The sequence below is a fragment of the Notamacropus eugenii genome, chromosome 5 (genome assembly GCF_028372415.1).
Source record: "Notamacropus eugenii isolate mMacEug1 chromosome 5, mMacEug1.pri_v2, whole genome shotgun sequence".
Classification (NCBI taxonomy): domain Eukaryota; kingdom Metazoa; phylum Chordata; class Mammalia; order Diprotodontia; family Macropodidae; genus Notamacropus; species Notamacropus eugenii.
In genome coordinates this window covers 327,598,322-327,742,500 of record NC_092876.1, presented here as the reverse complement: position 1 = coordinate 327,742,500, position 144,179 = coordinate 327,598,322, and the positions used below count along the sequence as shown (strand labels likewise).

The 144,179-nt window shown below is 37.5% G+C and overlaps 2 protein-coding genes and 1 long non-coding RNA gene across 3 annotated transcripts; 1 reads left to right on the top strand and 2 right to left on the bottom strand.

Annotated features, from left to right (window-relative positions):
- Positions 1-53,815: 53,815 nt before the first annotated feature.
- Positions 53,816-69,089, bottom strand: LOC140509239 (uncharacterized). Its single transcript, XR_011968603.1, has 3 exons — positions 68,758-69,089; positions 55,413-55,601; positions 53,816-54,051 (listed from the first exon to the last, which is right to left on the bottom strand). It is a non-coding gene; the product is annotated as an uncharacterized lncRNA (long non-coding RNA).
- Positions 69,090-69,131: 42 nt separating this feature from the next.
- MRPS22 (mitochondrial ribosomal protein S22) lies at positions 69,132-90,489 on the top strand. The gene is made up of 8 exons (XM_072613522.1): positions 69,132-69,368; positions 73,453-73,616; positions 74,850-75,014; positions 77,020-77,163; positions 78,009-78,092; positions 85,882-86,027; positions 88,787-88,895; positions 90,362-90,489. Exons 1-8 carry the CDS (start codon positions 69,209-69,211, stop codon positions 90,455-90,457), a joined length of 1,068 nt encoding a protein of 355 aa, XP_072469623.1. The 5' UTR covers positions 69,132-69,208; the 3' UTR covers positions 90,458-90,489.
- A 3,057-nt stretch (positions 90,490-93,546) lies between these two features.
- On the bottom strand, positions 93,547-133,945 carry COPB2 (COPI coat complex subunit beta 2). Its single transcript, XM_072613520.1, has 22 exons — positions 133,810-133,945; positions 128,491-128,628; positions 124,138-124,224; positions 123,777-123,903; positions 122,785-122,933; positions 118,220-118,366; positions 117,286-117,385; positions 114,186-114,328; positions 113,756-113,955; positions 112,202-112,312; positions 109,835-109,923; positions 109,629-109,735; positions 108,475-108,618; positions 107,073-107,203; positions 106,608-106,815; positions 104,416-104,526; positions 98,354-98,568; positions 97,255-97,347; positions 96,987-97,167; positions 96,727-96,792; positions 95,192-95,287; positions 93,547-93,884 (listed from the first exon to the last, which is right to left on the bottom strand). Exons 1-22 carry the CDS (start codon positions 133,810-133,812, stop codon positions 93,792-93,794), a joined length of 2,739 nt encoding a protein of 912 aa, XP_072469621.1. The 5' UTR covers positions 133,813-133,945; the 3' UTR covers positions 93,547-93,791.
- Positions 133,946-144,179: the final 10,234 nt, after the last annotated feature.

The following is a 144,179-nucleotide window of genomic DNA, read 5'->3' as shown; positions in this document are numbered from 1 at the left end:
CAGAGGTGGTATTTGAATTGGACCTTAAAGGATAAGTAGGAATTAAGCAGTGGCAGACTGAGGACTACACATCTCAGGTCTCTTGACTGTCAGGGTTCTTTCCTCCAGAGACTGTTAGGCAAATAATACATACACATATAAATGCACACATGCATGCACATACACACATATGTACTTAATGTGTGTAGGTGTACATATATAGATACATACTTTGCTTTTTGATTTTAGCTTTTGAATCTTCGATTTGGTGGCAGAGGGAGGTAACCAAATTCAGAAAACCAGTATCTGTGGTTAAGGAAGAGAAGGGACAGGAAAACCTCATTCCCTTGGTGGGCTCCAGCACATGTGCAGAATTTCAGATAATTGTTCTTGAAAGAAGGAATATGAGGGGGGATGGGGGAAATGAGGAGAAGGGACGCCTGGCTACTTCTCAGGCCACAGGGGAAATTTCCATCTGGGCAGTCAGCTAGGCATATGTTGTTGCAGAATAAGTAGCCCCACCCCTTAAAGCCTTTCACTGTCAGATGATCTAATAAGGGGCACAGGATTGTGTGTGGAGGGGGAGGAGGATGCTAATAAGGCAAAGGAATTTTGGGAACATGTTGGCCAAATGTTTGTATTTATTTCAGGCTTCCATTAATCCCCTCGGCAAAATTATAGACAAATCCTTTATCACCTTTTAGAGGGAAACATCTCCAGAGCCATTGTAAAAACATGGAGCCCCCCATATGGTAGGGAAGGGGGCCATTAGCATCATTTCCTTCTTTCCAGCTGCTGATGGGTGACTTCTGTTTCCCACAGCCTGGCCCCAGGACAGATGACAAGATCTTTTTTCTACTTTGGGGTTTTCTTTTTCCCTTTTAGAAGCTATGGCAAATACTCAAGTGATAAACAGAGCCCTAAAACTGTTGTTCAGCCATCCATTGCCCTCTTTCCCACAGCATTCCCTATGCTCATTAAAGAGGAAAATAGATCTGATTTCCCTATGGCTCCCTAGTGCTTTAAAGTAAGAAAATTAATTCTCTCTCTCTCTCTCTCTCTCTCTCTCTCTCTCTCTCTCTCTCTCTCTCTCTCTCTCTCTCTCTCTCTCTCATACACACACACACACACACACACACACACACACACACACACACACACATAAAGAGACTTCAAGATGTGGCTCCAAACTGTCTTTCCAGACTGACCACACATTATTCGCCCCCTCTCACACTAATTTCCAATCAAACTAACCCACTTGCTACTTCCATCACTCTCCATTTCCCTCCTTGTTGCACAGGTTGCCTCCCTGTATGGTTCCTCATCTCCATATGCCAGGCTCTCTAACTCTTTCACAGATACTCCTTCCTACAGGAGGTCTTCCCTGATCTCCCTCGGGGGCTAGCATTCACACCCCCAAGTTCCTCCAAAGTCACTTTATATTTATTTGCTTTGTATATATTTGTGTGCAAAAGTTTCTTATTTAGATGAAACCACAGGTCCAAGACAACCCTCTCCCCTCCCCAGCCCTGCCCCAAAGAGCATATATCGCCCTGTAGAATGTCCATGCTTTGGGAGTATTTTATTAAATATTTCATTTTTATGAATATTTCATTTTTTTGATCTTGGTATCCCTAGCACAATGCTTAGCAAATACCAGACCTTCAACACATGCTCGTTGAATTGAATTGAATTTATCCTTCTCTTCTTTGACTTCTTTCCCACAGCCCTGTCCTAGGTCACACAATCCACCATTCATGGCTTTGCATTGTTCTGATATCCCCAAGTTAGACTTCAGTTCTTTAAGATCAGGAACCACAATAATAATGATGATTACATTATAAGAGTTCACATTTCTATGGTGATTTAAGATTTACCAAATGCTTTCCTCACAACAGCCTGATGAAACAGATGGCTAAGTGGTACAGTGAATAGCACACTGACCTGGAGTCAGAAAGACCTAAGTACAAATCTGGTCTCAGACCCTAGCATCTATATGAACTTGGACAAGTCACTAAACTTCTACCTGCCTCAGTTTCCTCACCTGTAAAATGAGAAAAATGTTAGGATCTAACTCTCGGGGTTGTAAATAATATTTATAAACTGCTTCACAAATCTTAAAATTCTATATAGATAGTAGCTATTATTATTGTTTCTGTTTTATAGGTGAGGAAACTGAGACTCAGAGACATAAAGAGAATTGTCCACAGATATACAACTAGCACGTGTGGGATCTGGGGTTCAAACTCAGTTCCATTGACACTTGGTTCAGCGCTCTTCTATTTCTTCTATAACTCCCACGGGATTTACTAGTCCATTTAATAACTATTTAATAAATACTTGTGGACTGCTTGAATAACTGATGCAGTCTAAAGACAACAGGACTTTGAGTCAGAAAACCTAAGCTTGAATCATCTTAACCAAGTCACCAAATCTCTCTAAACCTCAGTTTCATTCTCTGAATAATTATACCCACACCTCATATCTTATAAGGCTGTGAGGATAAACTGAGTTAACTCTAAAGTTTATATGTACAAATATATATATAATATATACACACATACGTACATATATAAATATATACTATATATGCATGTGTATATATACATACATGCATATATACACATATATTTATCAGCTATCATGACTTGAATACTTTAAGTATCCAAGATTTCACCAACATGGGCACCCACTCTTCTAGCTGAGAACATAACACCTCTCTACCTTAATCACAGAATCCTAGGTAGGGTTGGAAGGAACCGCAGCTGCTAGTCAATCCAAGTCATACCTAAAAGGAATTCCAGGTAGACCTTACCGAAGTGGCCATTCAGTCCTTGCTTGAAGACCTCCAATGAGAAGAACCTAGCACTTCCCAAGGCAGCCCATTATCTCTAATGATTAATTAGAGATTAATTCTCCTGACAACAAGCATAAGTCTATCCCCCTTCACTGCCCTCTGGGGCTGAACAAATCTAGTCTAGTCTCCTTTTGCACAAGACAGCCTTTCATATACTTAGGCTCATATTTTCATAGACTTAAAACTGCAAGGGACCTCAGAGATCATCTATGCCAGCCCTCTCACTTGTAAAATGAGGAAACTGAGGCCCAGAGAGAATAAGAGACTTGCCCAAGTCTCCTCCCCCACCCTCATCCAAGTCTTCTTCTCCCCTGGCTACACATCCCTAGGTCCTTCAATAAATCAGCATATGATATAAACTCAAGTCAATTCATCCAGGTTGTCTTCTTCTGGACAATCACTATTATTAAGGTCCCTCCTCTATTATAACAACCAGAACTGAACACAATACTTCAAATTTGCTCTTACTGGGACAGAGTATATAGGGACTGTAACATCCTTATTCCTGGAATCTCTGTCTCTCTTAATGCAATTCATTAGCATTTTTAGTCACCACATCACTGCTGATTTATATCACATTTACAATTCACTTCAACCCTTGAACCTTGGCAGACAAGCTGCTGTCTAGACCTAGTTTTTCCTACCTTTTCACCTGTTAAGTTGACTTTTTGAATCTAGGTGTAAGATTTTATAATTATCCCTTTTGAATTTCATTTTATTTCAGCCCAATGCTCTAGCTTGTCAAGATCTTTTTGAGTCTTGACTCTAACCCATTGTCTATACTACCCTTAATAGCTCTGTGTCATCTACACATTTGATAAGCAAATCATCCATGTTCATATCAAAATCATTGATCAAAATGTTAAACAACACAAATCTAAATACAAATAGATACTTGGGATCCTTCATGGATGAACTGCCAAACTGACATTGAACCAGTATTTTTGACTTCCGGTCACTTCTGAATGCTTTGAAATGTTATTTTCTAGCCCAAGTCTCATCTAGCCCAAGTTTTCCACAAGAATAGTCTAAGACCTTTTATCAAATGCTAGAATAAAATCTAGGAAAATTGCATCTGCAGCATTCCCTCAATCTACTAGTTTAAAAACTCTTAAAAATGAGGCCAAGTAATTCATCATCTTTCTGCCAACTGGATGATGAGCTCTCTCCAGCTTAACTAGGCTAGAACTCAAATGACAGACCTATAATCTGTTGCCAGATATGTACTCAAAATGTTTCCATATTGGGAGAACCTAGCCGATCTCAGGCTCTGGTGCAACAGCCTTTGAGAGCTTAGCATCCGACCTCCACTTATGGTGATGAGGGAGACAGTGGCCACCTTACAGGCGTAAATGAATTCATTCTGATGCTGAATCAAACTTCAGAAAGAATGTGGTTAAAAGACCCTCCAAGACAAGATATAGAATATAATGGATTTCATTTTGAAATGGCTAGTTCTGGGAAATAATACTAAAGGAAAGAGAAAGGTGTTGAGATGCTTGTCTGGCAATTCATGTCTAACGGCAGAAAGAGCCACGAACCTAGTTAAGCTGGTTTCCTCACTGTTTCTCTATGTAACCACCTCCTTTCTGTAACTGGCTCTTTGCTTATAAAACTCTGCACTGTTCTTCCTCCGCCCTCCAAAAAAATTATCTCCTGCCTCATTCATCTTGCCTATCCAAACCATACTCATCCTTCAAGGTGCTTCTTCTCTGATCCTCCTGCCCCAGACACTTACTAGCTGTATGATCTGAGCAAGACACTTATCCTTTATCTGATTCAGTTTCTTCATCTATAAAAATGAGAATCACAATTGCATCAACTCCAAGGGTTGTTGCGAGGATAAAATAGGATAACATTTGAAAAGTGCTTTGAAAACTTTAATTTTAGTAATTATTGTTGTTGTTACCAACATTATTGGCCTTTTCAAACCAAGGTCTGTCCCAAAGGCCTCATGCAGAAGCAACTCCTTAATGAAACTTCAAAGAAATCAAGAGAGATTCTAAGATCTAGATGTGAAGAGGGAATGCATTTTAAGTATTGGGGATAGTCTATGGAAAGGCATGTTGACTGGAGATGGACTATTGTTTGTGAAGAAAGAGCAAGAAGGTCTATTTGATCAGTTCTCTGCATAAATAGGGGCTATTTTTTATTATTAGATACACAATGAATATGATTTGAATGGAATCAAAAAATATAATACTTTGCATATAAATAAAACCTTTCCTCCTAGGAAACCCTTAGGAATACATATGTTGAATAAACCATTTCATCAATTAAAATATTTATTTAGTGCCTTTTATTGAGTTGCCCTGGTACCTTTTGAAAACTGACATGTTGATTCATAATAATTTAATCGCATTTATTGTAGAATATTATGTTACAAAAATAATAAAATGTACATTCTGGTTTTTTTCTTTTTTGCTGTACTTGATGCTGAATGCTGTGTCTAAGTAGTACCAAATACTTAGTTAAGTGAAAACTTTAGGGAAAAAAACCTGGTTGTTTTGTCTACTTGCAGAGGCAGGTTTAACAGACAGCTATAGCACCTGGGTCTTTGCCAAATAGTACTTTGAAGGGCCTGAAAGTTCTACTGTAAAAAGAAGCCATTTGTTCTGATGTTCTATCAAGAAAACAATAGTCTGTATACAATGGATCATCACGTTAGGGGAACTCAGAATCTGTTATTATAATCTACTTACCTGTAACAAGAAAACTTCAGTTTGCTTTGCCAACAAAATTACACCTATTAATTTAGGAATGTTTATACCAGATAAAAGAGGATCTGTTTGTTTTGATTTCCTGGTAGATTTGTTTACAATTAAATTTCACCACAGTGGAAATATTATCTCATCGCTATCCCACCATTGCGGTTGAACCCACGTGCTCTAGGACACAAATTCCATTAAACATTGATCCCCCCAGATGTTCCATCAAAACACTGGGAACAGGCAGTGCATTTGGTCCCAGAGCTGTATAGATGCGCATGTGTGTGCCGCATACTCAGCCCATACCTCATGGTCACCCTAGTATAGAACAACTCTTCTTCAAAGTCTGGGCTCAATTACACCCATCATTTAAGGTTCAATTTGATTCCTTCAATTCAATAAACATTTAAGTAATCCCTCTCTAGGTTAACGATGCTATTCCAGGCAGTGAGGAGACAAACAAAAAATGAGCCCTGCCTTCAAGGAGCTTACATTCCACTAGGAAGGTAGAGATCACTTTTTTGGAGTCCAAAGAGCTGGGTTCAAATCCTTCCTCCCCTCCTTACTACCTGTGTGACCTTGGGTAAGGACAATTTCTCTGAATCTCAGTTTCCCCATCTGTAAAGTGAGGGGGTTGGTCTAGATAACCTTTAACATCCACCCCAGCTCTAGATCTATGATCTTGTAATTCTATGTACACAGATATATTAAATACAAAATAATTTGGAGGAACAGCTGCAGGGAGGAAAGGATCAGCAAAAGCATTGGGGAAGAACTGGTACCTGAACTCAACCTTGGAGGAAGCTAGGAATGTCAAGAAATGGAGATGAGGAAGGAGAGTGTTCCAGGCATAGTGGACAACCTGTGTAAAGATAAAGAGGTGGGGGATAGAATGTCTAGTGTAGGGAAGCAACAAGATGGCTAGTTTATGGGATGCAGCCACTTCAAAGAGCTTTAAATGCCAAGTGAAGGATTTTGTATTTTAACCTAGACACAATAGAGAGGCAATACAATTTTTGAGCAGGAGACAGACAGATCTGTGCTAAAGGAACAAAAATTTGTCAGTTGTGTGATAGATTGGAGTGGGGGGAGAAAAAAGACTGAAAGCATAGTGACCCTTTAGGGGGCTATTGCAATAGTCTAGGAGAGAGGTGATAAGGATGGTGACTGCTGTTGCTGGGATTCTGGACCTATTTCTGGGGTGACAGTGACAGATGATCCCAGGGACTTAGAGGACTGTATGAGCCCCTAAGTCCTTGTGGATTCCCCTTCCATGGAAAGTATGCAGCATTGTCTCCTAAAGCTAACCATGACTCATGGACTGAAGGAGGTACTTAGTTCATAATAGTAGCTCCCAATAACCTTGTAAGGTACTAGGGAGAGTGTTATTATCTTCATGTTATAAATACGGAAACTAAAGGCAAGGAACTCCTCCCAGGAAGTTGGTTGAGTCATAGCACCAGGATTCAAACCCAGGTCTTCTGATTCCAGTGCCTTTTTGATTTTTTAATGATGGCTTCCTGCTGCATCAATTCCTCACAAAACCTATATTAACCCGAGAGGATTCTACACCTGTCTCCCTGACGGATAAGGTACCAACAAGGTTGGGATGGACTGTTCTAGGGTGGTGTGCCCAGCAAATTCTGGGCTCCTTCATTAAAAGTATTTGGCAAAAGGTTCAATACTTTGTTGAAATCTAAATACCTATGTTTAAACTAGTTCCTGGGGCAAAGTAATTCCAACTTCCTTAAGTGAAAGCCTGGACGGACAATAGATTGGAAAGCCTAGATCTATGTTTATGATTTCAATTCCTATGTTGAATTTATTATTTTTGGTAATCTAAACTAGTACAAGTGATACAAAAAACTTTTCATCTCCCAGATAGATTAAAAACTCCAAGAGGACAGGGACCTTCTCTCATACATTTGGGAATACACAAGGGATATACAGTAGGTGCTCAAAAGATATTTAGTAAGACATTAACAAAGACAGGTAGATGGTACAGTGAATAGAAAGCCTGGTCTTGAGTCAGGAAGACTCATCTTTCTGAATTTAAATCTGGCCTCAGACATGTACTAGCTATGTGATCCTGGGCAAATCATTTATTCCTGTTTGCCTCATCTGTATATTGACCAAGAAAATGCCAAATGGGATCACAAAGTATCAGACGTGACTGAAACAACTGAACAATAATAAAGAGATTAGTCATCAAATCTGTAGAGTAAAAGAGATTTAAAAGAAAAAAAAGACATTTTGGGCTTTATAATGCTACAGCTACTAGGACCTTTAAAATAACCCCTCTTTACAAGGTACTAAATACCTACTTTGCTTGATCTTATTATTGAAGTAAACAGAAATGTAGCAGCTATGGAAACTACCTCAATCAATACTCTACTGGGCATTCTACCCATGTGCCATGGTCCTTAGGTCTCTCAAGGTGGGACAGATTATTACTTGAGGAAGTTGGGAGAAAATGTTACTTTTTCTCTGCCCAATGTAAGGAGCTCCCAGCAAACACCTTCTGCTTACTACAGATTCCTACCCAGAACAGACAATTTCCTTCTTTTCCTAAGGAATAGCAAGCCACCTGGTTGGTCATCTTTGCCCATGGAATATCCCCTTCCCATGCCCATTCCAATTCCACCTCATTCCCAGCTGTTACCAGAGGTTAGAGTTAAATTATAGTCTCATTTTGATTCCTATGCCTTGGCTCTTTGCCATTTTCAACCGTTATCTGGATTTTGAGGTTTTCATGAGACAGTCTTTGATTAAAATCTAATTAAATCCAATCTGAATGAGAGAGAAGCCAAATAAACAAATAGTTCACTGGATTAAAAAAAACAATTTGAGTCAGTTCCCATTCTCCTACTCCACTTTCTGAGGCTTTGACAATAATTTTCTTTCTTTTCTTTTTTTCCCTTTCCAAAGATACAGCTTTTCTGCAGGAGCCTCCACTCATACACTTGCTCATCTACTCTTTTTCTAAGGCATGACCATGTATAACAGGCTACCACACTGTGTGAAGTGAAAGATCCCCATTCACAAAAGCTCATCCTAAGGGAATGGTCCCCTTCTCACTGTTGCTATCAAATGCAAGTTATTAGTGCTGATTTTTTTTAACTAGCCTGTGAGTTTTCTATAGAGAGCTCACAATGAGGAAACTTCGACCAATGTAATTTAATGGATGCAATGCAACTTATAGTCGAGTTGTCTGGGATACTAAGAGATTAAAGGACTTAACTAGGGTCACATGATGATCTGTGTCAGAAGCAGGCCAGTTATCTACCTACTGTATCACATTGCCATAAGCCTAAAATCATTAGAAAAAAAATATGACTAGAAAAAAGTCTCATAGTAAGATCAAGAAATAACAGATGGGAAGTCTTCATGCTATACTGTAGTATCTATGTCAGGCCAAGAGATCAAGAGGATAACAAGTTGAATAGCAAGTTATACATAATAAATTTGCAGTTTCATGTATTTGTGTTATTTCATAAATTTAAAATTAAATTAAATTTTAAAAAGAGATGAAGGTTTCCAGCACACTGGGTGGACCCTCTGAAAAGAATTTTCAGGGCTCCATATTCATGAGTCAAACATGATGAGAAGGCATAGAAGGGTTGCAATCCATGTCTGTGGGAGGGATTTCCCACATCAACAAGATTACGCATCCCCTACAGTTAATACAGTGGACAGCGTCTTAGAAATCATCTGAAATCCCCTCATTTTACAAATGACAAAACTGAGACCCAAAGAAATTAAGTGATTTATTCAAGGTCACAAGGGCCCTGCTAGAGCCAGCTCAAATGTAATTGGTTTTTATACTTTCAGTGTGAAAACTTACACCTAAAAAAATCAGCTAATGCTGAAAATCAGGGCTTGACTGAAGTTGTTTTGATTATCCAAACTAACATGTTAACAGGCAAATTAAACTTAAAAGTGTAGTCACACAGTTGGTTAGTAACATGCTAGGATAGAACCAGGGCCTTCTTAGGCTTCATTAGTCCTCTGTTACTGACTGGATTCATATGACTCTGGAGGAGAAGTGAGGCTGGTGACCTGCACAGCCTTCCCTCACTCAAAACAAAGTCAAGTGCAAGTCATGTCATCATTTCTCTGATGGCATGGTCTTCTTCAGCAACAAAGGACAGACACACTTCGTCAGAGATAGAATCTTATAAGGACACTTTACTGGGATCACCCAAGGGACGGCTGGAGAAAGAGAACCTTGGGAAGTTGGATAAACTGGTAACAGGAGCTGGGAAAAGTGTGCTTAATCATTTTCCTCAGGAAATATCATTCGTCTTTGTTCTGCAGTTGTTGAGAACTAGAGATGGCCCTCAGACATAAAACAGCAACTTAATGACTAATCCAACAGAAACTTACTCCTAGGGGACTTGACTAGAGACCCAGAAGTTACCCATCATCAAAGCCTCATCATCACTAGTAAGACAAGGGCCAGAAGGTGGTGATGATTTGCTAAGCCTTGGCAAAGGGAGACAGTTGAGGTAACCTCATTAGTCATATCAATCTATGATTGAACTATAGATACTTTATGATATGGAATCTTGACCATAGACTCCATTTCTGTTTTTGTCATTTCTTTTCATATTCTTTGTTTGCCTACTGTTTCCCAGTAGAATTTTTTTTTTAATAACAAGAAGGGGTCATTTCCCCACTTCACCCCTACTCCATACCTAGGCTAAAACAAGGAGATTAGAGTTTTATCAGAGACCAAGCATGGTAGCATAAGTCAAGATTCCCTAAAGAGAGAATGTGGAGCTGGTCAGAAAGAGAAGTGAAAACTAAGGATAGGAAAAAGTCAGGAAGTATGTGTGATTGATGGTTCTTTCCCACAGGAGATTATTCCTCACAACTCAGTAGACCCCATACATCTTTCCTATTGCCCTGTCCATGGTGCCTAAAATTCCACCATTAGCGGTCTTTCTTCGCTTAAGGCATTGATGATGCCCTGTCAAAATGCAAATAGGTCACCTGAAAAGGGTAGTACACTGCCATCATTAATCTTTTAGCCTGGATGGGTATTAGATTCATATTAACAGAGTAGAGAGATGGGAAACAGGACAAGTAAGCTTTGATGCTGTGTGGGATAGTAGAAAGCATGCTGGATTTGAAGTCAGAGGACCTGGGTTCAAAACCTGGCTCTGCCACTAACTATGTAAAGTTGGGCAAGTCATTTAATCTCTCCTGGACAAAGGATTCTTTCATAGAAATGAGCCTTTCATAAGCACTCTCCCAGGTGCTGGAAATAGACAAAACAAAAAGTGGCCCCAGATCTTAAGGAACTTACATTCTATCTGACAAGGAAGAATTAAAAAAAATTATGCAGATAAGTAAATGTAAGATAATTTGTGGAGGGAAGACAACATCAGCAAATCAGGGGAACAGAAGAAGCTTTCCACAGAAGGTAGCACAGTCTTGAAGGAAGCTAATAATTCTTGGAAGCATAAGTGAAGGAGTATATTCCAACATGAGGGACAGTATACAAAATAATAATGATGATGATGATGGTGATGATACCTAATATTTATACAGTACTTACCATCTGTCAAACACTTTTAAATTATTATCCCATTTGTTCCTCATAACAGCCTTACGAGAGAGATCCTATTATTATTCCCATTTTATAGTTGAGGAAACAGGTAAACAGAGGTTAAGTGATTTGCCCAGTGTCACAGAGCTAGTAGTGTCTGAGGCTGAATTAGAACTCAGGTTTTCCTGGCCCAGCACTCTATCCACTGTGCCACCTAGATCCTCTAGGTACATAAAAAGGAAATGGAAATCCAGTTTCAGGAAATTGTAGGTAAACCAGGCTGGCTGTAATAGGTGTATGAAGCAAAGTAATGTGAAAAGTCTGGAAAGGTAAACTGGAATATGACTCTCAAGGACTTTAAATGCCAAAGCCCAAAGAAACCACTGAAGATTCTTTTTTTAAAACAGTATTTTATTTTTTCAATTACATGTAGAGACAATTTTTAACATTCATTTTTTAAATAAAATTTTGAGTTCCAAATTTTCTTGCAATGTCCCTTCCCTTCCTTCTCCTTAAGATGGTAAGCAATTGGATATAGGTTAAATATGCACAATCATGTAATACATATTTCCATATTAGTCGTTATGAAAGAAGAAACAGTTTTCAAAAAACTGTTTGCAAAAAAAAAAAACACAAAAAAATAAAGCATGTAAAAAATAGTACACTTTGATCTGCATTCAGACTCCATCAATTCTTTCTCTGGATGTAGGCAGCATTTTCCATCATGAGTTTTTTGGAATTTTCTTGGATTACTGTATTGCTGAGAAGATCTAAGTCAATCAGAGTTGGTCATCACATTATGTTGTTACTGTGTACAATGTTCTCCTGGTTCTGCTCACTTCATTTTGTATTGGTTCGTGTAGGTCTTTCATAGTTTTTCTGAAATCTACTTGTTCATCATTTCTTTTTTAAAATTTTATTTATTTATTTTAGTTTTTAACATTCATTTTTATAAGATTTTGTATTCTAAATTTTCCCCCTTCCTTCTCTCTCTCTCTCCTCAAGATGGCATGCAATCTGAAATAGGCTATACATGTACAATCTTATTAAACATATTTCCACATTACTCATGTTGTGAAAGAAGAATCAGAACAAAAGAAAAAGCCATGAGAAAGAGAAAAAGAGAGAGAAAATAGTATGTTTCCATCTGCATTCTGACTCTATAGTTTTTTTTCTATGAATATGGATGGCATTTTCCATCATGAGTCTTTTGGAATTGTCTTAGAATATTGCATTGCTGAGAAAAGCTAACTCTAACAAAGTTGATCATCATACGATGTTGCTGTTAGTGTGTACAATGTTCTAGTTCTGCTCACTTCACTCAACATAAGTTCATGTAAGTTTTTTCAGGTTTTTCTGAAACCCTCCTGATCATGATTTCTTATGGAACAACGGCATTCCATTACATTCATGTACCACAACTTGTTCAGCCATTGCCCAAGTGATGGGCATCCATCAATTTCCAATTCTTTGTCACCTCAAAAAAAAACTACTATATTTTTGTACACATAAGTCCTTTTCCCTTTTTTGTGATCTCTTTGGGATATAAGCCACTAAAGATTCTTGAGCAAGGGAGGATATGATCAAACATGTTTCAAAAAAGTTATTTTGGCAGCAGTGCAAAGGATGGATTGGAAATAAAGGAGATTGGAAGTTGGAAACCAACTTGCAAGCTCTTTCTCTAGTACAGGAAAGACACAATGAAAGCTTGGAAAAGGAGGGTTCCTAGCTCCACCACTTATTACCCCTGCATCTTTGGGGAAGTCACAAAATATCTCAGGATCCCAATTTCCTCCTCTCTAAAATGACAGGGTTGGAATGGAAGATCTCTAAGTCTATGATCCCATAGTCTTGTGACTCACTGACTCCCTCAGCCTCAGTCACACTGTACTTTTCGAAATCTTTCATCTGCTCCTATTTTGTCCCACCTCCTTGATTTTGCATATGCTGTCCTCCCTGACTGAAGTAGACTGTCCCCTGGTCATCATTCTTTAAGTCTCAACTTTACTTCAAGGCCCAACTCAGATACCAACTTCTCCAGATGCTTTTCATGTTTTCCCTCCTTCCTCCAAACTCTACACCAAATGAAAATCATGTCTTACTTCTGAAATTTCACCAAAGCTTTGCCTGGACCTCTTTTTTTGCACTTATGAGATTTTCCCTTATACCTCCCAAAAGAATTGTATATGATATATTCATGTCTTGCCCCACCTCCGTGAGATTGTAAGTTATTTGAGAGCAGGCTGTGTATCATCTCCGTCTTTGAGTCCCCAGTGCCAATTATATTGAATCTCCAAGACTGCGTTTGTGATTATTTATGTTGGAGGCAGGTTATAGAAAGTCATCAGTGGAAGGTGATTTGCTTGAGATATGGTCAGACACTTCAAAGTAGACTTTTATTTACTTTTATAAATATATTTATAGGACCATAGATCTTCATAATGAGTTAGGGTGGGAACAAAAAGGGGTGACACTGAAAAAAAGAGAATTTTTTCCGAAGTTCTACAACCTATTTTCAGCATAACTTCCTTTACACTGCATGCTACAGGCTTTTAATTGATTTTTAATTCCAAGGACCTAAAATGGTTCATGTTACTTGCCCCAGAATACCAATATTTGTGGCTGAAGCTGTGTAACCTAAGCCTCTCCTTGGGTAGATAAAAAGATAGGAAACATTATCATCACTGGGAGCTGGCCAGGACTGATACACCTGCCCTAGCTACCAGAAAGAAAAGTATTTTGAAAAAAAGGCCGAGATTTTCAGTTTATTCTGCATATCTGGGTTTCTGGGTGAGATGGTCCAGACTCAAAGATCAGGATTCCAGGTAGTACCCATTTAATAGAGCTTTAGATCTTCAGGTTTGCTTCTGAGATAAGAATGACCTTAGAATCATAATTTGGAAGGGGACCTCAGAATCTAATCTTCATATTTTATAGATAAAGAAACTGAGGACCAGAAAGATGAAGTGACTTTTTCAAAGGTCTATAGCAAGTTAGTTGCAAAGTCATCACTAGAAACTAGGCCCCCTAATCCCCAATCTGGAGCTCTTTTCATTGTATTGTACCCAGGTGCAGGCAGAAGAGATGGCTTCCCAAATCATATGATTTGAAAGTCTCCTCATGCACGTCTGCCTCTATTCGCTGTGCTACCTGAGAACTTTAGATGAGATCTATGAAATTAATTATGCTGGGTGCCAGGACTATTCCAAGACTCCTCATTAATAGAAAAAATTCCAAAGAAAAGAATTATGTTCTCCAAAGAAATCAGGACTTAGAATTCTGATTAGTAGGAATGTATCACCAGGTATCCATACTTAAATTTGACACTCTGAACATCTCTTTGATATCTAGATCTTATTTTCATTTTTAATTCAACAACTATGCGGTGCCTTTGATGTAATAGACTCTTAATGTTAATTGAAGTGAAATTTATTATATAGTGACTCCTAGTGTCTAGGCCTATGATAAGTACTAAGAAGAACATAAGAAATGAAGGAAAAACAAATACATCTTGACCCTCCAGGTGCTTAGAGTCCAGTTGGAAAAACAAAGTATGCATTTAGAATAGTTCAACATGAGATAGTATCTTGTAAAAGTTACAAAGTGTTTAACTCTTTAATCATGCAATAGGTTTTAAATGATTACCATTAATATTGCATTAAATTATTAAATTATAACTACCTCTGGGAGAAAGAACTTATTTCCAGACTTCAGAGTTTTGTAATTTCATTGCTGTGGGCACTCTGGTCACCCATGAAAATCACACGTCTTCTATAATTTGGTAGCAGTTTCAAAGTTGGGGCCAAAATTTCATTACCTGGCAGTCATATGAGTTTATCTGAACTTAACTAGGCTGATCTTCAGGTGATAGACATGGAGATCATCAGAAGGCTGATAGAGACCCATCAGAGCCTGAGCTCCTCTTGAGAACCCAGGGCCACCTCTACCTACACTACAGTGAAGCCTCAAAGAAGCGCCTTCATGGAGGGAACATAATGAATAAAATTCATTCTAGTGTGCAAATGAAGGCTAGCAGAGCCTTTCTGGGAGCAAGAAACTCCTGAAGAAAGGGGGAAGTGATACCATGAAGGAGTGATGGCAACTGTCAAAGATAATCCTCATAAGTTTTCCAAGAATAGTCTCACACAGCAGGAACTGCCCTTCTTTTCTCTTGAAAGCTTTAATTAGCTTCAAAGGAGGAAATGTGAAAATTTTAAAAAAAATGTTTTATTTTTAAAATGCTTTAGCCCCCAAAATCAACTCACTGAAATACCATCTATGCAGGAACTGAGAAGATTGCCTTTCCATTTATAACCTGCCCAGAGGAGTGTCTTATGTTCCTAGCACAACTTTTAAATTCCCCGGAATCATTTCAATTTCTCCTAAGCCCTTTGAAGGCAATTCTGAAAACTCCAAGAGAGGAGGAATTTCCATGGCCACATTGCATTAGGAAGGACATGAAGCAAAGAGTGGCTACAGCTCACTTTTGGAATTTGTCTGAGTAATGTTATCTAAAGGAGAACCAGATGACAGCCAACGGAGCAGCACTGAATGAAAGCTATTACTGTTGAGCCGAAGGAGAAACGACCTTAAAAAGATGGGCCATACAATGAAATATGTGGACACAAATTTAAGTGACTCATTAGTGCAATGGATTCGTCTGCATTTGATAAAATCTATCACACCAACAATGTGTTTTTATGTGATAAGTAAAATGGAGTGCTGGGAAAATTTTCTGAATAATTTTAAGGGTTGGGGGAAATCTGCTCTGGAGCCAGAAGGAGACTTTGAAATTACGTAGAGAAGACCTGAATAATCACAGTTCTCTGTGACAACTGATCAGATTTTGTCATCCATGTGTTGTCATGATGTTTAAGAGAAAAAAGGTGACTTTTGACCAGTGTTAGGAAAACTCCATAGTAAAAATCTGACCATACGGTGCTAGCACCTTGAGGACAGGGACTGTTTTATGTCTTTGTATCCCCAACCTCTAGCATAGGGACTAACACCTAATAGATATGCACAAAATGCTTGTTAATTGGTTGATTGAGAAACTGACCACTCACCACCCATGTTGACTGGTTAGTCCACTGGAAGGGATAGTTTCAGAAATGAATTTCTCTATTTTCCTTGAAGGTGGGGAATATTTTAGGGGAGAAGTTCAAAGCTCTTTGGTTGGCAAGATTCTACAGGTAAGAATTAATAATGACAATCCCTTACGTTTGCATTTTACACTCTTGAAAAGTGCTTTTTTTTCATTAGCTCACTTACCTCTCCCTGTGAAGTAGGTATTACCTCCCTGTGTTAGATGAGGAAGCCAAGAGGTTATACTGCTAATTAGTGGCACAGAGGAACTAACATCCAGGACATCTGACTCTTTGCATATGCTCTTTCCATCAGGTTATCATTGTGATGGGTGGGTAACAACAACTCTCAGAAAATATTGTTAATCAAATCAGAAGTTTATTTTGGAAGCACACTTTGAAGGCCTGTCCCTCACCTCCAATGCCCATACATAGCTCCCAGAGCCCTAAGAGCCTTTCCTACACTATCTTATTAAGTTTTCTCTGGAATGCCCCCATACTCCATAGACTCTTTTCTGCTATATCTACTCCTTATGATATTTTAAAATTATTTGCACAATTTAACTTAAAAATTAATCTATAATAGTAATTGTTAATGAGTTAGTAAGTTGCCTGCCTCAGATATGTATATTTACACACTCACAAAATCAGTTTTCTGTAATACATATCTATGTAAACACATACATAGAGGTATGTGGGTGGGTATATATGAGAAGGTGGGTAGATGTATGGGTATTCAGGTGAGTGTATAAAAAAGCAGGGACCCCCCTGAAAACAAAATATCTTGTGGTCTAAAGGAAAAACTTCAGATACCTGGGCAAGCTGATGAAGAAGATATTTTTGGGAAAGCCACACTTTGTAGGAAACTATCAAACTGTAGGGCTGACCCAAGTTCTAACATTTGCTTGGACCCTAAACTGAGCTTCATTCATTCTAGGAACTAACACCTGGCTTAGCTCAGAACAACCACAAGGCTGGAACACTGTTCCCGTTCAGCTGACCTCGGGAGGCACATAAACAAGAGGGCTGATATTCCCAGGCCTTGGCTACATCTAATGGCCAGATATAGATACGCTTCAGTGGCTCCATGATCTCGTCTTATTTGGTAAACAAATGGATCCAGGCCCTATCTCGTGCACAGGATATGGATGAACTAAAATCAATCAATAATCAAAGAGTAAGCTTTTTCACGAACACCTACTGAATGCCCAGTCCCACATAAAGGACTCTGAAGGATTTAAGAGAAGACACGAAATCTCAGGCTTAGTGATGAGAGCAGATTCACATACATTTGTTCATACCACTGAACAAAACATGACACAACTATGATAAAGTGCCAAAGTGTGCAGCAAAATTAGAGAGTAAAATAGAGTGATTAAAAGGGTACTAATTTTTCAATGAGGCAGCTAGTTGGCACAGTGGATAGAATGGCAGGCCTGGAATCAAGAAGACCTGAGTTCAAATCTGGCTTCAGATACTAGCTATATGACTCCAGGAAACTGTTTGCCTCAGTTTCCTCATCTGTAAAATGAGCTGGAGAAGGAAATGGCAAACCACTCAAGTGTCTTTGCCAAGAAAACCCCAAATTGGGGTCACAAAGAGTTACTAACTGAAAAGCAACACTTATTCAATAGAAGCAGAGTGGTACAATGGATAGAATACAGATAGCCTTCAAGTCAGGAAGTGTTTAGTGTAGGTCCTGCCCCTGACACATACTATGGAACAATGGGCAAGTCACTTAAGCATCCTTTATCCCAGGCAATTCTCTAAGGTTATAAATTACAGATGCTTGTTTTGGTGGAGAGAGTTTCCATACTGGGAGTTCCCTATACCAATGAAACCATGGGTTTGGACAAAAAAAAGGCAGTCTAGACAGTAAACACAAAAGGAGAGGTCAATGTAGCTGAAGTGGTCAGGAAATGTTTCATGGAGAAGATGAGCTTAATCTAAGGCATGAAAAATAGATATGCTAAGAATAGTCAGAGAGGAGGGAACAAGGCACTCCAAGAATTTAAAATATCAGATTGCTTCTGGTGAGAATTCCCTCAGCCTGAATGGCACACTACTGGTATTGATCTAAACTAGAACTTGGGGATGTATTGCAAGAGTTAATCTGGGAAGGCAGCCTCACAAGTCAGAATCTCATCTACACCCAGTGTCTTCCCAATGCACTGTTTAGATTAGAAGAAATACGATGGCCTGAGATGTTGGCAGAAACAAGAGACTGGGAATGATCAGTGAATGCAAACTCTCCATGGCAAATTCCAAGTCTCTTCTTAGATTGACTGACAACTACAGCGGCTCCACGCATGGAGAGCAATGGTATGGGACAGGGGTTAAGAACAGATGTCTTGCATGATAAAGATACAATAACAAATCCCATCCATTTTTAAAATTACAGCTGAAGTCCCTCTTCCTCCTTGAAGTCTCCCCAGATCATGGGAGCCTACAGTACCATCTCTCTCCTCTGAACTTTTATGACATTTATTGTCTCATTTTCCACTCATTGGGTGCTCCTTTGTGATAGCTCATGTATTGTTATCTGAGACTATTCATTTAGCATACTTGTTCAACTTGTCATGTGTGTTAGACCTATAACTAACCACCTAAATAATCACAAGCTTCTCAAGGCAAGATTCACAGTTTATGGATTTTTCTATCCCCTACAGCATTCAGGAATATCTTGCTTATTTTATTTGTTTATTTTGGTCTGTGAACTCCCAATCACCAGTAACTTATAGCCTTGTTAGGGTACTGAAAAGCCATAGTCACACAAATAGTTTGAGGCACAATTTGAATTCAGGCCCTTATGATTCCAAGATCAGTTCTTTATTTATTACTCCATGTTGTTTTTTCTGTCTTGCCCATGGGAAGTGTTTAATAAACATTTGTTTACATAATTTTGTAGAATCCTAGATTTAGAAATAGGAAACATCCTTAAGGTCATTTATTCCAACATCTAATATAATGGAAAAAACACCTGTCCTGTAATAAGAGAACCTGGGTTCAAATCCCAACTCTGATGCTTATCTAACACCCATGGGACTAATTTTTCCAATTTACAGTGGCTGATTGGGTCCTCATATGGTTAGCTGTTACTACTTCCAGGATTCTAAAGGGAAAATCCTGTTCAAGGCTTTCCTATATACTGTCTCAAAAGCCCCCATCGATATGCTTTCCCCTAACAATCAGCCAGTAAACTCAGATCATAACAAAGGCATTTCCTCAAACAGTGTAGCTCAAACAATGGTTAGAAATCATTTCCCTCAATTCCAGAGGCACACTTTCCATAAATATACCCAGAGTCCAGAATGGGGGAAGAATTGACATTGAACAGAGACTTAGAGTACCCTTTCTCTCCTCTGAACTTTTATAACATTTATTATTTCCAGAGAGAAAAAAGACACTAAAAAGACCTCTTACGGACACTATATTGAACAGAAAGTACGATAGTTGTGAGGCACACACATGGCCAAGGTAATTCATAATTAAGGAATAGCAGGGCCTTGATGTCCTTTTTCTCCCTGGAGAGTCCTCACAGAGTTTACTATAAGTCACACCCCTGTTCAGCTGGGCCAGCTCCTACTAGGGTGGGGAGTGGTGTCTCAATTGGACAGACAAATTGCTAGCCTTTGTTGAGAAGGGCATTGGTGTCTATGCTGGCTCCTTACCAGATTCCATGGCTGTTAGACTGACCAAACAGGTCACTCATCAGCAATACTGGCTCCCCACTAGGCTCTGTGGCTGCTGGACAGGATTAGGCAGGCTGTTCTACAGTTGGGCAGCTGTTGAAGGGTCTCTGCTGAATGGGTTGATCCATGAGTCCCCTGGGTTTTCTATTTGATGGGCAGATGGAGCCTTCCTATGTCCTATTCAACTGGAATGTTAGCATATTCTTTTCAGCTAGAGCGCTACAAAAGCTCTTTCAGCTAAAGCAATGACCAACAAAAGATTCTTCCCTTGGATTCCCTCAGAAAAGTCACTTGTCAAGGGAGGGGAGAAAATGAGCTTCTCATTTTGACAAACTCTTTGTCTCTCAAAAGCCCCTTACCTCAGTAAAGCACTCTATATTCTCACAGATGATGTTTAGTGGTTGTTCTTCCCACCTTTCATACTCCTCTGGGAATCTAAGATAGAGAAGCAGCTAGGGACAGATTATGAATGAGGTTGGTGCCCTGGATTCACAATCATTGCCTTGCTGATCTCTTCATATGCAATTAGAATACTGAGGCACTTTGCTCTATAAGCAAAGCAGAAGTGAAGTAGCTCAAAAGAAATGTGAGATGTGCAGATTTAGAGAATCCACACCAAATGTTCACATGGACTATTTGTGCCCAATCTGTAATAGAGCATTCTGAGCTCATATTGGTCTGATCAGCCACAGTCAGACATGCTGTAACTTGACTCTAACCTATGCCATTTTGGTCCTCTTCAAGAACGAAGGACAAACACAACCACCACCTCATGGTGTTGGCAAAAATAATTTGAGAAGGATCTGTATTGGAATTCTACTACAAATCTGCCCTTTTCAAAATGGTACCTTTGTTTAAGGCAAAGCAAGTCTTGAGGGGTCATCTCCAGTCATCCTGATGAATATCTGGTCACTGGATCCAGATGGCTCAGGAGGAGAAAGTGAGATGGGTGACCTTGCCCAGCCCTCCCTCACTCAAAACAAAGTGTAAGTCATGTCATCATTCCTCTGATGTCATGGTCTTCTTCGAAAATGAAAGACAAACACAATAACTTTTGAGGGTATGGAATGTTTATTTTGCACCTGAAGGCTTTGCCATTTACCTTTCAAAGTCTGTCTTTTAGTCATTGTAGAGCTTCAGATTTTGTCCAAATCTCACTAGGGCACAACCTCCCCCTCCCCCCATCCTTACACTTATTATTTACATGACCTTGGGCAATTAACTTAATCTTTCTGGATCTTAGTTTCATCACAATTAAAGGAGTTAGATCAGATGGTCTTTGGAATCCATTTTAGATCCAAGATCCCTCAGTTTATAGATAAGGTGTAATCCAGATTTTAAACTTGGAGTATTTTTGTATTTGATTCTCTTACTTGGTGGAAAGAAGGATAACTCTAATCTGCAGACCTAAGTGAGTGGTGCTGTGGGTTTAAGAACTTTGGAGAGACATTCTTGATTCCTCTTTCAAGAGAGACTTAACTAAATAGTAATTATTTCTCTTTTACCCAGGAACCCTGAGGGTCTTCCCCTCCTAGTTTGATGGTATTTTTTTGATTAAAGGGGCTCTCCCTTGAGTAACCACTTAAAGAAGTCTATTTATTGAATGAGTGTATCTCACTCAAAGTGAGAATGTGATAAGACCTCAGCCTGAAAGGGCCAGGGTCCCACATTGCATCCTGGGCCATCTCCAGTCATCCTGATGAATATCAGGCCACTGGACCCAGATGGCTCAGGAGAAGAAAGTAAGGTTGGTGACCTTGCACAGTCTTCACTCAGTCAAATCAAAGTCAACTGCAAATCATGTCGTTATCTTGATGTCATGGTCCTCTTTGAGAATGAAGGACAAACACAAGAACAACAACAACAACCTGGTTCTAGACTCTAAAACCTACTCCACAGAAAAAAACACTTTCATGTAGACATGGAAGGAGAAGCTACATCCTCAGCTGTCCCAAATTTCCAGCTTGTGTCCTTAGAGACTTCAAGGAATTTCTCTTTGGGTAAGATTGAGCAAAATATTAGCTTGCTCCCATCTAAAAAAATTCACTCAGGCTTGAATGTATTATTCCCTACCCCTGAGTCTAATCTGTACAATGTCTCCAATTTCAGTCTCTGCTGTTGAGGTTTATGGGTGCTGGGACCCCAAAATATCAACATGTATGTCCTGCCCAAATAAATTCAGTACAAGATTACTTTCAGCCAAAGAAAAACAAAGTTTATTAAAGATCTGCCATGTTGGCCAGACTCTTAAGGAATCTGAACATTTGTAATGCTAATGTAAGTAGGGCAGATGGAATCTGAGCCCTTTCATGGACACAAGATGGATCTTACATACAGAAAGACTGTGGGAGGGATGGAGGGTTGACCAAGTAGTCTGGGGAGATTGGAGGAGGGGTTTAGGGAGGATCTTGATGGGAGTGGCCAATAGGCTGGGGTGATTAGAGGTTGGAGGCCAGGAACCAAGAGAATGGGTGGATCAAGGATGGGAAGTAGTCAGAGACAATCTGAAGGTAACAGACAATAAAGGCCTAGGCCAGGTTAAGGGCAACAGATAACTGGACCTCGGGATAATGAAAGGCCAGTTGAGAGGATTCTAGCCTTAGCTGAATGCCAGATCAAGTAGGAAGATTTAAGGAGAGTTCAAGGGGGTTTCCAGAGCCTGTACCCAGTCACTGCCTACTTGGATAAGTGAGTTTACTCACTATTTGTAATGGTCTTTTGTGTAGCTAATATTATGTGGGAAAGTGTCAAGCTTGTGGGTGTAAGCTTGAGTTATTCTCCTCTAAGGTATAGTAACCAGGGAAGTTGGCAGTGTTGCTTTTGAATCTAAAAAAAAAAAAAAAAAAGCCTCCAGCTCAGTAATATTCAGGGGGCAGAGGGATGCTGAGTAGTTACAATTCTAGTCTGGTTCAGGAACAGAACAGCCAGCCTCATGACTCCTTACCTGCTTCTCTCCAGGCAGGAACTGATTTTTCTCTTGGAGAGGGCAAGGCAAAATTTCAGAGCTATCTCTATGTGTCTTTCCATCAGCTGCTGAACACAGACATCTTACATGAGCAGCATACTGGTGGTTCAGTGGATAAAGCACCAGTGCAGGAGTCAGGAGGAACTGACTTCAAATCTCACCTCAGACACTTGACACTCACTAGCTGTGTGACCTTGGGCAAGTCACTTAACCCTAACTGCCTCATCCTGGGTCATCTCCAGTCATCCTGAGGAATATCTGGTCACTGGATTCAGATGGCTCTGGAGAAGAAGTGAGGCTGGTGACCTGCACAGCCCTCTCTCACTCAAAACAAAGTCAAGTGCAAGTCATGTCATCATTTCTCTGATGGCATGGTCTTCTTCGGCAATGAAGGACAAACACACACACACACATACACACGTACACACACACACACACACACACACACACACACACACTCATTTTATAGAGGAATCTGAGACCCAAAGAGGTACAATGATTTGTCCAAGGTCACACAGAACTCCAAAGTTAAGGTTCTTTCTACTGAAAAGGTCTTTATGGTGGGGGCAAAATGTAATATATGCACATTCCCAGGAAGAAGTCAAAATCGCATTGTACTTTCTTCCCTGTATGGAAGATAATCCTGAAAAGCTGGGTGAACATTATAAACTATAAACTTATAGTTCTCTGGAAGAGTCAAGAAGGAAGATATTCTGGTTAATGAAGTGTTACAGCTAACAAAGTTTTATAAAGCTAGAAGGGAACTCGGAGGCTATCTAGTTCAAGTCCCTCATTTATAGATGAGGAAACTAAGACCCAGAGAAGTCTCAGTGATTTGTCTAAGGTCACTGACATAATGTGTCAGAGATGGAATTTGAAGCCAGATGGCTCAGCCTACAGAGCTAATGCTCTTTCCTCTGTATTGTATTCATTAAACATAAATGACCAATTTTCAAAGGATCAGAACGCAAATATAAATATATGTATATGGAAATTTAAAATAGATTCAGAAAGCAATTTAAGGATTTTATTTGTCCTTAGTGCTATCATTGGAGCAGCTAGATGGCTCAGTGAAGAGAGAGCACTGGGCCTGCAGTCAGGAAGACCTGAGTTCAAATCTCACCTCAGATGCTTACTAGCTTTGTAACTATCAGGGCAAGTCACTTAACCCTGTTTGCCTCAGTTTCCTCATCTGTAAAATGAGCTGGAGAAGGAAATGGCAAACTACTCCAGTATCTCTGCCAAGAAAACCCCAAATGGGGTCACAGAAAGTTGAATATGATTGAATTGACTGAACAACCACAACCACAAAGTGTCGTCATCAGGAGTAGCAGTGACAATCTACAGATTGGCTTCTGATGGAGAATCTCAGTTGCTATAGTACAACACTAAATCACCCAGCTCTAAAATGACCTGAGGAAATAGTGTCCCCAGCAACCCCAAGATGACGCTTTCTGGAGAATGAAGACTGTTGACAACTAATAACATCTAGAAAATACTGTATGGTATGCTACCATTTATGTGCATCTCTAACCTAGAGTTGAAAGAAATATCCGAAGAACTCCAACGAGTTCTCACAACTCAAGAAAATAAAAATGGTAGGGATTTCATTCCCCCCAAAGTCCTTCTTGGCATTGGAAGATCTCCAGGACAAAGTCCAAAACAGCACAGAATCTGTTGGCCCAGGAAGGTGATATGTATGTGTGCACTCTTCAGGCCTAGGACAGAGGACTCAGTGTGTTTGTGTGTATGTGCATGTGTGTGTGTGCGCGCACGTCCGCATGTTCATGCTCTTCAGGTACAGAATAGTAGAATACATATATATCTGAGTTTCCTGGTGCCATCTTGAACCAATCTCTACTGGATGTATATTTTCCTGATTCTTTTTTTTAATATTTTACTTTTCCCCCAATTTCTTTTAAAATAATTTTTAACATTCATTTAAAATACTTTTTGAGTTCCAAATTCTCCTCCTCCATCCTGCTCCTCCCCTTCCCTGCCCATTGAGAAGGCAAGCAATTTGAAACAGGTTATACATGTGCAGTCATGCAAAACACTGAATGTATATTTTTAATGCCACAATCCCTACCTCTGCCATGTCACTATCATCCAGCTGGACACAGTCATCTCTCAGCTATTTATGACTGTTTCCAGTACTATTCCACAATGCTGTACAGAATTCTTCCATACACATTGTCTCATCGGATCATCATCATAACCCTTTATGACAGGCAGTATGATTATCTCTGCTTTACAGATAAGACAACTGAGGCTCAGAGGGCATCAGTGCCCGATGCGAGGTCACATAGCTTGCAGGCCATACGAGCAGGACCTTTGGCTCCAAGTCCAGTCCCCTTTATGCTATATTCTACTTGAGCAGCTGTGCACATAACTGAATCATGTCATAATATAGACAGAAGGGGCAAAAGGGATGAGCAAAAAGAGGGCCCTTGGGAACTAATAATAATGATGATGATGATGATAACAATGCTCAAATGGATCTGAGATCGCATCAGATTGAAAGCCCCTTGTAATGAGATAGGTCCTGGCCAATCCATGCTTGCCCATCTTGTGTGACTCTTATTCATGTTCTTCCACAACTTACCATAGAGTGGTGGCCTTCCATCGTCCACCCAACACGCTGAAGGTCTTCCTTGCTTTCTTCTGACGTTTCTAGACACTAGTAGAGACCTTTTGTTGTCTCCTTGTCATTTATTCATTAAGCATTTATGATTACTGATTTATTAAGCATTTATATAATTACTTATCATTTATTTATTAAGCACCTACCATAGGCCAGGAACTGTGCTAAGGAGAAAAGATACAAAGACAGAAGTGAGATGGCCTCTAACCTCCAGGAACTTATATTCCCTTGGAGAAGATTTTAGATATACATATGTATAGGTATATGTATATATGTACACATATATATGCGTATGTATACATATATACATACACATATATACACACATACACACCACACACACATATACATATATATATGTAGATATAAAATAGATATAAGGTGATTTTGAGGTGACAGTATTAGTAGCTGGGGGAATCAGGAAAGGCCTCAAGTAGAAGGTGGCACTTAAGCCAAGTCTTAAAAATAACTAGGAATTCTATGAGGCATAAGTGAAAAAAGAGTCCATTCCAGACAGAGAAGCTGGAGCAAAGTCGTGGAGACTGGAAACAGAGTAGCATGTAAGAAGAATATAAAATAGACTGATTTACCTGGAGCATATGGCTTTGAACCTGAAGGAGAGTAACATGTAAAGAGGCTTGAAACATAAGTTGGGGTCAGGATTGTTTCCTAGCGGTAATAGGGAGCCATGGGAGTTTACTGAGTAGAGCAATGAGATGGTTGGAGCCATGCTAAAGGAAAATCTCATTGGCAGCTGCGTGGAAGATAGATTAGAGTGGGGGACTTGAGGCAGAGAAGCTGAAAAAAGCCATGATCCAGTTAAGAGATGAAGAGGTGGTAGCTGTGTGAGTGAAAAGGAGACAGGTGTGTGAGATATTGCTGAGACAGAAGCAAGATTTAGTGGCCCTCTAGCTAGGTGGGGTAAATAAGAACATTCAGTCAAAGATGTGATGTCTGAAAGGATCAGGGTGCCCTCAGCAGAAATAGGGAAGCTCAGAAGAAGGATGAATTTTGAGGGAAAAACAAGGAGTTCTGTTTTGGATATGTTGAGTATGAGATGCCTATGGGACATCCTGGTGGAAATGTCTGATCCCTCATCCTTGTTTTTCTTTTCTTCCTATTATACATTTTCTTTATGTCACCTTTTATTCCCATTCCTCTTCAGAGCTCCTCATTGGTTATAGTAATTGAAAATTATCTAATCCTTTAGATTTGCAAAGCTCTTTACATGCATCATCTCATTTGATCTAAGAGATGTAGTCAAGCTGTGGGTTGCATAGGCAGATATCTAGGGTGCACCATGAAAGAGGATGGAGGGAAGAAATAATGATACATTTTTAGCATTAATTTTTACATGCACATATTTTAAAGCATAATCTAATTTAAAGAAAACATTAATTAAGTGCTTAATGTGTGCCAGGCACTATGCTAAAAGTTGGGGATACAATTAATAAAAAGACAGTCCCTGCCCTCAAAGAGATTACAACCTAAAGGGGGAGACAATACACAAAAGGAAGAAGGAAAGCAGGGTGGGGGGACACTGGGGCCTCTGGTGTAGGGGTATCTTGTTCCATGGAGTTGAAAGCAAGCAAAGGAGCAGAGGTGAAGTGAGCTGAATCCAGATTTTTGGGCTCTATAAATGAAGGCATTGGGAGGAGTTTGTTACTCTGCCATCTCCAGCCTTGCAATCAGAGAGATGAGGCAGAGGGAGTAGAGTCAATCAAGGTTTGAGTTAACAGCCAGGTGATGAATTTAGAAGTGATGAGCTTAACCTGGGAGGGACATCTTTTTTCTTGGAGTTAAAATCAGGCAAAAGAGCAAATGTGTCAAATGCAGTGACAGCATTAGGTATGATTTTGGCATGAGTCACAAGATAGTAAGATTTAGGACTTAAAGGGACTTTTAGAGGTCACCTATAAAGAAACCCCCTCATTTTCCAGATGAGAAAGCTAAAGCACAAAAGAGGGAAATGACTAGCCCAAGGTCACATAGATGATAAAGTCAAAGTCAGAATTGAGTATCTGTCCCCTTCTCTCTACTCATACAGCTACTGCCCTAATTCAGGCCCTCATCACTTCTTGCCTGGATTATCTCTTTAGCCTCCTTACCTGCCTCTCTGCCTCTGCCTCTCGATTCAGCCGCTTGACATTATACCACACTGTCAAGACTCATGTATTGACAATGGATTCAAATCTTGGCTCAGATACTCATTGGTGTGACCTTGGATATTTAACCTTTCTGTGTCTCAATCTGTTCACATAAAAATGAGGTAGCTGGACTCAGGTCTTGAAGACCCCTTCCATCTCTAATGCTGTGCTTTTATGGGCTTCCATTGGACAGCAGCACAATGGGGAAAAGGCATTTCAGATCTTGCCTCTGATACATAAATGCCTTGTCCTGGCTTTAACTGTGGTGAGTGTCTCTGGTTTCCTCAGCTGCTCAGTAAGGAAAAGATTATGATTCTCGGATAGATACTGGCTCAGGTTCCATCTGCAACCAACTTTAGTAAAATACTTGTTGAGTGAGTTGAGAGGGGAAAAAAAATCGTATTGCAGGCTTCAATCTAGCCAGCCAGCCGTGTTATTAAATTAGGCTAATCTACAGCCTTGGATCCTAATTTAAAAGCCTCCAAAAGGAACTGAAGCCCTACCCTACATGGTACTGCAGGGCTCTCACTACAAGTACTATCCAGAGGCGCCAATGGGAGATGGTGATTATTAACTGTATCTTCTCTCTTAAAAAACAAAACAAAACAAAAAACTGTGGAGACTCAGAAAGAAAACTTTGAAAGTGGAAAAAGCAGTGCTTTGGGGATCAGGAAACTTAGTTTCAACTCCTAGCCCTCATGTTTACTAACTTGAGTTATGATTGGCAAGTCACTCATTCGGAGTCTTGGTTTCCTCATTTGTAAAGTGGGAATAATCATATTTATACTACCTTTCTCACAGTTATTATATGAAAAGGACTATATAAATGTGAGCTGTTAATCCTATTAACTGAAATAACATTCATTTGTATGTCCCTAGGCAAAGCACTGAACTTCCCTGCACTTTGCTCTCATCTGCAAAATAGAGATACTAGTGCTGATTTCTTAAGGACATATGATAAAATGAGATGAAATTGGGTGTGAAAGTGCTTTAAAAAGCTGGAAGGAGTGATGCAAATATGAAGCTACTGTCATTGTAAAAGCTACACTGGTGGAGTGGAGAAAGTACTAGACTGGGATTCAAGAAGACCTGGTCTCAAACTCAGCCTCCTTGCTGTGTGACCTTGCGCAAGTCCTGTAACTTCTCTGTGCCTCGAGCCACTGTTAATGATTTTAATTTATACACTGCAGCTTTTGTCTTTAAAAGGGGTTTCTTCACTGACAAAGTGCTACATCCTTGGAATTTTGACTGCAGTGGTATCTACTGTGATGGCAAAGGTTAAAGGTGAATCGTTCAGACTGAGGACTTTAGCCCACTCTCAACAAAGGTCTTGTGCTACTCCTTAGGCATTGGATTTAAATTTTGACGAGTCTATTAGAATTCTCTTCCCCACAAAAGGAGAGTGCTTAGTAGGAACTCAAAATATTTACTAAATGAATGTAGGAATGAGACAAATTATTTCCTCACATTTGATTATTCTCATTTCTGCTGCAACGACATTTGCTTGGTCACCTTTATTAAGGTCGCACATGTTCTTACATTTACCTGCATTCTTTCACTCCTTCATTCATTTGAATTCCCTGCTGGAGGAAATGAAGTGACACACCCCTCATTCCACTGGCTTAAGGGACCAGAGGCCTAGATGGCACCTTGATAAGACCAGACATGAGATGTAGAGCCCTTAGTTTCCTTCCTTTTTCTACTGCTCCCTCATTTTGCTATCCCCTCCTCCCTCCTCAGGAAAAGGGATGGTGTTGATAGCAGGCTAGTTAGAAGGCTTTTGTGAAGTGGCTTGGGCACATGGGAGGAAAGGCATAGCATCAATCTGATAAATGAAGGAGTAGCAATATGTGGGCATAACTTCCCCTCCCCCTTGGATCAAAAGCATCCAAAACCTTGATGACATCACATGTCATATTCTTCTATTAATCAGAAATGCCTTAACAGATGTAAGCAATTTGTCTTTGGAGAGGACTGAAGGCAGGATGATGGGGGTGGAAGGAGCCCAGTTTCAGCACAACCCTATTTGAGAATACAAGAGATGGTAAATTTTGAAATGAGGGCTGAATAAATGCATACTAAAGCAGGCAAGGAAAACGTGGCAGAGCCAAACAGATCCTAAGAGGAAGCGTTTTCATTTCAAAGCATTTTTTTTCCTTGATTTAATAACTCCCTCCCCCAACAGCAAGCCAGCAATGTTGGTGGAAAGCTAAGATTCATGGGTGAATCCCACAAAAGAGCTTTTCAGAATTCAGATGCTCAGAACAACATTAGAACTTGGCTGAATTAAGATATGACTTTTACCGTCCAAACAGAAGGGAAAACATTCTTGTATGTTAAGGTGTGGCTCCATTAGCTTCTGCTTCCAGATTGGGAAGACAGTGACTTCTAATTATTTGCATGAGTAAAACTGTTTTTAAATAATTAAGGGTATCTGGGTGAAAACTGAAAAATGACTTTTTTCAGAGAGCTAGTCCAAGCATCGGATTCCAGCTAAATAATATTATCTTATTTTGAGAGAAGATGAGTAAATGTCTTATGACTTCCTTTAGATTTTCTTGTGGATTAAATAAATGGAGTCTTGCACATTTTTTTGGACCTGAAACTACTATCAGCTGTCATCCTTTGTCTCCCAGATACACACCTAATGCACCAAGAAAGGTTTTTTATTCTAGTGATTTGCAGACCTATGATTCACTCAAGCGAGTGAGGGAACATAAAAAGATGTTGTTGGGGAGAAATATGCAAAGAAGGATGGAAAAGGTCAGAGCCTCTGCCAAGCAGGACACACTCCCACAGCTTTTTCTAATAAACAAGTTTCCATGGGGCCCTTTGATTTCTTTTGGAGGAGAGCTTCGTTAGCATACACGTTGTCTAAAGGAGCATCCCAGTGGCCATGTGGGATGAAATTTTTAGAAGTGACAATCACAAAATTCAGTCTGGGAAGGGAACAGTAAAGCTAACTAGAATCTCTGCCTCCAAGGACACTGTGTCCATCCTGGATGGATTTTTGGATTGATGAATGGTGAAGCCCCACCAAAAAAAAGAAAAAAAAAGAAACTACAATTTAGGATACAGAAGAAATGTATCTTGATGAAACCACATATTCTGTGGCTTGGGTGAAGTGAGGGAAGGGGAGGTGCTAATGGCTACTTTGTGGTATTGCCTTTTCTGCATGGGACACCTGTACTTAAAATAATCAGCTACACAATTTGATTAGGGTAAGTGTAAAGAACTACTTTCAGGTTTTAAAAAGTCAACTGTGCAAGTATAGGATGGAGGAAAAATAGCTTGGCAATGTTTCAAGTGAGAAAGATCTTGTGGCCTTAGTAGACAAGTTCAATATGAATCAACTGTGTGACGTGACTGTCAAAAATGCTAGACTACATTAAGTCCTGACATGCAAAATAAGAGAAGTGTTAATCACCTTTGCACTTTGCCTTGGAGTCTATATAACTGGATTGTTGTGTTTCATTTGGGCACCATATTTTTTTTTTAGGAAGGACACTGACAAACTGGAATACATCCCTAGGAGGGGAACCAGAATTGTGAAGTGGTTGGGTACCATGCCAGAGAAAAGTCACTTGAAAGAACTAAGTGACACTTAGTTGGGAGAAGGTGAAGGTTGGACATTATAACTGGCTTTAGATTTTAGAAGGGTTGTCCTGTGGAAGAGACATTCCATTTGTTCTTGTACTCAAAAAGAAGAAAAAGGGGAAATGCTTGGAGTCAGATACAGGTAGATTATGTACTGCATGTAAGCAAAAGCTACTTCATGATTGAACAAGTCAGAAAGATAGAACGGAGTATCTATCCACTAATAAGCTCTCCACCATGAAAGTTTTTAAGGAGAGACTAAATGATTATGTATTCCTTAGGAATATTGTGGAGGGAGTTCCCATTCAGAAACTAGAATTCGTTTAAGGTCCCTTTCAGCTCTGACATTCTAGGATTCTGATTTATAAAGTCCAAAACAGCCCCCTCTGCAGGAAGAGTAGTTGCTAACTCTTCTTTTAAAAGTTCAATCAGATTAGGCCCCTACCCCTACCTCCCACCCAACCCCTTACACCAAGCCTCCACCCCCAGGGTTGTCATGGTAGGGATATAAGAGTCTGTCTTTGGAGAATGAAACCAATTGTAGCATATGCCAGGATGTGTGTATGTACATGTGCATGCGCACACACACATACATACACAGTATAACAATTTCAGGAAGTAGTATTACAAATCAAAATTACAGAGATTTATTGTTAGAATGGACTAAGAAACCTTCACTATCTTTTTAGGCAGAGAGAGGGAGGCAAAAAAGATGACCTTTGTGTTACACAGAATGGATTTCTTTAATTATACCATCATTCTTTGATACTTTCAGTTGACATCATCTCCACAAAGCAAAGCCTTCCTTGACTACTCCAACTCTTACTGATTTCTGTCTCAGCTAAACTGACAGTATTTATAGCTCATGAATAACTTATTACGTATGACTATATTGTGCTAAGAGAAATGATGAAGGGATTGTTTCAGAAAAACCTGGGAAGACTCGTATGAACTGATACAGAGTGAAGTGAGCAGGACCAGGAGGACAATTTATAAAAGCACAACAGTACTGTAGAGACAAACAACAACCCATCACGATTCTAGAAGACTGATGTTCATCCATGCTGTGGGCCACATGTTGACTTAGAACACCACAAATTAACATGATGTATATTCTATTGTACTTTTATTTATTTTTGTTAAACATTTTCCAATTACATTTTAATCTGGTTCTGGATAACTTGGGAGTTATTTGGGGTAGTCCCCTGGCCAGAACTTTGACACTTCTGACTGAATGAAACATACATTTTGGGACACGGACAATGTGGGAATTTGTTTTGCTTGACTCTGCATGCTTGTTACAAGGGTTTTGTTTTTCTTTCAAACTGGGGGTAAGGTGGGAGGAAGTGAAAATAAATGCTCATTATTTAAAAAAATAAAATAAATATGTAGCTGATGCCACATATGTACAGTATGTTGGAAAGAGCTCTGAATTTGGTGTCAGGAGATATCAATGGAATACTGGCTCAGACATTGTTAACTGTGTGATTCTAAGCGAGCCTGTTAACTTATTTGAGTGTCTGCTCCCCCATATGCTACCTGCCTCTTAGGATACGGAAAGTGTCTTGTCAGCCTGAAGGCACTAAATGAACGTGAGCTATTACTACTACCAAGCAATTTTGCTTTTATTTACATATTGCCGTATATCTCTTAGCTTCATAAGTCTTAGTCTGTGAGAAAAAGGACTTTGAAAGAAAATATCTTCTCTTGTGTCTTCCATAAGGGCTAGCACACAAATAAGCTGAATTGACTGATCTCTCATCATCAATGGGGCCTGGGAAATCTATACTTATGTCTGACAGAAAGTCATGGACACAGCAGTAGTCAAGTTCCCTACAATGTATCCACAAGACAGAGATGCAACAAATCAGCATCTATTAACATTAATTACTTTTATGAAACTGTAACAATAATAGCTGAGATTCATATGGTACTTTATGGTTTACAAAATACTTTCCTTCTATTATCTCATTTGATCCTAACAACAACCCAGTGAGGTAAGTAGCACAGATAGTATCATACCCATTTGACAGATGAGGATATTGAAGCAAAGACTAGTCATAACCCATAGCCAGCGACCAGGATCTACCTTCAAAAAAATTGTGAAGGATGCATTTGTCTTTGCTTCCCTGAGCCCTCTGGGATCATCTCTCCCTTTGCCTTTTTTCTGGAAATAGCTCTCAGAAAGGGAAAATGTTTTTGAGATCATCCCTTTCCACCCTCACACATCACTGCCTTCCATTCAGAAACATAATTAGAACAGGGTGACAGGATTTCACAATTTAGAGGACAAAAATATAACCCTTCAAAATACAGAAGTCGCAATAGTAACTAATTAGCCTTCCCTCCTCAACTGATTTTGTCTTAATTGTTTCTTTTATCCTTTTCTCATAATGAATTACAAAGTTGATTTAAAGGTCTTTCATGGTACTTGTCCCAGGAACCAAAATGTCTAGTTATCATTCTGCCCTGGTCTTTGAAGCCCTGACAACAATCAGGATAGTTTCTTGTAGTAGAAGACGTTCTTTTCCAATATCATAGAGTGACTGGAGAGAGTTTTGCAGAGTGTGTGCCTGTGGGACCCCCATGGTCAGTTTGTAGGACCCCTCTCTGCTCTGTGATACAGTTCCATATTTCACAAGATGGCATGCCCACACAGAGAGACCTGGCTAACAGTATCTGGGTAACACAGGGAATGAAACCAGCTTGTTTCCAATTTCTGACCCTACATCTCAGCTTTGTGGAATTTAGGTAGACCACATGGATGCTACTACTTTTCTTCTTCCTTTCCTTATAGAATTCAATCACCTTGATGAGTCCTCATGCTCTCATACTAGGTTAATAACTGACACAAGTCCAGTCAGATATGGCCTTCAATTTCTCTTTCCCCTTCTTATTGAGAGTTGGCATATTTGGAAAGAATCTGGTAAGATAATTCATATTAATGTACTAATGGCCAATAATGACTTACTTTGGGGGGAGGGGACGAAGGAGTATATTTTAATAAGAATCCAAAGGAATGGTAGAATTTCATGCTACTAATAGAGATACTTTGAGTTTGGAGAACACAGTGTTGTACATACAGTAGGCACTTAATAAATGTTTGTTGAATTGAATCACACATTGTAGGCAGGTACTAGCTTTTCTTACCTGTGAGGACAATAGGTCCTAGAAGCAGAAATGGTCAGAGCTGTTCATCTATTACCATTCTTTGTTTTCCAGTGATAGCACTGATCAAAGACAGTAATCATTCCCCCTAGAGAATCTCTCCCTTTATGGTATTCAGAGGTCATATTCCTTTTCCAGTTCACTTCTCCATACATAATCCTTTCAGCCCTAGATTTAGAGTAAGAGAACCTGAGTTCGAATTCTGTCTTCACTATTTACTGCCTATGCAGGACTGTGCTGGAGCCAGCTCTGACTGACTTACATGAGCTAGTTTAACGTTCTCAGTGTGAACATTTACATTTCAGAAATCAGAAAACAGTGCAAAGCAGGATTTGAAAGCGTTAGGAATAAGCAGATTTTCACAACCGATATTCCACAGTTGACCACAGCATTACCAAAATCCCACAATGTTCAGTGTAGGTTGACTATAACAAATAGAATTTGCTTCAGAAGAACGTAATAAGAGTTTTAAAGGCCATCTTCCAAGTACTTTTTCTACATATATTGAGATTACGCAAGATTTTTTGAAAGCTATAATAAGAGGTAATATCATTCAATGGTCTCCTCATTTAACATCAGCCCAATCATAAAACAAGGAGATGTATATTCACCAAAGGTGTTTACAACTGTCATGGAGGAAGTCCAATCCAGAATCCAAGTAGAAGACAGATTCTCTAGAGATGATGAGTTTATGCATATGTTCTTCTTTGCAGATGTTGTTAGGTTTATTGTATTACACTCTGGAACACTGCAAATACTTCTGGACAAGATTTCTAACCATTCAAAAGAATGTGGTGTACCTATCACCCAAGAAAAACCAAATAATAAAGAAATAAGTTAGAGCAACCAAGTGGCTCAGTGGATAGAGTGCTAGGCTCAAATGTGACCACAGACACTTAGTAGCTGTGTGACCCTGGGCAAATCACTTAGCCTTGTTTGCCTCAGTTCCTTATCTGTTTTTAAAAAAAAAAAATGAGCTAGAGAAGGAAATGACAAGCCACTCCAGTATCTTTGCCAAGAAAACCGAAATTGGGTCACAAAGTATAAGACAAGGAATTCAGGAGAGTAGTAGACTGCATGCAGCCCACAGGGTGATGTTTTTGATATTGATGGTGCTGTAGAGCACTGAACTTTGAATCAGAAAACCTGGGTTCACTATTAACTAGCTGTGTGAGATGAGCAAGTAATTTAACCCCTCTGAGCCTTGGTTTTCCCATATAGAAAATGGGGATAAGTATACTTACACTACCTACCTCACAGACTTTTCATGATGGTAGTGCTTTGTAAATCTTTCAAGTGCTATAGAAACATGAGTTGTTACTATTAAGTGCTAGATTATGTGATTAAGACTTTATAGCAAAAATTCAGAAGAGAGAAATCAAAGAAAGGTGGATAGGAAAGCTTCAATCAATCAATAAACATTTATTAATTGCTTACTATGTGTCAGGCACTGTGCTAAGCAACAGAAATACAAAATACAAAAATAGGTAAAAGATAGTCCCTACCCTCAAGGAGATTAATTTAATAAGGGAGATAACATGTAAGATGAATATATATATATATATGAAACCAGTATAGGATAAATAGGAAATAACTGGCAGAGGGGGGATGGGACTGGAATTAAGAAGTGTTGGAGAAGGCTTCCAGGAAAACATAGGATTTTAGTTGGGACAACCAGTTAGATCAGTAGGCTGAGTAGAGGAGGGAGAGCATTCTAGGGATGAGGGACAGTTACAGAAAATGCTCAGAGTCAAAAGATGGAGTATCTTGTTCTTGGAAGAGCCAGGAGGCCAGTGTCACTGGATTGAAGAATCTGAGTCAGGGAGTAGTAAGGTATAAGAAAAATGGAAATAGTAGGAGGGAACTAGGTCATAAAGGGCTTTGAATGCCAAACAGAGAATTTTGTATTTGATCTTGGGGCCAAAAAGAGAGTTTATTGAGTAGGGTAGTAACTTGATTGGATCTTCACTTTAGAAAAATCACTTTAGTGACAGAGTGAAAGATAGTTTGGAAAAGGGCGCTTGAAGTAAGCAGACTCACCAGCAGGCTACTGCAGTAATGAGGTGTGAGGTGATGAGGACCTGTATCTGGTGGCAACGTCTGAAGAGATAAGGGGACATGTTCAAGAGATGTTGCAAAGGTGAAATTAACAGGCCTTGGCAATAGATTCGATGGGAGGGAGCTGTGAGAGATAGTGAGGTATACATGAGTATTGCAGTAGATGGTCTCTGTAGTCCTTTCCACCTTTAGCTCAATGTTCTTATGACATGTAGATCATCCCCCTTCTATATTTCTTTAGTGTACCACCACTCACCCACTTCCATACTTCTTTCTTTCTAAGTGGTGGACATTTTATTTCAATGTCCAGTGGGGGATATCAGTTCCACAAGACTGTCAAATGTAGAGGTAATGGAAAAAGATATAGAAAAAGCTGACTGAGAGCACCTTCAACATCAAAGATTTTTTTAAAGGTTTTAAGGTATAAAAAGGTACTTCCCCACCAATCCACCACACTGGAAAACTAACTCTTACATGCTGAAACACATTGGGCAAACTGTAAAGCTCAGATGAAATGACAAGGAAAAGAATAGTTTTCAGCAATTTTCCACTTGCAGCTAACAGCACCAAAGTGAGCAGGTGTAGACAGCCTCACATTTGGAAATACTTCCCATTGAAAGAGTTCTTCCATTAGCTCCTGGACTACAGAACGGCAAGTTGTGTTAGTGTGGCAGAGGAAACTCTTACAATTCATGTAAACAAGACTATTCCTAGATTTGATGACAAATTGGTGGGGGCATGAGCAGAATCTGACAGTAGGAGCAACTCCATTTTTTCCATTTCAAAAAGATGACTTTAGACACGTAGCTATGTAAAGTCTTATAGAGCAGAGGTGTTGAACAGGAGCCTGCAAAACTCCAGAGTATAGCCCAAACCAGATTAAAATGTAATCAGGAAATATTTAACAAAATAACTAAAAATATAATAGAATATAGATAATGGATTTTTAGTTTTCATTTCTTTTTTATACTTAATAGTATTTTTTTTTCAACATTCACTTTTATAAGATTTTAAGTTCTATGTTTTTTTTTTCTCCCTCCCTCTTCCCTCTCCTCCTTCTTCCTTTAGAAAGCATGCAATCTGATACAGGCTATACATGTACAGTCAGAATATAGAGAATGTTAATAAAAAATTTTCTAAATCAATATGTAGCCCCAAGGGATCCTGGTATATGGTTTAGTGGCCCCCACTTCTATTTAGTTTGAGAGCACTAGCTTAGAGTACTCTGACAATGTATTCATTTTTAGTCTCTTAGGTTTTCTTTGCACTCTCCTCCCTCCCTTTGACCTATTTAAATACTCTTCATCTTTCAAGGACTTATTCAAGTCTTGTCTCCTCCTGGAAATATTCCATGAATTATTGCAACTCATACTAAAGTCTCCTTTCTCTCAAATTCTATGATAGGTATTTCCACACCATTCTGTAATTCGGCACTTAATTATATACTTTAAACACCTCAGATCTGTGATATTCTTGGAGTGGTCTTTCCGTCTGATGCTACAGAACAGAATCCCTCTGTGATGTAGTGAAGGGCCTTTAAGAGTTACTATAGACAAAAAATTTACCACCTTGGGCCAACACAATGAATCTCTCTGATCTCAGCTATGCTTATCCTCAGACAACAGATTACAGTAGATATAATCCATCTCTGGGCCACACCAGAAGCTTCTCCAGCTATGGCAGGATCTGTGAGAGTTTGTGATCCATTTGGCATATTTTTTGAGAGCCCAGGATCACTTCTACACCATGAAGCATCAAATAAATTATTTAATGGAGGTTGATTATTAATCATGTATTACTAATTCATTCAAGGGCATACATCTCATCTCTTCAAAGATACTGAAGATTACTTGAGGATAGGAACTGGGTTTTCCCACCTTTGTTCCTTTACCTGAAATATACCCTTCATCCTCCTCAAACCAATATCTGCCCAGTCTCTAAGGCTATGTGAAATGCCACCTCCTCGATAAAATCTTCCTTGATGCCCACCTCCTGAGCTAGAAGTGATCCTCCTCTGAATAAAGGTAGGTCATATTTAAACAAAGCTTTGAAGTACACAAAGCATTGTTGTGCCCCACAATAACCCATGGCAAGCACAATAGGTGTAATTAATCCCTTTTACAAATAAGGAAACTGAGGCAAGATAGGTTAAGTGACTTGTCAAGTGTCATACCACTAATAAGTGTTGGAGATAGAATTCAATCCATCTCCCTAGCTCTAAGCTCAATGTTTTAACCACTATACTATTCTTTGCTTATTATTGCACTTCCATATTCTATTATGAAATATAGTTGTGGGTTTGAAAATCTCACCTCCCCATGGAGACAAAAACTCCAGAGAGAGACGGAGATGTAGAGAGGTGGGGAGAGAGACAGAGAGATAGAGAGAGGTGGGGAGAAAGAGAGCAAGACAGAGACAGAGAGACAGAGATAGCGATAAACAGAGACAGGGACAGAGACAGAAAGAGAAAGAACAAAGGCCTTTACAAAGGCCATATAAACATGTAACAGAGCCAGATATCAGACTTCATAAATCAATGTTAAACTTTACTATTTTTTACACCAATGTGTCTAAGTAACCAACTGTCAACTGCAGAGTGTAAACGTATCCACTTCTCTAAAGTGAGTTGGGTCAAACATTTCATATTAAAAGGGAGAATATGAAAAGAACATCTTTATCCCATGGATACTGTGGGTTTCTCTCCCCACACTCTTACAATACAATCCTTGCACATGAAGTCCCTAAACTCTACTTGGAAGAAATCCTGTGTCTCATTAGCAGGAGACTGTCAGATGATTTCAACATTAGGAAAGATTTCACTCCAATGAGACTTGACAGGTAGTAGGAGCATGTGCTGGTGGGTGACCTAGTGTTCAGACTACATCTCACTGTTCCCCAGCCAGCCACAGGGGCAGTACCCTCTAGATACTCTACAGGGCTTGATTCAGAAATACATGAAACATGAGGAAATTCCCCATAATCAGAGCTGACTTACAGGAAAATTAAATGCAGAAGGACATGCCAACCCCATGGAAGGCTCCATCTCTGCCTTCCCTGGAGGCCCTGGCCCAGCTCCGAGCCCAGTTCAGGGAGAGGTGCTGACCTCCGCCATCTGCTGCAGAGATGTGACCTGGAGTGTGGCAGCTATAGTTAGAAAATGATATGCTTATATCAATTGTAACAGGATGAGTAATGAAAAAAATAAAAGAAATAAGTGAAATCTTTTCATTTTGAATCCTCTGAATGTGCCTCAAGTCTGGTGGCTGTTAATCATTTATTTTTCAAAGGTACTGAGTTCAAATTCCATTAACTTTTCCCCATCAATGCAATTACAAATTACCTAACTCCTTCTGAAGGAAAGAGAAACAAAAGTCTTACTCAAAACATTTCACATCTGAAAGTCAAAGTAGAAGAGTTCAGTGGTACACAGGCGGTCATTGGGGTTTGAGGTATTTTTTTTAAATATGCACATATGATCCAAGGAAAAAGTTTTCAACGAATTGAACTGTACGGATGTGAAGTTAAACCAGGCACATTCTCAATTCCAAGTTCACCTCCCTATGTGCAAGGAGAGCCAGAAGGCATTCTTTATTGGATCTTATTAATCTTAGCTGTTGAACAGGGACTTAGAGATGGAAATGTGAACATTTCTCAGCATAGTTGGGGAAGCTTTCTCATTTGTCCCGAGAACTCCTTTGAAGGCTGCATTGATATAACGTTCTCTGGAGTGTATTTAAAGCATATGCTCTATTGAGGCTGTCAAAATGCATCATGGAGATCATTCTAAACTAATTGCTGAGCATTCTCCCTCATTCTGATCAAAGAAGAGACCATTCAAACAGTGCTGCCTATTACAGTAGGTTGTTCCTACAACCTAAGCAGAAGGAATGTCAGACTATGTGAAGGTCAATGCTACAGGCAGCCAAAACCCACCAACTGCTGTACAGCTGGGCTAGATGATCTCCAAAGTCCCCCCACCAGTTCTAGAATTCAATGATTCTGTGGTACATAGGGTCATAGATGTAGATAGAGCTAGAAGAAATCTCATAGAGCACCTAGTCCCACTCCCTCAAATAGGGAAACTGAGTCCATCCTAGTGCTCCATCAAAGCTGAATCATGAGGGAATCAGTAATCTCAAGAGGTCACGAGAATAAGGGGTAGCATAGCAGAGTCTTTGACTCTAACAGGGTATAAGGTTGCTGAGTGCTTACATCAGCTCCATTTTTGCCTGCACTAGAGACTTGTAGAACCTCCTTGTCACCCACACCTGGGACTAACAGATTTGCAGGGAGGAGGGTAGCTTCATGGGACAATATATTCAGAGCTTGTAGACACTTTGGAAGCCATGTTGTCCAACCTCTCATTTTACAGAGGAAGAAATCAAGGATTGGAGAGGTGAAATTATTTGTCCAAAATTATCAGGCAGAAATCATGACAGGAAAGATAAATTAGACAATAACATGATTTTCTAATCCTGTATGAAATAAATGCTGGTGTTTCTGAATCTACCTAAAGGGAGTTGTGGAGCAAGGAAGGGAGGGAGGCTGGAATGAAAGAAAAATGAGTTCTCATTACATAGCTAAATAGCAGTTTGATGATTCAAATTTACCTTATTCAGGCCTGGATTCAGATGGCTCTGGAGGAGAAGTGAGGCTGGTGACTTGCACAGCTCTCCCTCATTCAAAACAAAGTCAAGTGCAAGTCATGTCATCATATCTCTGATGGCATGGTCTTCTTCAGCAACGAAGGATGAACACAACAACAACTGAGGCCACAAATATCTTCCACAATTAATCTCTCAGTTTAAAAAAAAGCCTATTCCCTTTGACCCAACAATACTGCTTCTAGGACTGTATCTCCAAGAGATTATAAAAATGGGAAAGGGTCCCACATGTCCAAAAATATTTATAGCAGCCCTCTTTGTAGTAGCCAAAAACTGGAAATCAAAGGGGATGCCCATCAATTGGGGAATGGATGAATAAATTATGGTATATGAATGTAATGGAGTACTATTGCACCATAAGAAATGATGAACAACAAGGCTTCAGAGAGGCCTGGAAGGACTTATATGATCTGATGCTGAGTGAAAGGAGCAGAACCAGGAGAACTTTGTGCACAGCAACAACCACAGGGTGCGAAGATTTTTTCTGGTAGACTTAGAACCTCATTGCAATGCAAGGACTTAAAAAATTCCCAATGACCTTTTAAGGAAAAACATCTTCCACATCCAGAGAAAGAACTATGGAATTCAACTGCAGAACGTAGCAGATCATTTTCTTTTGTATTATGTTTTGGTTTGTTATATGTTTTCTCCCATTCATTTTAATTCTTCTATATAACATGACTATGGTGAAAATATAATTAATAGGAATGTATGTGTAGGACCTATATAAAATTGTACGCTGTCTTGGGGAGGGAGGGGGGAGGGAGGGAGGAAGGAGGGCAGAAAAATCTAAGTTATATGGTAGTGATTGTAGAACACTGAAAAATAATTTAAAAAAGACTATTAACTTCCTTCTGCTCCTGAGAAAATTCTACCTTGCCTACAATGCAAGGCAGCATGGACTGTGAAGTCCACAGTGAAATCCTCACCCCCACCTTCCACCCCTAGGATTTCATTATATCTGAAAAATCTTCATTGAACTTTTCACAGGAAAAATAGTGGAAAAAGATATCATTTTGATATCTTTGTATGACTGTATGACTGCAAGAAGAGTATTGTAGCAAAAGCAAAGGGAAACCACTGATAACCATGAAATATCAAGAAGTCCAGAAAGAAGGTCCCCCTCACTCCCATCTTACCCTTACATTGGGTGGAACCACTGTCTATGGACAGTTTATAGGAAGATATGGGCAGGAGTCACAAGGGATGAGATGTCATGATCTCTGCCATGTAATCTCACCCTACCCATCTTGCCTTCCCTCTAACCTGAGATTCTTAACTGCTTACAGGATCTGAATGAGAAGGAAGTCATTATCACCATTTCTTTCGATGAGATAAATGACCACCAGGCCTTACTACCTTTCCTATCACCACTTCCTAAGATCCCCCAGGCCTAGGTATCTACTCTGCCTCTATGAGTCTACTCCTCCAACTCCAGCACTGTTATTTTTACTAATTAAGTAACCCAAGGACCTCTGGGATTTACCATCTTACCACCACTAAACCCTCAGGACTTTTGCATACTTGGCCTCCAACTGAGTTTTCTTTTATACAATGTCTCCCCCAGTTAGGGTCTGTGATCTATGAAAACACTATGGAGCCTTTTCTAAGAACAGTTCTTAACACATAAATGCTTTCTCTTTTACTCACTGGAGAAAAAACCCCACACTGGTAAGATCATAGATGCATACAAGAATCTATATATGCGCAAGTATGCATGTGTGCATGTGTGTATGTATCACTATGATCAAGTTTTTGCTTGAATTTATATTCAGCAATATGCTATACTGGCTCAAAACTATGAACTTTGAACTATGACTCTATGACCTTGACCAAGAAGCTTGAAGATATTAAAAGAAGATGTGGATGTCAAGCAGAAACCTCCTAACCTTTTACGCAAGCTCTAATAATGTCTTCTGGATGCTTTGATCATAACCTTGGGAGAATATTCTTTCCTATTCAAACCAAAAGTTCCTGTTCTCATCTCTAGGACTGAGATGATTTCCTCCTTCACCCTGACATACATGGAGATGCCTTTGAGCTAAAATACACCAATAACACCAAAACTACTCTTGACTATTCCCTTATAGCTTTAATTGTAGATTTTCAGTTACACACACACACACATACATACAAACACATATATATGTATAATCACAGATCCATAAATGTATCAAAATATATACTCACACTTAATAAATGCTTATTGATGGAATTATTAATTGCTACACAGATGTGTATGTCTTACACAGGTGTTGCAGATAGCCAAAGAACTGGTATCCAAATGGCCAGGAGGGACTCGAGCTCAGGCTGGGATCATGAGTGTATCTGCTCAGTGTTTTCAATCTCTATGCTGTCATAAGTTCCTTGAGAGCAAGGACATTTGCTTTTTGTTTTCCTAATACATTCACAGTACCTTACACATAATAGGTGCTTAATACATATTTATTGTTATCGTTATATTTTTCTTTGTAAAATAATTTTACTGTGAACACCCTTTTAGATGTCTTTTTAAAATATATGCTATAAATATCTTTTGCTTTTACACGTTCTATCCTCCCCTCTCCCCCTTCCAGAGACGACCCTTTATAATAAAGAATTTTAAAAGGAAAAAAAATTAAATTCAGCAAAACCTATCAATACGTGAACAAATCTGACATTCTATGCAATGTTCACTATCAGCAGACCTAAGGGAGGGGCTTTTTCACATCTCTTTTTTGGGGCCAAACTTGGTCTCTCTAGTTTTGTGTTATTATTTTTGTCATTTTTTCTCTTGGTAGTGTCCTGTTATTTCTAACAGTAAAACAACGTGATCTGAAAAGACTAAAAATGACAAGTGACCCAAAGAGCAGTGGGAAGGCTGGTGATGGGCATAAACAGATTGCAGTCACCAACGGTGACTTCTACAGAAGTGGCGCTAAAGACATCCATCACTGTGAACACAGGTGACTGGAGTGAGAGTTAAAGAGAAGAGACTATGTTTCTCATTGGTAACCACAAAATATTAAAAGAATCAGAGGAAGGCCTTGTGTGTGTGTGTGTGTTGTGTGTTGTGTGTTGTGTGTTCTATGTATATTTTGAGAAAGACAGGAATAGAAATAGCACAGGACAAGAGGACATGGAGAGTTGTAACTGTAGAGTCCCAACAAAATTAGATTCAAGTCAACAAACTTTTGTTACGTGCTTATTAGGTGCCAGACTCTGTGCCAGGCACTAGGCACACAGAGATAAAACCAAAATACTCCCTGCCTTCAAAGAGATCGCATTCTATTGGCAAGATGCAACATGTACACGTCTAAGTATATAAAAGGTATATACAAAGTAATTTTAAGAGCATGAGAGTGCTAACAACTCAGGGGGTCAGGAAAGGCTTCAGATGGCCTTGAGCTATCACATGCAGGGAGCTAGGGACTGACTATGAGGCAAGAGTGAGGAGAAAATGTTTTCCAGATCTGGTGGTAGCCAGGTAGAGCAATGAAAAGAGTGCTGTCTCCAAAGTCAGGAAGACTTAAGTTCAAATACATCCTCATATGGCTAAGAGCTGCATGGTCCTGAACAAGTGACTTAATCTCCTCAAGCCTCAGTTTCCTTATCGGTAAAATGAGAGGTTTGACCTCAGCTTTTGAGATTCCTTCCAGTTCTAAATATATAATCCTTGGATAAAAGGTCAGAAGCAGGATATAGAATATTATATATGGCCAACATGTAGCAGGGCAATTTGATTGGAACAGGGAGTGCATTAGGAAAATAATATGGAATAAGACTAAAAGGGTAGATAGGCAGTCTAATTGTGGAGGGCTTTGCATGCTAGCTGAGGAGTTTATATTTTATCCTAATGACAACAGGGGGGTCAATGAACGTTTTAGAGAGGAGAGAGAGTCACATGGTCAGATCTATGTTTTAGGAATATCAGCTGGTCAGCTGTGTGGAAGATGAATTGGAAATGGAAGAGACTAGAGGCACAGAAACCAAACAGGCAGCTATTGTACTAACCGAAACAGATGAAGGTCTGAACTAGGAGTAGAGGCTTTGTAAGTTGAGTGAAAAGGGACAGATGCAGATGTTGTGGCAGTTGGATTGGTCAAACTTGGAAATGCAGAGGTGGAGGCTCAAGAAGGAAGAGTCAATGTAAGGTTACCATTGTAGGTGACTGGAAAGAGTGATTCCACCAAAAGAAACAAACGAGTTTCAAAGAGGGATGGATTTTGAAGGAAATATATCAAGTTTCATTTCGGACATGGGAGTTATAGATGCTTCTGGGACAGCCAGGCAGAGCTTCCTAGCAGGCTTTTGGTAATATGGGACCGGAGCTCATGACGAGCATAATTAGATTGTAGTCACCAAAGGTAGCTTCTACAGAAGGGGCACTAAACACATCATCATTGGGGACACAGGTAACTGGACAGAGAATTAAAGGGAATAGACTACGTTTCTCACTGGTAATCACAAAATATTAAAGAATCACAGGAAGGCATGGTATGTGTGTGTGTGTATGTGTGTATATATGTGTGTGTGTATGTGTGTGTGTGTTGACCACAGAGTCAGATTATGGCTAGACTATAGAAAGAAGGGGGTGGTCAACAGTGTCAAACATTAGAGGGGTGAAGAAAGATGAGGACTGAAAAGAGACAATTAGATTTTTTTGGAGGGAAAGCAATCAAAGGTGGGTGATTTGTCCAGCTAATAATGATCAGCCCTGACTCCCGGGCTGATACTCTATCCACTGTACTTCCTAGCCACCCTGACAGCTGGATTTTGTGGTTAAATGATCAATGGAAAACTACCCAGAAATCTCTAGTTATCAGCAGAGAGATTCAATTGGAAGTCAAATTATCAGAGACTGAGAAGTGAGTGAAAAATAAACAAATGGAGGGATTAAATATAAATTATTCTTTCTAGGAATTTGGCTATGAAAGGAAAATGAGATAGAGGATGATAGCCTGAGAGAATAGCAGGGTCAAGTGAAGCGGTTTTTTTTGGGCTGTTCATTTGATTTACTTCGAGGCTAGGGAGACCTGAGTATGTTTAGAGGCAGCATGAAGGGAAATGGTAACTAAGGAAAAAGGGAATGCTCAGGTGGGAAAGTTCTTGTGGGAGATTTAAGGGGCTTAGATCTAGAGCATAAGTAGAAGGGATAATCTTGGCAAAGAGAAGGCCCACCTCTTCACTGGAGCCTAGAACAAGGAAGGAAAGCATGGGGAAGAAAAGGGAATTCCAGATATTTTAATACCTACTTTCTCAGTAAAGTAGGAAGTGTCAGGAATTCTGCTAAGAGAAGGAGAGGAGGTAGGGTAGGAGCTCTGGAAATAAAGGAGAATATTTATATTAATTGCTCTGAGAGATATGATAGATGATCAACTAGAGAGGAATACAAAGACTGGTGAGCTGAAGTGAAGACTCAATTGAGAACGTATAACTTAAATTTGTAGTGAACCCAGTCTTCAAACATGTGACTTTTTCTAGGAGAATTCATTCCATTTGTACTTAAGTACAAATAGAAAAAAAGTAGAGGATAGGAATAACCAGGGTTGGGGTTTGGCCAGTATCCATTGTGTTAAGTGAGATACAAATAGTATAATGGGAATCTTATGTTTCTTAATTGCCTATGAAAATAGGAGAATGGGTATCTTCAAGGTTCAGTGAGCATTTGTATGTCCAGATCACCTAACTTGGAGGGGTCTTCTAGGAGAAGACATTCTGAGCTCCCCTACCACATGGATGAGAGTAGCCTGTTTCCATTGTCTATATAGCTGGAATAGGTTGTGTCTTTAAAACTATGAGCTTGGAACATTCTAGACTCATATGAAGAGGTGGGGCTTCTCCTTATCAAGGCTAAGTCTTGTTAACACATCCTCTAGATCTCATTTCCTTACATCTCCTCCAAGAACCCTGGGACAGTCTGTCTTTCCAGCTATGTCCAAAAAAGGTAAAGGTCCTGTTCAGCATGGGTAATATGAACTTACCTTCCCCTGCTCCCCACTTTTAGGCCCTGTGGTCCCAAGAAATGGGCTTGGGGTTTTGTTCATCTCTATTTCATTTATCCTTTTCAGTTTTAAGCAAAGGTGGTGGAATCCGCGTTGGACCTAGACTCAAGCCATGTTGACCTTAGAGATAGGATTTTAGGCTAAATGTTGCTTCCAAGACCAGTAAAGAAGCCCTGAGAAGTCAGTTGTCTTGGAATCCAAGCCCTAGGCAGGCTTTGGAGTTGGAACTTGATGGGACTGTGCTATCTATATAGGAACTGAGTAAAGCTGAGAACCTGATCCCCCTTTCTTTTCCAGACACCCAGGTGGTGTAGGTCAAGATTATTCCCGCACATATTTTCGGGGGTGGGGGGGGAGGAACGATTATATATTTGTTCTTTGAAGTAAATATTCCATTAAAAAGGCTAATCTGACCATTAAGTAGCTAAAATGGATCTGGGGTATAGGATGAAACATAACATCTTGCTTTCAGATAGTGGGGGCCAGGGTGGTCACTGTAACAATAATTATAACTTCTGGGGCAGCTAGGTGACACAGCGCATAATGCACTGACCCTGGAGTCAGGAGGACCTGAGTTCAGATTTGGCTTCAGTCACTTGACACATACTAGTTGTGTGACCTTGGGCAAGTCACTTAACCCCAATTGCCTCACTAATTAATGATAATAATAATTACAACTTCTACATCTCTTTGTTACTTTTCAAACTTGTTACTTTCCACAACTTGTATCTCATTTGATCGCTTTACCTATGTCACATGACCTTGTGAAATAAGTTTGACATATTTTACTATCCCAACTTTACAATGGAGGAAACTTGAAAAACAGAGTTCAGTGACCTGCTCGGTTTTTCATAGTTAGCTCAAGAGGATGAATTAGAATCCAGAGCCACCTGGTCAGCCCTCTCTCTCTCTACTACCCCCACAGCTGCTTCTGTTAGCGGAATGAGAAAAGAGTTCCAGAAAAATCTCTGGAGCATATGTCAGACCACAACAGACTTGCCCTCCCTTTCAGCAAGTACCCAACTATGAGAGACTGACATTAATGTGTCTAATTTATGCGAAGAAGAAAATGAAACTTCAAAGTGCCTTGTTCAGAGAGAATTTTGGCTCCTAATACTACAGGGTTGGCTTTGGTTAGATTTCTCTAAATCTGAAGCTATGTGCTGCTGTGAGTAGGTGGAGGGGGGAACTATACTCAGGAATATATAGAACAGCAAGAAACAGTCTATTTTACTGGAAAAGAATCATTCATTCTATTGGTAGGACAACTCATCATTCCTTTCAAAGTGCTTTCACAGAAAGCATCTCCTCTGTTCATGACAGCCCTAGCTAGGGCTGGCTTTATATTGAGCGGACATTCTTCTACCCATTTATCAAGTGGGAAAAGTAGGGACTTTGAGAATAATGTGCCCAAAGCCATACAACTAATTAATAAGAGAATTACATCGTAAACTTGCAATATTATAATTCCAATTCTACCCACATAAAGCTCTTTGAAGTGTACCTACTTCTTGACTACTAGTCCACAGTTTTTCCACTTGAACACTTGATATCAAAAGAGATTATAACTGTAATAGAGTTTCAGGCCCTCTGGATGCAAAACCTTGATTAACTGAAACCCACCAAACAAGAACCTTTCTTCTTTTAGGAGAAAGAGCAACAGTTTAAGAAATCACAATTAATGTTTATGTAGCACTGTAAAGTTCACAAAGCAGGTTATATACATTAGCTCGCTTAAACCTCACAACAATCCTTTGGAGGTGGGTAATATAGTTATTATTGCCCCTGTTTTACAGGTAAGGAGACTGAGGTTCAGCTAAGAAAAGGGACTTGTCTATGGTCACAACAGCTATGAAATAGGGAGTTTTGCATCTGGGTTTTCTGGACTCCATGGCTATCATTTTAGCCACTGTTGTGTACAGAGAATACTGGTATCAAGGTGTTTGAACGAAAATACAACAACAACCCTTTGAGGCTATATCAATATGATAAGATCAGAGATTGAGGGTGTTCCCATGGAAGGGAACTTAGAGGTCATCTAATCTAACTCCTCTCATTTTTTAAATGAGAAACTGAGGCCCAGAGAGGTTAAATGTCTTGTTAAAAAATAATAAGTAGCAGTCAGAATTTGAACCCAAGTCAACTGACTCTAAATCCAACATTCTTTCCTCTATACTAGTCCTGATCAGTCTACGTTTAGCTCATACTTATTCCTTTTAAATTTCATCTTATTAGATTTGGCTCAACATTCCAGCCTGTTGAGGTCTCCTTTCAGGATCTTGACTCTGTCATCCAGTGTCTGAGCCATCCTTCTTCCCACTTTGGTGTCCTGTGTATCCAGTAAGTGTTATCTATGACTTCATCCAAGTCATTGATAAAAATATCAAACAGCTCAGAGCCAGGCACAGATTCTCAGGGCCCTCTTTTACAATCTCCTTCCAGGTTAATGACCGATTTTTTCATGACTATTCAGCAATACTTGGCCCACCTAACGACCCATGGTTACTGTGCTCTCAGTCATCATATAGAATCCCCTTCCTCACCATCACTTTCCAAATGCTTCCCCAAGGCTTTTTGATGCCTGAAACCCCCAACACTCCCATATAGACTCCACTATCAAATAAAAGAATTAAATGAGGCATTGTATATGAAAGCATTTTCCAAACTTAAGAGTTGGCCAGAATCTTTTTCCAATATCATTATTATCTTAAAAAGGAGAAGAAAATGTACAGAAAGGAAAGCCAAGATAGAGAAGGCAAAAACACCAACTGCATCATTTCCTCTAGTCTCCTTAGCACCTCTTTAAAGGAATTTGACACCTAGTCTCCCAAACAATTTAGTTCTGGAAACTTCATCTGAGTAAACATCTGAGAAACTTGCTGAGGCTAATAAAGGAACTTCTCAGAGATACCGTGAGGATGAATAGAAAATAAAAAACAGAAGCAAAGAGATCAGAAATGCCCAGGTGCTCTGCAAAGAGCACTGAATGAGGAAGAAGACCTGATTTTGAATTTACATTCCACTATTTACCATTTATAGTGCCATTGGAAAGTCACTTAATTTGGAAAGCCTCTTTGAGTCTTGGCTTTTTTATTTGTATAATGAAGGGAGTAGACTGGATAGAAGTTCTTAATCTGGACCTATGAACTTCTTTAAAATATTTTAATAATTGTATTTCAATATGATTATAATTTGTAATTTGTAAATCATGCATTAAAAACATTATTCTGAGAAAAGGTCCACCGACTACCTAAGGGGTCTATGTCACACACACACACACACACACACACACACACACACGAACCACAAGATTAAATGCCCTATAAGATCTCTTTTGTTGTTGTTGAGTCATTTCAGTCATGTCTGACTCTATGTCATCCCATTTGGGGTTTTCTTGGCAAAGATACTGGAGTGATTTGTCATTTCCTTCCCTAGCTCATTTTCCCAATGAGAAACTGAGACAAAACAGGTTAAATGATTTGCCCAGTAAGAGTGTGAGGTCACATTTGAACTCAGGTCTTCCTGACTCCAGACCTGGCACTCTATCCATGGTGCCAACTAGTTTCCCTGTAAGGGCTCTACTAGTTCTAAAATCTATGAGCCTGTGAATCATGGAGGAAACATCAAATACAAAGTGAACAGGCATCACAGTAATAGCTCATATTTATAAAGTGCCACTACTCATCAAGATAGTAAAAGTATTATTATCCTTATATTATAAATATATATTACATTTATCACATATTATATTATTATTACATTATATTATTATATATTACAAATAAGTAAACTGAGGCTCAGAGGGGACAAATGGCTTTGGTCAGAAAGCACCCTAAGCCCAGGCCTTCTGGCTCCGTCTCTCTTCTGGTTCTCAAGTCCAAAGCAACTTCTCCTTCACCATGCTCACTCAGAAATAGGATGAGTGGCTAAGCACTAGGAAGCACATCTTAGTCCCAGAAAGCTCCCCGCCCCACCCCCCAAAAAAGCTTAATAGCTTTCCATAAGTGTACCCTTTCTGCAAATGAAGTTATTTTGAATATATTTTGCAACTCTTTATCACCAGTGTCTCCATTTCTACATAACAAGTGTTTTGTTATAACCACATAACCAGATGTTTGCTTGTTTGTTTTACTTTAGCAGAAGACAGGGAGGGCTTTAGTAGTGAAATAAAGAATGTTGCTGGCGGGGGACCCTCATTCTTTCTTTTTTTTCCCCCGAACTAATTCCATATTCCCAGTCCCTCCTTCACACAAGGTCCCAGGTTCAGATCCTGGAAGATGTCCTCTCACTGACATGTCCTAGCCATCTTTTGAATCTCAGAAACAGATTAAATATGAAAGGAACAGGGGACTCAGGGTTTGGCTTGTTACCCCTTTATGCTCTGCTTCGAATGGGATGTTTGTTGGCTCCCATGAGCTGGAAGAAAAGAAGCTGGCTCTTTCAGCAGAGATGTCAGTAAAAATGACTTGGAACAGATAAATATGAAAAAAGCATGCTCTGCACTTGTCAGTCAATGACGCTCAGAATCACTCAGAAGGAAAAGAATGTTTGAAATGCAGCAGGCTTTCTAGAAAAGGAAATACTGAGCATGTAAAAAAAATCAATTCTTGCTTCAAAAAGTACTACGTGTATTTTTTGGAAGCTGTGCATAATAGTATGGTGTAGTGGAAAGAATAAGGGATTTGGAGATGGAACATCAGTGTTTGAAAGCCTGCTCAATCATTAACTAGCTATGTGGCCTTGGGCTAGTCAATTAAGTTCTCTCCTCTGTGGAAGAAGATAATTAGACTAGGTCAGTGGTTCTCCAAGTGTGATCTGGGGATCCTTAGTTGTCCCTGAGACCCTCTCAGGGGGCTGTGAGGTCAAAATTATTTTCATAATTATGCTAAGATACTCTATAATACCATAAACACAAATATAGTTAACCCATGTGAAAGTTCTTGGGGGTGAGAGTCAAAACTTTTTTAACAATATAAAAGTATCCTGAGACCAAAAAGTTTGAGAATTGCTGGATTAGATAATTTTTGAGGTCCCTTCCAGCTCGAAGAACCTACAGATAATTTGAGAGGAAAACAGCAAGGGAACAACTTAGATTCTAGACAGAAGTCAAACAGTGCCATCTAGTGCTGCAATTGATCAACAAGCTACTTTGCTGGTCAGGATGATTTTTTTCCTTTTATTGTGGAATGATGAGCAGTAAGGAAAGGAAGTGGGTAATGGCCTTTGTCACCAGGAATCTTGCCCTCTCTCTTTCACCACAAACACTTCCTCATTTGCTTACTGATGCCCTAAATGCCCTTAATAGGGACATTTGTTGCTGTTCAGTTGTTTCAGTCTTATCTGACTCTTTATGACCCTATTTGTAGTTTTCTTGCCAAAGATATTAGAGTAGTTTGCCATTTCTTTTTCCAGCTCATTTTACCAATGAGAAAATTGAGGCAAAATAGGGCAAAGTGACATTCCCAGGGCCACACATCTAGTAAATGTCTGAGGCCGGGTTTTAACTCAGGACTTCAGGCTCAGCACTCTATCTACTGTGCCCCCTCTAATAAAGAACAGGCCTTTTATTCCATCATTAGGGATATAGCTTAACCTGAAAATTCATCCACGTAACAATAAACAATGATAAATTCACATCAGGGTGCAAATGATTGATATCAGATCCTTTCTTAGGAGCTGAGTTCTGGAGAGAACTCATTGAAAACCTGAAAGGCATAATTTGTCAGAAAAAGTAATCTGGGCTGGCTAAAGACAAACTTAGAGGATGTCATGATTTCATTGAGAAAGACCCCCCCCCAGTGAGAATTTCCTCCAAGTACATATTATTATTTCCTTTCTTAATCTGTATGCCATGCAATATGACATAATACTGCATAGGCAAATACTCATAAGGGTTCTTCCTGCCGATGACTCTCTTTCCTCTTGGGAGCCAATCCAGAGGACCATGTTTCCAAGGATTGCATCTTTTAGGCTTCTCTGATCACTTCCCTGGATGCATCCAAACATGCACCACTCCATTTTCTTACCATCCATCCTGTTGTCATGTACATTACCAACCCTTATACTTTTCTCCCTCTGGAAGAATAAGGGATAGGGACTTGATTTATGATTTCTTGGCATAAGGAATTTCAAAGTAAGGGATTTCTCTCTATAGATGCAAGTCAACACCTTCTCTGCAACTTATACTCTTTGAGAGTTGCCTAGAGCACTGAGAGATAAAGTTGCACAGTTCACACCACTAGTTGTTAGAGGGAAGACTCCAGGTCTCTCTTGTTCTCCATTCTACCATGCTGTCTCTTAATCTCCAAGCTATATGAAACGAAAAGTTTCTGAAATATAGAGACCTAAGCAGGAGAAATCTATATCAAGTGAGAATAAGGTATATATCATCTCTGTCTTCCTGTTTACTACTACAAAGGATGTGACTATGTTCTAAAGAGGCTTTCAACAAGCCTACAGATGAATTTAAATCCCAATGCTTTTCATTAAATTAGAAAAAAATAATTCCTTTATCCACTTATACAGATGAATTTAAATGCCAATAGCTTTTCAATTTAAAAAAAAATCAGTTATTTATTCACTTGCTTAATAGCTTACAGAATGTTAATTTTTAAAAAAAAGTATATAACAAAACAGCAACATGTTCCAAGACTATTTTCCTGTAAACTCTTTTGAAAAAATGAGAATGAGATAATAAGAATAATAACAGGTAAGTTTCTGCCTTAATATGTTTATTTAACCATAAGAAGCATTCAGTAGGGTTATCAGCTTATTCCAGAATCATTTCTATTTGAATTCCATGGAACAAGATAGGAAGCATGATTTGGCAGTACTGGATCTGAAGTCAGGAAGATATGAGTTGGAATGTGGCCTTAGATACTTACTAGCTGTGTGACCTTGAGCAAGTCACTTAATCCTGTTTGCCTCAGGTTTCTCATCTGTGAAATGATCTGGAGAAGAAAATGACAAACCACTTCAGTATCTTTGCCAAGAAAACCTTAAAAGGGATAACAAAGAGTAGGAAGTGACTGAAACAGCTCAACAAAAACAAAAGATGTTGATAATGATGCCACTTAAATTCTTACGGCACCTTACAGTTTCCAAAGGGCTTTCACATCATTTTCTCATTTGATCCTCATGACAACATTGTGAGTTAAGTAGTCAAGGTATTATTACAGACAGAAAACCAAGAGTTTAAGTTACTTATCCAAGGTCATCTAAGTGACCAAATTGGGGAATAGAATCCTGGCAAGGAAGGAAATTCTGTTAAGTGGTAGAGCCGAAAGTACAATCCTGGTTTTCTTACTCAGATCACAACATTTTCTTGGCATATACTTCAACATTTATCAGATTTCTCTGTCAGGGAATATTTTTCTAATAAAATACAGCTTCCAACTACTTGACCTATTCCACCAGAATGACATCCTGCCATGAAGCCCAATCCCAAAGCTACTTCCCAACCACCAATACTGGGCTAACCACCAGAAATCCCTCCTGTGAAAACACTACAGAGGAAGTGTAATTCAAGAAAGAAAAGGAAAGAAGGAAAGGAAAAGAAGGCATGAAAGGAAGGAAAAAGGCAGGCAGGAAGAAAGAAAAGAATGAAGGGAGTAAGGTTCTTGACTTGAAAGACACTTCAACTCTGGTTCAAATTATGCCTTAAATACTTATTATCTGTATGATCTTGGGCAAATCACTTTTGTGTGCCTCAGTTTCCTCTTCTGGAAAATGAGAGGTTTGAATCTGATGACTTATAATATCCCTTCTATCTTCTTAGGTGGAACCACCCACCTCCCATTATGCTTTTTAACTGGTCTTCCAGCTTCAAATCTTTCCGTACTACTATCTGTCAAATCAGTTGCCAAAGTAATTTCCTAAAAGTGCAAATCTTATCATGTAATTCCCCTACTCAGTAAACTCTTAACAAACTGGTCTAACCCTGTCTTTTATTTCTTATGCTTTACTTTCCTCTATCCACTCTACAACCCAGGTGCACAGGCCCACTAATTGTTCCTCACACATAACACTCCATCTCTCAACTCAGTCTTTGCATTAGCTAGCCCCCATAATGGAATGGTCCTTCCTCATCTCTGCCTCTTAGATTTCCTGGTTTCCTTTAAGACTCATCTTAGACAGGACTTTCTTAGAAAGGATTTTCTTAATCCCCCACTCTCCACCAAATGTCTTAACCAAGAAATTGTAGCATGTGCAGTGGCCACAATCAGTTAAAACCATCTCAGTAAATGGGCTAAACCAGCTTGAGGGTAACCGGAAGGCCTCAAACTTGTCAGTGAGTTAGGGGAATATCTACCTGAGAATATGAAGACATCCCCTGGTAGAATGGGTGGATGAGAACAATCTGTTCCAATGCCCATAAAGTGGCTGAAGTAGGCTCTGTGGAGTGCTTAGAGCTTGTTCAGACATCAAAGATACCAAGGTCATCCACTGCATCCTGGGTCAGCAATCTTGTCTTCAGTCATGCTGTTCAATGTCAATGATCCTGGAAGAGAGAGTGAGGCTAATGATTCTATGCAACTCTGCCTCACTTAAATCCAAGTCAAGTCAAGATATAACCCCATGATGTCATTGGTCCTCTTCCAAAATAAAGGATGAACAACAACTTTCCATCTACTCTGCACATGTTACATTTATTTAGGTAGTTATGTACATGTCTGTCCTGTTGGACTGTGAGCTCCTTGAGGGTAGGGCCAGTATGTTTGTTTTTCTTTGCATCCCCAACACTTAGTACAGTGCCTGACACATAATAAGCTGATTAATTCTAATACCCAACCCAGATCTGCTCTTGGTTGGAATGATCTCTCTAAAAAAGAGAGAAATCAAGAAGGGGTAAGGAGGCAAAACCCCACAATTAACTGTAACCTTTCCTTAAAAAAAAAAAAAAGCCCATACCTGAAGAATGATTTTGTCTTACAGTAATCAGGTCAACTAATTCATCCCCTATTAATGAGACACAATTCAAGTCCCAAAAGTAATATCATGGAGTAGTGGATGGAGAACTGAACTTGAAGCCAGGAGGACCTTGGGTCAAATCATGCTCCAGTCACTTACTAGTGATATGGTCCTGAACTAGTCACTTAATCTCTAAGTGAGTAAGTTTTCATATCTACAAAATGGAGGAGAGGGGTTGAATTGGATGGCATCGGAGGTCCCTTCCAACTCCAAATCTCTGATTTTATGAACAAAGGCTCACTATCCTATAATATTAATATAACCAAAGAAATTCCCTGATCAACCTCCTCTCTACTCCTTGCCCAAAAGTTCACTAATCCCATAAGGCCATGTGCTGTTCTCCAACAACTACTTCTCACATTAATTTCTTTTTTTTTTTCTGAAGGCCTATTCACTGATAGTCTGAACTCAACAATTTTTTTTATTTAAAAAGCCAAGAACCCGACAAAGCTCAGTGTAATTAGAAAGACAGTGTTGAATTTAGAATCAAACACCTTGCATTCCATTCCTGACACTGTCATTTATGTAAACTTGGGACAGGTTATTTCATTTCTCAGTGCCTCAGTTTTCTCATTCATAAAACAAAAAGGTTGAATTGGATAATATCTAAGATCTCTTTCAACACTAACAATCCTATGGCCCTGCCATTAGAAATGTGTTGAATGCTTAACTGAAGACAACTCAACAAGGCAACACTTGTCATAGCAACTAAATATTATTGCCACCTCGCTCCAACCAAGGAAGGGGATTTAAAAATTCATTATATTTAAGGGTAAATAAATGGAGATTACATTATTTCCACAAAGTCACAAAAGACCTATTTGTTGGATTACTCATTTCTGCAGGATACTGGTTAAATATTTTTGGCATAATTCTAACCCTAGAAAGAATTGACACTCCTTATAAGGTTTCTAAAATAAACAGGAAATGCAATAGTACATGTGTACAGTGGTAGACTGTGCCTCAGAGCTATGGGATAGGAATATTTAAGGAAGATGTTATAGAGTAAGAGGTAACGCTGAAACAGATACCTGAAAAGGTGCTGCACCCTAATTCTGCCACACAGAAGGTACATAATGAATGTGCTTATTATGTTCAAACTGAGGGAAAACTCTGTGCAAAGGTGTGGGGGAAATGCTGTGGGTGTGGATTTTTTGTTTTATTTTTTTTAATTACACATATATATGTATGTATACACATATATGTATATATATATGTATATTGCCTAAATACCCCATGTCCTCCTTCTCCCCTCTCTGAGAGTCATCCTTTATAACAAATAATATTTTTAAAAAGAGGAAGAGAAAAAAATTGGTAAAAGCAATCAATACATTTAAAAAGAAAAAAAACTGAATATACATATAATATTCCTTGACTGTGGACCCCCCCCCCCAACCTCAGCAAAGGAGTGAGAGAAGGTGTCACCTCGTTCTTCTTCTTGTGATTTTACAACTCATTTTTTATTTTTAGTAGTGGCTGTTCTTTCCATTTTTTAAAATAAAATTTTATTGATAGCCTTTGGTTTTACAGCAACTAAATTTCTCCTGATGTCTCTCCCCATCCCCTCCCAGAGAACCAACCCATATAACTAAGACTATTTTAAGGGGGAAAAATAATAACGAGAAAGAAGAAGAAGAGAAAAATCAGTAAAACCAATTATTTTTTTGAAAAAAATAGTATGAAAACATATACAAGATCCCACACTTGAGGACCTCGTGCCTCTTCAAACGAGAGGGAGAAGATGTCTTCTCATATCACTTCTTTCGGACCAACGAGGTCATTCTAATTTCAGAGCATTCAGACTTACTGGTCTTGTCGCTAACATTCTCTTCATTTACATTGTTTTTATTGTACATTATTTTACTGGCTCCTGCTTTCTTCACTTTGTATCAGCATTCTCATATTTCTCTGCATTCATCATACTCATAATTTCTTACATCACAGCAGTATTCGACTACATTGATGTCCCGCAAGTTATTTAGTCATTACAGAAAACAATAGGCATTTATTTTGTTTCTTAGTTCTTTGCTACCACAAAAAAGCACTGCTACAAATATTTTTGTATCTACGGGGCCTTGCTTTTCATTAATGGTCTCCTTGGTCTGGTATATGCCTACAGTGGAATCTCTGGGTCAGAGGGCATGGACATTTTGGCCACTATATTTTCATACTTCCAAATTGCTCTCCAAAGTGGTTGTGCTAATTCACCAGCAATGAATCAGTGCACCTATCCTTCCACAAACTAATGGAGACTATTGCATGAATTATCAGATGTATGCACGTGTTGTGTGGCTTTGTCGAGCTTTATTCTCTTTCATTTTTTAATATATGTTAGAAGGGAAGACTTGTGGAGTGAAGGATGGATAGATAGATACACAGATAGATATATACATATATATGTATAGATGTATAAATATATGTATGCAAACATATAAATATATTTGGAAATGAAGGTAATATGAAAACAAAAGGCAGCAATAAATAATTTTTAAAAGAAATAGAGGGGAAACAAACAACCAAAAAATCCCAATTAAGTGAAGGTTGCACTGAGGTGGATTCCAGTTAAGCATAGCATTACCATATATCTAATTCTAAGTCTTCAGGCCCCTCAAAGTTAGTTAAAGCACAGTGCTTAAGCTACCCCTACCAATATGATTCATTCACACATTCATTAATTCATTTATTCAATGATCAGCACTTATTATGTACAAAGCACCTTGTCAAGAGCTGGGCACCATTAAAGCATACTTTCTGATTTCCCTGACTGTTCTATCCTCACACAATAGTAGTAAAAGTATCCTGCGCCTAGCCACTAGCCACATTTACCCTAGGAAACTTCTAGCCACTGAAATTCTGTGTCTGAAATGAAATGATGTTCAAAATGAGCAATCTGGGGATTGAGTAGAAGTCACTCAAGATATACCACATTTTCTCATGAAAGAAATTTATGATGAGCTCATTAACCTTTATACATATCATCTCTCTGAATGACTTCCTGCCTCCAGATCTAACTGAGAAATAACCTCTCACCAGACCACCCAGTTCTAAACTGATGAGAATTACTTTCAACTTAGGCCAGCATATGCCTCAAGGGGGAAAAAAATGTTCTACATTTTCCCAAACCTAACAGATTCTTTTTCTCTGGAGCAAAGGAACCAAATGTCGATTATTTTGTAGATTGTATCACCTTTTGGATTATGGTCATAGGACATTTGGTTTTAGTTAATGTTCCTAACCATCCCAGCCAAAGTCCTCACAGGTCGGAGGATAATAGATTTAAGGTTGGAAGTCACATAAGAGATCACTGAGTCCAGGCTCTCCCATTTTATAACTGAGGAAATGGAGGCCCTGAAAGACAAAGTGACTTGCCCAAGGTCACACAGATCTAGGATATAAACTTAGTTCCTCTAACTTTTCAAATTTAGCATTATTCCTACTAAACCACAATCCTTTGTGTATTTCATTTTATTACAGAACAGCCCCTGCCTATCATCAGAGGCAGATTACTCTTGATAGCTGATAATTACTAAAGAACAAAGTCAAGCCATTTAAACTATCTGTGCCCCCATTTTCTCATCTTTAAAATGAGGGGGCTGGAGCAAAAGAGCTCTTCTAGGGTGACTTCCAACTCTATAATTCTATAATAATTTCAAGGGCTCTTACCTATGTATAATTGAAATTAAAGTTACATTGCTATACTGTGCTTGCATCATGTTGGAAAACTGAGAGATGCAGCAAACTGATAAATGTGCCAGCAATGCACACCCCTCTCCTACCCTCATGATACTGCAGGCCTGTTATTTAAAAATTTCCTTCTTTTCTTTCAGTAAACATATTTGAAAAGCAGCTTATCCAACCTAAAAGACACAATTCAACAAACATTTATTGAGAATTTCCTGCTAAGATGCTCCTTGAATTGGGGGGAAAAGAGGGTCAGGCCATCTAGCTCTCATATAGTTAATCTAGCAAAAACCTTTAAAATTCACACCAGACTGAACAGTGATCAAGAAATACAATGAGAAACTAAAGCAAGTGACATCTTTCTTTTAACCCAAAATTGTACAAAAAATCAGTCAGAAAGCCACGGACAGTAGGAAAAGAAGCCCCTCCAGCAAAGTGAGTGCAAGCCCAACAGGAGACAATCCATGTGTATATCTTGTAAGGCTCTGTGCCTGGAGGTAGCAAGAATGGAAAGCCCCAGGACAGTTAGAAAGACAGAGTAGGGACATTGTAAGCCCTGGGGGAGCATCATCAAGCTTGATACCCCAAGCCCAGGGGCTTTAAAATCCCTAACACTCTGTTCTGAAACACCAGAGAGCACCTTGTAGATACAGAGCTCTGAGCCTCAATGATGAGGGTTAGGGGGAGGCCTACCTCCAGGATATGGAGGTCAGCACAAAAATCCAGGGGACCCAGGATCAGCCCAAGTCGGGCCAACTACCTCCCAAGAAGCTCTACAGGGGATGGAGCCTGGCTTTGACCCAAAGTCCCAGTTCAGGAACAAAAGCGGAAGAGATAAGGAAATCAAAGAAAACTCAGAGAAGTATGAGAAATTATTACAAATTTAACTCTATAATAACTATAAGCTCAGACTCAAAGGAAAAATTGGATTTTCTGTAAGTACTGTAAGAATACCTAGAAGAAATGAATGAAGCAAGAGATGAAAATTGAAATCAAAACTCTGGAAGGACTATACGTAGCTGTGATAGGACTAATATCTACTAATGTTTCCCACAAAACAAGATAGGCTCACCCTTCCTCTTTCCCTTCTGTAATAAGGATTCATTTCCCCTAAAAGAAGAAAAAGCAGTCCTGGGACCTGACTTGTCCTTGTTTCCCAGATGCATTTTCCTGGTCACTTAAGGGCATAAAAAGTTCCAAAACCCACATTCTGTCAGAGTCCCTTAGAGTTGGTGAATTTCTGAATATATGAATTGCTATGTCCTTAACCATATCCTGCACTTATGACCAGAAATATTTCCATATAGAATCAAATGAGGGCTAGCATCCAGAAAAGCAAAGTATCCCTGCATCTTTGATGCATAGCCTCACCGTGTTGGAGTAAACTTCTTTTTAATTAACTATTAAATGATGTATGTTTCATTTCACCCCAACACTGAACCTTAATTAAGAGTTAGCTTAGTGCTGCCTCCAAAAGTAACTTCAACAAGAAAGTGGTAAATTTTACCTAAGATATAGGGTCTCTCAAAACTAGAATAGAGCAAATATAAATCAATGATTCCATGAAACAGCAAGAAATATTAGAACAAAAGCAAAAGATTGAAAAATGGAAGAAAATGTAAAATAGTTATATCAAAAATGTCAGATCTAGAAAATGGGTCAAGGATAGATCATCTAAGAATCACTGGGCTTCCTGAAAATTCTCATTAACAAAAATCTTTGAGTTTATATTTCAAGAAATCACAAACAACAAATCACAAACGATAACTGCCCATTTATACAAATATGTAAACTGCCCAGATATATATATGTATATATATACATATCTTGCATATGCAATATATACTCTATACATATGCATATGCAAGATATGTATATATATATATATCAGTTGCTCGGGGCAAAGTCAAGACAGAAAGAATCCACTGATTATCTATTGAAAGGAATCCCGCCCCCAAAAAGCCTCAGTAATGCCAGGGCCAAAATCCAGAGTGCCCCCTTAAAAGAAGGGGGGTAGGTGGGTAAGAAAGACCACAAACATCCAAAAAGAAGCAAACCAAGGAACTACAGTCAGAATCACATAAGACCTGGCAGCTCCTACTAAAAACCAGAGGAAATCTTGGAATATGATATTCTGAAAGGCACAAAACAAAGACTTCTATAGCCAAGAATAACTTACCCAGCAAAGCTGAATATAATCCTAAAGCGGAAAAAATTGGATCTTTAATGGAATAGAGAACTTTCTAGTACTTCTGATAAAAAAAGACCAGGGAGAGTAGGAATTTTTCAATACAAACACCAAAGAAAACCTAAAAAGTTTCTTAAAACCTTATATTTATTTAAGCTGTTGAAAGGAGATATATGATGATACAGTGCTAACATTCTAATCGGATAGAAGAAGCAAGTGTCTATTCAGAAACTTGATGTCTTCAAAAGTTATTGAAGGAATTAAATTACAAAAAATAAGTAACAGAGGTCCTGGGGGTGGGTTGATTCTGTCTGAGGTTCTTAAGAGGGTAAAGAGAAGGAGAGGTAAAAGGAATATATTAACGTAGAAAGAAGGAAGGGATGGAACTTACTTCCCATTTCTCATAACTGGGGTACATGAGAAGAAGAATATACAAACAAAAAGGAAGGAATGAGGTATGGGACACAGGAATACGCTAAACTTCATAGGGAAACAAGTGGTGGCAGAGGAAAAATTAAGAGGAAGGATAATACTGGTGAAGAAATAGCTTCAAGCAAAACTACCTGTTCTTGAAGGGCACATTAAAAAGAGGGGAACAAAAAAAAAAAAGGAAGAAGAAAAACCTTCTTTTCCTTTCTCTTTCAATCTATAACTATCTCCATCTCTGTCTCTGTCTCTGTCTCTCTCCCTCTATATGTGTGTGTGCCTTTTTTTTTTTTTGATCAATCTAATTCTAGCCTCACACCCCTCCTGAAAATTGAGAAAATAGCTCCTCCCCGACCTGCTAAGATGCTGGTAGTAGAGGTATTGATTGTGCTTATCTCTCCTCCTGTCCCTAGAGGTAGGCTGCATGTCTCAGATCATTTCTACTTATATAACCAAGTCACATATATGCATCTAGGTCTCCATGTGAACATATGTATCTTACATGGGAACACCTGTATCTTACATAAATTATAGACAAAACTTAACAAATTAGGAAAATAAATCCACTTTTTTAAAAATAACCATAGGTCAGTGATGTCACGCTCAAGTAGAAACAGGGACCATTAATCTCTACATAAGGATTCTTGTGGTTTGCATATTGACAGTTTTAAAATGTGATATTATCTATGTTTCATTGTATTTTTATTTATTCTGTTAAATATTTCCCAATTACATTTTAATCTTGTTTGGGTCACATTTGGGAATGTTGTGGGCCATGTTTGCCACCTCTGACACAGACTACATTTCAAAGATAAACAACTTAAAAAAAAAAAAATCTTCCAGCTGGGCAGAATGAATCAGAAGGTAAGAGTAAATTAACTCTTTACACTCTTGCTTTCTTGGACTAAATATCCTGCAAAGTATAGATGCTTTGCAAAAACAACACATAATAATCTAAATATCTAGGTCAATTTTCAAGTAATCTCTATCCACTGGGTCAAAATCTGATGCAAGAAATTACCTTACGATTCTGGAAAAGAGGATCTGTGTAGATTTATCGTTATGTTCCTAATGCCTAGAACAACACCTTGCACAGAGTAGATAGGTATTTAAGGAATACTGAGCTGAATTGAACAAGGCCTCTAAGTCACTAAAAAGTTTTTCATAAAGTCATTGGACTTTTCAGAAAAAGTCATCAAATTAAAACCTTATTGCCTCTTATTTAACATACAATCTTCAGCATGCTGGGTGACCTGGTTTCCCAGAGATTACAAGCAGAAAACTAGTAATCTAGTGAATTATGCACAGTAAAAAAAGTAAAAGTAGCAGCCCCAAAGTCCAAGGAGATGAAAACTTAAAAGTAGACAGATCTTATCCAGTACAACAAAGGATATTCCTAGGATGAGCTGGAGTCATCAAGAAAAGATAAAATTATATTTAGCTTACTCAGGAATAAAGGGAAGTGCATGGTACATTTAGAAGGATTTCCACCAATTATTTCCATCCAGTCTTGGTGTTCCTTCTCTCCTCAAATTACAGTACATCTATTTTTCTGAATACTCAAGACAGTGCCAACAGAAGTAAGCAACCTGAGGAAGGAATTGTTGCTTTTTTTTTGTCTTGGTAACTCCAGAACCTAGTACAGTTTCTTCTACATGGTAAACACTTGATAAATGTTTGTTGAATTAAACTGAATTATTGAATTGGAAAAAAAAAGCTCTATTTTTTTTTTAAACTTTGCATTTGATGTGCAAAGTAACTTTAGTTACTTAAAAATTTCACTCAGGGGAATAGCAGATTACTCAATGATACTGAAGAAATGACAGTATGCTTTGTTTTCCAAGACATTAAAAGCAACTCCAATCCCACCTAGCTTGTTCTTTCTCCATCTAGTCAAGATGCCAATGATCCAGCAGCTGTTACCACTCAAGTGCGCCATGAACCCTCGGAAAGACACAGTCTAACAAGTCTTGCTGCCAGTAGGAGCCTGCCTGTGAGTGAGGGATTACATAGGCTTGCCATCCAAATACACCAATGGATCCAGAGTGGTCTACAGGCAGCCAGCCAAATATCTTTCCAATCTTTTCACAGGGTGTAACTCTCTCTCCTCTCTGTCTGTGTGTCTGTCTGTTGGTCTTCCTCTCTCTCTCTCTCTCTCTCTCTCTCTCTCTCTCTCTCTTTGTCTCTGTCTGTCTGTCTGTCTGTCTCTCCCTCGCCCCTTCTCTCCTTACTATCTTTATCACTCAAGTGAAAAGTAAATGTCCAAAACAGGGAATTAAGACCCCTCTGTCTAGGAAGAGGGTGTGACAAACTCCAGAGTAAGTCAACAAATGCTTAGTGAGGGTCCACTGAGTACACTTAGACTTGTGCTAGGTCCTATGGGGAATAAAAGGGAAGGTAAGACACTTTCTGCCCTCAGAGAGAGTATGCTCATGCTTTGAGTGAGAAAAACAACACATGCATAACATAAAATGATTAGTAAACACTCATTAGAAGCAATCAATTAATACTTACTGAGCATATACTATGCACCCTTGTCTGTTTTAATTGCTGCAAAGGACACAGGACAAGATAGTTCTTAGTTATCTGCATTTATTTGATAATTGAAAAGAAAAGACTAATATATGTGAGCCTTACAAGACTTAGAATTTAAAAGGTGTACTTGTAAACTCAAAGTGCTCTAAGAGTAGGAATTGAGAGAAGAGAGATTCAGGTTTTCAGGGAAGGCTTCATGAATGAGGTGGGGCTTGAATTGGGCCTTTAATGATGAGTTTGGTTGGGATAATTAAGCAGGGCAAGGTCTGGCATATCAAACCTGAGGGAAGGCACAGCTTCGTTTTTCATGTGACATGAAGGAGTGAGGAGGTCAGCCTGACTAGAAAAGATGGGATAGATGAGAGGAGAATGGAGGAAATGGTGAGAAAAATCTAAAAATGGGGTGTTTTTCTTACAAAAACATTTCCAAATTGTTTTGTAAAGGCTCTATTCTGGTACATAAAATCACAGTTTAGTGTTGGAAGGAACCTGTGGTCCAACTCCCTCACTTTATAGATGAGGAAACTAAAATTCATTGAGATGAGATCATTTATTTGTCCAAGACCACAGAACTAGTTTGTGCCAGAACCAAGGCTAAAATCTAGGTCCTGTAACTTCCAAGTCACTGCTCTCTTTACTACTCACTCGTTACCTACCTTCATTTTCTGAGACAATATGTTTTGTTATAAATCTTCCATACATGGCCTCCCAAAAGCACTGGAGATCTCCTTCTTCTTGTTCTTTTACTATCTTTGGCATATTGTGGTAACGCTCCCATTTTCTACCTGTTTTTCTCTTATTCTTATAATATGATTGGCTACCTCCTTTTTTCTGGTCATACAAATTTTTGATGGTATTTTATGTCACTCACATAGATGACTTCATCACTGTAGCTTACTTATACCCATTATGCCTCTTTCCATTGCCCTTCAGATTTTTTTTTATAATTTTGAATCTCTAAGATTGTTATTTTTTATGATGCACAGACATATATCATCCTAGGGTGAATACATTTTAAAGAGATGGACTTTTTGCATAAGCAATTAATTAGAAATCATTCAAAGTCCTATGAAGATGAATGTAATACAGCTGTCTCTTTAATGGGTTCAGTTTATTGTCCATCAGCAGAGCCTGTACAAGATATACTCTCTTTCTCTTCTCCCCCCCGCCATCAGTGAACTTGACAGCCCTCCTGCTGAATATCAAAATCTAAATAATTCTTTTTAAAAAAAATTCACTTTGTGGTTTTCATTTTGGATGGTTAGAAAAACTCAAATTTCTGCAGATTTCACAAGGGAGACAATAATATTCCAGGGTTCAATGCAACTACAACATCTACAAAGCAAAGCACTCAGAAAACCTTAGAATCAATAGGAAATCCCTCTAAGACTGTGTATAACTTTAAAAACAAGTTTTATCGATGCTTTTGTATTTTCAAGTCCATTGCTCACCGTCACTCCCCAATAACTCTTATCACCTTAGAATTCTTTATTGTAACAAAAAAGAAAAGAGCAGGTGACTCAGGATTGAAAATTATCAGGGTGCGAACATCAAGACCAAGGTGGGAAAAGACAGTGTGCCTTGTTAAATTCGTTAATTATATGATCAACTATGCAGGGAGGAAAGACCAGAGTAGGGGTGATAGACTAGGAGAACAGAGTAACAAGAAGGCAGCAGAAGTAACAATGAGAAAGAACAAGAAGGGGAAGAAGTAAGGAAACTAGGACAGAACATTGCAATTAGATCATTTCAAGAGTTTAAGAAATAGGAGGTAGAACAGTTTCAATTGTGGCCAGTATAAATTTCTTCTGTACTTACTTGGCCAGCTCCAGTTGTCATTCCTGACTCTTTTAAGTGCCAATGGCACTTGCATAGGGCTTTGGATATGGTGTTGGTAGAGTGGAAATGTCTCACTGTTATCAATAATGAAAATAGATTACTATAAATATGCCAGCAGATATATTCCATTTTGTAGGTACATTCCTCCCTTTACAATTCTATCTACAAATGTTGTAGAAATGATATGTGTGTTTGTCCTTCATTGCTGAAGAAAACCAAGCCATCAGAGAAATGATGACATGACTTGGCATTTGACTTTGTTTTGAGTGAGGGAGGGCTGTGCAGGTCACCAGTCTCACTTCTCCTTCAGAGTCATCTGAATCCAGTGACCAGATACTCATCTGGATGACTGGAGATGACCCAAGATGAGGCAATTGGGGTTAAGTGACTTGCCCAAGGTCACATAGCTAGTGAGAGTTAAGTGTCTGAGGTGAGATCTGAACTCAGGTCTTCCTGACTCCTACACTGGTACTCTATCCACTGCACCACCCAGCTGCCCTAGAGATGATATAGCTTAACTGGGATTCACATCAAAATCTCTGAAGACTCATCCCATACTTTTTCCTCTATACCACTATAGTTATATGGATACATAATGTTTTTCTCCTTCCTCTAATAAATGCTTTTCCTTATCTCTCAACTTCCTAAGTATAGACCACATAAAGATTAGCTAAGTACAGGGCTGATTGCATAGTGAGGTACATTATAAAGGTTTCCCCCTCTCTAAATATCTCGCTCCTCACCTAATATGGCTTTGAAATTAGAGACTTTTGTGTTAAAATGCAACTACCTCTAGAAGGGATAACAGAAACTGTTATCAGCTGTTAAGTTAATTCACTCTAGGATTTTATACTTTCTGCTTTAACAGGTTGCTGAGAGTTCACCACATGAGACACATAGTAGGCCAGTTCTTAATTAGGAGAAAGTTGAGATAGAGGTCTAGAGTTAGATCTGTACTTCCGGGGTAGGGGGTGGGGGTGTGTGTGTGGGATAAGCAGGATAACTCAAGAAGGATTTAATTAAGCATCTGCTATGTACCAGGGACTGTTAAGTGTTGAGGCTACAAAGAAAGAGAAAACATAAACAGAGAGAGAGAGAAAGATAGAGAGAGAGAGAGAGAGAGACAGAGAGAGAGAGAGAGAGACAGAGAGAGAGAGAGACAGAGAGAGAGAGACAGAGAGAGAGAGACAGAGAGAGAGAAAAAGAGAGGGAGAAAGGGGAGAGAGAGAGACGGAAAGAGAGAGGGAGAGAGGAGAGAGAGAGGGAGAGAGGGGGGAGAGAGAGAGAGGGAGAAAGGTGAGAGAGGAGAGAGAGAGGGAGAGGGGGGGAGAGAGAGAGAGAGAGAGAGGGAGGGGGGGAGAGAGAGAGAGACTGAGAGAGAGAGGGAGAGAGGAGGGGGGGGGAGAGAGAGAAGAGACAGACAGACAGACACAGAGACAGAGAGAGACAGAAACAGAGACAGAGAGAGAGACAGAGAGAGAGAGTCCCTGTCCTCAGAAAGCTCACAAACTAATGGTAAAGACACATACAAACAACCATCTACAAATAAATACATACAGGAAAACTTGGAGGTAATCTCAGAAGGAAGGCACTAATATTGAGGATGACTGGAAGCTACTTTTTGCAGAAGGTGGTGTTTTAGTTATGAGTCGGAAGAAGCCAAGAGAGATAAGAAGAGAGTGCGTTCGAGACATGGGTAACAACTGGCACAAGAGACGGACTGACTTTTTAAAAGAACAGCAAAGATCAGACAGCACCCCAAACCTGACTATGCCATACTTATCACACAGGACCCTGACTATGCCAGATTAGTCGCTTCAGGTAGACTGCTAACTTCAGCAAAACCTGTTTTACCCGGATAGTGTAGTGCAATAAAAGAAGTATTTCCCATAGTCGTTCGTCTTACTCTTTTCCAGTCTCAGGTCTTCCCAGTCCCATTGTCTGAAGATGACCTTGAGTCCTACTTTCTGAGATGAAGACCTCAGGTCATCCAATCTGAGTTTGCTGAACCTTTTACCTTTTTACCCCTGAACAACCGTCCCAGTTCTGGGGTTTTCTTTTTTCCTTCCGACCTCACATGGCACTTGGTAGCTCTCTGCAGTTCTTAGAAGTGCTATTTTGTACTACAGTTATCTGTGTAGCCACTAGCGTGAGTCCCTTGTGTCAAAGATATTTATTGAACTGAAAATCTCAAACTTTAGTCCTTAGTCTTTTAGTCTTTGCAAAGCCCTGACTTTCCAAAAGCCTGCATAGCATTTTTTCAATAAGTACTATTGAACAAACTGGACTTCCCTGGTGGACCCTAACCTCCAAGAGACTTCTCGTCACCTTCCCTCGGACTCTTGTCCCCGCCCCTCCACTCCCGACTACATTTCCCAGCATGCCACAAGACTTTTTTTTTTTTTTTTTTTTGGCGTAACTCAGGAAGTTGAAAGCTTTCGCTGCCGGGGCAGGAGGTTGGCGGAGTGATGGCGGCCTTCAGGGTGCCGGTTTCCCTTTGGTGGTGCCGAGCGGCATCCCGGCGTGCAGGGCTTCTGGGGGTCAGACCCCCGGCCCAACCCCGGCTCCCGCTCCCGCCGGGGGCCTGCGGCGCGGGGCCGTCTTGTCGTCGGGTGGGCTTCGAGGCTAGTAAGTGTTCTCTGGACCCCGTCCCGTTCCTGTGCTCGTTGTCCCGGGCCAGTCTGTGCCCCGCGCTCCTCCGTGTCTTCGGCGGCGGGAGCCTCAGCGTGCGAGCTCGGCCCTGGGTTCGAACCTCACTCGTGCCGCTTCCGAGCTGCGTGGTGGAGCTTTGGCTGATTGGCTTCACTTCCTAATCTGTAAAGGGACGTTGGACCAGAGTACAGGTCCTTAACTGCTTTTGTGTATGAGGGACCCTTTCTGGCAAAGCCTACGAATCCCTTTTCGGAATCATAATAATGTTCCTAAGTGCATAAAGTGAAATGGTTAGGATAGCAAAAGAAACTAATTATACTGAAACAGTGAGACCTAAAAGTCTTAGTGCAGTTTTAAACTTTCGCTGGTTCAAGGAATCAAACCGCACTGACTTTTGGGACATCCTGGACAGAAAAAAAGGGAGGAAGGAAGGAGCTTAGAGACTAAGGTTTGCTAAATGTATATGATCTGGTGTGGGAAACAGAAAAGATGAAACAAGACATAGGCCTCTCAGCTGTGAGGAAAGGAAAGGTACTGTTACTGTATCCCATGTTTTGTACAGTAGAAATCAATTTCATTTTATGGTGGAGGAAATTGTCACAAAGTATCCCAAGTAGTTAAATGGGAGAGGTGAGGTTTGAAGTTCCAACTCCAGATCTGTTGCTCTTTTCACCAAACCATAAGAAACTAATCCTACACTACTCCTTTTCCATTCTTTGAGCATATAAGATTGGTATCAGACCAAAGTATACTCTTAGTCACACACTAATAGCTGTCTTTGTGAGAGTTAAGTGAGGTCTTTGTTCTGTGAGTCCAACTCTTCATGATCCTGTGAACCATAGCATGTCAGGCCCTTCTTATCCTCCACTATTTCCTGAAGTATGTGCAAGCTCATGTTCATTGCTTCCGTGACACTGTCTATCCATCTCATTCTCTGCCATCACCTTTTCCTTTTGCCTTTCAGTCTTTCCCCATATCAAGGTTTTTTCCAGTGAGTTCTGTCTTCTCATTATGTGGCCAAAGTATTTAAGCTTTAGTTTCAGCGTTTGATTTCGCAGTTAATTGACTGATTTGACCTTACTGTCCAAAAGATTCTCAAAAGTCTTCTCCAACACCCACAATTTGAAAGTGTTGATTCTGCACTCAGCTTCCCTACAGTCCTACTCTCACAGCCATACATCGTTACTGCAAAAATCATAACTTTGACTATTCACACCGTTATTGGCAAGGTGATATCTCCTTTTAGTATCCTATCCAGATTTTTCATAGCTTTCCTTCCTAAGTGTAAGTGTCTTTTAATTTCATGGCACAGTTGCCATCTACAATGATCTTTGAATCCAAGAATATAAAATCTGACCCTGCTTCCATTTCTTCTCCCTGTTTGCCAGGAAGTGAGGGGACCAGTGGCCAAGATCTTAGTTTTTTTTTTGATGTTAAGCTTCAAGCTAGCTTTTACACTTTCCTCTTTCACCCTCATCAAGAGGCTACTTCATTTTTCACTTTCTGCCATCAGAATGGTATCATCTGGATAAATTGTTGATATTTTTCCCGACAACCTTAATTCTGACTTTTGTCCAGCCTGGCATTTTTCAGGATGTACTCTGCCTGTAAGTTAAATAAATAAGGTGGCAATACATAGTTTTGTTGTACTTTTCTAATTTTAAACTAATTAGTTATTCCATGTTTAGTTCTGACTGTTGCTTCTTGGACTGCTTCTTAGTTCCTTGAGAGACAAGTAAGAACATCTAGTTCTCCCATCTCTTTGAGGACTTGCCATATTTTGTTGTGATCCACGCAAAGGCTTTAGTGTAGTCAGTGCAGCAGAAGTAGATTTTTTTTGTGTGTGGAATTCCCTTGCTTTTTACATAATCCAGTGAATATTGGCAATTTGGTCTCTAGTTCCTCTGCCTTTTCAAAAACTTAGCCTGCTCTTCTGGCGGTTCTCAGTTTACTTCTTGCTGAAGCCAAGCTTGCAGAATCTTAGCATAACTTTGCTGGTGTGTGAAATGAGTGCAGTTGTTTGGGAACTTGAACATTATTTGGCATTATCCTTCTTTAGGATTAGGATGTAAACTGATATTTTGCAATCCTGTGGCCTTTGTTAAATTTTCCAAATTTGCTGGCATATTGAATGCAGCACTTTTAACAGCATCATCTTTTAGGATTTTAAGTAGCTCAGTTGGAATTCCATCACTTCCTCTAGTCTTATTTTTAGCAATGCTTTTTAAAGCCCACTTCTCTTCATTCTTCAGGATGTCTGGCTCTAGATCACTAACCACACTGTTGTGGTGGATCAGTGATGTTAAGATTTTCTATATATAATTTTGTATATTCTTGCCACCTATTCTTAATCTTTTCTTTCCTACTTCTGTTAAGTGTACCTTTTTTTGTCCTTTGTCATGTTCATTTTTGTATGCAACGTTTCCTTAGTATCACTAATTGTCTTGATGGATCTCTCGTCTTCCACATTTTATTGTTTTCTTCTATTTGTTTGCATTGCTCATTTAAGAAAATTTACATCCTTGCTATTCTCTGGAATTCTGCATTCAGTTGGGTATATCTTTCCCTTTCTTCTTTCCCTTTTGCTTTCCTTCTTTCCTCAGCTATTTGTAAAGCCTCATCATACAGCTATTTTGCTTTCTTACTCTTCTTTTTCTTGGGACTGTTTTTTGTTGCTGCCTTCTCTGTAGTATTGTGAACTTCTCTCCATAGTTCTTCAGGGATTCTACCAAATCTAATCCTTAAATCTATTTGTCACTTTTGACTCATAAGAGGTGTTATTTCACTCATACCTATATGGTTTGATGTTTTCCCTACTTTCTTCAATTTAACCTGAATTTTGCAATAAAAAGCTCATGATATGAATTGCAATCAGCTTCATGTCTTGTTTTAAATGGCTGTATAGTGCTTCTCTACCTTTGGCTGCGAAGTACATAGTTGATCTGATTTCATTATTGACCATGTGTAGAGTCATCTTTTGGATCGCTGGAAAAGAGTGAATTATTTTGATAGAACTCTTATTAGTTTCTGCTCTGCTTCATTTTGTACTCTAAGGCCAAGCTTGCCTGTTTTTTCCAATTCTTTTTTAATTTCCTACTTTAGCATTCCAATCCCCTGTGATGAATGTGACATCTTTTTTGCTGGTATTTCTAGAAGATGTTGTAGGTCTTTGTAGAACTGATCAACTGTGGCATCTTTGGCATCGGTGTTTGGAGCATAGACTTGTATTAATATTATGTTGAATGGTTTGCCTTGGATTTGAACAGATTTCATTCTATCATTTTTGAGATTCTATCCCAGTACTGCTTTTCTCATCCTTTTGTTGACTGTGCAGGGTACTCTATTTCTTCTATTTTCTACTGTATTACATATACAGTAGTATATGTAATGATCATCTGAATTAATTTCACCCATTCTCATCAATTTAAGTTCACTGACACCCAAGATGTTGATGTTTAAATTTTCCATCTCCTGTTACACCACAGTCAGCTTACTTTGCTTCACAGATCTTGCATTCTAGCTTCCTATGTGATATTGATCTTTATAGCATCAGGCTTTCTGCTCTCATCACCAAACACATCGACAGCTGAGCTTCTCTCAGGTTTTGGCCCAGCTACTTCAGCAGTACCGGAGCTATGTGTAGTTATCTTCCGCGCTTCCCCATTAGTGTGTTGACTTAACTTCCGACTTAAGGGTCTTACTCCCAGTGCCATATATTTTATCATTTCAATACTGCCCATGGGGTTTTACTGACAAAGATAATGGAGTGGTTTGCCATTTCCTTCTCCAGTGGTACATTGAGGCTTATGTAGGTATAGTGCTTACCACAAAGTTATACCATAGTTTTGTCTCCCTTTGCTACAGCTGCATAATTGGCCTATGTGTGTTCACAAAACTGCTTTACGTATCTTTGGGGAGTAGGAGTGTGAAGGTAGACATTTTTATGAGCTTATGTTTGTCTAACTGCGTACTGTTTTTCTGCTGACATGTTTTTGTTTCAATGTCTTTTTTGCTTGGAAATTCTTGTCAGTTTGTACTTAACTGAAGTTCATTTTGTCAGACTCATGCTCCTCGGAGACAAAGAAGCCAGAATTCACCGATGAGGAAGTTCAAAATATACTCACCAGAATGACTGGTTTGGATTTACAGAAGGTATTTAAACCAACTAAGCAACAACTTAAGCCACCAACATATAAGTTAATGACAGAAGCCCAGCTGGAAGAGGTATCTCATTTAAATAAATGTTACCAGAAAATCTTAATTGAAAATCATGACATTATTTTATTTAAAAAAAAAAATTTATAGATGTATTTTGTTTTTATGTATCCAAATTTCTCAGCACATCCATATCCCTCTCCTTTTAGGTATAATAAAGAATATGAAAATAAGAGGAAAATATTCAGCAAGATTAAACAATACTATCAACTAAGTCAGACATATGTATTACTCTGTACCAGTGATATCAAACTCAAGTAGAAATGGACTTAGAAACCTCAAATGAATATTATTTATGTTGTATTGTATTTTTATTTATTTTTAGAAATATTTCCCAATTACATTTTAATCTAGTTTGCCCTAACAGAAAGCAGTTTGATACTTCTTTACATCTGTAATCTCACACCTCCGTAAAGAAAAAAAGACATTCCTTTTTTTGTCTGTTTCTTCTTTAGAGCCAGGCTTAATTATTATAATTTTATACTTTTATTATTTTGTTATTCTTTTCGTTGTAGTAATTGTGTATGTTGTTTTCATAAAGTTCATTTTCTGTAGAAAATGATGATTTTTGAGCACAGGGCATACAGATCACTGAAGTATTTTTTCCAAGAAAATTCTCAAGTATACTGAGGAGCACAGTGTAGACAAAACTAGAAAAACTAAATTGAAATGTTTGAAGATGCCAAAGTTGACTTATTCTTGCCGTGTCTGTTGGACATACATCACTCTTCCTAACCCTTTGTAACTAAAAAGCAGAATCTTCTGTGTTATATTTCCTTTCCTAGAAGTCCATCTTGTTAGCCACTTCTCAAAAAACATTGGGGAAAAAGATTCCTAATTAGCATCTAGTCTGACCGCTGAGACATTCGGTTCTAGCTTCAGTCTTTGGTTAGTGACCTGCTGCCTGAAGTCACGCTGTAAGGGCAAATATGTTGTTATGAATGTGATGATAGTTTTTCTGTTGCCTGTCATCTTAAACATAGTCTTGCTTTTTATATTCATAGTTGATACTAAAAGCACATTCACTCAAAGAGGTAAGAGACCTAGTTACCAGTAATTCTACTCGTGCACATGAAAATAAAATTTTGATTTGTGAACAGAATTGCTTTTTGCAGAACCTGTTGTCATTTTCAACAACTACTTCTTAGTTTTGAAGTTAATATATGATTTGTTTTTGATTGATTTTTTAGGTTACTGCATTGTATGATTACTAACCCTTGACAAAAATATTCTATTTTGTAGGCCACAAGAAATGCCATTGAGGCAGCTAAAGAACGGTTAAAAATGCCTCCTGTGCTGAAAGAACGAGAACCAATAAATGATGTATTAGCAGATGATAAAATCCTTGATGGAACTGATACTGCCAAATACGTATTTACTGATTTAACATTTAGCATTCCGCATCGTGTGAGTATATCTTTATGGACCATTATTTAGAGCTTTCGTTGGCAATTTTGGGCAGAGAATTAGGAGTCAATATCACTATAGAACTGTGTTAGTTCACTAGTAAGGAAGAACTATCCAATCTTTCAGTTTCTGGATAAATAGAAAAGTGTAATAGGTTCAGAAAGCAGAAATTGAATCCATCTTAGAGCAACTAAATGAATCTTGCTTAAATGACTTAGACAGCCATATATTAAAGATCAAAGCAGTCTTAAAAGTTGAGCAGTAAAATGTACAGAAGCTTTAAGCAAAAGACTGTACTTGAGATTACAACAATATTTAAGTTTCAGGGACTCTCATTTTATAATAAAAACCAAGGAGAGCACAAATCTTTATCAATTAAGGCCAGCCCATAGCTTTTTTTTACACATGGTACTTGGACAACCAGTGGTGTTACTAGGCAGTAACAACACCAAAAGAGAAAGTTGAGAGACAAGTTTTATAGGGAAAAAAATGGTACAGGAAGGGAGAATTCTCTTTGTTGACTCAATCAGGAATCCACTCTGGGTAGTTGAAGTTTTTCCAGAAGGTAGCATTTTTTGTTGAAAATTCACAAATGCTTTCTTTCCAAGAGCCCTTGTATCCTATAATTCCTCTTGGGAATTTTATGTACTATAGAAATAGTCTATCAGTACCATTACTTTTGCTAAAAAAAGCATTTCAAAGAAATAGTTTTACTGTTTCTTGAAGCTACCCATGGCTTCAAAGAAAAGGGACTCTCTAAATTGAGATGTCATTTTTTTTCCATTTTTCTGTTTTAGACTATAAAATAACTTTGAAAATAGGAAGAATTTACAATTCAGCTGTTATGAATATAGTAGAGTGCTTTATAATTCTCAAGTAGGGAGATCATGACTAAAATCCATCTTAGACATTAAATGTATTGAATCAAGTTTTCGGCTTATTAGTTAGGTTTCAGGAGAATGAGCATGGTGTAGGCTGTAGTGGAGTGCTGTTGTTTATATGAAAATATGAACTTCAGAGTCCTGTGAATTGGGACCTAGATTCTAGGACTGGGGTGATTCAATAGCATTGGTTCTGGAGGCCATACCATATGAGGATCAGGTGAAGGGGACATAAAGAGAAGATGTAGGAGGATGTGATAGCTGTCTTCAAGGATTTGATGAGTCATCATATGGAAAATGATTAACCTTATTCTTGGCACTAGAGGACAGAATCAGGAGTTAAATAAGTGGAAACTGCAGAAAAGCAGATTTTAGTCTCAGTGTAAAAGAAAACTTGAAAATTAGAGCTTTTCAAAAGTGGAATGGATATGCCATGGGAAGTAGTGGGTTCCCTTTCACTTGAGGTTTGCAAGTGAATGTTAATGAACACTTGTCAGAGATACTATAGTGGAGATTCCTATTCAGGTGTGGATTGAAGGAGGTGATTTCTTGAGGCCCCTTTCAACTTCAAAATCTTTTGACTCTGTGAGGAGAAAATAAATATTAAATTGTACTCTGGTTGTACTATTGGGGCTTTGTAGCAGTAGTGTCAGACTTAACTAGAAATGGATCCCAAAAGGACTTAATAACTTAGAAAACCAAAAATTAACATTATGTGTGTTGTATCATATTTTTATTTAATTTGTTACACATTTTCCAATTATCTCTTAATCTGGTTTCAGCTTAACTCAGGAGTTTTGCTGCCCAGTGTTTGATACCTCTGCTTTATAACACCATTATTAAACCAATCTTATTTCAGCATTTGTCATTCATAGTAGGTGCTATAAATATTGTAACTATTGAATTTACATTTGGAGTGGTTATTTATGGGTTCTACAAAATGTAGGTGCTAAGGAAGAGAAGTAAAATCTTGCCAAGCCTTTGTAGTTTTAAAAATAGCTACTTGATTGCTTTTTTACATAGTACATTACTGATTACAAATTACTTTAATAAAGGAATTTAATGAAACACTGAAACTAAAAATAAAACCCTGAATCTCACCTCTGCTTTGTTTTCAATTTTAGGAGCGTTTCATTGTTGTCAGGGAACCAAATGGTATTCTACGCAAAGCTTCCTGGGAAGAACGAGACAGAATGATACAGGTCTTTTTCCCAAAAGAAGGTCGTAAGATTTTTCCACCTCTAGTGTTCCAGGAAGAAAATCTTCCGGTAAGCTGACTTTTATCTGTCTATCTATCCTTCTATCAGCATCTATACATTTGTATCATATTGATTTGTGTAGCATATATAGGATGAGAAACTAAAGCAAATGTGAATTGCTGCTCAGCTGCATATGTTCTGTTTATACAGGCCTTTCAATTAGTTGATAATCATTGCAAAGTTATAGTCTTCATTACTTACAGATTTTAAGATGATTTTTCAAATTTGAAAACTAGCCACCAATATTATCAGTATTCACATAATCTCAGCTCTTTATAATGGGATTATATCCAAAAACCAAAGGGGCTAAATACAGGGTCTGCAAACTCCAGTTTGGACCTTGTCTCTGAAACATGCTAGTTTTGTAACCATGAACACTTAATCTTTGTAAATCTCTGATTCTCCATTTTTTAAAATGGAGATAGTTTGTGTTCCTAACCCCAGTCATCATTGTAAGCAAAGTATTTTCTTATCTTTAGAGAGCTATATACATTTTTTAAAATTTCTGTCCAGATCTATGATTTATTTACAGTAGGAAATTCATAGTGTGAAAATTTCACACTGTTGCCAATCAGTAACTCATCCATAATGTATTGTCTTAAGGAATTGTCTGCGACACTGAGAGGTAAAATTATTTCTTTATGATAATAAAACTAGTGTGTGTCAATCTTGAACCCATGTCCTCTAAACTCCAAGACCAGTCCTTTATTCACAGTATCACACTGCCTTTTGAATTCTTAATAATATTATTGCAGTATGTGTACATTTTGGTGCAAGTGCCAGTCATTGAATTAGAGCGGTTCTGTTAGCTGTGTTCCTCTTCTGAATATTACTGATCTGTTGCATCATTCTAGACTTTGTTCAGTCAGCATCGCCATGAAGACGTCCTTAATCTCTGTGTTGCACAGTTTGAGCCAGATTCAGCTGATTATATTAAAGTGAGTATGTTCAACAGTTTCGAAGTGATATGAAATTTATGCTTAAAATATCACACGTAAATAGGAAAATAGCACTGACTCTAGAATTAGAGGGACCTGGGTTCAAATTGTACCTCTACAGCTTGTGTGTATGACCTTGGGCAAGTGACTTATCCTCTCTTGGCCTCAGCTTTCTCTTTTGTAAAATGAAGGGTTTGGATTAGATGATGTCTGAGGTCCCTTTTAGCCCTACATCTGTGATTCAGTGATCCTGTCAATTTAATGTCATCTGACATGGACTCGGAATCCTTTAATATCTTGCCTTCTGGTAACTCTCTAGCTTATCAGAGTTCTTCTTAAGTTGTGCCACTTAGAACTGAACACAGTACTTCATCTCTGGTCTAACCTGGGGCACCAGTTTGTAACCTATCCAGTTCTGGTTTTCCTGTCCATTGTGTTAGCTCTTCCTCCATGCTTTGTTTCATCTACAAGTTTGATGAAAATGCCATCAATGTTTTTCTTATTGTCAATAAAAATATTAAAGGACATGGCTGAACAGATCCCTGAGGCACTTCACCGGAGACAGTGAACTTCAAGTTAACATTGAACCCTAAACTATTCGTCCAGAATTCATCTAATTGTATTACCATCTAATCCTCATCTATCTTTTCTACAAGAATTATATGATTTATTTTGCAAAGCATTTTGCTAAAATTAAGGCAACGTCTGCCATTCTGTTCTTTATAGTCACTGCCTCCTTATCCAGATCAGGGATTCTTAAACTTTTCCCGCTTACAACCCTTTCAGTACTTCTTAAACTGTGGGTCACGACCCTATGTGTGTTCATGACCGACAGTTTAAGAAGTACTGGTGATAAGCAACCATCTCTTGAAAGGGTTCTAAAGAATTTCCCCAAGAATCAAAGCCAAACTCATTGGCTTAAATGCAGACTATTCTTTTCCCTGTTCTTAAAAATCAGAATATTAGCTCTTCTCTGTTCCTGTAGATTCTCTCTGTGAAAGACATCCCATATCCCTGGAAGGTTCAGCGGTCATACCTGCCAGTTCTTTCATTACCTTCTTACTTTCCCAGCACTTACTCTCAGGACCCTAACTCCATCAGCCATTTTTGTTCTGTCTTTTCCAGGCCAGACTTCATTCTTCTTGATGGAGAAAACAAAAGCAAAATGAGAATGAAGCAATTCTGTGGATGTTTATTGTCTCCCTCCCACCACCCACAACTCCACATTGTAGGGCTGACCTTTCCCTGAGCCACCTTTTCCTCTCAGTAGACAAAAAGACTTCTTGTTGTCTTTGGCTTCTCTTGCCAGCTTCAGCCCATGTATTTGTTCATTGTTTCCTGCCCTTCCATCTTTTATACTTCACTTTTTAAGACCTAAGTTCTTTGAATGATTGAATGAAAATTTAAGAGCTTATCATTTGACAGGCATTTGCTAAGTACTGACGATACAAGTACAAAAGCAAGACAGTCCCTACCTTCAAACACCTTATATTCTAATAGGAGGGAATAGCACAGATATGAAAGTGGTTTCCAAGGAGGAAGTTACAGGGATGGTGAATGGATCCGTAGGGCAGTTGAGTGACAGAGATTTGAGTTTTTTTTCCAGAAGCAATAATGAAATTGATTTCTTTGCTATTCTCAGAGTCATAGGTAGAAAAGGAGTAGAATACATATGTAATAGTAAGGTGGATGACAAGAAAATGACTAATCTAACATAGTGGGTCAGGGACCCACTAGATATTATGTGCTCTTGCCAATCAGTACAGCTAGTCCTGAGGGTACAAGTTCCAAAACTGACCTACTTAGTATCTCTAGGGTATGGTCTCTGCAGGTCTGGTTCAAGTGATAAAGCAGCAGCAGCAGGGAGGATGGCTCAAATGGTGAAGCCAGGTCAGGTCTAGAAATAATGGTTGGTGAATTTTTGTGTGCATCCATATCAGTCTCTTCAGAAAGTTCCCATTTAAGACCCTTAATTCTTGAGTGTTTCTCTTTCTTCCTGGGTTGACTTCTACTGTAAAATTTTAGCCATATCAGCTGTCTTCTTTTTTTATCTCAAATTCTAGAAGGGAATGATCGCTTCCTTCTTTTCCACCACAGAAGTTTCTCTTTGTTAATAGGTTAGATTCAGAATTAAATTTACCCTTCCTGATCCCTCCATCTTTTGAAGAATGAAATTATAATTATGGGAAGCTAAAAAGTTATTGGTTGTTCAGCTTTTGTCAGAAAACTCTAGCAGATGTCAGGTAATTGAAGTCCCCAAGCATAACTAGGTTAACTTCTCTCTGCCACATGTGATATTTCCCTGACTCTTCATCTGTTTTTGTATTTTTGTCCTGGTGTCCTGTAATATAGTCGGATGATAAAATCACTTCTGTTTATCCCTCCATTGATCTTCTAGTACTCTCCATTACACTTAAACACCCCTGGTTCATGGATTTTCACACAAGTATACCTACTAATATAGTGCCACTACCTCCTTCCTTTGTAACTCCCGCCCATTACATTTTTTGTTTCTTTTGAATAAAGTATATCCAAACAAGGCCATACAGTATTCCAATCATGGGCTTTATCCGAAAAAATCTTAGTTTGAATTCATGAAGCAAAATTTGCTTCCTTAAATTAAGTTTCTCTTGCTAAACTTTGGACATTTGTATATACACATTTGAGACCATGGCTCTTTTAACATTTTCTCATGAACTTTCGGGTATCTAAACTGCTTTTTCTTACCTTGTCCATTCTTTTTATTTGAGAGTTGCAAGAAACCATGCAGATATTACATTTGTTGGATGCAGCCTGTCCCTGTCCAGCAGTGTATTTATGTATTTCAAGCCATGGTTCAAAATTCCAGATCCCATTCTTTGACCCTATCTTCTTGGCCAGCTGCTCACTTTTTAAAAAAAAATTTAATGATACATAAAAACAGTTAACATGGGTTTTTTAAAAATTGGAGTTACAAATTCATTTCCTCTTTTCCTCTCCTGTCCCCCTTCCCTGAGAAGGCAAGTAATATAATATAGATTATATACATACAGGTATACAAAACATATTTCTGTATTATTCATCTTGTGAGAGACAACTGTCCAAAAAAACATGAAAAAAATAAAAGAAAAATAGTATGCTTCAATTTGCATTCAGATTTCATCAGTTTTTTCTCTGGAGATGGGTAGCATTTTTCATCATGAGTCTTTTGGAATTGTCTTGGATCATTGTATTGCTTAGAATAGCCAAGTCATTCACAATTGATATTCCTTACGGCATTACTGTTACTGTATACAGTATATATTGTTTTCCTGGTTCTGTTCACTTCACTTTGCATCGTTCATTTTAAGTCTTATTCAGGTTTTTCTGAAAGCATCTTACTCATCATTTCTTATAGCAAAATAGTATTCCATTGCAATCATATATTGCAACTTGTTCATCCATTCCCCCGTTGATGGGCATCTCCTCAGTTTCCAGTTCTTTGCCGCTACACCCCCTCACACCTCCTCCACACACAAACTGCTGTAGATATTTTTGTACATAAAGGTCCTTTTCCTTTTTTTTTTTTTTTTTAAATCTCGTTGGAATATAAACCTTGTCGTGGTATTGCTGGGTGAGAGGGTATATGACCAATTTTATAGCACTTTGGGCATACTTCCAAATTGCATTCCTGAAAGGTTGTATCAGTTCACAGCTTCACCAACAACAGTGGTTTAGTGTTCCAATTTTTCAATATCCCCTCCAACATTTGTTATTTTCTTTTTCTGTCGTATTAGCCAATCTGATAGGTGTGAAGTGATATCCAAGAGTTGCTTTAATTTGCATTTCTGTAATCATTTGTGATTTAGAGCATTTTTTCGTATGACTAGCTTTGATATCTTTTTCTGAAAACTCCCTGTTCATATTCTTTGACCATTTATTAATTGGGGAATGACTTGTGTTCTAAATATGACCCAGATCTCTCTGTATATTTGAGAAACAAGGACCTTTATCAGAGAAACTTGCTGGAAGAATTTTTTTCGCAGTTATTATTATTAACTGTGTGTTTCCTTCTATCCTTTTTTCCCTCAGTTTATCCTTTAGTCTCTCTGACCTTTCACCCTGTCCCTCCTCAAAAGTGTTTTACTTCTGACCGTCACTTCCTCCAGTCCATCTTCCTTTCTATCACATTGCCCCCCCGCCCCCGACCTTCTCCTATCTCCTTTCCCTCTCACTTCCGTGTTGGGTAAAATAGATTTCTGTACCTAACCAAGTATGTGTGTTATTCCTCTTTTGAGCCAGTTCTGATGAGAGTAAGATCCAAACATTGTCTGCCATCCCCCCATCTTCCCCTCTAGCTGTAAGAGCTCTTTTCCACTTCCTCTATGAGATAATACACTGCTTTCTACCTTTCCCTTCCTCTCTGCATCCCTCTTTCTCATTCCTTAATTTTGTTTTTTAGATGTCTTCCCATCATAGTCAACTCATACCCATGCTCTCTGTCTATGTATACTCCTAACTGCCCTTAATATGCTTACATTCTTAAGAGTTACAAGTATCATCTTCCCATGTAGGAATGTAAGCAGTTTAACCTCATTGAATCCCTTATGATTTTCCTTTTCCATTTACCTTTTTATGATTCTCTGAGGCCTTGTATTTAGAAGTCATATTTTCTATTCAGGTCTGGCCTTTTCATCAGGAATACTTGAAAGTTTTCTATTTCATTAAATGTCCATTTTCCCCCCTGAAGGATTACACTCAGTTTTGCTGGGTAGATGATTGATGGTTGTAACCCTAGCTGCTTTGCCCTCCATAATATCACATTCTAAGCCCTTTAAACATGCTGCTAAGTCTTGTGTTTTCCTGATTGTGGCTTCACAACCTTTGAATTGTTTCTTTCTGCTTTCAAGATTTTCCTCTTGACTTGAAAGCTTTGGAATTTGGCTATAATATTACTGGGAGTTTTCATTTTGAGATCTCTTTTCAGGAAGTGATTGGTGTATTCTTTCAGTTTCTGTTTTACCTTCTGGTTCTAGGATATCAGGGCAGCTTTCCTTGATAATTTCTTGAAAGATGATGTTTAAGTTCTTTTTTTTTGAGCATCCTTTCATGTAGTCTAGTAATTCTTAAATTATCTCTGCTGGATCTGTGTTCCAGGTCAGTTGTTTTTCATTCTTTTGATTTGATTTGATTTTTTTAATGATGTCTCATGGAGTTAGTAGTTTTCACTTGCCCAATTCTGATTTTTAAGGAATTATTTTCTTCAGTGAATTTTTCTACCTCTTTTTCCATTTAGCCAGTTCTACTTTTTAAGGAGTTCTTCTCTTAAGTGGATTTTTGTGCCTCTTTTATCATTTGGACTATTCTGTTTTTTAGTGTGCTATTTTCTTCTGTATTGTTTTGTGCTACTTTTATATCAAGTTTTGATTCTTTTTTCATGGTTTTCTTGCCTCATTCTCCTTTCTTCTCCCAGTTTTTCCTGTTCCTCTCTTACTTGTATTTTAATGCTTCCAAGAATTCTTTTTTGAACCTGAGACCAGTTGACATTTTTTTTTGAAGCTTTGGATGTAACAGTTTTGACTTTGTTTTCCTTTTCCGAGTTTTGTCTTTTGATCTTCCCTGTCATCATAGTAACTTTCTATAGTCAGGTTCTTTTTTTATTATTTACTTATTTTTTTCCAGCCATTTTCTTGACTTTTAATTTTATACTAAAGTTGGGCTCTGCTCCTGGGGTAGAGGAGGCAATATCCCAAACTTCAGTGTGTTTTGGGCTGTTTTTTAGAGCTAGTTCTGAGTGTCTCTAAATTTTCAGTTCTTCCAAGGTACTAGTATGAGGTAAGGAGATGTATGGTTATTTCTCTCCTGGCCGATGCTGTGGTCTGTCAGTGAACAGAAGCACTCTTTTCTAGCCTGGATCTGTGACCAGGGTCCCCACTCCCCTGAGGCTGCATGCTGTAGTGGGCTAGTGCTTCTCTTTGCCCTGGGACTGTGCCCGGAACCATGTACGTGCATTGCAACAGCATCCTGGACCCAGTGCCATCAAAGGATCCCCTGTAATCTCCTTCTGACCAGTTTCTAACCCCTTTAGTGTTTGTGAGCTAAGAGCTCCAGAAGCTATCACCGCTGATTCAGTGGCTCCCAAAGCCTGCTGCTGACTTACCAGGCCTGGCCTGATTGGCTGTGCTTCAATGTTACCCCAGTAAGACAGACTTTTTCTGCTGACCTTCCATGTTGTCTTAGGCTGGAGTATTGTTTCACACCATCCTTAATACTCCAGAATTTGTTTTGAGGCATTATTTTAAAATTGTTTCAAGGGGAATTTGGGAAAGCACAGGCAAGTCCCTGCTTTTACTGCACCATCTTGACTCCAACCCCAGAATTATTCTTAGCTATTTATTTTGCAAATTAGTTCCCAATTTCTTTTTTTCATCTCATGCCTTCATTGCCTAGCAGTGAAGAAAATGTAATCTTGTCCCCCCCATGGGCTTAAAATTCTTGTCTGAGACCTCAGTCTTTGGCAATATTTTTTAGCTTCCTTCTGGCTGTATCATTTGTGCCTATATCAATCATCAGTCAACCATCATGATGAATCTTGGAAGGTTCTCTGTTCAGCCATTAATATATGTCCCAGAAAAACAATGCCTTCTTATTGTCAGGTAGGTAGATCGTGACTTGGATATCTCTAGCAGCAAATCACCATATACTATTATCCTTTCCTTCTCCCTCTGATCCTTGCTGATGATGTCCTATCGAGCTTTTGAATTACTCTCTTAGAGTACATTGTCTGTGTGCTTTTTTGTAGTTTTTGTTGTTGTTCAGTCATTTTCAGTTGTGTCTGACTTTCCATTAACAAATATTTCTTATTCAGTTTATTGAAGTTACATGGCCTACTATTTATATGACCTTAGACAACTCATTCTCTGTGGATCTTGGTCTTTCCCATCAATAAAATGAGTGTTGAAGTAGATGACCAGCTCTAAATCTCTGAATCCTAAAATAACTTTTAATTATTCTTATTGGCTTATAGTTAAATTAAGGTGCTCAGTACCTTGATTAATTATAGTCTAGTTAAAAATGACTGGGTTAATTTGCCACGCTTTGGAGTATACCTAAGTAAGAGATTATACCTTTTTAGTCTCTAAGGCAAATCCTTTTTCTTTGGTGAGACTTTCATTCCTACCTTAAAGAGATCTTCTAAGTGATTAAATTCTAGGCACTAATTAATATTAGTTGAGACTATCATGTGTAGATTTGTGTGGACAGCATACCTTCTAGGAGCATATGCCAACTCAGGAACATAGTTTCCCTACTTAATATTTCTCACGTGATTCACTTACTTTGATTTTACTACACATTGAAGGGCAGAGCATACTGGAACTGAAGTCAGGAGACCTGGGATTCACGTTCTTCTCTGCCACTAACTACTACCTCTTTGATCTTCAGTTTCTATATTTTGAGTAGGACCTGTGATTTCATTGGTATAGAGCAGTCCTAATGAGGACATTCTCTCTATCAGAATACATCAGCATCTGCACCACAGCTGGAGGGTTTAGATAGTTGCCTGGGGCACTCAGAGGTTAACTGATTTGCCTAAGGTCACATGGCTGTTACATGGAAGAGGCAGATCTTGATCCCAGGTATCAGGACTGACACCAGCTCTCTCTCCCCAATCCTCTGCTTCCTCATATGCAAAATGAGGATGTTAATATTTGCATCATGAATCTCATAGGACTGTTGTGAGGAGAGTTCTTTGTTAATTAGTGATGCATTGCATAAATGTAAGCTTTGGTCCTTGCCATTAACATCATAAACACTGTTTTATTATGGGTAGATTCACCACCAGACATACGAAGATATAGAGAAGCATGGTAAATATGACCTTTTGCGTTCTACAAGACACTTTGGTGGAATGGTGTGGTATCTGGTAAATAAGAAAAAGATTGATGGTTTGCTGATTGACCAGATTCAGAGAGATTTGTAAGTAAGCTCTTTTGTAAGTTAATTACTTTTTTTCCATTTAACATGGAGACATTAAAGCAGATCTTTAATTAGCATGTTGTTTTCCTTTCATAGGTGATTAGGTTTTCTGTTTTGTGTGTAAATATGTTTATAACAATCATGGTCCAATCAAGCGCAAGGGACATACAATTACATGAGCTATCTTAATTGTGTATGAGTAGGTATAGTTACAGAGTATATGATCAAAGTTTAATATAAAAGATTGTGACAGCTTTTACTTCACTTCCTCTAGATTCTGAAATATTTCACTTTAAAAATCATACTCTACATTGAATACTGCATACCAGTATTAAATTACATCAGATGTGTATATATATATATGTTTACACACACACACACACACACACAGAGAGTTAGAAATTAGATGCTCTCTTAACAGTCTTTTTCCAAGTCTTGGCCTATTAAATAATTTTTACAGTACTGGAAAAAAAAAATCACAGAATCTTATAGTTTGTAAGGATCTTGAATCTGGTCTAATATCCCAAATACAAATCTTGACCTATAATGTATCTAGAATGTAGGTATCTGGCCGTTGTTGAAAACCTTCAGTAAGGGGAATTATCTCCTTTTGGAGATAGTTCCTCCCACTTTAGGATAGTTCTTATGTTAAAGAAAATTTGTTATTACATGAAGTCTGGCTGAGTTTGTTCATCTTAGGCTGTAGGGTTGGTGGTGCTCCTCGCTATAAAAAACAAAATCCCTTTTAGATTTATTTTTGCTGTGTATAAATTAGAGTGTCCTATTACCCTCCAGATCTAGTGATTTTAAATGGAAATATTTTTAGATTCTTTGGAAGAATCAATGAATTAGAGTTTTCTTAATTTTAAAAATGAGATAGTGGCGCATTCTGGATGACCTATACATTCCAAAAGCTATTTGTATGGCAACATGCAAAATCCTAAAGATGGGTGAACTTTTTCTTGACACATCTTTGGTTTTTCTCAGAAGCACCAAAATATAAGTAAGGGAAAAAAATGAGAAATTTTCTTTAAAACTCTAGTTCAACAAATTAGCTGCTTCAAAGTTTTCTCATCCTTGTAGGAACTTCCTATAGGACAAGAACCCTTAGAATGGCCATATAACAAGTAACCTGGTTTCATCTGAGGAGTTGGTACATTCTCAGTGGTTGGGGCACTCATCTTGAAGAGCAGACTGCTTGCCTGATTGTCTTTTGACAGGGGTACCAAGGATAACCTGAGCTTTTACTGCTACTTTTAAGATAATGTGTTGCTTTCCTCTGTAGAGGAGAGAAATGCTTCTGAATTGAGAGTGCCTAATGAGTTGGATGCTTTCTTCACATGGAAAGGCAGAGTATTAGGCTATAAAAGAGGGTTAGTTTGGGAGTACTACTTTCTTGAAAAGAAAGCCTGAAAAACAAATTTGGGGCTAAGAGAAAAAGATTCATAATTTACTAAACCCTAGGTGTTGGTTTTTGTATCATTCTTATATCTGTAGAGCTATGAGGCAATGAGTGATAATATTGGCATTGTGAAGAGAAGGTTGTGTGATGAATAGGTGAGGTTGAAGACAGAGAATTTTAAATGTCGGTGAAAATTTTTATGTCTGTTTTTCTAAAAAATGTTAGTGTTCCAGAGTTTGCCTTGTATAGTGTAAACTCTGTACTGTAAAGAACAATGGCTTCATAGAATCAGAATGTCAGAGTTGAAAGGAATCTTAGAGATCATCTGATCCAATTGATTGGTTCAACTCCCTTATTTTAGAGATGAAGAAATTGAGGCCCAGAAAAGTCATTGGCAGAGCAGAGGCTTGGACCTAGGGCTTCTGACTGGAAGTCCATTGCTGTCTTCATGTAGGAATGCAGTAGATTTGGGAGGAAAAAAAGTCAGAAAAATAATGGAGACATTGATCTGTTCCAGTTCCCACAGGGATAGGAGAGGGGAGGTGTGGGGGGACAGTGGCAGTGAGTGGTAGGTTGGAAGAAAGAGAAACCTAAGTGTCACCTTGTTCAGGTGAGACCCTGGTGCAGCTCCACTCCTCCCCACTCAGTCTGACCCAGCCTTTAAAGTTTGTCCTTGCCTCTCAAAGGTGCAGATTTGCATGTCACCTTAGTCTGTTGTACTTGATGCACAATTTCAGGGATTTTAGAGAGGATGATTTTGACTATAATATACAATATTTGGCTTCTGTGATGACTTCAGAACCCAACCCCCCCCAAACCAGCACTTTTTGCCAAATCGCATACAAGCAGTTCATAGTTTCAGAGCTGGAATGGACCTCAGAGGCCATCTAGTTCAACCTTCATTTTACAGATGAAGAAACTGAGGCTGAGAGAAGTTCACTAACTTGCCCATGGTCACACAAGTAGTATTAGAGGCAGTTCCAAGCCATATACATGAGCAGTGGAGAATTCACCTCTAGGACCCCTGCCCATTTTGGTGCCAAAATAAAAACAGATGGGATATGGTTGTGAAAAGCTCATACTTAAATAGACAGGTGGTTCTCAGGGGCATCTGTTTGCTTCTTTAATCTCACCCAACTGCCGATCTCATGTGAAATATTTCTTGACATCTACTGCTGGTTACTTGGTTGTGTATTTATATAAAAACAGTGCTTTAATTGGAAAGTGTAAAGTATGCAGCAATATTTTTTATTTTTACTTATGACTAGGTGAATGTTAGAGGCTAATTTGTAGAGTTTCAAGCTTGTATATAAAATGTGGGAGTTGATTAAAATATAAAACTTTAAAAATTTTTCAGAATGGATGATGCCACAAGTTTGGTCATTCTGTATCACATGCTCCATCCAGATGGACACTCAGCTAAGCAGGCTAAAGAACAAGGAGCTGAGGGATTGGACTTAATTAAGGTAAATTATATTATTTCTTATTGTCTTTAGCATGCTGAAAATTACATAATGAACAATTTCAAATAGCTTGAGTGTCCTTAGGGACCACATTTTAAAGTCACTTTTAAAAAGGGGTGGATTTTTGTTAGTTTGTTGCAATGAAGACATGATAAATACTGCAGATGCTGGTTAGTACTTCAAATGGAAAAAATAGCAATACCACGACCCCTGTATAAGGGATCATACATGTACACATTCTTCCATACGTTCACATTTAGCTGGTCCCATGGCCAGGTCAGAAATAGAGTAACTACCAAGCAGTGCTCCTTCACTGTACTGTCATTGAACAGTATTCATGGGGTCATTAGTAAGCGTAATGTACATATAAAAGGTGAAGAACAGGCCATACATGCTAAAGAGTATCAGGAATTTTCTAACTGCTTATAACATAGTTCAACTTTGAATGTGTTATTTCTTCAGGCAAAAATAGATGTGGATTAGTGAGGGTGGAGGGGGGTTCCCATGTATATTTGCAAGAGTGACTTGTTCAGCTTTTTTGAAATCCTTATATCTGCACTGCTGAGGTTCAAAGATCTCTATATCCTTTTTCAGTCTCCTTTGGAGCCTGTTAAAGAGTATAGATTGGATATTTTTAATTGGTAAGTGTTAGCCAACTAATATTCATAAATTCATTTACATGAATGTTGAGAAATTTGTATCATACTGGTATGCACAACTACCTCTGGTAGTTGCTGTACAATTTAATATGCCATAACAACATAGGTCATTTTATCTGAGACTCTTTAGGGGGGAAAATGACCACAGTGATCCCTGCCTTCTTAGAATTGGTAGAGAGGACAGTGTGGTATACTGGAAATAACAGATTTAAAGTCAGAAGAATTAGGTTCAAGTCCTGACTTGACGTTTTAAAAACTCTAACTTTGGGCAAATCACTTTAACTCTCTGGGACTCCATTCTCATCTGTAAAATGGGAGTAATGAGATTTATACTGCTACCTTGCAGGGTAGTATTACTTAGCAATCCATTGTAACAAATCTGTTCCCCTCCCCCCCAGAAAAAAGCAACAAGAGTAATCAAAGTGTATTGTAGCTTATTTATAACTTGTTTTTTGATGTGAAAGGATGGTCCTCAAATCAATAAAGTGGTGTTACATAACACCTTCCAAATTCTTGGGAGTCCATAGTTTAGAGTTTGTTGAAAGATGTTTGCTTTTTATTCTTGCCCTAATTATCTAGATCTTAGATTTTAAAAGCATGGTCAGCATAGTACTAGAATTTAGAATGAGTATTCCTTAAAATTTACCTGTGTGGGCTGGGAGCAGATAGCTTACTCTGTCTTAAAACAGTTAAAACAGTAAACTTAACCTTTTTCGTGGATTACTTCAAGAAGCCAGATATGGAGAAAAAGCACATATTCTAAAAACAAAAAATATAGCATTGTATAATCTTTTTTTTTTCCTCAAACAGGTCTTTGCAAAAACAGAAGCACAGAAGGGAGGATATATAGAGTTGACTTTACAGGCTTACCAAGAAGCATTAAGTAGTCATTCTGCAGCTTCCTGAAGAAAGTACTTAAATAAATTATCTTTTTATTACATATTGTCAAGATTTGTCTTTCTTTCATATTGAACAGAATGTTATATAATCAACAATTCCTTTTTTTCCCAGTCGAGGTTAATTGTATCAAGTTAGTTCTTATGAAAAGTTGCAGTATTTGCTATTAATAAGTTGAAAAGGAAAGGAAAATCTTGTATCATTATCCATTTTTAAGGCCTACAGGGAGAAAATACTTGTATTTGAGTATTCAAGGAATAGGGATAAGAGGTTGAGAAGCTCTCTTTGATGATTGCTTACAATAGATTACAATAGATCACTGTAAAGAAAGGCGTTTGTGTCAGTAGAAAATCAGGCAAAGGCCAGGTTTGGGGACGATATAAGGATAGGTTATTAAGCAATAACCCTCTTCCCTTAAACCCCAAATCTTGGTTTTGAGTGTCCAAGCGTTTGTTAATTTCTTACATAACAAAATGAAATTGTCATTATATACTTGGCAAGTATGAGGTCCATTCTAGCCCAACATTCATTTTTATGGACACTGGATTCCCAGAAGAAAAGTGATTTTTGCAATATCATATTTAATCAAGTTACTGAGCACTTATTGTGTGGCAGGCATTTGGGATATAAGGGCAAACAGAAACCCCTCCCTCAAGAAGCTTATATCCATTGAGGAAGATGAGTACGTATCAGTATGTACAAACTAGATACAAGGTGATTTGGGGAGTTTTGGTACCAGCAATTGGAGGGAATCAGGAAAGACTTCATGTGGAAGGTGGTGCTTGAGTTGAATCTTGAAGAAAACTAAGGATCCCCAAAGGTGGTGAAGAATGAGTGCATTACAGAGCTGGAAGATGAAGGGCCATCTGTGAGTCACAGTAAGGCCACTTTGGCTGGAGTGAAGTATTCATGAAAGGGTATGAGGTGTAATAAAAGTTGGCAAGGCAGGTAGAGGCTGCGTCACATGGCATTAAATGCCAACCAGCATTTGGTATTGGATCCTAGGGAAGGTACTTGTTTCAGATCACACAGGACATACAGTAGAAGACCCCTAGTGTTGACTAACTTCCCATTGTTCTCTCCATGTCACCACAGTGCCTGCCCCATGATGGTGTCTTTCCTGGAGGTTTTCTTTTAGGTTTATATCAGATTTTGATTTGACTTTACCATTGTCAATTTTATAGCAATACCTGTTGACTGGATGCCATGATACCCATCCTCAAAAATGATGTGAACCTCTTGAAGGCTTTCGTATTTTCAGGGTAAAAACAACTTTTGAGTTTTATTCTGGTGATAAAAGTTACTATAGTTTAATGAAAAGAAATTAGTCTTTTTAAGTTGTCTTTTTTTGGCCCTTGGAAACATCCAGCCTTCCAAAGCTCTATAGTACTAATCTGATGCTTCCTTCCCAAAGGTATCTATTATCAGCCTCCAGTTGTTTATAGAGTTGAACCATTCCAGGCAGCACATTAAAGAAAGACAGCTCACTTTTGCAAGCTAATTATTGGCAGAGTTGGAACCAGAATGCAAAACTTTTAACCCTCAGTCCATCACACTCAAGTATCCCCTGTTAAGTCAATACCTTGGGATAGATAGAGGAAAGGGATTTTAAAGCAATTTGCAGCCCTGCCCGCCTCCCCCCAATACACACACATTCACCACACTCATGTATATCTAGCCTTTCCCATCTGAGCTTCACTGAGCCCCTGTGAAGAATTCGGAAGAGTAAAGAGGGCAGTGAAGGAAGCTGGGGCCATTCTTCCTTACTCTTACTAATCTTCTCCCTCCAAAAACTAACAACAAAACCAAAAATTCTTCACTTTCTTTTTTATGGTATCTGCTTGACAGGAAATATACATGTGAAAGCTTTACGATGCTTGGAAAACAGATACCATGTACCATTATAATCACTGGGGAGTGGGAACATTTCCCATTTCTGACTTTCTTCCAGCATCACTGGGTTCCTTGCTAGGAGTTGCTTAATCACATGAGGTTATAATTATTTAATTCTTAGGGTAGAGATTATAGGATTTCCTGGTTCCCAGAACAACAATAAAGGTTCTCTTTCATTAAAGCAATTTTCAGAATGAGGCCTTACATAAAAGGCTATAAGCAACCATCTTTATGTGTAGGATTTCCCTGCCCCAGAAAACCCCTCTTCTAACTTGTTCTATGATGCCTGAAGGTATTTAATGAGTTCAGCTTTAGGCATTGATCCTTATTAAAAAGCAAATCAAAGGAAATATAACACTACATTTATCTGGCTTCTGGTCAGTCCTAAAGCCTTCTAATATGCTTGTGTTTTACACTAAAATTAAGGTCGTTTTTAAGAGCAGACTGTAACACAGGAAATAGAGAGATTTCGCTGGGAATCAAGGCATTTAGAGCTGAGAGGGTTCTTGGAAATCTTGTACAATTCCCTCCTTTTATAAAAGATGAAAAAGCAGAAACAGGTGTCATGATTTGCCTGTGGTCCCAGTGCCAGTTAGTGGTAGAACTGTCATTAGAACAAATGCCAACAATCTCCTAAGCAGCTATGCTAACTTCATAAATACCTTTTTACATTGTGATCTCAAGAGTTACAGCAACTTTAGAGGTCATTCAGACCAAATAAGGAAACTGAGACTCAAATACAATATAGATTCTTAGGAGAAGGGTAAAAGTTAAGAGGGATGTAGATTCAGAGGCATTAAAAAGGATATAGATTCAGAGGCATTCAAATATGGGTAGTAAGTCCACAGGGGAATATAATTAATACAGTTTAATTTGGGGGGGGAGGGGAAAGTTCAATTTAAATGTATATGGAACTCAAATTAGCTATGCAGAGAAACTAAGAGTGGACATGCTATACCTAAGTAATAATGTAAATGTGTACTTCTGGCACAGTAACCAGAAGGCACAGCCTGATATGGAATTCCTTTTAAATTTTACATTATGCTAAGCGGAAAAAATTTTTGTCAATCTATGGAAAAATAGATCAAACGTACTTGACTGCTGTCACTTTTCATGTGGTTTTTATAAAAAGCTATGTAACCACAGTGTTAAATTAAACCATCAGTTCATTTTACACATAAAAAAACTTTCTTGAACCATCTTCATCAGTTGAAGAGATTTTTATATGGCCTAATGACAATATGAAAAATTAGAGACATGGTTCATATTCTAGTTAACAAAATTAACCAAGAACACAATAATGATTTAATGCTGCATATTTCTCCAAAGGGTCCAAAGCAGATTATAAGTATAAAATTAATCTGGTTTTTTGTAGTCCAAAACAATGTGGTCCAGATTAAAAGTAAAAATAACACATTTATGATCTGTTTGGTCAGTGAAATGAATAAGTTCAGTCATCCAAAATATCTTCATCCAGATTGATATCTGTTGTGTCAATATCCTCTAGATCCAAGTTGTCCAAATCATCCAGTTCAAGTAGATTCTGAGGAGAAAAGACAAAATTTTATTAAATGGCTATTTTCCCCAAATGTAAACTGCACCAAAGTTTTTGGGTTCATAAACTAAGAATTCACAGAGACTCAATTACATAGGACCTCAGACATCTAAGTCCAACCATAGCTTAACAAAAATCTCCTCTAGAACATCCTTGACAAAATGCTGCCTCTGGAGGCATACAGGCATCAGAAGCTCCTGAGGCAACCCCTTCCCCTCTTGGATAGCTCTAACTGTTATGAAGTTCTTCCTTGGAGGATTTTAGGCCACAGAGCTAGAAAAGTCCTTAAAGATAATCTAATCCAACCTTCATTTTACAGTTAAGGTAACTAAAGCCTAGAGAAGTTAAGACTCATCCAGGGCAGAATCATAAAGGGCAACTTTTTGCACCTGGGGCAAGGGAAGGTCGAGTAGGAAGAGGTTTAGCTAGCATCTGAGGGTGGAAAGGGAAGTGATGAAGTTCTCTCAGGACACTGGGAAATTTCTACTGTAAAGGGCAGAAGGAAGATGGAAGGGCTATTACTAGGAAGGATGTGTGACCCACAGACTGCTGTGAGCTTTCTAAAATACCCCACCCTGGGGTAAAGCCCTAGTGGCCCTATTCTATTTATACTGACCTAAGGTCACAAAGATTAAAAAAAGTAGCAGCCCAGTGATTATAATTCAATGGTCAATTAGCAACGCTACAATGCCATTTTTTTATTAAGGCAAAATCAGCTACGCTGCGATCTCTCTCCATTCAGCAGCTGGTGATATAACAAACAGAACACTGTGCCTGGAATCTGGAAGACCTGTATTCAAATTCAGCCTTACACAGATACTAGCTGTGTGACCCCAAGCATGTCACTTAACCTGATTGCCAAAGATTCCTCATTTGTAAGATGAAGATTAATAAAAACACCTACCTCCCAGGACTGTTGTGAGGATCAGATGAAATAATAATTGTACAATGCCTGGCACACAGTAGGTGCTATACAGATATTATTATCATTCAAATGAACAGGACTATAGACATTTTCTAAAAACCAACTGCTAGCTTTGTATTTCAACAATCAACTGTGCTTTGGCAGGCAGAAACTTCAAAGAACTCCGTCCCTCCATTTCCACAGCTCTGTAATGAATTATGCTGTTGATGTGTATGGAAAGCCCAGGCTCTTCTAGCAGGGCTCCTTCTCTAGGTGAGGCAGCAGTGAGCATGACGCACCTACCAAAGGTGCGAGGGTGCAGGTCTGGTTAGGACCAGCTCACTATCAGAGGTGGGAGATTTAGGGTAGGCGTAGCTATGGCATACCATACCTTTTCCTCTTTTGTAGTTGGAGCTGGTTCCGAACTTGCTGGAACTGCATTCACTATGACTGGAGCAGGAGAAGTTGGTTCCTCTTCATCAAATTCCTTAAAGCAAAAGCAAAAAGAAAACTATCATTTAGCATTTTAAGCTTTGTGAAGCACTTCCTTCACAACCCTTTAAAAAAAGTTGCTGTAGAAAAGAAAAATGAATGCAAAATAACGCAAAGTGAAAGAATTCATTACTCATTCTCCAGCCTATACCACTGCTTCCAAACTCTCCTTTCTCATCCTTCCAGTCATGCAAGCGTGCAACCTCAGCGGTGACTTAGTTACCAAGTTTATGTTGTTTATTCTTCTGCCTCCAGAACATTTCTCAGACTTATCCTCCTCCTGCCACTCACATGGCCACCAGCCCAGTTCAGGCCCTCATCTTCTCTCACTTTAACTATTCACTTCTTAACTGGATTAATTCTTAATCCTAATTCACTTCTTAACTGGCTTCTGTCCAGATAATCTTCCTAAGGTTAAAAGCTGGCCTCAAAAGTCTTCAGTGGTTCCCAAATGTCTCAGGATAAAACTTCTCAGCCTGGCATTTAAAGCCCTCTACAATTTGGCTCCCATCCAACTTCCTTGACATTTTATATAATTCCCTTTAACATAAACTATTATCCAACCAAACTAGACTATTCTTCAAACCTGGCATGCTATCCTTCTCTTGCCTCCATGTGTCGACAAAAGCTATCATGAAATATACTCTCCCCACCTCACCTCCATGTCAGTTATCTTCATATTCTTTTCAAGTGCTTCCTCCTATAAAAACTTCCTTCTCTGGTCCCTTTAATTGGAGGTATTCTCTCTTTCCTAAAACTATTTATGTATCTCTCTCTCTCTCCCCTCCCCAAAGAACACAAGTTCCTTCAAGGTAGGAACTGTTTTATTTTTGGTCTTTATAGCTCCAAGATTTATATTCGTTGAAATAGAATAAAGGAACTGAAATAAAAAAAAAACTTTTAAGTAACATTTTACCGAAAACTTTTGTTTTTGCTCTCTTCCCTTCCCTTTCCCAAAAACTAAGTAATCCCTTACAACAAAGGTTAAAAAATAAGGGAAAAAAAGTGACATTATATGCAATGTGAAGAGGAAAAAATATCCATTAATAATTCATCTTGGCAAATCAAGACATCACCTGTGATGACCATGGGTCCTGTTCAAAAATGAAGGTTGAACAATAATGATGATGATGATCAAGTAATACTGGCCTCCTTGCTATTCCTCAAACAAGACACTCCTCTCAACTCTGGGCATTTTCACTGGCTCTCCCTCATGTCTGGGATTCTGTCCTTCCTCATCACTGCCTGGGCTCTCTTATCTTCCTTCGAGTTCCAGGTAAAATCCAATCATTTACAGAAAGCCTTTCCCATGCCTTCTTAATTTTAGTGTTTTAAATATATCATCAAAAACAAATAACAATGTTGAATTTTCCTACACATATTATATGAAAAGTAATGTACAACGCTCTATTGACTTCAAAATACACTGCTCACCTGGGTCGTCATTCCTGATGGTTGAAAGCCTTTAGCTTCTTCTATTACATTTCTTTCTTCATTTGGCTATCACAAAATAAGAGAATAATAAGTATGGAATATTCTGTAATCAAAGGAAATCTAAGAGCTTAACTTACAATTCAAAAAGAAAAGACTGAATTACATCATACTGACATTCACATTTTAAAAACCCTATATCCAAGAAATGATCCAGTCATAATTTACAGGGTATAACTAAAATTGTCTTTTTAAACACTCACAGTGACAAGTGGATATTCTTTGGCAGGTCGAAGAGCTGTATGGGTCTCCTTCACGTACTCTTCAACAATAAAAGCTTCTTTCAACCCAGGGAAAAGATTTTCATACTCTGTGGGATCAGCAAGGGATTCAGCTGCTTTCTGATTGACTTTTGAGAGATTCTCTCTCCACAGTTTGACCACTCTGTAATAGAGGAACCCAAATCAAACTTAACAGGTTTTGTCTCTGTTATCCCTTGAAACATTCCTTCCTCAAGTTAAAAGATGATACCTCGAAACCTGGCTTGGTAAATATGTCCGGGCTAGAAAAGCAGCTTCAGGCAAACGGCCAGTTCGAATCAAGAGTTCCAGACAAGATTCAAGCCTAAACAAGAGGAAATCTTAATTAATGGTAGCAAGAATTAAACAAGGCAATACTGATAGATAGTTAACATATTACAAAAAAGTGTATTTGGTACATCAGTTAATTATCTGCTCACACAAATAACTGAATGAGCATGAAATGTTAAGACAAGTGTTGGATGACTAATGAATTGTGTGTAATATAATCGTACATGTATAGCCTAGATTGAGATTGTAGGCAGTCTTGGGGAGGGGGTAAATTTTAGAAACAAAAATCTTATAAAAGTGAATGCTGAAAACTAAAAATAAATAAATAAATGAAAAGTAAATAAATGATGGATGAGTGTTGGACCATAGGAGGTGATGCAAACAAAAATCTATCACAAGACCACTGTCAAGCTAGTTAAAAAGCAAAATAACTCAAGACATGGCCAGACAATTCAACCAGAGTGATTTGTCCAGGGTGACCCAACTAGTGTGTATCCTAAGTGAGATTTTACTCAGGTCTTCCAGACTCCAGGCCCAGCATTCTAACCACTGCACAATCAGCTGCCTCAAGTAGTTTAACCATCATAGCTACTGAGCACTGGATTTTAATTCTTCCTTAAAGCAAAGGTTCTTAACCATTTTTTGTGTGTCATGGATCCCTCTGGCATATGGTCCCATTCCCATGTTTTTAAATGCATAAAATAAAACACATAGAAGTATAATGGAAAACAATTATGCCGAACAATTACCAAAATATTTTTAAAAAACAAGTTCACAAATGTCAGATTAAGAACCTCTGCTCTAAAGCCTTCATGAATATGCTAAAGCTCATTAAACAGAGTGAATACAGACACCCACCTCCCAAAGACACGGAACAGTGCTCATGGGGCTCTGTCCCTCCCACTTTCAACCTTCACCCCATGGATTCCTAGTGTTCATTCATGTCACTTTCTCAGGAAAAAACATTATAGAAAGCAGATGTGCAATTAACTCTTTTTAATTAATATGACTACCTGTTAATGCCTTTGTTCAATACTTACTTTCCCTGCAGAAAGTAGCTCATAAATGCCACGTTGTTCTTGCCATCTCTCTCAGCGCCCTCTGCCAGTTTATTCACCATGCTAGCATTTCCTGATGCTGTGGCCAAAAGCAGCAAACCCCCATAATCTTGTGCATGGTGCAGACACTCCTGGGCTAAGCCAAATTGGCATTTACTAATGGCAAGTTCAGCAAGTTGTTTCCATTTCTGTTCTGACTGCAAGGAAAAAGACATTGCCTTTAGAAAAAAAAAAATTTTACTTGCCATCATGACACTTAATCCATTAATCCCTAATGGGAATGAAGATGAATCTGTATATAGTTTGAATTATGTTTGTTGAGCTAGCTATATTAATCTGAAGAATAATTAGACTAAAATATATAATTAATCAAAAGTAATTCATATACATAAAATTCATTCAAATATGCAAAATAAATGTATTGATGTATAAATAATCAACAGCCTATTTTTATTTATAATTACTCAGCAGAAAAGGAAGCCATTTAACACAGTTTCCTAAGTAATTAGATGGCAATAGCTTAAACACTCAATTTGATGTTATTTCTTTTAATTGAACTATTTATTATAGGGTTAAATATTTAGCTTGGAATAACAGGTTTCCATCATTTTTCTAGTCATAAAGGATCATAGAAATTGAATCCAATTTTGTACACAGGAGGATCATAAGGAATATCTAAAACTTTATATCACATTTGAAAATGGGCCCTTAACCATTAACCAAATAATTTAACCAGATTTAGAAACACCCAACAACACTAAATTCAGCTATGAAGGCATATAAAAGTAACTTAACTGTCCTTCAAAAATGTCAGAAACTATTGTAGTTTCAATGTAATATCTTTCTAACTTTGGGGCAGAAATGCCAAATGGTCAAAAATTGAACTCTGAAGATTGACAAAGTGCTTCACTCACAATTATAAGGCAAGCAATCTAGTTATTCCCATTTAGGGAGGAGGGGGCTATAAAACCCCCATATTGCAGAGGAAAAATCTGAAGCTCTAAGAGGTTAAATTATTTGCTCCATAGAAATCAGAGTTGGAACTCAAACTTGGGTCTCCTGATGCAAAGATTCAGTGTTCTTTCCACTACATCTTCCCTTCCCAAAAACTTGAACCAAGACATATATTTAATTAAGTTAAATTCTTGATTAAAAAAAACAACAATCTGGCAGTGTTTGTCTATCTCAATGTGACAGAGAACACATCAGTCCCTGAAGAATTACAAAGACAGCAGTAGAAAGGTGAATGATGGGTATGACCAGGCTAACTGATGAGGAACTCCAAAAGAGAATAAGAGTAAAAGATGTCAACGGAGAATTTCATGACAGAAAAGATAGGTTGGTCATGTGTCAAGAGCTGACAGGTAGACAGCCAACCTGGTGACATACTGGTACCCAGAAAAAAGCAAGGAAGGTGGGTTTCCGGCCAAAATGGCCATCTGAATGAAAGTAGGCAACCCACACCAAAAGAATGACCAGGAAAAAATGAAAAAAAAAATCATACCTGACTGAATAATGATTAAAAAATCCAACGAGAAACTATAGTAACTTATTACACTCCAGAACTGCACACGTGTACACATACACGCACACGCACACACACACACACACACACACACACACACACACACACACACACACTCTCTCTCTCTCTCTCTCTCTCTCTCTCTTCTCAGCCAAAAGTCCACAGATGGTAAGTAGCCCTGTCAGCAAAGCCTTGGAAGGCTCCACAAAGAAGACCATGGGGGTTCAGAAACCCACAGCAGGGACCACAGAAGTGACTTGGAGCTACAGCTACTAGCATCATCCAGTGGTACTCAGATTAGCCACTCTGGTCCCAGGGGCTCTGTGATACAAATGAAAAATCTTGGAGATCTAGCACTTTGAATTTCAAGGATGGGAGTGCCTAATTCCAAGAAATGGAAGTCAGTGTAGGAAAACAGACCAATGGGGCTGACCTCTCCACCCAACGGCACAGCAGGAGGCTGAAATTGTCTTTCTCAAAATGCTCCAATTCAGGAGCTAAGACTGGAGGAACTGAGCTAACTAAAAACAATCAACACAATAAAAAATTGTTGTAGATTACAAAGATAATCAAAAATCCAACCTAGAAGTAATTAATAACTATATATTAACTGTAAGCAGAGATTCAAAATAAATTTTATAGATTTTTACATAGAGAACATACATGAATATCTAGAAGAAATGAAACGACAAAAAATGAAATAAAAGGTCTGGAGGAAAACAACAGAAGGAGAACATACAGCTTAAAACTGAAAGTGGTAAACCTTACCCTAAACCTTATCTAGCGCCTAGATGGTACAAAAAGAGCATAGGACCTGCAGTCAGGAAGATGTGGATTCAAATATGACTTCAGATACTAGCTGTGTGTTTCTGGGTAAGTCACTTAATCTTGCTACCTGCCTCAGTTTCCTCATATGTAAAATGGGAATGATAACAGTATCTATCTCCCAGTGTTGATGTGATGATAAAATAAGATTAATATCTGTAAAGCACTCCGAAGGCCTTAAAATGCTATATAAATGCTAGTTATTATTATTGCCCAAATAATGGAATATCTGAAAATTAGAATGGACCAAAAGGAAATCAATAATTTTATGATGATAAGAAATACTAGAACAAAACAAAGTGACTGAAACTAAAATGTAAGCTATCTATTATCCAAAACTGACCTAGAAAACAGATTAAGGAAAGATAACTTAAGAACGGTTGGACTTCCCCAAAAATTAAGATTTAAAAACAAAAGTATGGACACTATATTTAAAGTAATGAAAGGAAATGAAAACTGTCCAGACATACTAGAACCAAGGGGTAGATAGGAAGAATACATCAATCACCTCTTGAAATGAACCCCAATAGGAAAAGTCCCAGGAATGTCATCTCAGAAAAGCCAGAGCTTCAAAATCAAAGAAAAAATTACTGCAAATAGAAAGAAGAAAATCAAATTCCAAGAAACCACAGTTAGGTTCAAATAAGATCTGGCAGTTTCTTCTAAAAATCAGAGATCTTGTATTCCAAAAAGCAAAAGATACAAGCTAATAAGCTGGAATAATTTAGAACTTCAAAACTGATTATAAGTCTACTGGAGGAAAAAAATGGGGCCTTTAATGGAATAAAGGACTTTCAGACATCTTGATAAAAATACCTGAGCTGAGTAAGAACTCTGAAATGAAACCTCAAGAGTCAAGAGAAACCTAAAAAGATAAATGTATATCAACTATTATTGGAAGTGGTTTTAAGATGATGCAGTGCTGACATTCTAATAACTGAACTAGAGAGCAGAGGGTTGAACAAACACAGCTATACACAAAGAGTTTGGTGCAGAAACAACAGGGAAACATGCAGGGATAGGGAGAGATGGAATTAATAAGGAAACAAAACAAACTTCCTGACCTGAAGAGGGATTAAAGGGGCAGTGGGAACGGGAAACTAAATGGGTGCCAATCATCTAGGGAATGGCTGAACAAATTGACTATGTATATGAATGGAATATAAATATGTATATGAATGTAATGGGCTATTTATTATTTCTCTATAAAAAGTGAGAAAAAAAAAAAGCGTTTTCAGAGAATCCTGAGAAGTATGACCTGATACAAAATGGAATGAATAGAACCTGGAGAACAAGTTATACAAGGACAACAACACTAAAGAACAATATAACACTGAAAGGCTTAAGACACAGTGACCAATCATGTCACCAAGAACCTATGATGTGCCTGTTACCCACCTCCTGACAAAAAAGTAATGAAATGAAAGGGAACAAAGAGACATACATTTTTTGATATAACTAACCACTGTATTTGTTTTTTGTCACTATGTTTATTTGTTACAAAGATCCATTGCAACCCAATCTCTATTTTCAGCTGAGAAGGAGGTGGGGTTAAGAACAAGGACAATAAAAAGAGAGCCACTGAAACACTTTTAAATTATACAGAAGAAAACAGAACAAAAAGCTGTTCAGAAGGAAGCACAAACAAACAAGTTTTGAAATTAACATGCTGGTTTTATAAAGCAGCAATTATCAAAACCACTTGGTACTGGCTAAGAAACAAAAGAGTAGACAAGTGGAATAGGTTAGGTACTCAAGACACAAAAGGCAATGAATATAGCAATCTATTGTTTGATAAACCCAAGGACCCCAACTTCTGGGATAAGAACTCATTGTTCAACAAACATTTCTGGGAAAACTGGATAAAAGTGTGACGGAAACTAAGCATAGACCAATGCCTGACATCGTACACAAGAACAAAATCCAAATAGGTTCATGATCTAGGTATAAAGATTGATACTATGGACAAATTGGTGGAGCAAGGAATAGTGTATTTATCAGATTTATGGAGAAAGGAAGAATTACATTAAACTGAAAAGTTTTTGAACAACCAAACTCAATGCAACCAAAATTTGGAGGGATGTAGAAAACTGGGAAAGAATTTTTACAGCTAAAGTTGGTGATAAAGGTCTCATTTCTAGAATATATAGAGAACTGAGTCAAATGTACAAAAACACAAGTCATTCCCCAATTGATAAATGGTCAAAGGATATGAACAGGCAGTTTTCAGAGGAAGAAATTAAAGATATCTATAGTCATATGAAAAAATGCTCTAAATCACTTTTGATTAGAGAGATGCAAATCAAAACAACCTGAGGTACCCACATCACACCTGTCAGTTTGGCAAATGTGACAGAACAGGAAAATGATAAATGTTGGAGAGGATGTGGGAGAGTTGGAACACTAATACATTGGTGGTGGAGCTGTGAGCTGATCCAACCATTCTGGAGAGTGCTTTGAAACTACGCCCAAAGGGCTACAAAAATGTGCATACCCTTTGACCCAGCAATATCGCTTCTAGAACTGTATCCCCAAGGGAACATAAAAATGGGAAAGGGTCCCACATGTACAAAAATATTTATAGCAGCACTCTTTGTGGTGGCCAAAAACTGGAAATCAAGGGGATGCCCATCAATTGGGGAATAGCTGAATAAATTATGGTATATGAATATAATGGAATACTATTGTGCTATAAGGAATGATGAACAGGAAGACTTCAGAGAGGCCTGGAAAGACTTATATCATCTGATGCTGAGTGAAAGGAGCAGAATCAGGAGAACTTTATGCACAGCAGTGACCACAGTGTGTCAGAGTTTTTTCTGGTAGACTTGGAACTTCGTAGCAATGCAAGGACTTAAAAAAAAAAATTCCCAATGGTCTTCTAAGGCAAAATGCCTTCCACATCCAGAGAAAGATCTATGGAATTCAATCACAGAATGCAGCAGATCATTTTTTGTGTGTGTGTGTATTGCATTTAGGTTTGTTAGATGATTTCTTCCATTCAGTTTAACTCTTCTACACAGCATGACTATAGTGAAAGTGTATTCAATAGAAATGTATGTGTAGAACCTACATAGGATTGTAGGTTCTCATCTCAGGGAGGGAGGGGGGAGGGAGGGAAAAATAATAATCTAAGTTGTATGGTAGTGATTGTGGAACACTGATAATAAATAAAATTAAATAAAATAAAAAAAAATGCTGAATTTATTATGTCCTTTTTTTAAAAAAAAGGAAATTAAAAGTTTTATATAGAATCCACTTTTTGTAAACTGCTGTGCTTATGGAAATGCTTTTTTTTTTCATTTTTACACTCAGAATAAAAAAGTTTTTAATTTTAAAAGAAAGTAAGGAAAGCCTCTAGAAGACTGGATGGATCTCTTGAGATAAATTTATGGAAGGATCTGGATAAGGGTCACACAGGCTGGGCAGGCATGGCTGGGTTACAATCTGTATCACTGGAGACAACTTCCAAATCAACAGAATTACAGATCCATTAGAATATTTGAGTAAAGTTTTGTTTACAAATCAGAATGCTTTAACAAACAGTAATATACTTACCTTACAGAGATTTGTACAATCAGGTACAATTTTAAAAAATGGAAATTATCTTCATAAGCTATGGGTCAGTATAATTTACAAAACAGAAAACTTGAACACTTGATACAAACGTAAATCACGAACAACTTGTATTTACCTCTGCTTCTACTGCCAACTGGTATGCAATTTTCAACTCTCCAAGCTGAAGAGCTAACTCAAATCGATGTTCAGGATCTGTGGATACTGCAAGAGCTTGCTGCTTGAAGCCCTGGACCAATGAAAGACCAAAAGAATCTGTAAAATCTTGACATTATTAATTTTTCCTAAAAATTCAGAAATTACAATCTTTTTAAAGAATAGATACCCTAGTGGTTCCTTCCACTGGTTCTAATTCTTCTTTACATGACTAACATGAAAATATGTTTAATATGAATATATATGTAGAACCTATATCAGATTACATGCTGTCTTGAGGAGAGGTAAGGGGAAGGAGGAGAAAAATAAGAAAAAAACTTATCGAAGTAAATGTTGAAATGCTGAAAATTAAAAATAAACATTGTTTTTAAAAAAGGACAAATATCCTAGGGAATATAAATCATCAAAATAACTCTTTGTGTGATACTAGGTACTGACAAACATAGCCACTCTTTTTACAAATACAACATAAATTGCAGCTGTCCTGATGAATATCAGGCCATTGGACCCAGATGGTTGAGGAGAAGAAAGTGAGGTTGGTAACCTTGCACAGCCCTCCTTAACTCAAATCAAAGTTAACTACAAGTCACATCATCATCGTGATGTCATGGTCCTCTTAGAGAACGAAAGACAAACACAAACACAACTTACCAATCATCAAAATGAAGTATTACAGAAGGGTACAATAATTAAAAAATAAGGCAAAAAACAGAAATGGGAATTTTTTTAAAAAGCACATAAAATCAACAAGAAAAAAGGCAAAGGTGGCACAGTAGTGGAAAGGCAATCTAGACCAGGGTTATACAAAATCTACAAAGTTAAAAATAACCCCACTTTCCCCGTGTCCTCTTTCTTTCACCTCCAGTTTTTCTTCTCCTTCCTAATTCCTGTATCCCAACCCTTTGAATTATGCAGGTGCTAAGGCAGGGTGGAGATTGTAGAGGGTGAATTGGTACACGTAGAGAATTTGAACATTTTAGCTGTCTTTGGTCCAAATTGGGTTGGGAAACACTTTAGCCAGCCAGTCAAACCCCCTTGTTTTGTACACAATGAAAATGAGCCCTAGACAAATTAAAGGATTAGTCTAAGAACACAAAGGCCATTAGTGGAAGAGAATGGAAAAAATAAAGAAAATAAGTGCAATCTCCTTTCAATTATCTGCAGTAAATTTTGCTTTAACCTCCTCTGTTGAAATCTCCACTTGACATTATTATACCTTTCAATTTACATCAGGTAGCCTGAAGGGTAAAACTTTATAATCTCCTCCTCCTATAAGAGTCTCGGTTAACAGAAAAGGACTTTTAAAAGAAAATGCCTAATTAGAATATTTATATTGTTAGGTTCTAGCATTGTGCTATATCCCTAAGGGAGCTCCAAGACAGCTTCCAGTAAGGCCAACTCTGCTCAAGCTTGTGTCTAATGGTATCCTAAGGATATAAGATAGGCAGTTATCCAAGTAGCCATGATGGGGAACCTGGATAATTTTCTAGTTTCTCCTATAATGGAGTCTTCAGTGTTGCTTCATTATTTGGGCTATGTCATGAATTGAAAGGAAAAACACAGTTGTATTCAAATATAAGTACAAAAATACGCCAAAGCTAAATACAAATGAATTTATATTTTGCGGTAAGTTTTATATGGTCAATTATCTGATTCATCTCTTTTTTCTAATGACATTATTGGTTGACTATGTAAGATGCCAACCTAGAGGATAAAACAAAAATCAGCATTTATAAACTAGATGTATTAAAAAAGGAAAACATAAGGGAGAGATAAAAATCAGAGCAACAGAACAGAAAAGATGATAATATAAGGTAAAGGACTGAATAGAAGTTCTTAGTACTTTAGTTAGAAGGCAAGGAAAAAAGTGAGAAAGATTACCATTCACTACTATTACGCAATGTGCTTTGGTATAAGGACAATAAAAATGACTGAAGTTTACAGAAAAAAATTTAGTTCTTAGAATTATTCTAATGTATTTAGAAAAAATAATGAAATAAATTTTTGCATATCCATGAATCTGATATTTTTAAAGTACTTAAATGCAAAACTGTAGGTCTAGTTGGAAAACTAAAACAATTCCTGTCTACAATGAACTCATGGTCTACTGATATTAGCATCGCTGCATTTCATAAATAAATAAGATATCCTTGCCTGTTTTTCCAGGAAGTGGGCAACTCTGGTCCTCTGTTCTTTTGGAATGGTAGGGAGGACTTTGTCGGCCATGCTGAAATCTCTCCTCATTACAGCGGTCTGGTATTCTAATACTGATACCAACAAGGAGTAACTAACAATGTTCAGCTCCTTATCACCCAGATAAAGTCTGTTGTCTTTAGGAATATAACCCAGCAGGTACATTGTCCTAAAACAAAAATAGTTATCAATTTAACTCTTTAAAAAACACCTGTAACTCAAAATATCTTCATATAATTAATCAATACTAGTTAAAATAGCCAAGTCACAAAATCTTTAAAAGCTATGTCCCTCCTGATGTGAAAAATCAAGAAAAGAACTAGTAGATGGCAAAGTCAATGACAAGTTGTATTTAAACACTAATCTTCAAAAACAGATCCATGCCCCTTAAGACACAAAGGTAAATAGAAGCACTAGAATAGTTACCTGTCCAAGTGGGCAATGGTGACTATTTCTCCTCCAACATAATAGTTTAATCGGTTTACAGAACTTGTGTAAATAAAGCAATCACCCACCCACAGCCCTGTTTTGACAATCTCCTGAATCTCACCAAGGACCTGAAGAAGAAAAATAAATCAAATCACTACATCAAACATTAGAAAGCTGACAAAAAGCCAGCCACCCCAACGCAACCAAAGCCAACAGTTTATCATAAGCATGTTCAATAAAGAGATGAAAATAAGCACTTCAAGAAATCAGTATTTCACATGGCATTCCCAGTTCTACTTTTATTCCTTCATTTTTGTTAACAATTAGTTCTTGCAAAGTGTGATTTTTAAGGCTATTTGAACAAGGTTATGATTTCAGTGAACAATTTACAAGAAATTAAAACAGTTTTTCTATGAAAAGTTTATTGAAAAGCCTATTGTCTTTCCATCTAGCAGGCTTCAATACCTCACTTAGCCCTTGTCACTTCTTTAATGAAAGAAGTTAAGAGGGATTAGAGGGTTAGAGGGATTAGACTTGTTTAACTTGATTCCAGAGGACAGAAACAGGAAAAACAAGTAGAAGTAGCAAAGTCAAATTTAGGTTTGATGTAAAGAAAAGCTTCGTGCCAACTAAATCTGGAAGAAGTGAGTTCCTAGATAATCATTTATATGCTACAGAGAGGATTCTTGTTGAGGAAAAATTTGGCTTAGATGGCCTCTGAGGTCCTCTCTGATACTAAGGCTCTGTGATTCAAGTGGATGTGAACGGAAGTCACATACAGGAGGCATTATTACACTTGTTTATTGGTAGAGCCAATTAGGTAGAGCAGAATTATGAGTTGTGTATGATAGCTATGGAAGAGTACAGAAATTATTAGCCTGATATATTTCTTAAAAAAACTAAACTTCCTAACAATTAAAACCTTACAAAAATGGAAAGATCTATCTTAAAAGATAGTGACTTCCTCAGGATTTGGGGTTCTTCAACCAAAGACTATATGAGTATATGTCAAGAATGATGTAGAAGGGATTTCTGTTCAGGTGAGGGGTGGGTGAGATGACTTTTTAGGTTTATTACAATCCTGAGTCTATCACTGTCTTGCCTATGTAATTTTCTATGTATCCAAGTTATTACAGCAATATGTCCTACTAAAATCAAGATTACTTCAAGTTACCCAATTGCAAAATTAAGAATTGGTACAGAAACTGTTATCTGAGAGCCTCCTGAATATCTTTTTAGATATAGGTACTTTAAAAAACCTAATCACTCAAGCCAACAGCTTATTTTACAAAGTTTATGCTAAAAGCAACTACAGATGGTTGTATTACAAGAATGTACAACACTTCAAAAATATCTCAACTTCTATTATTAGCTTCATCCCAATTTTAATTGCAATTACCTCAAAGGCATCTTCAATGCCATCTTCAGTAACTCCTTCGTGTGTTTCCTGTGCAGCTAAAACTTTTTCAGACAGATATTTAAGTATAAAAAATGATTCCTCAGTGGCAATGCAGACCAACTCACCAGAGTCGGACCAAAAGATCTATAAAATAAAAAACAATTATGGAGTTGTGTATAGAAGCAACTGTCTGCACATACTGATTCTTAAAAAACCGTCACACTTGAAGATTCTGAGATGACAATTCCTTTCTAGTTGATATTTTAAAAGCTTGAGTATTTGAGGTTTACTGGCAACAGTAGCAGAAGTAAAGCATTGTTTAACTTAGAGAAGCCAATTAAGAGGAGCAATCACCACCTTTAAATGGAAGTCTCACACTAAAAAAAATATGCTTGTTTATATGTTATTTGAAAAGTCAAAACAAAGATCAATCAGTGGAAGTACAATGAGGCAGACTATTTCTTGATTTAAAAAATATCCTTTTAACAATTAAAGCTGTCCAACAACAGTGTACTGTAACAACTGGTGATCCCTGCAGAAATGCAAGTAGAGAGTAAACGGATATGGAATTTGATCCACATTAGGGAGTGGGCTATATCACTGATGTCAAACTCAAATAGAACAGAAACAGGGGCCATTAACTCGAACATTAGGATCTCAGTGTCTTAAAATGTAATATCATCTTATGTTTTACTGTATTATTACTTATTTTGTTAAATATTTCCCAATCCCATTTTAATCTATTCTGGGCCATTCAGGAGCACTGTGGGTTATTTCTGGCTAGTGGACTATACGTTTGCCATCTCCAGACTAGAAAACCTCCCTTCCATCTCTAAGTTCTATGACGTTGTGATATCTCTAAGTATATGATTTATTTAAAAAGAAAGTCATAAAAATAAATGTTTAAGACATTTCATAATGTGGATAACACCCTGTATTTTATGCCATTTTATGCTTTTCAAAATTCTTTCAAAATCCACATTTTATTTCATCATCATCAGTACTTACTGAACATCCCCAGGGTACATAGCACTGTGCTATCCCCAATGGGAGAGAGAAAGATACACATATGAAGACATTCTTTATGCTCAAATGGCTCACAGAGCTGCTATAAAGACAAATTTTGAAAAAATAGCATCTGAAGTAAAACTTACATGTTTGGGTTGAATTTCAATTCTGCGTATCAGTTCTGTGTTTTCCCAGTCATAGAATGCTAAGCCATTTACAGATCTGACTCCCAGCAAGAAACCTCCATAGATACCTTCAAAGAACCAAATAGTTTTTTTTTAATTTAATGGGTAAGTTTTCTGGAAAAATGAAACATGTATATATATATATATAGCACACAAACAATACTCACCTTCAGCTCCAAAATCAGGCTTAAATGATTTCTTTTCTTTAAAGTTCTTAAATATCTTTACCACGCTATTGCTTTCTCTTATTGCATATCTGTAGGGGGAAATTAAAATAAATAAATAAATAAATGAGTGTTCCGTTTTTCTTAGGGCAAACTGCCCACATAAAATAGCAGAAATATTTCTGAACCACATGTATGTATTTTGTTTGCTAAAGAGAATAATTAGTCATTTATATACTGTGATAACTAGCTATACCGTAAGATGTGGATGGCTGGATTTTATGTTGCCTAATGCTGCACACATAAGCAAGAATTTGAAAAAATGTTATAGAAAGTTTTATGGCAAATTTCTTTTTGCCAATTATGTCAGATAGTAGTAAAACAAAGTTCCCTTATCATTTATTTCTATGACCTAAAAAAGGAGTTGGTGGGCTTCCTATATATTATAGATAAGGATTATAAAAATAACCTTTAAAAACTTACTTTTAAAAACAGCTTTCCTTAAGATGTTGAAATCTGCATGGGTAGAAGAGCTACAGGAAAATAGGCCCATTAATGCGCTGTTGGAGCTATGAATTGATACAGTCATTCTGGAAAGCAATTTTGAACTATTTTCAAAAAATCACTGACCTGTACACATCCTCTGACCAAGCAATGCTACTCCAAGTTATACCCACAAAGGAATCAACATGAATCCATAGGTACAAAATATGTATAGCGGCATTTTTTGGAATGAACTGGAAACTAAGGAGATGCCTCCCAGCTAGGGAAAGGCTGAACAAATTATGGTATATGAATATAATGGAATACTACTCTGCTATAAGAAATACTGAGGGATAATTTTATAGGTATCTGGGAAGTGATGAATCATCAGGCACATAGACCAGGAAAACAATTTATACCATAAAAACAACATGTAAGAACAAATTGATAAGACCTAATAATTCTAATCAATTCAATGACCAACCACAAATCCACAATGATGGACCAATTATGAAGTTTGCTCTCCACCTCTTGACAGAGGAGACAGACATAAGATACAAACTGAAACATACATTTTTGGACATAGCTAATGTGTGAATTTACTTTGTTTGATCTATGCATACCTAACAAAGATTTGAGGTATTTTTTTCTCCTAACAGGGAGGGGGAGGAAATAAATGGTTGTTAATTTTTTAAAAAGTAAAATAAAATAAAAATTTTAAATTTGAATGGGTCACATGAAGAAATAGAGAGCTAGAAAGTGTGTGGAGAATTAGCACCACAGCTATGAGAAACTAAAAAGCTCATATCCCTTCAAAATATTTTCAGATAACAGCCAAAAAACCCAAGATTTTGGTTTTGTAAAATAAGTGAACTAACTTGTACTATCTGGTACTTTTCTTTAAAATAAATTAAGACAATCTAATATTACTGTGGCAGCTAGGCGGCACAGCTGATGAAATGCCAAGACTAGAGTCAGGAAGATTCATCTTCCTGAACTCAAATCTGGCCTCCGACTTTCACTAGCTGTGGGACTCTGGATAAGTCACTAAAACCTGTTTGCCTCAATTTGCTCACCTGTAAAATGAGTAAGAGAAGGAAATGGCAAACCACTCCAGTATCTCTGCCAAAACCCAAGATAGGGGCCACAAAGAATTGAACACAGCTCATCATCATCATCAACTTTGCAGCTATTAAAAGATTTTCTTTATTGATTTTTAAAAGACCATAGCTGGAATTTTTTTAAAACCAATTTGAATTTAATATAGAATTAGGGAGAAATATAATTAAATAAAAATGAATGCAAAATGATTAAATTAAGAATAAAAATAAGATTTAATTCTGGAGACAAAGTGCACATAGTGTGTGGCACATAATAGGTGCTACATAAATGCTTATTCCCTTCTCCTATAATGTAAGAATATAATATAGAATATAATATTCTTCAATAGCCTGTGAAAAAGGGAGTCAAGAAAACACTCCAGAAGCTAGGACTAAGCCAAGACATCAGAGAACCACTCGAAGACTCCAGTTCCTGCTCTTCGTCCCATCAAGGAAGTAAAAAAACCCTCAAGTTTATTTGGGAAAGAATGACCCGTAAGGCTAGAAATTAAATGTACAGTTTCCACAACCCAAGGCTTCACTTCACTGACACAGATGGAAATCATTCTTTAAACTTTACAGTGAGTTCCTTGACTGAAAAAGCATGCTATCTGTGTGCATGTGTGTTCTGCATGTGCATGATCATATGTGTGTATGATTATGAGGTATCATCATGGAAAATGATGTAGATGATGAAAGGGACCTCATATAACTTCTATAAGCAGAACAGTCAGAACAGAAATGTGGGAAGCAACTAGCCAGTGTACTTTACAATTCCAAAACTTACTCTGAAGAATCATGGGCCCAGGCAAATTCCTGAGCTGAACCAAAGCTCTTGTTTCTTAGCGCCATTGCCGTATAGATGATATATTCACCATCACCACACACCACAACAAATCTAGGAATTAAAGAAGTCAGTAAGGATAATGTTCAAGGTTATAACAAAAGATTTACTCTGTAAAAAGAGAAACGAATACGTGATCAAATCTATTTCCATAGCATTTAAAGCACTTCACAATCTGGGCCCTTCCTGCCTTTCCAGTCTTCTTATTTTCTAACACTCCTGCAACAATCCAGCTATCCTGGCCCACCAGCTGGCTGTTCCTCACACATAACACTCCACGGCCATCCCTGGTTCTCTACACTGGTGGTGTCCCACGCCTGGAGTGTTCTCCCTCTTTACCTCCACCGTTTAAAATGACTCCTGCTGCAGAGGGTCTCTCCTGATCTCCCCCAACTATTAAGTCTTCCCTTCTGAGGCTACTTTTCATTTACTATATATAGAAAGTCACTTTGTATGTACCTATCTATTTATGTGTGGTTCCGTCACCCACAACCTCCTTAGAATGTAAGTACTTTGAGGGCAGAGACTGTTTTCGCCTTTTTCTTCTGAGTTAACAGGACAGTGCTGGCACATTTTAATCACTTAAAAATGCTTACTGACTTTGTCTTTCAGTTACAATTCAGTTTTGTTTTCCACTATTTTAAAACTGCTAGTGGATAATAAAATAAACTTTTTTTTTCTTTTTTTTAACCAACCTAACAACAAACCTAAGTGCACAGCTAGGCAACTGAGAGCTATAAAATTTTACTGTAACAACTCTGTTCTTCCCATCCAGGAAGAAAAGGAACAAAGAAATAGATCAAAGGGAACAAAAGAATGATCAAATAAACCAGTATTTATTAAGTATATACAGGATACTCAGGGTTATGCTGGTAGGGAACTTCTAAATGTATGACTAAAAATCAGAATTTTTGAAATTATATTTGTAAATGAAAATTTTGTAAAATATTATTCAGAATATGGTATATTCAAATAGATTTATTCTTAAAAGATAAGAAAACACACTCTTTAAGAAATTATTTTAAGTTGAAAATCCCATTACCAAAAGATATTATAAAAACAAAATGTGTATCAAAGTGCATGCGGTAATGAAGTGCTCAAAAATACTTAAAGACAAATGTGTACTTGAGTCTTCAAAATGAAGTATTACTACAATGAGCATTTTATATAGCTCTGAATTTCTCTAACTCCAAATTATAGTCAGAAAAAAAATAAGAGAAGAACCCAAACTCAAAGCAAATAACAATCACAAAATACTTTCTTAAGATGCACATTCCTACGTCTAAATATGTCTTTTCAATTTTCCCCAGCACTATTAGGGGTTATGGCAGACACAGAAAAAGTATGAGGCATAAACACTGCCCTCAAGGAGGGGAAGGGACTGTGGGGGACTACATATAAACAACGGCAAATAATAGAGGACAGAATATAAATACATGCAAAATCACATAGCATAATTCTGTAGAAATTTGAAGAAAAACTGCAGGTATGTTTTACCTTCCATTCGGGTTATGCTGAATAGTCTGAGGATATATTTCACAGCTTCCCATGTCTTTTACTGCAAGGGGCAATCTTTCTCCATCTTTAATTTCAGCATCTCCCATTGCTTTCAGATTAGCCTGTTGGACTTCAGAGTGCTTTGCCCAAATAATCTTTCCATTGGCATCCATGGACATAGCAGGCTCTTCTCGGCCAAGCTAGAAGAATAACAAATAAATCTTAGCAGCATAAAGTAAAAGAAAACATCCATTTCTTTTCCCACTTAACAGAGTGCTTCATTTCCTTTCCTCCACATTAAAATTTTAGTATTCAATAGAATTAATGCTATTTAAACAAAATTTGTGAGTTGGAAAACTATCATTAAAAAAAAAGGCAATTGCTTTTCCCTAAGTTTAGTGACTTATATAGAATAATCACAGAAGAATACCTTAACAATGATACTGCCCTCATCATATCCCAAAGCAACATTATTGGACCCCCTAAGACTGGCCACACACCACACTCTCTCCATTCCATAATTTAATGTGCTTTCCAGACGGTAGGTGCTTGAATGCCAAATACGAACTGTTCCTGAAAATAAATACAAAGTAGTTAAGGTTTGGTTTAAATATTTAATATAAACTTTCACACACTGGTCAGTAGCACACACAAAAAATCTCTCAACCCATATAAGAATCATTTCTTAGTATCTTAATAACTAAACTTTTAGGATATATTATATATATATATGTTGTTTTAAAAATATAGGGAAATACGAGAAAACAATACAAGAAATTCTACATAAAATTAGCAACCTAGAAAATGATTAACTGAAAAATCAATGGAACCAACAGTGTAAGGAAGGTTCCAAAGGCAACTCAACACAGATCTCTTGGCTACTTTTGAGACTGCTGACATCCTTTTTTCTTGAAATTCTCTCTTTCCCTGGTTTCTATAGTCTTATAGTGCTCCTTCAACATATCTGGCCACTCTTTCTGTCTTCCCTGTTGAATTCTTTTACTCCTCACATCCTATTAAATATCGGAATTCTAGAAGGTTTATAAACTTGGTTATCTTCTCTCTCTTCATTTTCACTTGATAATCTTATCCACCTCATATCTTCAATTACTACTACTATGTAGATGATTCCAAATCTACATCTCCACTCTCAATTTCTCTCCCGAGAACCAGGCAACTTTTCCAAATGTCACTGACAAACTTTACCTACATGTCTCACTGGCACATCAAATTGAACATATTCAAAAGAATTTAAATTATCCAGGTAATTGTGGCAAAGCCAAAATTTTCTCTGACTATATTATGCAATTCTCATTCACTACTTTGAATTTGAAGTCAAAAGCATTTATGCCTGATATTCCTTGAAACCTACATTCCAAACAACCAGAAACTCAATATTATTTAGCTAAGGCAAAGGAAGCTCAGAAAAGTGAGGTTGGACTAATAGAGTACTTGGGCACCAAATACATTTATTAAGTTATTAAAGTGTTTACCAATTAAATTTAAGTCAAAAAGAATGGGAACTTATATTCAAAGAAGAGATGAAAACTGGTAATAATACCATACTTGTAGAAGTCTTTTAAAAAACAAAGTGTCCTAGCTTTATTTACTTTTAGTATATTAAAAGTCCAAGGTCTAAAACAAAAGGAAGGCTCATCCCCCCACACCCTGTCTTGGTTAAACCACATCTGGAATTATATCCAGTTCTGGGCACGGAATTTTAAGAAAGGTCTAGACAAACAGAAGGGAACCCTGCAGGACACACAGGATGGTGAGCAGGCTGTAAATCATGACATATGAGGACAAGCTCAAAGAACATGGAATGTTTAGACAGGAAACTGAAGGAAAGAGGGGATAGAATATGATTGTTGCCCTCAAATATTTAAAGCATTGTCAAGTAGAAGAATTAGATAATCTGATAATCCCCAGATGGCAGAACTAGAATCAATGGGTAGAAAATACAGGAAGGCAAATTTCAGTTTAATATATGGGAAAATGGTTCTAATTAGAGCTGACCAAAGACAGAATGAGCTGACTTAGCAAGGGAATCAGTTCTCATCACTAAAGGTCTCCATAAAGAGATTGGTTATACGACTGGTTTGAAGATTTGAGTTTCAAATGGGTATCTGACCTCTAAAGTCCCTTTTAACTCCAAGATTCTATGATTCTATTACTCATCCTTGACTCCTTCCTCTCTCTCTCATCCCATGTATTCAATACTCACTAAGTCCTATTTTCACAATTTCTCTTACATCTGTTCTCTTCTCCATTATCCAAGGTTCCACTTCAGTTCAAGTTCCCATTATCTCTAGCTTAAATTGATGAAAAAGCCCAACTAGTTTCCCTGAACCCATTCTCTTGACCCTCTAGCTTACCCTAGAATAGTATCAAATTCCTAAAGTATATATAATATACAGTATATATAACATATATAATGTATACATATATACAGTATACATAACATATAAAATATGCCTAAAGTATAGTTCTGAACCTATCACACAATGGTTCCTCAATTACTACCCATAAAAATAAAGTCAACTCTCCTTTGCCTGGCATTCAAGGTCCACTATGATCTGGTTTCAATCTGTCTTTCCAAACTATCTCCTTCCTACCTTCCATGTGACCTATGCTCAATTTAATTGTACTTGCTGTTGCTCAAAATGCCCTGCAATTCTCTAACTCAATGGTATTGCTCACACTTTTCCCTTCCTCCTAAAGGATTTTAATTCCTACTCATTCTTCAGGGCCCAACCCAAATGCCTTCTCTTCCATGAAATCTGCTGTCCTCAATTTCAAAAGTAATCTTTCCCTTCTCTAATGTTTATACCTCCCTTACTGTAGTTTCAGATTATATCTTGCATAATACTTGTGTGTGACTGTTTTATCTCCCCATCATAGTATATTTGGATGTCATCTGATAAATGTATAAATGGGGAAAAAATTGGCTAATCAAAGAGAAACAATGAGAAAGAACTGATAAAAAAAAAAACCAACAAGCATTCAATCAGTGTCCACAGAATGTCAACTACAGTATATTTCCCAGAAGCTTGATTTATGAAAAGATATAGACAAGAGTTGTATAATATAAGCAAGTATAGATGGTTTGCAATTTGCAACACTGGAAGACATACATTTGATGAAATAAGACAATTTATTGAAATACTAGAAAGCAGCCTACAGGAGATCTGACATTATTTTTTATTCTTTGTGTTACCCACAGTGCCCAGTACAGAAGAGATGTTTAATAAATACGTGCAGAGCAAATGAATGAGGTTAGGTCTTATCAGTGCCAGCCTCCTGCTTCTACCTACAGATGAATCCAAATGTATTAAAAATTTAGCCATAATCTAACTAAAAACTGTGTAATTCAATGTGATTAAATTTTAGAAGCACATTAAATGTTTACTATGTGAAAAATACTGAAGCAATAGTGAAATATCAAGATACCAACCACAATGCAGGAACATTTTCCTCATATACATCCATTTAATAATAAAAAACAAGAAAAATATGTATTTTAAACTTACCATCTTCTGAACCTGTGATGATGATTGGCAACTCAGGATGAAAACTGGCACAAGACACATTTTGAGCATGCCCTTCTAGTGTCTGCACACATGTTTTATTCTGTAATATTATGGATAGAAAGAAAACTTATCTGTCCACAGAAATATGTGATACAAAAGCTCTTAAAACAAATAGTAATCCATACCATGCCTGAAAGTAAAAAGGAGTAATATCCTATTTAAAGAGGCACACACACAAAAATTCTTGTTTCCATCTGAGTATCTCTATTCCTAGGATAATAAACCTTTCCTTTGTAAACTATCATATCTCTAGTGGGCTGTCTTAAGAACAGCATGATGTTATTTTTAATATGTAAGCTCATGGACTTACATAATTAAGTTTAAATATAAGTATGAATATTAAGTACGCTCACAACCTAAGACTGGTAATCTAAAGCCACATCACATTAATCACTTCTGAATATCTGTCAATGTGACAGTCAGAAAATGGATGTGTGATTAAGAAAATCATAGAAGCAGAAAGAAAAAGGAAATGAAGTTCACAACTGAAAGACTAGTGAAGTGACATGCATGAAGGAAAGTATACTATCTCTGCCCATACAACAAAACCACTCCTCTATTTTCTCAATTCTGTTTTTCAAGAGTAAGTCTGCCCAAGAGGTCAATGAAAGCTGAAAACAATCGCTCGTATTAAAATGCTAATCTTTTTGCTTTTCTGATTCAAAGAGAATATAAAAATATATTTATCTCATACTTAAAAATAACTGGATTTTTGTCTTACTCTATGACTTGATTTTTCTAAGAGAGTGGTTTAAATATAAACCCAAAATTAAATATGAAACTGAGCAAGCCAAAGTTTCAACTTCTATTTAAGTAAAAAATGCAAACAAACTAATTAAATCTGCAACATTTTTAAGTAATGAAAACATTATACCTGGTAGTCCCATATTTTAACAAGGCGATCGTCTGCTCCTGAAATGAGATATGGTTTGTCACCACCACTATAGTAATCAATGCAGTTCACTCCCTTCTCATGGCCCTCCAAAGTAAAGTTAGGTGAGGAAGAACCAAGTTGCCACACCTTCAAAGAAAAAAGAAATATCTGTTTTAACTTTTCAGAATCTAGTATCACTACACTAAAATGATATCAAAAATGTCCTTCTAACTTTCCCTGAATTTCTCATTGTTGTTGGCTTTTTGGAGGGAATGGGGGGATGACAGAGAAGCCTCAGGGGACAAAATGAGTACATCAGAAGTACACTGTTGGGACAGAATTAGGACCTCTGTTCCAATGGGCACACAGTGGGAAATGTTATCAGAGAAAGGCAATAAAAAACAGAAGTGTATGTTTGCAGGGAAGCTTAATCTTAGAAACATTCAAAGTAAATTTAAAATGTATCATAAAGATTTGTACAAGAGAAGGAATTCTGGGAAGATGGTGGAGTAGGTCATAAAATTCTAGGCTCTCCAAATTTTCTCTATAAACAGACAGAACACTGCCTCAGAATGGACACAGAGAAGCAAAAATAAAGAGGTAAAACAGCTGTCCTACTAAGATTATGTCAATAATAAAAATAACAAAAAATGTGATTATATCAAGACAAAGAAAAAACTTTTGATAAAGTGCAATCTCATTTCTATTAAAAAAGACTTGAAAGTATAGGTATAAATGGATCTTTCCTTAAACTGATAAAATGCATTTACCTAAAACCATGAGCAAGCATTATTTGTAATGGGGATAAGCTAGAGGCCTTCCCAGTAAGATCAGGTGTTGCCTGAACAAGGATGAACAAGAAACAAGGATGCCCACTGTGACCAACATTATTCAATATTGTACTGGAAATCCTAACAATAGCAATAAGAGAAAAAAAAGAAATAGAAGGAATCAGATTAAAAAGTGAGGTAATAAAACTATCTTTTTGAAGATGATATTAGGCTATACCTGGAAAATCCCAAAGATTCAACTAAAAAGTTAGTTGAAATAATAATTTTCGCAAAGTAGCAGGACATAAAGTAAATCCACATAAACCATCAGCATTGCTACATACCACAAACAAAATCCTGCAAGAAGAGATGGTTAAGAGATACCACATTTAAAATAATTCTAGACAGTATTAAATATCTGGGAGTATACCTGGCAAAACAAACCCAGGAACTATATGAACAAAATTATAAAAAACTTTTTATACAAATAAAATCAAGATGTAAATAATTAGAGAAAGATTAATTGTTCATGGGTAGGCAGGCCAATATCAAAAAAATGACAATTTTACCTGTATTAACTTAAATATCCAATGCCAAACCAATTAAATTACCAAAATATGATTTTACTGAGTTAGAAAAAAAATAACAAAATTCCTTTGGAAGAACAAAAGGTCAAGAATATCAAAAGAACTAATGGGGAAAAAAATGTAAAAGAAGAAGGTCTTGCAGTACCAGATCTTAAAACTATATTATAAGGTTGCAACCATCAAAACCATCTGGAACTGCTAAGAAATAGAAAGACAGATCAGCGGAACAAAGTAGACATAGAACTTACAGATATAAATGACTACAGTAACTTTGTATTTGGCAAGTGTAAAAACTTAAGTTTTGGGGATAAGAATTCATTTATCTGGTAAAAATTGTTGGGAAAGCTGGAAAGCAGTCTGGCAGAAATTTGGTACAGATCTATATCTTACACTATTTACCAAAACAAGGTCAAAATAGATACATGACCTACATATAAGGAGAGATATTATAAGACAATTTGAAGAAAATTGGACATATTTCTTATCAGACTTGTGGATAGGTAAACAATTTATGAATAAACAAGAGACAGAGGGCAGTGTGATGTGTAAAACGGATAATTTCAATTACACTAAATTAAAAAGGTTTTGTACAAATAAAACAAATGTGACCAAGAGTAGAAGGAAAGCAGAAAATTGGGGGTAATATTTAAAGACAGTTTCTCAGATAAAGGTCTCATATCTCGAATATACATAGAACTCTGTCAAATCTAGAAGAATATGAGTCATTTCACATTTGATAAATGGTCAAAAGATATGAATAGACAGTTTTCTAATGAAGAAATCAAAACAATCTATAGTCATATGAAAAAAATGCTCTAACATTATTGATTAGAGAAATGAAAATTAAAACAACCTTGAGGTATCATTTCATACCTATCAGATTGGTTAAAGTAACTAAAGAGGAAAGCAACAAATGTTGGAGGGGATATGGAAAAATTGAGACATTAATCCACTATTGGTGGAACTGTGAACCGATCCAACTATTTTGGAAAGCAATCTGGAATTATGCCCAAAGGGTTATTAAATTGCCTATACCTTTCAACCCGGCAATATCATGCTAGGTCTGTTTCCAAAGATGATTAGGGTAAAAGGAACTTATATGTTCTATAGTATTTATAACACACCTTTTTGCAGTGATAAAGAACTGGAAATTGCAGGGATGCCCATCTATTGGAAAAAGGCTGAACAAGTTGTGGTATATGATTGTGATGGAATGATATCATGTTATAAGAAATGATGAGCTCGATGATCTTACCAATGAAATAATGAAGAGTGAAATGAGCAGAAACAAAAAAATGCTGTATATAACAGCAATATTGTTTTAAGAACTTTGAGTAACTAAATAATTTTTACTACAAATATTCAAATCAACTACAAAAGACCTATGAAGATACTATGTGCATCCAGAGAAAAAATAAAAGTATGTTCAGAATGACAGTATATACAAACACATACATATACACAAACACACACATACATATTTGTGTCTAATGGTACTCATGGTGGGGGGAAGAGTTAAATGATAATGGAATAGCATAGTTTCATAATGCATATGTGTAGACATACATAGTTGTACATACAGAACAGCACAGTTGTACATATTGCAGCTTCATGTGCAATCATTATTTTTTCTTATTCTACTATGTCATGGAAATGATTGTTTTATTCCTTAAGTTCAAAATTTAAAAAAAAACAGGTATAGGCACACATTTGAGTGGGAGTGGGGAGGGGGTGTTTTTTGATGTTGGATCGCTTCCTACAAGAACAATGAAATAAGTTGGGCTTGGAGTACACAATAATTTGCTCTCTTGGTAGCCTGCACATTACAATGGCAAATGAAGTTGTGCTAGATACATATCAAAGTTAAGTAAGGTATACAAGTTATTCAGCATTCCTGTGGTCACAACTAAAAGACTTAACACTTCTTACAAAAGATACATTGTAAAGCTTATGGAAAGGAATTTAAGAAGTTCCTTCCAAAGAAAAAAGCTACTTTTTAATAATCTCAAAGGGGACTGAGAAAACAAATATTAACAAAGAGAATAGGAAATATTCAATCATGCTATACCAGAACAAAGAAGTACAAATAAATCATTCATTCAACAGCCTTTTGCAATAGACTCATAGAGGATATAAAAATATATAAACAATTTAAAATCTGCGATTTCAGTGTATATACTATCTAGTAGGATAGAATGATAAAGTCCAGAAAGGAAGCTTGAATATTTCAATTCTTTGCCATAAACAAGGAAAAACAGAAGGAGGAGGGAGAGAAAATCAGAACTTCAGAGCTACAAAGGAACTTTATTAAAGTCATGCAATCCAGCCCTCTTACTTTACAGATAAGAAAACTCATATTCAGTAAAGTTAAGAGACTTAGTCAAGGTTACATCGCTATTAAATAGCTGCGAATGGACTTGATCCCATGTTTAAATCCTCCAGTGTTCTTTGCACTAGATTAGGGCTCACATGGAAGGAAGGATAAAACCTTAAGAAAAGCCCTAATCATAGCATTCTGTATGAGCTGAACAAGGGTTTAAAAAATGATCAAGATAATAACTAAATTAGTTGAAAGATTAGAGGCAAGCAACAACCAACATTAGAAACATGAGTTTTAATTTATGAATGTTACAATGCTAAGAAAAATAATTAAGAAAAAAGGGTATCCGGATTTAAAAAAACAAAGACAACAGTATATACAGCAGAGAACAACAAAAATGTTAAAAAGCAGACGAGACAGGGAACCAGTAACTAGAAAAGGTTCTGACATTTTTAAAAGTTTGCTAACACGTTCCACATGATTGCATCTGTATAACCTATAATCTGATTGTTTACACTCTCAGGGAGGGGAAGAGGAGGGAGGAAGAGATAAAATTTAGAACTCAAATTTTTTTTTAAATGTTAAAAATTGTTTTAAAATGTGATTGGAGGAAAAAATAAAATATTATATATAAAAATTTGCTAATACCTAAAAATCAATACCCTAGCACACCTAAACTTTTAGTTATAATACTACATTAGGTGCTGTGAGTCATTTTAAAAAGAGAAATTAAAATTATACTTTTGATTCAAAATAAAAGGACATATATGACTTCAAAATGAGCTTTTGAGAAGAATTTTTAAAATACTAATTAACCTCTGTGGAGATGAAGAAGAACCATCTAAAATTCACTAACAACCACGGTCAACACAAATATGTCTACTGTACCTTGATAGTTCTATCCAAAGAGGCACTGGCAAACTGATTATTGTCCTTAGGGTTGATAACAATCTGCATAACATAGTGAGTATGTCCTTCAAACACTTGTGAGCAAGACCATTTTTTATCCCAATCCCATAGTTTTATGAGCATGTCATCTAGGTTAAAAAAAGAAAGGAAAATTTTCAAGTTAATAACCTGTTTATATTATAGTCACTGTCCTTACAAAAGACTTTAAAAAGCTTACTACTCCATCATTCTAAAATGGGAGGAAAAAATGCAAACTATACTTTCAAAAGAACAAAAATAAAATCAGTGACTGAACACTAACTTTTTAAAGCATATATGTAAATTTTATGCAATAATATAAGCAAGTATAAGCATTTTCTGAAAAAATTCAAAGAAATAATAACTAAGAAATAAATATGACTGGAGGCGATAGCTCAGTATAATTGATTAGAGGATATCACTAGCTCTGCAGGAATCTGAAATGGCTATTATGATGAAAAAGACATTGCTATCAAAGTATAAAAGAACTAATCATTAATGCTCACATCTTGATTTTAATTTTTAAATGGTTTAAATGTTCAAAACCAATCTAATGACATTCATTTTACAGAAGGTCTCTAAAAAACTCACTGTTTTGTGCATTATGTTAATAAGCAAAGCTAGTCGAACCATAAAAGTAAAATTGACTGGGAAGTGGAAATCTGCCAAGACTTCACTCATCAGCATATAAATGAGCTTTCTGTTTGGCAGATGTTTGAGCACCTAGACCTTCGAGTCTTCCTATTTCAGTTATCACTTTTCAAATTCTAAAGCACAGTTGATATTTCATTAAAAACACAAAAGTAGTTAGCTAATTTAAACATCCCATATGCTAGTGGATGTTAGAAATTTCAACTGAAACAGCAGTAAAAGAACAGGATTTCTTAGTGAATGGAAACTGAATAACCTAGAGAGTTTGGGATGATAAAGAAGTATATTATATAATGTCTTACCACTGCTAGTTAGAATGAAAGGCTGAGTTGGATGGACAGCAATACAACGAATGTAGTCTGAGTGTGCTTCAAACATATGAACTCTCTCCAAAGTGTTATAATTGAAGACTCTGATTTGCATGTCATCCTAGAGAGAAGAGCAACAAAAATTTCCAAATAAGAACCAATATCACATTTATAAAGTAAATTGAACAAAAGTCTCATTATAGGCACAAGTAATAAAGCTGAGCCTTCAAAAAATTTCACTGATTAATAAACAAGATGGAAAAAGAAAATTCTGGAAATTATTTACATATTTGTTAAGTAATTCAGAAAATGATAAAAGGAAAGGAAAGTACTCTCAAAGATTTGGACTACTTACTGCTCCTGTGACTACCCAATTCTTCCTTGCAACAAACTTTGCAGCTCGAACAGGAAGATCACATACTTCAAATGTCTTCACCAGAGTCTTAAAATTTTAAAAGAAAGAAATATGCTGATGTTACGATAAAATGAAGTTTAGAAACTTTTAGAAACTAGTTTAGAAACAATGAACTCTGTCAACTGCAGATGACAAGAGACCAAAAATGATATATATGAAAAAGCACTCTAATTCTATCATTTATCTTTTTTTCCCCATATCTTGTCAAGTGTATTTATTATATCTGATATGATTTAGATCAGTGGTGTTAAATTCAAATAGAAATGACCCTTGCAGGCAGTATACTGACTTAGAAATCCATAAATTAACATTATCTATGTTATCTACGTAATGCAATTTATTCTGTTAAACATTTCCCAATTATATTTTAATATGCTGCCTTTTTTCCTCCTTCTTCCTTTCTAGCTACCTTCCTTCCAATTTGATCCCTCTATTTAGACCTAATGGAATCTTACTGTTATTTGAAGAGTCACAGAAATTAATTGCAATATCATATTAAAAGGAAAAAAGTTAATTTTCTTTATTCTTCAACACCTGCTACTAATACATAATATAATTACAGTGATGGAATTTTGCCCTTTAATTTTAACAATAAGCTGAAGAAAGCATTAAATATGACACCATTTTCTATCTTGCAATATTTAATAATTAAAACCACCAAATCAAAAAATAGAGTAAATACTCCAATCTATAATGTGCTAGATGACATTTAGATAAAATTAATGCTCTTTTAACTGACAAAAATGAGTTAGTGTTTTATGGAGCAAACAGTATTTTCAAATTTGCTAACAAAGACAACTTGCTTAAAACTATAAAATTTGTTTTCATAGTTGTACCTCTCGCCTCCTTTTAAAATATGTCTAGGAAAACAGGGACAGAAATGCTAATTAATGGTTTAATCATATCTAACAGGTCTTCAAGGATATTTGTGTAAAGCCTTTAAAGTCAAATTAATTAATTTTGACCAGAAAAAAACAAGACTAGGTCGCCATTCCTTATTCCCATCACTCTTTCTGCAAGATTCCTATAGAAGAAATGTGTTGAGAATAGTAATGATCTGGTATCTGAAGGAGTTCCCTAACATAAAAAAAAATCTTTCAACTATTTTAATATTAGCATGACCTGTCTTAGTATAATTTCTCTGTTGTCATTTGCCAGAGCATTAAAGCAGGGCAGCTAAGTGGCACAGTGAATAGAGCATTGGACCTGGAGTCAGGAAGACCCTGAGTTAAAATGTAGCCTCATATACTTATTAGCTGTGTGATCCTGGCCAAGTCACTTAACCCTATCTGTCTCAGTTTCCTCATCTATACAATGGGCTGGAGAAGGAAATGGCAAACAACTCTAGTATCTTTGCCAAGAAAACCCCAAATGGGGTCATGAAGAGTCAGACACAACTGAACAATGAATTAAAACAATATCATCTAGTTTCTACTTTGTAGAAACAGGTGGACAGAAAGGAAACAGCTGGAAAATAAGCAACTCCATCCCTAAGAATTCTTCCTCTTCAAAGTTTCTGGGTCAATATTTTCACAAATAGATTATTCCCGAATAATCTTTATTTTATCAGTGCAATACATAGAATATGAAGATATGCACAAAATAATTAAGTACCTAAATTAAGATATTCATAGATAACTTTCTAACGTTTTACAGATAACTATTCTCTGACACAGTTCTAAAATAAAAACATTTTTTTTCAGGTATACTCTATTATCCACTGTAATAGAGGAATACATCAATAGATAATTTATTTTTAACAAAATACATTTCCTTTGAATCTTTCTTCAAGCAACAGGTTAGGAATAACTGGAATTAATGAGTTTGCTATAAGACAGTTGTCAAATCTGCTTATAAAACTCCCAAAATCAGGTCAAAATGTAATTGGGAAACGTTTAACAAAACAAAAAATGCAATACAATACTAAAATGTTAAGTTGTGGTTTTCTATGTCAGTAAGAGCTCCACAGGGGTCCAGTTCAATTTGAGTTTGACACCACTGCTCTATAATAGCAGTTCTATAACAGCAAACCTATTTTTCATTTCTGCCCAGGAGACTCACACTAACAATGGTTTATGTGAATATGATGAACTCTGTTTAATGAAAGATCCCATACAAGTGTTAAGTTCTCAAGTTTCTGAGCTATGACAATTCACAAAGCAACTCATTTCCCTTTACAACTTGCCACCATCTTGGAGCACTCTTTACCAAAAAACCAGTTATAAAACTCAAAAAAATTTTCAATAACATACCAAATTCTATTAAGACATTGTACTGCATTAAATATAATTAAAGCACAATATAGGAGTAATGGCCCTCTCAGATGTCACTGCATTAGAAAAAGTAAAATTCTTTTAAGTAGCCCTATCTACCCCTGCAAAAAAAAAAAAAAAGCTTACCTTTCCTAAGCCAAAATAGTAAGAACCATGATGGAATTCTCCTTTGTATTGTTTTATTAAGCTTCCACATTAACAAAGATTAGATTCATTGTGTCAATCTGGGTGTCTTTTCAAAATCATTAAAACTGGATTCTACATGTAGCTAGCAAGCTAGAAATTTAGGACACAATTTTGCAAAGAATAGAAATAGGAATTATAAATGTGTGTTTTCCTCAATCCTACTTTGAAGTCCTTTCCCTATAAACACTAAAAATCAAAGTGTTCTCTCTCAAATCTTCTTTTAGCAGAGAGATGTGAACACAATTTCTGAGAAGACACACAAAAAGAATTTTTGCACTGAAGGGAACAGGAGACTGGCTATACTGAATGGCAGATACAATATAGCAAATATATCCAGATTTGCTGTCTCTAAGATTATTTTCTAAAAGATCATCATATAAGGGTATGGAGAGACAAGAAAATCCTCAACAGCCTTTACAATCATGACATTTTCATTAAGTGAAACAGCAGAGCAGAAGAAAAATCAAAATAGCAACTTTGTGAGGCATCGAATACAATACAAGGAAAATGGTAAAAAAAAAAAAAAAAATTCTACTGGTAAGAATGATGTGGTAGGAAGTTAATCAAGAGTAGAAATTAGTCAATCAAGCAATACAGACCCAGGGCCTAAAAGATTATCTGAATGATACAGAAGGGAAATCCCTGCCCTCAAGGAGATTACAATACAGAGAAGTAGACAAAACAAAGAAATGATGAGAGTAGACAATATAAGACACAATTCCCAAATTGTGGAGCAAATACATGAGTTCAACAAAAATCAAATAGATGTTTATATTTGATCCCAGAGGTAATAGGAAGCCAATGGAATCAAATGAATATAAGGGTGACATGGTCAGACCAGTGCTTTAGAAAATCATTTTGGCAGCCAGAGATTAACATAACAGAGGCTCAAAATCCAGGGCTCTGTTCATTGCACCAACTAGATTGGAAGTGAGGATATTGATTAGGAGACTACTTGTCTCCAAACAGAAGAGAGGCAATAAGAACTTGAAGTAGGTTAACAGCCTTGAAAGTGGAGAGGAGGGGATAAATTCAAGAGATGCTCTGATGGGTAGAACTGACAAGATTCGGCAAATGATTGGAGACGAGGGGTAAAAGAGAGTCAAGAATGATACCACAGTTCCTTCCATGGCTCTAATTCTTATTTACAACATGAATAATGTGAAAACATGTTTAATATGAATGTATATAGAGAGCCCATATCACACTGCATGCCGTCTTGGACAGAGGGAGAAAATTTAAAACTCAAAAACTTATGGAAGTGAATGTTGAAAACAAAAGATAATAAATATTTTTAAATAATTAAAAAAAAAATAACATCAAAGTTGCAAACTTAGGTGGACCTGAAAGATGGTAGTGTCCAACATAGAAATAGCAAAGTTTAGAAGTAAGGTGACTATGGTGAAGAATTCAGTTTTGGACATGTTGAATTTTTGAAGCTTTAGGGAAATATAGTTTGCAATATCCAGACAGTTGGAAATATGCCCCTGACACGCTAAAAAGACTAAGGTTAGATATAGCAATGTGGTAGTCACCTACATTCCAGGTATATAATCTACTATATTAATAATAACATATATGTGATCAAGAATTGACTCTCCTTGCTCCACATCCTATATATTCTCTTACAAGATACAAATATATTGCATAACAATATCTAAGTCAGTAAAACTAATTTTTAAGATTATCAGAAATTTTTTGTAAACACATATATATTTAACAAATTTGATGAATTCATGGTGAGAATCTATTAATATATCTTTTACTTTTACACTGAGCATACACTAATACACTTTATTTCTACTTAAGTGCTCTTAAAAAAAAATATCCCTACCTGTGTTTCATGATTCCAAACACAGACACTGCCATTGTAAAGACTAGCCAACATCCATGGCTCTGTAGGATGCAAATCAACACTCTTGACACGATCAGATCGAGCAGTTAACTTTCTCTTGATATCAAGTCTAAGAGGCTATGGAGAAATTAAAAACATTAAATTATTAAAATACAATCAGTTTTTCAAGAAGTTTCCCATCTTATATAAAAACTCTATTATATTCTAGTTAGTATAAGACAAATTTTTTTCTTCACCACACCAAAATTCAGAAAAATTTTCAGGTTTAGTATTCCTATTTCCTCTCCTACCACAGAAAACACAAATATATAGAAATGTTCACATGGCCAAATCTTAAGCCTAATTATCTAGCCATCATAATTCTCTCTTGTAATTTTGTGCTTCTATAATTTGCCCTGACCAAAAAAAAAAGTCACTGTCATTTTAAAGAGTACAAATAATATTAAATTGTAACTATATATAATAAATTATATAAATAAAAATTCAAAATATACATATTATATATGTGTGTATGTAATTACGAAAGCCTTACATAAGTTCAAGTAATAGAATTGTTTTGGCAAAAATAACTAAATGTTAAACAATTTAAAGGAAAATTGACTTGTAAGAGACAAGTGTAATACACAATCACCAAAGGATTCTGGAGTTCACATGAAAACGTTTATGATACTTTACGGGCTCTGGCACTTTGATTCTTTTGAGTTTAGAACTAATAATACATGTCCAGCTTCAAACATGGTCTAAAAATTTATCTGGAGAGTAGTTCATATTCCATAACTATCAAATCCTTAGCTTTCCTACTACCTAACAATGATGACATATAAGACTTATGGGTCATTTTGGTTCAGGACCTGAAAAAAAATGTCTATAAACATAAGGAAATCCACTTGTACAGAAATTTTATTATATCTTTAACATTTCTTGAAGTCCTCATAGAAAAACTTTTTTACATATTTCTTAATTTGTCAAATTTTTTACATATTTCTCAATTTGCCAATTTACTTATTAAGTTCTTACTACACAATGTGCTAAGCACTGGAGGAGCTAATAAGAGTAATATCTAGTGCCTGTCTTTAGGAAACTTGAAATTTACTATCATAATATAACACAGAAATAACCTTAATATAAAATAATGAGTCATCTCAATAAAAGACGTAAACAAAGTCCCATAAGAAGTTTAAAAAGGAAAGACTCGTTAAAGACTGCAAAGATCAAGAGAGGCCTCATGACAGAACAGTTATTTTAGCTGATCTTTCAAGAATGAAAGAAACAACTAGCAAAAAATAACACTTCAGGAATACAGAATAACATGAGTAAAGTCATGGGGACAGGAAAATGCAAGACATGTAACCGAAGAGGTAAACAGCCCAATTCAGCTGGATAAGAAATAACATAGCAGAGGATGTAGTACAACATGAGTTGTCTTATTTTAATTTTCCAAACATCTGTTGGCATGATCTCTCTGTCAAAAGCAGAGCAGCTAAATCTTGGTTTGCTTTAATAAATACACTCCTCACAAGGGAAAAACAAGGGTGACTGCTATTCTGAATCTGATCCTAAATAAAAAAGGAAAAACTAGATACTGAAACAGGTGGAATGGAAATCTTGGAAAAGGGAAGTGATCACTCTGAGAATGAGACAAAACATAGCATAGTGGACTGAGTGCTGGACTTTAAAGAGTAAGATACGGGTTCAAATTCTACCTCTGATCCTTACTAGCTGCGTGATCCTGTACAAATCATTTAAAAAGGTCATAGCCTCAGTTTCTTCATCCATAAGATAGGGTTAATAATAAGTGTAGTATTTACCTTATGAGGTTATTATGAGGATCAAATGAAATTATGTAAAGCAATTTGCAAACTTTGTAAATGCTTTATAATTTTTTATTAGTATTAGTTACTGCTATAACATTTCTGTTAATTTCATTTAGCCCAACATTCTAACCTGGTTAAAGAGCCCTCTGGATCCCAACTCTGTCATCCAAAGTGGATTAGAGATACGGTCTACCTTCCTGTATCTACAAATACAAGAAGCATGCCATCTTTCCCCTTATCCAAGTCATTAATAAAATATTAAACAGCACAGGACCAAGTTCAAGCTCTCTATTAGAGACCTCTAAGTCGTCACTGAACCATTAATGAGTATTCTTTGGTTTTAGTCATTCAACCATTCTGAATCCACTTTGCTTTACTCTCATAAAACCAGTCCACATCTATGACAGCATGAGACACTTAGTCAAATACTTTGCTGAAACTTAGAAAAACTATTCTGTTATTCTGTAGCAAAATTAATTCTCTGAAAAAATCCAGTGACATTACTTTGGCACAACCTAGTTTTGATCAAACTATTCCAGGATAATTATCTTTTCCAGATTTTCATTAACCATACCTCTGATAATACATTATAGAACTTTACCAGAAATCAAATTCAGGTTACAAAATATAGACTATTCCCTTTTTTGAAAAGTTAGAATGACATTATTTGCTCTTTTTCAGTCCTCTACTATCCTAAAAATTCTGAATTAATATTCAATAATCACAATCACCACTATAGCTACCCTGGGATGTAACTTGGAGGAGAGCAAACAGTATGATGAAAAGCTTCGGTCATGCTATTTGAGAAGTGGTTGAAATAACTGATATTTAGCCCAAACAAGAATTAGTGGCGGATAAGATTACTTGGGAGAGGGGGCCAAATGGAAGATGGATTAGCCTTGTTCTTTTTGGCCCAAAATGACAGAATAAAAAGTTCTGATAAGAAGTTACGGAGAGGTAGATATCTGCTTGACATACAGAAAAAAAAAACCTACCAAAAGAGCTATCCCCAAGTAGAATAGGATCGTTTAGGAGACAATGAGTTACTCCTCTCTAGAGAACTTCAAGCAACCTAACATTCCCTTCCTTTCACTTCAAAACATCCACTGCCATACGTTCCTCACTATCTTGGGCTTTCCCTGTTTTCTTCACATACTTTTTCTACCTTCTAGTACTTCTCTGTGCTTTCTTGATTCCATCCACTCCAGCCTCCCTCTGCAATTCCCCCAAGTGGCTCCTTTCCCTCTACCTACAAACATGTTAATTCTCCCCTATTTTAAAAAATGATCTCTTTATGCTGCTGCTCCATTGAGCTACATCCTGGCTTGCTTTTTTTTTAAAGTCTTTTCACTGCCAAATTCCTGAAAAGAACTGTTATCTCTGCCTCTACTTCCTCATCACTCACGAACTCTATACTCCCTCCCTTGTCATTTAACCCAAATTACTCTTCTGAATGTCACCAAACACCTGTGAACTGCCAATGGCCTCTCCTTAGTTTTCAACCTCCTTGATTTCTGCGGCATCTGATGCTACTGACTATACAATTACCCTGGAACTTTGTCCACTTGGGCATTAGTAACACTTGGCTTTCAGTAAGCATCTATTTTTTTCTAGATAACAAAGGAAGATACAAAGATCAGTTAAGACAAAGCCCATGCCCTCATAAAGCTTATAGTCTAATAGGTAAATAAAACACAATTAATGCATTACATAGATGTCTATACAAAATAACATGTCACATGACATCCTGAGGGAAGCTTCATAAAAAAGTGGTATTTAAACATCTCCATAACCAAAAAGGAACAGTCTCTCTGCACTGGTTAGACCACATTTGTATTATTATATTTAGATGCTACATTTTAAGAGGGAAATTGACAAGCTAAAAGGGAGGTAGAAGGACTCATAACCATGCCATAAATGGGATTATTGAAAAAACTGTTCAAGAGAGGAGATTTAGCACAAATTAGCTTCAAATATTTAAAAAACCATCGTGTGAGTGATTTTAGAGAGCAAAACAAAGACCAGTGGGTAAAATTATATAGAATGAGCCCAACCTTACAAAGAAGTTCCTAAAAATCAGATTTCTCTAAAACTGGAGTAGACTGTCTCCTGGAGTACTAAATGCTGTGTACCTAAAGATGCTTAGACATAGGTTGAATGCTGACTTGCCACAGTAGGAGGAGATTCAGGGACAGGACTAGATGACTTGTTACATCCCTTCAAACTCTATGATTCTACCTCTGTTGTTGCTATTCACTGTGTAACTTTGGACAAATCATTTAACCTTTTCTGACCTCCATCCCCTCCTCTTGAAAGATTAATTTTTTCCTAAAATTCTTTCATAACGAAATTATTCTGAGTCCATCAATCTTTGTGATGGGAAAAGGAAAGAAAAAAATAATTCAACCTGGCAGAAAGACTTCTTTACATTTCCTAAGAGGCAAGAAATGTGCACTTTTGAGGAAACCCTGAATATAATAACACACTACCAAATACTTGTAAAGATATTTATGAGAATGAGAATACTCAAGTGACATTAAAAAGACAACTTTTGTTTTTAGAAATATAAGGAATGGATAATAGGCATTTTTATATAGCAAACTTTTTAAAAAATATAGTTGTAAAACACTTTAGTAATGTACACTTCAACTTTTCTAGATTTATAAAATTCTAGTTAAAAGGGTTTGGAGACAATTTTATTAGACTTAATTTGTCCTTTATATACATAAAAACGTTTGACATTCTTTACTTCACTTTATACCTTTTAAGTGCTGTATAATAAGATCAAGTACCTCCAGCTTTGTATCATGACCGTAGAGTTGGAAAATAACGTGAAAAGCATCTAAATGAACGCTTTTAATGTACAACTTTGATGCTAACAATGACTGTCACTTTCATCTCCTGAGAAATGACCCGCCCCGAAAACCAGCCATTACGATCCAGTCTCTAAGTCAGCACAGTCCTGGTTTCTCTGGGTGTCATCTCTAGGAAGAGCAGCAGCAGACTGACAGTGATACCGGGCTTTAAGGGTCTGCAAACCACTGTGCCCAAGTGGCTTCATTTGGTCCTAGGAACAACACCGCGAGGCAGGGGCTACAGGTGTTATCGTTCCACTTCACGTATAAGGACACTGCGTCTCGGAGAGGTCAAAGAGTTCACCCACGAGGGAAAGAAGCCGACACCCCGTTTCTCCCACTTGCAGCCCGCCCCGCCTCCCGCTCGCGGTCCGTCCCCCGCCCCATCCCTCCTTCGGAAATCGGTGGTCCCACAACACCTGGGCCCGTAACTCCTGCACACAGCCGGGTGGGGACCGGGCGGCAGAAGCCCAGGGCTCCCGGGGCCCCTCTTCCCCTCCCCCTCTCCCGTCGTAGGAGGCCCTGAGGAGATCTCCGGAGCTGCCCTGGCCACGGCAACCCCTGCAGGGCCAGCGCCGATCCGCCTCGCGCTTTCGTTTATTTTGAAGCCTGCAAGGCCAAAGTCTCACCATGGCTCCGTCAGCGACGCCGAACTCCCTCGCTCGATGCCGGGTCCCGGGGCCCGCTAGCTCGGGGTTGACGCTGGCGCTGGCAGAACACTGACCAACTGACTGACGTGGAGCTTCCGGGAGGCCGGCTCTCGCGAGATCTGGCGTCTCAGCACGGGAACGCCGGGACTAACCTCGCGAGAGTTTTCGCGGCGCCGGGGCTCGGGGTTCACATTCCTCCTCACCCAGCACACCTCACTTCCGTCCGTTGCCTTGGCAACCCACCCGGAGCCCGGGGGTCTCCCTGAGCCGGATTGCATGCTTATTGGGCCAGGATCCAGAGGTTCCGCGGCAGTGCAGGGAACGTGGGGTCCGGGAGGAGAGACATCCCCGCGGAGCCCCAGGCTGAGGGGAGCCCGCCCCTCCTGAGCAGAGGAGCGAGGGAAGACCGGGAAGAAAACCTTCCTGGTGCCCCGCCAGGCGCCCTTCCTGTTCCTGTCCCTAAGAAAGAAGGCAGCCCGGCCCAGTGGAGCGACCGGGGCTGTGAAGAAGCCCATGAGGCCCAGGCTCAGGGCCCGACTGCCGCTTCCCCGCAGAGGATGTTGAGATGGAGGGGATCTTAGAGATCGCCCGGGCTCCTCCTCCCCACCCTGCCTTTTTACCGATGAGAAAAATCAATGGCCAGAAAGGGCAGAAGCCTTTGCCCTGGGCCACACGACCTCTGCATCGGGAGGGGGCGGGTGGCGCTCGTGAAGAGAAAAGGGGGGTGCGGATCCTGCTTCAGATCCTTGGTGACTTCTGACTTCTCAGCCTTAGCTCATCTGTGTGTAGGAACCGAACTAAGGTGAGGGGAGGGAGAAACTTTACCCACAAGTGTTGGGGAAAATGTACTTTTTTTTTTCTTACTATATCTATGAAGTAAATGTGCCTTTGTAAAACTCTTGGCAACCCAGACGGGTATGTGAAGTGATTATATGGAATTGGGGGGCTACTTACTGGCCCTCTAAAATAGGAGAAAGCAGTCACTGGAGCTTTGGGCTGATGAAGTAGAATGAAAAATAACCCCAAGTTTCACAGGGTACCTAAGACGAAGGGAGAGGGGCAGGGAAGGAGGGGAGGAGTAAACAGCCTAACCCAGAGATAGTGAGGCCAGAGCAGCCTCTTTAATGTGAGATGCTAAGATAATGTATCAGAAGTGCTTTCCATCGAAGTTTTGATTAAAGTTTTGTAACTGAGCTATTGTGATAATTACTATATATTATATGTTATTATTGCATAATATACATTATAATATTATAAATCCGGAACTCCACTAAATCACCTTGCATTCTCATTGTTGGTCTCAGTCTCTGACTCTGTAAAAGATAGGGGGTAGCTCTGACTGTCACTAGCTCTGATATTTATTCTATCAAAGGTTTTTTTGGGGGGAGAAGAGAATGATGTGGGCTGTGGTTTGATAACTATTTTTCCAGGGGCTTTAAAAGTGGGATACAAATTCCTTGTACAAGAAGAGACAGATTTTTAAAAAATATTTTACTTTTTTCCCCAATTACATTCATTTTTCAAAATTTTGAGTTCCAAATTCTCTCCTTCCTCTCCCCTTTCCTTGAGAGAGTAAACAATTTGACATGTTATATATGTGCAGTTATGCAAAACATTTCCATATTAATCATGTGAAAGAAAACAGACAAAAACATGAAAATAAAGTGAAAAATAGTCTGCTTCAATCTGCATTCAGACTCCATCAGTTCTTTCTCTGAAGGGGGTAGCATCTTTCTTCATGAATCCTTTGGAATTGTCTCAGATCCTTGCATTGCCCAGTCATTCACAGCTGGTCATCATACAATAATGCTGTTACTATGTGCAATGTACTGGTTTTGCTCACTTTGCATAAGTTCATGTAGGTCTTTTCAGGTTTTTCTAGAATTACCCTGCTTGTCATTTCTTACAGTACAATAGTATTCCATTACAATCATATACAACAACTTTTTCAGCCATTCCTTGATTGATGGATATCTCCTCAATTTCTAATTCTTTGCTACTATATTTTTGTACAAATAGGTAATCGCCCCTCCCCCCCTCCTTTTAATCTCTGGTTATAGACCTACTATTTATTGGTAATCCTGGATCAAAGGATATGCAGTTTCATAACCTTTTGAAACTAGTTCAAAATTGTTTTCCAGAATTGGTAGATCAGTTCCAACTCCACTAACAGTGCATTAGTATCCCTGTTTTCCCACATCCTGCACAGCATTTATCATTTTCCTTCCTGTTATATTAGCCAATGTGATCGGTGTGAGATGTTTTAGTTTGTATTAAATTGTTTTAATTTTATATTTCTCTAAATAATAGCAATTTAGAGCTTTTTTCATATAAGTATAGATAGCTTTGATTTCTTCTGTTTATACTTTGACCATTTATCAATTGGAGAGTGACTTGGTATATCAATTTTACTCAGTTCTCTATATATTTGAGAAATGAGGCCTTTATCAGAGACACTTGCTGTAAAAAAAAAAAATTCTTCCCAGCTTTCCTTCTGATCTTGATGGCATTTGGTCTTGTTTGTGCCAAAACTTTTTAATTTAATATAATTAAAATTATCCATTGTATAGTAATCCTCTCTGTCTCTTGTTTGGTCATAAATTCTTCACTTCTCCATAGATCAGAGAAGTAAACTATTCCTTGCTCTCCTAATTTGTTTTTGGTATCACACTTTATGTCTAAATCAGGTACCCGTTTTGACCTTTCCGCGGTATACTATGTGAGATATTGGTCTATACCTAGAGTCTTCCATTCTGTTTTCCAGTTTTCCCGGCAATTTTTGTCAAATAGTGCTTTCTTGTCCCAAAAGTTTGGGACACTAGATTACTATGGTCATTTACTACTGTGTGTTACGTATCTAATCCATTCCACTGATGGAAACAGATAAATGTTGGAAATTTGGGGTTTCATAGGAAAGGACAAGTGACTGACAGAGGCAGAGCATAGAATCTTCATCTCTGAATAGCTTTGAGAAGACTCTCCCAGTCTTTGGGAACAAAGGAAGAGCAACGATAATGATCTTTGGGGAGAAAATAGATAACTTGATGGTTTTTAAACATGTAGTATGGTGTAATCAGAAGTGCCCCAGGTCAGGAGCATGGCTGCTGTGACTAGCTGTGCATCTGTCGGCACTTCACTTAACCAATTTCTTTGAACCTCGGTTTTCTCACCTCTAAAATGTAGATAGAATTGTGCACACAGGGTTGTAGGGATCAAATGAGATAAACTTGCATTCATTTGGTAACTGAATTACTAGGTAAATATAAGGTATTACTTGACTGACGACGGTATTGAACTCTTAGTTCATAATCTTTTTTTGGCAATGTCCCTCAGCAATGATCTAAACACCATTGGTAGGTTTATTGTCCCACAGTGCTTCTGCCTGACTTTGTAGAGGATGCTTACTCTGGCCATCATAAATATAACTCATACTTTAAATACTCTCCTAGTTTATAGCTACTTTTAACTAATAAGAGCTTTACAATGTACTAGATATTGAACACAATAAAAAAGGAAAGCTTGTTCTTTCACTGTGGTTGAAATGAACATTTTAACAAGATAGAATGCACACACTTCCATAGATAGAGCATTTATTGATGGTTAAATATGTGCCAGGCACTGTGCTAAGTGTCCCTATATTAATAAAAACAAAAAAAGAGTTGTCCTCAAGGAGCTTGTATTCTAATAGAGAATACAGTACATAAAGAGGGGATAGAAAGGTATAGTACACATTCTGATATGGTATAGAGATAAGAAATGAGATGGAAGCCTGGATCCAGATAAGACAAGGCAAAAACTCAGTCTTGATGGTGCTAGGGGCAGAGCCCAAAGTTCTCATAGAAAAGAGGTGGAGTTGATGGCCCTACCTGAAAGAGAATAGCATGGACACAGTCAAGATACACGTATTTGGGGAAAATGCCTTTATGTTTGGTTCTAGTAGTTTCCCACCTACTCCCTATGACATTTAAAAAGTTCAAGAGACATAATTTCTGGCTAACTAGTCATTTTAATAATAATGCTAACATTTTAATAAAAGAGGTCAGTGGCACTCTAGAATGCCAGACTGTCACTGTGGTGTGCTCCCTCAAGGTTTATGTGACTTTGGAAAAGTGGGTGTTCCCGAGGGTGGCAATCAACTCTGACTGGTTAACAAGTAATAAGAGAAAGAATATTAATGATGAGGGACTGGACCTATGCAAATGAACTTTGATTATGTCATTTACTTCTCAATTACCCCCAGCCTTGAGCAATCTAATGAAAGAATTTATCCCTTCCCCCCCAAACCTGAGCGGAGCACAGTGGGCTTCTCCACCTTACATTAAATTCCTTGTGAGGTTAGGTGGGACCTGACCAATGCTGAGGAAGTTAATTCAGTCTCATTATCAGTAACATCCTTCAAGAGACTGAGCTTTGAAATGAGGACTATAGAAAAAGGGAGAACTCTGTATATCTCCAAATCCTTGGTTATTAATAATCATTTTTCTTATCCTAAAGATTTATTCTTGTGATAAGGAAAGATTAGGAAACACTTTGGGGAAGCGAGGGAATGTGGACAAGCTGAACATTAGAATAAAGTAGAGCTCTCAATGGGCCAGAGACGTTTCAGAGGCAAGACCTTGACATTTTCACCACTTCCAAGCCTTATTTTCTGTGATTTATTGTTTCCGAGTTGGAAGGAAAAGGAAGCAGATAATAGTCCATTCTCCCATAGTAACAATTTGGTGGTCACTGCCTTAATCCATAATCTTATAATTTTCAGTAAATAAGAATTCACCCTCTGGAAAAGGTTGAGATCCTCAGTGGTGTGTTCAGCTGCACTAATCTAAGAAGGTTTGGATCTGATGATGTCGAAACAGTTTCATACTATTTCTATATCATTAAAATAAAAATAGATATTTTTCTCTAGGCTGAGTCAGTTTTTCAAGTTTTAGGTCATAACAAAATTAGGTACTTATAGATACTGTGATAGGTATCAAAAGGCAATATACTTAACCTACAAGATTTTTCAGGAAGACCTCAGCATAAATTCATTTGAGTGCAGTTTCCTTGCCTACGCATTGGTGGTGTACTGGCCAGAAGCATCTGTCAAATCTGAAGACCTAATAACTTCTCTTTTACCTTTTGTGTCAATAAACTAATTACCAACTGCAGTCTTAGACCTCTAAGTTGAATTTCAAGGATAGTTTCATTATCTTAAAGGAAAAACTAGCCTAACCTGCATGCGATATATATTACTGTGATACTTATTAGCTGTATGACCCTGAAAAAATTAGTTAACATAGCTAAGTCTCAGTTTTCTCATCAGTAAAATAGGGGATGAAGGAGTCAGATGACCTCTAAGGTCACTTCCGGCTCTATGATCCTATGATCCTGCCACATAGTACAAGTATATTAAAGGTAACTTCAGTTAATAATCTAGTAAGAGTAATCTGTCAAAATGTGCTTTCTGTTGGTTTGATTTTCCATGGAGTTCAGTACAATTAGAGAATTAAAAACATACTTGAAGCATAGGATAACTGAATTTAGTCACGCAAGGCTGTCTGGCAGATGATACATTTCAATTGGTATTGCATACTTCACGTAGAATTGTTTGTCCCTAAATCCTCATGCTGAAGTCATGATACAGCCTAACTTTCTCCCTTGTTAAAGAGTCTGTTAAGCCTATAAGAAACTGAATTTCAACACAAAGTAGCTAAAGGAAGTAATTATAAAAGAATGCAACATCTACTTACAACCTGGACCATAAAGTCAATTCTAGGTGGCAAATCAGGGAAATTACTTTGTCATAGTGAATTCTATGGTTCTCATAGACTTAGTAAGCGCAGGGCTGATTGATGAATTGTGTTTTCATTGATCATGCCCATTGTGTTAAACACGTTAATTATTTTCTTAGACTCATATCATTGACTTAACAAGAAAGCAGCATAACTCACATTTTTTATGTTGTTTGGAATTGGGGGTGGGGGGTGAGTGTTAGAGGTATGATGGTTAGATTCTTAATTGGATTGGAAGACAGGAAACCTCACCCCGTTTTATCCTGATGAGTGTCTTAAGTGAAATGGAGGTAAGCTTCAAATGAAAGGAAGTAGATTATAAATATGGCAATAGTTTTCTGTGAATTTAAGGTTTAATATTTTCTCCCTTCTATCCAATGCACTCAAATTCCAGATGAGCAGAAAACTTCTTGCCCTCCAACGTATACATATGCCTGTGCTTTACTACTCTTCTTCCCCTCAGGAATCACAAAGCAAGGGATCATAGGATCATATATTTAGAGATGGAAGGGAATTTAAAAGTCAATTAATACAACCTCCTCATTTCACAAGTGAGAAATCTAAGGCTCAAAGAGGTTAAATGACTTACTTGTCCAGGGTCACACATACAGTGACTAGTGCCTAGTTAGTAAGTGTCAGTTAGGATCTGAAACCAAGTTTTTCTGGCTCCAAGTCCAACACTACCCACTACATTCACACTACCTGCACTTAACATGTAACTTTGTCCTATTGCCATCTGTCTTCTTGCTAGATTTAAGATTTTTGAATATAGGAAATGTGACTTTATTTAAATTTTGTATCATTCTGAATATGTGTTAGGCCTTTAAATTGTTGTTGTTACTGCCCATTTTCATGAACTAAGGCAGTCAGTACCCTATTGTGCACAACTTTCCACACCTAGATTCATAGGAAGGTTTTGGGAACTCTGCAGGGAAACACTGAACCAGAAATATCCTCAAGGCCTTGATGATTGTGACCCGAGTCCTACCAGCCAAGGGAGAAATTGCAAGAAGCAGCTTATACCCCAGCGAGGCAACCTTTTCCTCATTTATGCTTCATGAATGATCACTCATACCTCACATTGCACATTCTTTCTGATAGTCAACTTCAGTCAATCAACATATATTAAGCATTGTTAGACCTTAAGCTTTGAGATTCAGTGACCCAAAGCAAGATTAACTCTAATGTGAGTGAAGGAGGGAAAATAGAGGCCCAAATGGAGATGCATTGTACATGGTAGGTGCAGAATTTTTTGAATGAACACACACACACACACACACACACACACATACATACACACACAGTTCTTCAATGGAAGTATCGACTAACTGCTAAGTACTCACTAACTTTTATTTCAAGGAGCAAGTTATTAAATGGTAGTGAGTAAGCAACTTAATCAATTGAGAGCACTTATTGTTTAGTTAAGAATTATGTCCTTGTAAATGACAGTACTGCATATAAATAAATGAATAATAATGACAAATACCCTGACTACCTGGGTATAGCAGTTACCTTTAATATTAAATGAAGGATTTTCTCCTTAATGTAAAAGTGAAATATCTGGAGTGACAAGGTACCGCATGATATAATTTCCATCAAATTGCCTTATTCTACTTCCTTCTAAAGAATTTGTCAGCTTAAGTTGATCTAAGTGCACTGCCAAATTTGAATTCAAATGCAGTTCAAGTTCCATGGTTTAAAAATAAAGTCTTAGGATGCTGAATTATGATCTTTCCAGTTCATTATTAAGATTGCCTAAAGATGATCACCCAAATTATACTGAGTTGCACTACTCTTAATTTTATTTGATGATGTCAGAGTAGTTTTACATTGTATATGTAGCCTCTATTATATAAATAAAAGTTTTGTTTCTAATAATACTGACTCAAATTTGTATAGAATTTTAAGGTTTAAAAAGCATTTTACTCACAGCTCTGAAAAGTAGGGACTGTAAATATTACTTTCATTTTACAAATGAGAAAATAGAGACTCAGAGAAATTAAGTGACCTTGCTCATGGTCTTGTATTGGATAGTTCAAGACAAGGATTTACAGTATTCCCAACATACCACATGGATTCTACTGCTTTTGCCCTTTGAACATTAATTTTAAAAATGAGGGGTATCACACAGTCATTTCCCTCCATACAAACACAATGGATGGGGTTGACACCCCAAAATTCACTGACATGACTTCACACACCTAACATTGCTCTAATAAGGATATTCTACAAGCATGGCATGAACCATGTCAATGAATAGGTAAAACACAGTGTCTGAAATGGCTGAATGGGTATTGCCAAGACTCTTAAGAGAACCATGAGAACTAAATTAATTCCACAGTAGCCTTTGAAGTTGACTTCATTTAAGAGACAGGTAGACTGGATTCTGGAGTAGCTATACAGGAATTCCAGCTGAGGACCATCTAAGAAATCATCAATCTAAATATAAAAGCACGCCATCTAAGAATGCCATGTGTTATTATATTGTGTGGCTAGATTTCTAATGCCATAGAGTGGTATATATCTATAAATAAGGTGTCAACAAAAGTTTTACCACAGTCTAAAGCTACTAAAAACTGCACTGAGACTTTTGGGACACACTGTGAAAAGAAAGACGGAAAGTGACCTCATAAATACATGCATGCACACACACACACACACACACACTCACACTGAGGTATTAATAGAACTTAAATCTTAATAATATCAATATTAAAATAGGATAGAGAGAAATACAGAGTTAATAATTATAACTATGAATGTGAATGAGAGGAACTCACCCATAGAATGGAAGTGAATAGAGAGTGCATTAAAAACTAGAATCCAACAATATGTTGTTTACAAAAAATACACTTGAAGCAGAGCCACACAGAGAGAGTAAAAATAAGGGCCTGGGACTTATTACACTTCAGCTGAGGTAAAAAAAAAAAAAAAAAAAAAGCAGAAATGGTAATCATGATCTCATATAAAGCAAAAGCAAAAATAGATCTAATTAAAAGAGATAAGCAGGGAAACTACATTTTGCTGAAAGTTACCATAAACAATGAAGTTGGATATAATACAATGAAGCAGTATCAATACTAAATATAGATACCATATGACATAGCATCCAAATTCTTAAAGGAAAATTTAAATGAGTTAGAGGAGGAAACTGACAGTACAATCACATTGGTGGGGGTTTTCAACTTCCCCTTCTCAGAACTAAATAAATCTAACCATAAAGTGAACAAGAAAGAAGTTAAAGAGATGAATAGAATCTTAGAAAATTAGATTTAATATACCACAGGAGAAAATTCAATGGGAATAAAGGAGAATATACCTTTTTCTCATTGTATATGGCACTTTCACAAAAACTGACCATGTACTAAGGCATAAAAACCTCATAATTAAATGCTGAAAAGCAGAAATACTAAATATATCCTTTTCAGACCATAATGAAATTAAATTATATTTAATAAAGGACCATGGAAACATAGATTAAACATTAACTAGAAAGTAAATAATCTAATTCTAAAGAATGAATGAGTCAAAAAAACAAATCATAAAAATAATAATTTCATTAAAGAGAATGATGATAATGAAGCAAACATACCAAAATTTATGGGATTCAGCCAGAGAAATATTTAGGGAAAATTTTTTTAAATCTCTAAATGCTCACATCAATAAATTAGAGAAAGATCAGATCAATGAATTGGGTATGCAATTAAAAAAACTAGAAGAAAAAAACAAATTTAAAATCTCCAGTTAAACACCAAATTTCAAATCCTGAAGATCAAAGGAGAAATTAATAAAATTGAAAGTAAGAAAACAATTGAACTAACAAATAAAACTAGAAGTTGGTTTTATGAAAAAGTAGGAAATAATCACTGACTAATCTGATTTTTTTTAAAAAAGAAAATCAAGTTACCAGTATCAAAAATTAAAAAAGTACCACCAATGAAAATGAAATTAAAAGCAATTATTAGAAGTCATTTTGCCCAATTATATGTCAATATATCTGACAATCTAAGTGAAATGGATGAATATTTACAAAAATATAAATTGCCTAGATTAACAGAAGAGGAAATGGAATATTTAAGTAACCCTATCTTTGAAAAAAGAAACTGAACAAGACATTAATGACCTCACTAAGAAAAAATTCCCAGGAACAGATGGATTCACAAATGAATTCTACCAAACATTTAAAGAAAAACAAATTCCACTACTATAGAAACTATTTAGAAAAACAGGCAAAGAATGAGTCCTACTAAATTCATTTTACAACATAAATATGGTGCTGATACCTAAATCAGGAAGAGTGAAAACAGAGAAAGAAAATTATAAGCTAATTTCCCTAATGAATAGCGATTCAAAAATTTTAAATAAAACACTAGCAAGGAGATTACAGCAATATATCACAAAGTTCATACACTATGAACAGGGTTTATACCCGGAATATGGAGTTGTTTCAATATTAGGAAAATGGTCAGGATAATTGACCACATCAATAATACACCAGACAAAAATCATATGATTATCTCAATAGATGCAGAAAAAGCTTTTGACAAAGTACAGAACCATAACTATTGAACAACA

What these genes read in the sequence shown, in the direction of transcription:
- MRPS22 (XM_072613522.1), top strand. Translation starts at nt 69,209, where the DNA reads ATGGCGGCCTTCAGGGTGCCGGTTTCCCTTTGGTGGTGCCGAGCGGCA. An exon ending in CAGAAGCCCAGCTGGAAGAG is followed by an intron (nt 73,617 to 74,849) that starts GTATCTCATTTA and finishes TCTATTTTGTAG; the next exon opens with GCCACAAGAAATGCCATTGA. An exon ending in TCCAGGAAGAAAATCTTCCG is followed by an intron (nt 77,164 to 78,008) that starts GTAAGCTGACTT and finishes GCATCATTCTAG; the next exon opens with ACTTTGTTCAGTCAGCATCG.
- COPB2 (XM_072613520.1), bottom strand. An exon ending in TTTGGAATCATGAAACACAG is followed by an intron (nt 124,225 to 128,490) that starts GTAGGGATATTT and finishes TAAAATTTTAAG; the next exon opens with ACTCTGGTGAAGACATTTGA. An exon ending in GCCTGATTTTGGAGCTGAAG is followed by an intron (nt 109,736 to 109,834) that starts GTGAGTATTGTT and finishes GGTTCTTTGAAG; the next exon opens with GTATCTATGGAGGTTTCTTG.